Raw genomic sequence first — 144179 nt, 5'->3', positions numbered from 1 at the left:
ATGGAAGGAAAAAAATAATCCAAACAATATTTTAAACTTTTTTTCATCAATAATCAAAGCTAGTGTGTCGATTTAATTAAAAATCCAACCAATCATATCTGGCTCAAGTTCAAATTTTATTGGACAATAATGTGAAGTGGAACGACCATTTTCCGTTCTTATTCATAAATCGGTAGAAAATGGGACAGACGAGCTTATTTGTGGGAGCGATCTGGATCTGCGGTTTGTCTCATTTTATAAATCAAATGGCTGGTGAAATGGTAACGTGAAAGGACTTTATTATATTACCATTTTTGATAATTATGCAGCATTATGAAAGTGTCTTTTGCTCATCAAGCCTGCATTTATTTGATCAAAAATACAGAAAAACTGTAATATTGTGAAATATTACAATTTAAAAGAATGTTTTTCTATTTTAATATACTTTAAAATATCATTTATTTCTGTGATTCAAAGCTGTATTTTCAGCATCATTACTCCAGTCTTCAGTGTCATATGATCCTTTAGAAATAATTCTAATATGCTGATTTATTATCAATGTTGGAAACAGTTGTGCTGTTTAATGTTTTGCTTTTTATTTTAATTTTATTTGTTTACTTTGGAACCTGTGATGTTTTTGGGGGCTCATTGATAAATAAAAAGAAAGAACAGCATTTATTCAAAATAGAGATGTTTTCTAACAAAAGCGATCTTTACTATCACTGTTTCTATCAATTGAACAAATCCTTGATGAATAAAAACTAATTTCTTTTAAAAAATAAATAAATACTGACCGAAAGCTTTTGAACGGTAGTGTATATTGTTACAAAAGTTATATTTTAAATAAATGCTGTTCTTATTTAACTTTTTATTCATCAGAGAATCCTGAAAAAAGTATGACTGGTTTCCAACATTGCTAATAGGCCTAAATTAGCATTGCATAAAATGTATTTTAAAGTATATTCAAATTTTGATCAAATAAATGCAGGCTTGATGACCATAAGTGACTTATTGCAAAAATATAAAATATTAATGTATCCAAACTTTTGACCAATAATTTTTATTTTGTTTTTGTCACATTGTCCTTTTTTTTTTTACATTTGAGCCCCTGCCCCTGAGGAACTCTCTGCATGTCCCTGTTCAGGTGCCACGGAACACGCGCTATTTTACGGATTAAAAATAAGAGTAATAAAATATAAGGTACGGTAGTAAATAAAAGTGTAGAATAGCACTGTCTGTTTGCTTATGTGCATCAATCCGAGTGTAAACGGTGAGAGATGTTGAGACAGGTGAAAAACGTTTGGTTAACGGTGAATATTGACCTATCGTGCGTCCTGTTGCCGGCTCGGAATGCATTTTCAAATCCACAATGACTTAAACTATATTCATTGCGGGGTATTTAATGGAAATGCAATTGAAACATCATATATGTAAGTGTCAATGCATTTAAGAAAAATAAAAGTTAAATCACCATTTTGCTACCCTTTTGCTGCACCTTTGGCTCAGAATGCATTTTGAAACTCTCATTGCATTTTGCTACAATTATCACACTGTATCACAATGAAAATGCAATCCCAAGTGTCCTACCCCTAAGTTTAAATGCATTTAGTAAAAACAGCATTTAAATGATAATTTTGCTACAGTTTTTGCTTGGACATGTTAAACATATCTAATCAATTTGGGTAATACATTTTAATTTTAATTTTGCAACTTGTAAAGCTTTAAAATATGTTTTTAATTTGCATATTAAAACTAGTGTAGAAAATGGCAAATTTAATTTATATAATTGAACTTTCATTTTCATTTTGCACTAAATGTAGCAAATATGGTATGGGAAAATGTAAATTTAAATACAGAAATACATTTCCATTTTACATATTGCATTGCCATTTTGCATATTACATTGCAAATTGAATTTTGCTACACATATGCTTCCATATACATACCATCAGAGATGCTGGCTTTTGAACTGAATGCTGATAACACGCTGGAAGGTCTCCCTCCTCTTTAGCCCGGAGGACACGGCATCTGTGATTTTCAACAAGAATGTCAAATTTGGACTCATCTGACCATAGAACACTTTTCCACTTTGAAACAGTCCATTTTAAATGAGCCTTGGCCCACAGGACACGACGGCGCTTCTGGACCATGTTCACATATGGCTTCCTTTATGCATGATAGAGCTTTAGTTGGCATATGCAGATGGCACGGCGGATTGTGTTTACCGACAGTGGTTTCTGGAAGTATTCCTGGGCCCATTTAGTAATGTCAATGACAGAATCATGCCGATGAGTGATGCAGTGTCGTCTGAGGCCTTGTCCCTTACGCACAGAGATTTCTCCAGTTTCTCTGAATCTTTTGATGATGTTATGCACTGTACATGATGAGATTTGCAAAGCCTTTGCAATTTGACGTTGAGGAACGTTGTTTTTAAAGTATTCCACAACCTTTCTACGCACTCTTTCACAGATTGGAGAGCCTCAGCCCATCTTTACTTCTGAGAGACTCTGCCTCTCTAAGACAACCCTTTTATAGCTAATCATGTTACCTGATGTCAATTAACTTAATTAGTTTCTAGATGTTCTCCCAGGTGAATCTTTTAAAAATTTCTTGCTTTTTCAGCCCTTTGTTGTCCCCGTGCCAACTTTATTGAGACCTGTAGCAGGCATCAAATTTGAAATGAGCTCATTTAGTGGATAAAAGTGTGAAATTTCTCCGTTTAAACATTTTTTATGTTCTCTATGTTCTATTGTGAATAAAATATTGGCTCATGTGATTTGAAAGTCTATTAGTTTTCATTTTACTTAAATAAATAAAAAAACGTCCCAACATTTACGGAATTCGGGTTGTATGTTTATAAAAGTAAGTGGAAAGAATGCTTTTATTATGTGTATGTTTAAAGATACGGATGTACTTCCAAACTGTTGCCGGAAAAGTAGAAATATTTGGAAGGAGATAATAAGAACATTAGTAAAACAATATTTGAACTTGAGCAAAGAAACCCATCTGCTTTCTTCTTTAAACCTTTCTTTCTTGTTTCTGGTCATATATTCACTTTCAAAAAAAGAAATTTTCTAGCCATTCTTTGTACTGCCTCATATAAAGATACATATTTGCTCTCTTTCCAGGCACGGATGGCTTTAGCAAAACTATTAAATATGTCATTGTCTGGGATTCCACGCTTATAGTAATGTGGATAAAGTGACAGGTGTTTCCCTTTAGTTTAGTTTTGCTAAAAAAAGTATTCAATCAAAATTTTACAATATTGTTTATTTCAGTCTGTCTCAGAATGGCAAGAGAGTGTAGAAATTATCAACACAAATCATTCATTTGTCCTATTTAATCATGATTTTCTCTAAGCATTTGTACTTAAAATGAAGTTTTCTTGCTGTTATTTCTTGCTATTAAGGTGATAATATCAAATATGTCAGAAACAAATCTGTAGAAAACAGAAAAGTTACATTGCAAAACAATTTAAAAAAAATAAATAAATAAAGATTTTCAAATGTCAACAAAAATTATTGGAGTATGTATTGGAGTAAATATTTGAGCCTAAATATAGCTATTCATGTCCACTGCAATATTTTACTTTCATTTACTCACTTCATAAAGTAAAATTTTCTTGCAGTATAAAAATGAGTGTACTATTTGAATTCCATTTAAATTCACTATGAACAGTAACTGCTATGGTATTTGACAGAACCGTGTTTAACATGGTATTGTACTTGTAAGGACATTCTAGTGGATTGTGAAATGTGAAGGAGTGTGTCATGTTTGTTTATGATGTTAGCTATATTGCAATTGTCACGTACGCCTATTGTAAACATTTGGTTACACCCTGCTGCATAAAGCAACAACTGCTCTGGTCCACTCCTCCACTCAGTGCTTTTCTACACATAAACCCAGATGACATTTAGTGTTGCGCTGTGGAGTGACTCACTCTGTGTCTGTTATCTCTGTGGAAACCTCTGAGAGCACGAGACGGCCCATGATCCTCCTCCAGCATGCAGAAACGACCTTATTAAAGCAGCTGCGCTCGTGTCTGATCGATGACCATTGATAAAGAGGAAAATCAACAACAGTGTTTCATTTCATTCTCATTACTGCAAGCATCACCTACTGTTGCTCATACTTAGTGGTTTGAACAGAACTTTAGCTTCAAGTGTTAGACATTAGAGTGGATAATTGCCAAGCACTTGCTTCACAGTGAATGAATGATTCCTCATTGTTGCTGGGAAGCTGTTTGATATTACTACTGCAAAAAATAAAAATAAATAAATAAATAAAAGAAACGCTTTATTATTCAGTATTTGTGTCTTGTTCACCTATAAAAATATCTAAACATTCTTAATTCAATAGGGGGCGTTTACCCAGCACCTTCTCAACTAAAACGAAAAACTTCTTTAAGCATGTTGGCCATTAATTTACACAACAATGGAATTTTGGGGGCCTGAAAACACAAACTTTTGAAAAAGGGTTTCAAAGTGCAAAAAAAAAAAAAAAAAAATTGTGAAAGTAAAGGCCATGCAAACGTATGTGTTTAGTCTATAGGTCTGTGCACAGGGGTGTAATGTTTCTTTAAGAAGTGACATCGGCAACTACTGGCCTAGCATGAATATTCCAGCATTTTTAGCTGTTTTTAGTGTGAACGGGGTAGTGTGTAAATGTATCCTTGCTTAAAGGGTTAGTTCACCCCAAAATGAAAAATTCTCTCATTAATTACTCACCGTCATATCGTTCCAGACCCTTAAGATCTTCGTCCTTCTCGGAACTCAAGTTAAGATATTTTTGCTTTTAAGTTATTGGACGCAACTCGGGGGAGAAGAATGGTTGAGTAAATTATGTTATTTTTGTTTTCTTTGCGCAAAAAAAAAGTATTCTCGTAGCTTCGCAAAACTGAAGTTGAGCCACTGATGTCACGTGGACTGTTTTACCGATGTATTTACTACATTTCTGGACCTGGGAACATTTCAGTTGAGTTGCTGTCTTTGGAGGTTCAGATAGCTCTCCGATTTCATCAAAAATATCTTAATTTGTGTTCCGAAGATGAACAAAGGTCTTATGGGTCTGGAACGACATGAGGATGAGTAATTCATGACATAATTTTCATTTCGGGGTGAACTAACCCTTTAAGAAGCAAAATGACATAAGATATTTTATCAAAAGTATTTATCAAAGTATTTATGAAAATGAAGTAAGTTTTGCTGAAAACAAGACAAAATATCTGGCAGTGGGCTAAAAATAATCTTGTTTTCTCTTATTGTTGTTTTTCTTTTTCCTTTGATTAAGTTTATTTTTGCAGTATATTCTAAGTAAACTAACTTATGTATTCATTCATTCATTCATTCATTCATTCATTCTTTCCTGGTGGACCTTAAGAAAGATTGAAATACATTCAAACTGAAGGAGGATATTTCCTGTGATCACTTGTTTTCAATTTGAGAACAAGACACTGCAGTTACTTCATCAGTGTGTTATTGCAAATAGATAAGTCTCAAAATTGGCAGTCCTTTGTTGTTGTGTACACTGTTAAAAATTGCTGTTAATTTACGGCAGAATTTCAACAGTATAATCCTGTTATGTTCAAAAGCAGTACATTACTGTTTTTTTCGTTTTTGTGAAATGACGTAGACACAATATAACGGCATTCTACTGTATTTATAACTCGAAGGAAATAAAACATTACTATCCAGTATTTTTGTAAACTGCAGTGAGCACGCCGGGACTTTCATCCGTCTTGTTAACAGGCAAGTTCCCCTTTGCTTTGCGCGATTTCATAGACAAAATACATTACATTTGCTACTGTAACTAATCTGTATAGTGGATATCGGAAGTGACACTATCTTTTATTTGCTCTTTTCAGTGATAAACGCGCCAAATGCGACATCATCGAGTGCAACTGGATTTCTGACTCTGTGACTCGGATTATATTATTCCCAATTACAGGGTGAGTTTCATTCGTTATGAGATAATTCCTATGCAAAGTTAAGTTTTCAAACACTGTTGGATTGAAATCACATCGATGGCTCTGTAACATGCTGAAATGGCCGGTGTTGTTTGCTAATAGGCTATCAGTTTGCAGAATTTGCTAACGCGTTAAACCTCCACTGTTTGAAAGAAACAAACGAACAAACTCAAAATTTCGTGTGTTTGCAAATTTGGGTAAGCATGTTCTTGTATGACATGCTTATTCTAAGGGGATTTTACTGTTGTGCTTATATTGTTTTTATGTTGGTTATGTTTTTGCATCAATCCATGTTGGTTTTGTATTTAAAGTGATAGAATACTTATTAGCTGGATTTCTGAATCGAAATCATATGCTTGGAGCACTTAAAAATGTAAACACGAAAGCTAAGTATGAGAACCAATGTTTTCATGTGTAAAGCTAGCATGTTTGAAATTGAGTTTTATTTACCATGCACTTGTGTGGACTTTCAGTGGATGGGCTTTCTTTGTTGTCTGAATATAAATGAAAATACATTTTACAATACACAATTTACAGTATACACATTTTGACTTAAAGGTCTGTCCAGACCAGTCCATGTTGAAATGCTTTTCTTATGTTAGAAGTGCTGAACTCTGTGACTGTTTACAATGATTTTAGTTTTCTTTGCATTCAATTGTAATCTGGCAATGTCAAATTAATGTTATGTCAATGCTGAAATTAAATGTGAATTAAATTAAAACATTAAATGTGTTTTTCTTTTTAAAGGTTCAGGTGAAACACCAGGAAGAAGAATCCAGCACTGGATGATCAGCCTTGAGGAGCACATCATTTGTGAGGGCATCCAGCCGGCTTTTCTGTCTGGGCTTGCAGCTGATTTTTCTACTTACAACAATTTCAATCTTCAATACCAAGCTGAAGACGCATGCACGTTGGAATTTATTCAAAGGTTAGATACTTGGATGCATACATTCAATTCACTTCACATTTTATTTCTATATCACTTTTACAATACATATATTTTTAAAGCAGCTATACAGAAAATGTATGTTTCATTGAAACATTTGGCCCTAATAAACAGGGAATAGCATCAAATAGAAATTTCCTGTCAAATATTTGAGCCCCAGTGAGCAGTAGGTGAATGTCAAGGAAATAAAATGTCTATCGGTGGTGAGGTGTTGGTGGAAACCTTGAAAGGAAGCAGATTCATCTAGGACCCATCCTTCATCATTAAAATGATGATCATGTGCATATGTTACAGTTCTGTCAGACATGGCTAAAATAGTAGGGTATAAGATGTGTTATGTCAATGCTTGAACAAAGAGATATCTTTAATCTAGACTGAAACACATCATTCAGTCCAAAAGATCTGAGTGTTGGAGCTTCTTAAGAAAGCCTTCCTTTCCTGACAAAGTAAAGTGAAGTGTTCTTGATACAAGAATATAATTTTATATACTTTTAATATTTATATGTTATCCGTGAGTACCCTTTTTGGCAACACTTTAGAATAGGGAACACTTATTCACCATTAACTACGACTTTTCCCTCAATAAATTCCTAATTTGCTGCTTATTAACAGTTAGTAAGGTAGTTGTTAAGTTTAGGTATTGGGTAGGATTAGGGATGTAGAATAAGGTCATGCAGAATAAGGCATTACTATGTGCTTAATTAGTGCTAATAAATGGTTAATAGTCTAGTAATATGCTAGCTAATAAGCAACTAGTTAAGAGACCCTAAGATAAAGTGTTACCATCTTTTTTTCCCCTCCACACTAATTCTAAACACACATTTGTTTTTCAGGTGGTTCATCGAGATAAATCCGGAAAAGGGACCAGGGCTGGAGGAGTCATATCAAAGCTGATGGGGAAGGTCACCCAGAAAAAGAAAACCGTGAACCCTCGTGTCTGCAGTCTACTTAAAAAAATTTATGGATTTTGAGTTGGACTTTATACAAGTATTACACACCACAGACCACACACACTCACATCACACACACGTTTGTTTTGTGAAAAGTGGGGACATCCCATAAGTGTAATGGTTTTATACTGTAAAACTGTATGTGCTATTGCCCTACACCTAAACCTACCCTTTACAGCGAACTTTGTGCTATTTCAGATTTTCAATACACTCCATTTTGTGTGATTTATAAGCCTTTTGAAAAGTGGGGACATGGGGTAATGTCCTGAAAAGTCACCTGCTCCTTGTAATACCTGTCATTACACACATTTATGTCCTCATTTGTCACAAAAATGTGCGTGCGCACACACCCACACACACAGTCTCTTGATCTCTATTTTTCAGGTATTCATTAATTTCTATTCACTCAAAAACATTTACTCAGGTGTTCTCTAAGTTTTTCACTTAATCTTTGTGTCCAGAGTTATTTTTTTGGACAGCCTGCATGACCTATTAGAATTAATTGTTAAAGAGTTAAAGCAATTTATTTATCATTTATACAGCTGAAATGTACATTTATTGTCATAAATGTAATAAGCTTTGGGCTTTATTTTACAATTTGTTTTCATTTTGTACCAATGTTCTGTAAGTCAGAATCTGATTTGGGGAATATGTTGAATATGAGTTTATTTCTGTTATGACCACTTCTTCCCCTTAAATTTCAATTATTGTCTTTAATGTTTTTTCTAAGAAAGTTTTTTTTTTTTTTTTTTTTTTTAATAAAGCAAAACAAGTTTTGAATCAACACTTTAAAGCTGCTTTACTTGTGTTACATTTCAAGTCACTATTTCAAAGGGTACAAATATATATTAAAAAAGAAGAAAATGTTGTCCTTTTTACTAGCAGGCCATTATTCAATAGCGTACACAATGGCATAGTATATTTGTATTGTAGTTTACACATTGTTTGTTTAGTTGTGAAGAAGAGCAAAAAGTATTTATGAAAACAGTAGTCAACTGTAAATTTCACCAACAGTAAGACACAGTTAATTTTACAGTTCCTTGCTGGCAACCAAGCTGCCAGTTATTTACTGTTTTTTAATAAACAGTAACCAACTGTAATTTTACCCAACAGTAAGATACTGTTAATTTTACAGTTCCTTGCTGGCAACCAAGCTGCCAGTTATTTACTGTTTTTTAAAAGGGCAATTTTTAACAGTGTAGGACTTTTCTGATTCCCCTGAATCGTTTCTTTCTTTTTCTTTCTTTCATCATTCATATATTAATTCATTTCTTAATACTAAAGATGCAAGTCACAAACTGTTCAGATCAGACTGTAATCAGAGATCTTGCTGAAAACTTCAGAGTGGCAGCAACTCCACAAAAATGGCACAAGCTTTGACAACATATTTTACTCTTATCTTTGGTTCTTCTTCTGCTTTTTTGCAACAATAGTATCTACAATACTTCCTCCACATTTCTGTACTTCAACCGCGACAGGGTGGGCCAAGTTTCTGAAAAACCAATAGAGGTCATGTGAACATGTTTCAGGGTCTGACATCAGAAATGCAAAGATGTCTGAATGAGCCGTTTTAATAAATAGTCTTTCTGGGCAGAAGACCTGAAAGTTACAGTATGTTGTCATAGTAGAAAGAACTCTCATCTTAAAAGATTAAGAAAACTTCAATTTTATTGCCTCTTTGTATGATAGAGCAGTGTCTGAGCAGCAAAATATTTCTCTGGGAGCCCTAATGACAGATTCCATCAGCTCTGTGGATTTCCATTCGCTCCATGTCTCATCTGTCTGTGGGTTTACCCTACTTTCCTATTGCCCTGCATGTATGAGTGATAATCTCTGCAGCAGCTAGTGACTAAATGCAAACCTGCTAACTCGAATGACTGTAATCCAATAGACAAAGGGATCACCTTCCTAGACACCACCCAGTCTGTTTGAAATGCTGAACAACAGAGTTACACGCGCAACAATGAGAAAACACTCATAGCAGGCCTGAGACACACATTCTTTGTCTTCTCGTAGCACCACACCTCTCTGAAAAGGTCATCTTACCTTCATTTCTTTTTATATTCACAGCATTTATTTTCCACAGGAGGCACATTTATTTAAATAGGGTATGTGCCTAACATTTTCATGTTGTGTGCGAGATGTGTGTGATGAGAACAGAGAATGTTTGTTGGAAAACGAAACTGCTGAAACTGGAGTCCCCCAGGGTTCAATATTTGGACTTTTCATGTTCAGTCTTACTTGGCCAAATGATGAAAAACACCAAATAACTATGCAAATGGCACCCAAATCTAATTACTTAGTTGTGTCATCAAGCATTTACAGGCCCTGTTTCACCTTGTATGAAGTGCCATCCACTAGTAGCACTGATGAGATAAACAGCTGTATATGGCACTTTAGTTATTTTATTTAAACTTTATGTCTATTTATTAATTCTAGTATTTTGTTTGGCTATTTGTCACAATCGGTGTTTAAAGTTGGATCCATTTTTTTTTTTCTAATTAATTTTTATATTCTTAATTATATTTGAAGAATGGTTGGCTTTAAAAAACTGATTTTATTTTTCTTTCTCTACAATATATCATGCTTGTGTAGAGAGCTTTGAATTACCATTGTTTATAAAATGTGCCATATAAATAAACCTGCCTTGCCTGGACATTGTCATTTCCAAACAAAGAGTTTATCACTAAATACTATTGGTTGCAATCTGGTAAACCTAAAATGTACAGTAATACTCAAAATAAAAAGTTTCTTTCTTTCTTAAATCTTTTAAACCTCCTGGCACACATTGGATACTCTGCTAAAACTGATTAAGTTACATTATGCTGAATGTCGACATACAGTAAATACACATTGTGTTTATGTCATATGCCATTGTGTTGTTGTGTTTGAATGGTCCAGACTTTCATTATCAATTCTGTATACTGCTCAAAAGTTTTGGGTCAGTAATTTTTTTTTGTTTGTTTATTTTGAAAGAAATTAATCAGAGTAAAGACTTCAAATAACTTTCTGTTTCTAATAAACATTTCAATTTATTCTTTGTATTCATCAAATAAAAAAATCAAATGTATCATGTTTTCCACAAAAATATGAAGCAGCACAACTGTTTTTGGTAGCACTTTAGTTTAAAAACAAGTTTTCATAACTAGTTGCTTATTAGCGTGCATATTACTAGAATATTGGCTGTTTATTAGTACTTATAAAGCACATATTAATGTCTTATTCTGCATGAACATATTCTACTTTCTTAATCCAACCCCATACCTAAACAATATTATTCAATATTAATAGGCAGTAATTAGGAGTTTATTAAATGTTATGTTAACCTTAGAATAAAATGTAACGTCTCGGTTACGTATGTAACCCTCGTTCCCTGAAGGAGGGAACGGAAATGTAACGTCAAGTGACTGACGTTGTGACACGGCCACAAAACAGAGAAATAGTGTTCATTTCAGATATTTAAATTATTTCAAACATTGCTAATAATGTGGTGATAATTGTTTATATTTTTGTTATGGTTATTTATATTTGTATACGGTTTTGAGTTGGAATATGAGGGACGCTTATTCCAAAAGGCCACTATTTAAGGAAGTAGGAACTGGTGGCCATTTTGACTTTAAGGTAATGGCACATGGTTGGACTAGGACATGCTTTGAGAGGCTGGCAAATAAAGGTGCTGGGAAATGCCTTGCTCTCACTAGTGCCAGTGTCATGGATTTATCATATATCTGGCCATTGACCAGAGGATTACCTGAATAGGGGGGTTGAGGCCTATTTTGCAGTGAACAAGAACGTTTTTCTTTGTCTCGGATCGTTTGTGGGTTTTTCCCTTTTACCTGGAGCATTGCAGGTGGGATCCAGGAATCCTTGAGAAGATAATGTGGGTGAGACTGATCAAGTTTTTTCCCCTTTTACTACTTCTTCCTTTTTGCTGGGATTATTGCTTTTTTGGACTGGCTTTTTTTGGTGTGGACTATGATGGATGGTTTTTGGATATCTGTGCCTTTATAGGACTCATGGACTAGTATCAGAGTTTGCCTTTTGGACTCAGTTTAATTATTTACCTTCCAATGTGCTGTTCATTGTGCCGTAGGGTTGAACAATGTTTGTTTGAAGTTTATATGTTTATTAATACATGCATTGAATCCCTGAGAGTCTTATATTTGGTGCATGCTTTATTGAATTGATGGTTGGTAACCTCTTTGAAACAAGATTACCCAAAAAAGAATCCTTTGGTAACTATAAGACTTAAAGTAAGATAAGTTTAAATTGTTACAACGTAATGGGATCTCGCCCATGAGCCCAATCACCTTCGAGTGTTAACAGAACAAGCCAATGACAGTTGGCGTGCGTGTTTCGCCACGCGCACCCCGCCCCGCAGCGCGGGTATAAAATGTGCAAACACACATCAGTTTTTTGCTGAGGAGCCGAGACTGTGTGCCCCGGCCCTACAGCGGTGGTACAGCAACTGTGGCAACGGGACGTTACGTCTCTGTTCCCTCCTTCAGGGAATGAGGGTTACATTCATAACTGAGACGTTCCCTTTCAGTAAGTCACGTTCGACGTAACGTCAAGTGACTGACGTAATGGGATCCCTATGAAAACGCCACTATTGCTGACCCCCTTGAGTGCCCTGCGGAAGCCGACAAGTGCCCCCCACACCAGTTGGGACAGAGATAGGACAGGGCTTAGGCAGAGATGACAGCCACTGCTGTTCTGTACAGTGGTGTGGATAACACTGGGAAAGCGTAACCAAGTAGGGGAACGCTACCGAAGCCACATCCTGCATAAAGGAGGTACTATGTGGAGATACACATATGGACTGGCCAAGGGCAGTACTACATACGGAGTCTCTGAGGTAGACTCAACCAGCCTGGGGTGAGACCAATACACAGCAGAGACAGCAGAAGGTCTCTGACAGGGAAGGCACGGGCTCACCATGAGGGGAGCCGTACTGTGGAAGAATACACATGTGGGATCACCGGAAGGGGAATCACTACACACGGGCACCTAGCCCAGCACAAGGACTGACCTTGGGCAAACACACGAGTGCTGGACCTGGCGTCTGGCGTCTGGCGCTCCGCCACTCCTGACTGCCCAGGGAAGGGAGGAACTTCAACAGGATTCGCCAAGGGGAACTGAACTGAGAAGCAGTAAAAGCGCATGTATCCGGTCCGTAGAGGGGAATGGTGCAGCAAGCGTGATCGACACCGAGCGGGTCCGGTGTTACTGGCCACCTGAGGCGAGTACACGGGAGGACACAGGTTCTACACGGAGATTATAGAATCTCGCAAACCTGTTAGGTGTCGCCCAGCCGGCAGCTCTACACATGTCTGCTACTGAGGCTCCGTGCCAATGCCCAAGAAGAAGCAACGCCTCTCGAGTGTGCTCTTACTCCGAGGGGGCATGGCAAGTGTCGGGCCTGGTAAGCTAGGACTATAGCCTCCACTATCCAGTGGGCAAGTCTTTGTTTGGAGACAACCTTTCCCTTCTGCTGTCCTCCGAAGCAAACAAAGAGCTGGTCTGAGGTACTGAAGCTCTGCGTGCGGTACACGTAAATGCGCGGATGGGACAGAGCAGAGCAATGGCTGGGTCTGCCTCCTCCCGGGGCAGCGCTTGCAAGTTCACCACCTGATCCCTAAAGGGCGGGGTGGGATTTACCCTCCTCGCCCCTCTGAGAAACCTGATGACCAAGTTATGCTTCCCGACAGACTTACCGTCTAATGCATCGTAATGTGCAGCAATAGTGGCAACATACACTTTGAGGGTGGAGGGAGACAGCCTTCGCTCCAACCCATCTTGCAGAAAAGATAGCACGACCCTGATCAGGCATCTACGGGGGTCTTCCCTGCGGGAAGAGCACCAATTGACGAACAGGTTCCACTACAGCCTGTAAGCGTGTCTTGTAGATGGGGCTCTAGCTGAAGTGATGGTGTTTACTACCGCTGGAGGTAGCCCACCTAGAACCTCTGCGTCCCGGGGGGACCACACGTGGAGATTACACAAGTCTGGATGCGGGTGCCCCCTCTCTGAGAAAGGAGATCCCTCCTCAGAGGAATTTACCAAGGAGAGGCTGTCACGAGGAGCATCAGTTCTGAGAACCAAGTCCGATTGGGCCAGTATGGCGCCACCAAAAGGACTTGCTCCCGTCCTCCCTGACCTTGCACAGGGTCTGCGCGAGAAGGCTCACTGGGGGAAACGCATATTTGCGTAGGCCCCGAGATCAGCAGTGTGCCAGCTCATCTGTGCCGAGGGTCCCCTCGGACAGGGAGTAAAACAGCTGGCAGTGGGACGTGTCAGGGGAGGCAAACAGGTCTACCTGGGCGTCCCTGAAGTGTCTGCAGCTCGTTGGCTGCACGATTGAGCTCGCCTGGGGCATGAACGGCGTGAAGCGACCTCAGATGCTTCTGACTCTAAAGGAGGAGATGGCGGGCGAGTTGCGACATGCGACGGGAGCGTAGACCACCTTGGTGGTTGATGTACGCAACGGTCGCAGTGTTGTCCGTACGGACCAGTACATGCTTGCTGTGTAGCAGCGATTTGAAGCGGCTCAGAGCAAGCCATACTGCTAGCAACTTGAGGCAGTTGATATGCCACTTCAGTCAGGGCCCTGTCCAGAGCCCCGCAGCTGCATTCCCATTGCAAATGGCACCCTAGCCCATGACAGAGGCATCTGTTGATACAACAATATGCCTGGACACTTGCACTAGGGTGGTTGAGGGTGGTGAGGACGGAGGAGGCACTAGGCCTGTTTCGGGCAGAAAAAGGTGCCCTCCAAAACCTAGTCACCTCCTGATGTACTTCCAGGAAGAAAGGAACTGGAGGCGGTTGCCGGCGATCGGCCTGCGCCCCCAGGAACCAGTCGTCCAGCCTCGAGCGTTCGGGAGAAGCAGGAGGCCTCCAGTGCAGCCCGACGCTCTCAGCGGCCCAGGAAAGCATAGCAGTCAGTTCTGGATCTGACTCGGGCAACGCCACTGTGTTCCCGCAATGAGAACATGACTCATCCACGAGCGCTGCTTCAGTGTGCTGAAAGCCCAAGCACGAGACACAGCGATCGTGACCGTCAGATGAAGCCAGGAAACGACCACATCCAGAAACACACGAGCGGGAAGCCTTCTTTAAAAAGACGCCCGTCGCTCATGGAGCTCTTTTAGTTTGCTCTTTTAGAGGAAAAACACTCTTTTAGATAGTGCTGTAACACTCGCGGAGATTCAGTCTTCCTAGAAGGCTCGGCTCAGAAGCGAAAAAGCTGATTGGCTGTCATTGGCTTGTTCTGTTAACACTCGAAGGTGATTGGGCTCTCGGGCGAGATCCCATTACGTCAGTCACTTGACATTACATCGAACGTGACTTACTGAAAGGGAACCCTGTTTTCAACATTGTTAATTTAATCAGAAATATTTCTTGAGCAGCAAATCAGCATATTAGAATGATTTCTGAAGGATCATGTAACACTGAAGACTGGAGTAATGATGCTGAAAATTCAGCTTTGAATTACAGGAATAAATTATATTTTACAGTATATTCACATAGAAAAGAGTTATTTTAAATTGTAATAATATTTCACAATATTACTGTTTTTACTGTATTTTTTTTTTTAATCAACTAAATGTAGCAGAAGAGACTTCTTTTCAAACTTTAAAAATCTCACCGACCCTATAAACTTTTACATATGTGTGTATTTGTATATACTGTATATATATGTGTGTATTTTACTGTAAAGGTGTGCTTTAAGAAGTGAGTTTGTTTTGACGAGGCTGATGGTGAATTGGTGTGGCGTCAGCAGTCGGCAGCGGGCGGAGAGTTGTTGGATGTGGAGGTAATTCCTCGGCAGGAACACTGGGACGAGGGCTTTGCTCTGGGAAACAGTGTCACTTTCCTTCAGTGTTTCTCCAATTCCATAAATCTCTTCATCTGGAAAAAATGCCTCACGGAAACGAAAGGAAAAAGGTCCCATGGAATAGCCAGCGGCTCTCCAGTCCACGGTTGGAAAACGCATTACGGAGGGAACGTTTTTGACGACTCTGACAGTACTCACTATACTATACCTACCAGTCAAGAACAGAGAAATAACACACATCACTCCAAGACTGCCAGAGTTTCTGTTGGGCTTTGATTTAAAAAATAAACTCAACAAATGGCTCGTGATTTCATGTGTTCTCTCTTGTGGCTGCTCAGGATCATAAAGAAGATCAGAAGTCTGCAGCTCTGATCCAAACCTCAGCTCTGAGCTGCCTATAGGGCATCCAAACTGTGTCAGGCACTCTTTGATGTGAAGACTGATCAAAATGATGAAGATAACGCATTTTGGTCAAATTTAAAGGCAGAATTGCATGTGTCCTCCACACATGAGTCCATCCCTGAATGCCTTGCAAAAAAACTAACTGCAAAAAAACTGGAAAAAATTATTTTGGATAGAAGAGGGAGTCTTCAGATTCATTTGAATCTAAAAACATTAAAAATCGTTACTTGAAATAAAATAAATGTTAACTGAAATTCAGTCATTTAAAATAAAAATTACATGTATTTTATTTCTGGTAACTGGCAACATTTCATTTTATTTAGTTTAAATTGATGCACCAAAATTGCAATCAAAACTGAAATAAAAATCAATAAAATGATAAAAAAAATGGAAATAAAATAACTTAATACCTTAAATAACCTAAATTTAAACTTATTTTATTTAAACATACTGCCAACATGTTTCTTTTTATTTAGTTTAACTTATTAAATTATTAATATATTAAAATAATTAAAACTGTAATAAAAAAACATTAAAATGATATTGACTTTAGAAAAAAAAAAGTAAAAACTAATAAAAATGACAAAAACACGGAACAAAATGACTAAAACTTTAAATAACATTTAAAATCAAACAAGAATCAAAATATTAACATAAAAAATCAAATAAAAAATGTTCGATTTGAATGTATATTAGGTATGGTAAGATTCACCAATTCGCATCAGTGTATCGGTATAAAAGTTGATGCGATGCTTCAATTTAAAAGAAAGTGTGCATCGGATACAAGCTGGCATTAGTATCGCAAAGCATTGTTTCTAACATATTTGCATTGGTAAATAAAACTATTTATTTCTATATACAGTAATTATTAGTAGATGTGCTATACTTTTATTATTTAGAAAGATTTTAGATTGATTTCTCCTCTCTAAACTGTTTCTTAAGTGCATTCGCTCAACACCACTGCTGCTACATGAATAGGAAGTATCGTGACACTATGGAGACCGAGACGTGTCCTGAGAGTCACATATAGATTAACATGGCTTTCTGTCTAAACAAAAGAAATAAAAGCCAACTATCTGTACCATATTGAATTGCAGAGCATCATATTTTTTCCATTGCATCGTATTGCATTGAATTGTATTGTGCTGAATCAAATCACATTGCATCAATATGCCCTGCGAATCGTATTGCATTGTATCAGTAGCTGCTTCATATATATATATATATATATATATATTGTTTGTTTTGTTTTTTGTTTATTAGTTTTGAAGCAGTACGTAAGACAAAACATACTTAGACGATACCATAAATACAAAACATGTAGAACACAAAGTAAAATGTACATGTAGTTATGTGGAGTATGCGTGAAACAATTGTGTGGAGTATGTGTATATCTCTGTTATGCATTTCCAAATATATATGTGACCCTGGACCACAAAACATAAGTGTAAATTTTTCGAAATTGAGATTTATACATCATATGAAAGCTGAATAAATAAGATTTCCATTGATGTATGGTTTGTTAGGATTTGACAATATTTGGCTGAGATACAACTATTTGAAAATCTGGAATCTGAGGGTGCAAAAAAATTTGAATACTGAGAAAATTGCCTTTAAAGTTGTCGAAATGAAGTTCTTAGCAATGCATATTACTAATCAAAAATTAAGTTCTAATATATTTATGGAAGGAAATTTACAAAATATCTTCACTGAACATATCTTTACTTAATATCCTAATATACTTAATGATTTTTGGCATAAAACAAAAATCAATCATTTTGACCCATACAATGTATTGTTGGCTATTGCTACAAATATACCCCAGCGACTTAAGACTGGTTTTGTGGTCCAGGGTCACATATGTGGAACAGCCTATTTGTAGAAGGTCATAGCAGAATATTTGTAGAGGAGAAGAGAAAAGAAAAGAAAAAAATAAAGAAAAATAAATTGAAAGGGAAGAGAAGAGAAGGAAATAAATAATTAAATGGGTATATAAACTAAGAGAAAAAAAAGGATAAATAATGAAATAAGTATAAATTAAATAAGGAATTCATTTAAGAAGAAAGGAGAAAAAAATAAAATAAAATAAAATAAAAACACAGGTGGTGTGGGGGCACCGAGGTGGTGGGGGAGTAGGTCGGCATTCAGGGGCCTCAGAGTGGAACAGCAAGGAATGCTCTGCTTGAGCATAATATTTCAATGAGTGTGTGGTGCACCAGAGAGAGTAGGCCTATACCCACTGGATCGTCATCCTTTCACCCTCAGCAGGGAGGATTGATTTATGACCCGGTCTCCTTTAAAACCTTTCCGAAGCTCTGAGGGGGGAATCGGATTATTTAGGACTGAATCCGGTTCTGCGTGCACTCAATCCACTCGAGAATTTCACTAATTCAGATAGTGCCCCAGTGGTGTAGTTTGATCATGTAGCCGCACACACACAAGTATCAAAAAAAAAAAAAAAAAAAAAAGGGGAATAAATAAATAAGGGAAAATTAGATAAATAAATTAATAAAATAAAATAAAAAGGGGAAGAAAAATAAATAAATATATGAATAAAGTAAGTGAATGATTGAAAGGGGAGACCTAGAAAAATAACAAATGTATGGATTGCATATATACACAAACAAATTATTATAGTGGTAGAAATGACATATATACACATGCATAAATATATACACATACATACAAATGTTTGTATATCCACCCATTGGCCTATACATTTATTCCCATTGTTTACCTTCTCTAGCTATTTGTTTGTAAAGTTGTTGTTGGGAGAGTGCGTGGGTCCGGTGCCAGGTTTCTGATGTATATTGAAATAAGTCAGAAATTGATTTCAGATGTCCGTAAATGTAAATATGTTGTTCTTGTTTGCGTATGTTATTTTTTCTAATGAAATGTATTCTGTAAGAAGGTTAGTCCAGTGGGTGATATGTACACATTTTTTTGATTTCCAGTTTAATACGATTATTTTTTGGTGATAGTTAGAGATATGAGGAGTGGATTTTTATATTTAATCGGAAGATTATCAATTCCTGTGCTATTACCTAGTAAACAAAGTGATGGAGACAGAGGAATCCTACAGCCCATAATGATGGAAAGTTTATCGGTCACTGATATCCAAAATTTATAAACAGGTTGGCCGGTCCATGTGGCATGCAAATAGTCATTGGTGCTATCCAGTGTGCATTGTGAGCAAATATCTGTGTCGCTTAGACCCATTTTAATTTTTTTCCTTTGAGTGATGTAATCTTGTACTGTATTAGTTGTAGGTTTGTATTGTTTGTCATAGAAAAGGTATTACTACAGATTTCTTTCCAGAAGTCAGTGTTGGGGGAGAGAGCCAAGTCATTTTCCCATTTAGCCATTGGCAAAATTATTGTTGTATTGGTATTTGATATAAGTTTATGAAGTTGGGATATACATTTTTTAAAATTGGTCTCTTCCATCAACTGAGAGGGATGCAGTGGGTTATTTATTATATTAATCTTGGATTTGATTATGGATTTTATTTGTTGATACTGGAGATACTGTTCTCCCATAAGACCATACTTCTGGACCAGTGTGTTAAATGATATAAGTTGGTTATTTTGAAATAAATGATGGAGATGTGTTATTCCTTTTTGTTGCCATGATTGAAAAAATTTAGGTTTATTATACAGCTGAAAGTCATCTGTATTCACTTTTATTCACTTTCCACCAAGCTGTCACAGTTGTCATAATTGTGGTGTGCTTGAAGTAGCTAATTTTCTTGATTGAAGTTGGTAGGAAGGGAAGATCTGCGACTGAGGTATTTTTACATTGATTTTGTTCCAGTTCTATTCATGAGTTACTACAGTTGTTTTTGTGAATCCATTTAACTAAATATCGTAATTGAGTTGCTAAAAAGTAAAATTGAAAGTCTGGGGCTTCTAAATCACCCTGTAGTTTTGACATTTGTAATGTTGTCAATGATATTTTTGGTGTTTTGTTTTTCCAGTAAATGTGAGAAGTTAATGAATCAAGTTATTTAAATCATTTATCTGTAGGTGTTATTGGAAGCATTGGGAATGAATAATTAATTTGTGGAAAGGTTTTCATTTTGACTGTAGCAATGTGACCCATGAGTGATAGTGGAAGGTTTATCCAGCGTTGGATATCATCTTCAATCTTTTTTAAAAGTGGAATGTAATTGAGATTAAACAATTCTGACAGTTTGGGTGAAATGTTGATACCCAGATATGTGATGTTACCAGTGCGAAGTGGGAGAGAAGTAGGCCTGTTATGAGCTGTAGAATCCCAAGCATCTTCAGAAAGTGGTAGTATAGTTGATTTATTCCAGTTTATTTTGTAGTCTAAAATTTTAGTTTCTTGTAGTGAGTTATGAGGATCCTGTAAACATAATAGTAAGTAATCTGCATAAAGATTAATAATTTTATGTTGTGCGGTAGTATCTTGTATTCCTTGGGTTTTATTGTTTTGTTGTATTGCTATTGCAAGTGGTTCTATAAAAATGGCAAATAATGACGGTGAATGTGGGCATGCTTGTCTGGTCCCCCGGTGAAGCTTTGTGATGTTTGATGATGTGACCCCATTTGTGGTTACTATAGCCCTAGGTGAAGTGTATTATATTTGTATCCAATGGATGAACGACTCTCCAAAACCAAGTCTGCGTAGGGGGTTGAATAAAAATGTCCAGTTTACTTTATCAAATGCCTTTTCAGCATCTAATGAGACAATAACAGTTTTGGTTTGTTTGTGTTGGGCAAGGTTAATTTAATTAAATAATCTATGGGTATTGTCTGAAGCATTTCTGTTTTTAATAAATCCTGTTTTATCATGGTGGATTAACATCGGGATAACTGTTTCTATTCTAGTAGCTAGTGCTTTGGTGATAATTTTTAAATCTGTATTTATTAATGAGAGAGGGCGATAATTGGTGGGGTAAATTGGGTCTTTATTTGGTTTTAGTAGAAGTGTCATAATGGCTGTGTTCATGTGTCAGAATTGTAGATGTAGTTTTTATTTCAATTACTACATTGTAAAAAATAAAAAATAAAATAAAAAAGTTGAGCAAACTTAAAAATTTAAGGCAACCAGTTTCAGCAGATTTTTGAGTTTTCTCAACTAATTTTTTTTAGGAGATTTTTGAGTTTTCTCAACTTTTTGTTGTATAAACTTAAAACAACAAGTTGAGAAAACTCAAAAAATCTACTGAAGTTTGCTCAACTTTTTATTTTTTATTTTTGCAGTGCTGTAAAAAATCTAAAGTTGAGAGAACTTAAACGTTTAAGGCAACCAGCTTCAGCAGATTTTTGAGGTTTCTCAACTCGTTGTTTTAAGTTTATACAACTCAAACAATATTGTAGCATTTGGACTAATCAGACACACAATTTTTCATTAGATTTAACAAATCAATTAGTCATTAGATTAACAAATAATCACAGACCCCTCACCCAATACACATACTTCCATGGCAACCAATCTGATAGCATTAGTTTTATTGCTCAAAGGAATGCGGGCAGAGCAACACTTACTTCATTTCCCCTTAGGAAAGACACATAATGCCCATAAAATGGACTCTTCTCTAATTAATTCATAGAAAAATCGTTCTTTGAATGAACACACATATCCTTCAGCTCATTGTGTATATTATTACTGTTCTTGTATATGTTCTTGTGTATTGTATACTGTTTTACGCATGCTTATGATGGATCACTAGTTAATATCACCTCACTTATATCATGTTTGGTCTCTATCAATTTGTCTTTGGATGATCTAATTGAGAGTGTATATTATATGTTGATACCTATGCAACATATTAGTGTTCTAAGAATCTTTACTAGTTTGTATGTCAACTTCTGATCCAGTTACATATGCAAATGACAATGCTTGGTGACAAAGAGTCATAAACTTTCCCTCCAAAAGTTCAAGACACCATTGGCTCTTTGACACCCGAAAGGAGTGACCTCTATAGCAGTTAAAGCTCTCACATCAGTGAGGCCCCCCAGTCTGCGGTTCTTTCAGATACTGAGAAGATGAGGATGTGAGCTAGAAGTCTTCTGTACATTAAGTTTGAGCCAGGCTTCGGCCTTGACTTTCCATTCAACCAAGATCCTCGGATCTCAGCAGATCTCTTTCTTAGCTCTTTTTTTCACTTTCTACCTGGGAAGAAACTCCCAATCACCATCGAGTCAAGACATCTTTGGAATTCATCACTCTTCAACCCGGAAGAACGTGATCTCAAGTTCAAAACCTTGAAACCATCAAGACTTTCATCCGAGACTGCATCCAGACACTCGTCAACAACAAAGGCAACGCAAGTATCGCACATTTAACTTAACGAAACAGAGGTTTAGTATAAGTTATAGACCCCGTTATAAACGGCGCTGATGGTTTAACTCAGGTGGTTAACTGACTCTTTCCATAACTGCATTCTCTGGTTTCTCTATTGGCTTCATTCATCCACTTTAGCTCCCTTTTGTATATACGTGTGAGTGTATGTATGTTTGTTTGTTTGTTTAGATTAGTTATGTGTGTTAGCGTGTAGTTAATAAAAGTGGTGTGCACAAATTAAATGAGTTTCTGGTTCTGCCTTGCAAATTAATGTCTCTTTACGATTTTGACCCTCGCTTTCTTAGAGTTGATATGAACTTAAACTGAATGGTCGCTGGACGAACAGATAAGTTGATGGCAATTTAATTCTGCTACAGTTATTACCGTCAGCCGATTAATTGTAATTAATCATAATTAATTGTAATTATTTATATACATTTCCATTTTGAGCTGATTTGCTACAATATCCTATAAAAATAAGTTGAGAAAACTCAAAAATCTGCTTAAGCTGGTTGCCTTAGATTTTTAAGTTTGCTCAAGTTTTAGTTTTTTTCAGTGAAATAACGGAGACAGAATTTAAATTTTGTTTATAAAATTTAGCTGGGAGTCCATCAGGTCCGGGTGATTTGTTATTTGGCATTTTATGTAATGCTTTATACAGTTCATCAGGAGTAAGTGGAATGTCTAGAACATCTGCCTGTTCTTTTGATATTGATATGGTAGTTTAAATTGTTTTAAGAAATTATCTATTTCTGTTTCATCTGGGTTATGTTCGGAAGAATATAATTTTTGGTAGAAGGTATGAAATACTTTATTAATTTCTTGGGGGTTCTGAACTATTTCACCTGATTGATTGAGTATGGGTGGAATAATTGCTTTTTATTTTTTACGTTGCTTCATATTTAATGTATCGTATCGTTGGTTATGCATCGAGATGCGTATCACATTGGCCTCAGTTTTGGAGATGCACTTCCCTAATGTATATGCATTTCTATACTTTTTACAGCATTTTGCTGTTAGCTTAGCAACATGCTAATGTTAAATTAATAGAGAATCAGTAGGCGCATCCCAAATTACATTACTTATCCCATATTATATGGCGTTTTGTAGTATAGTGTTCAAAAAAGAAAAAGAGCAATGTAAATACCAGGATGATGCACGTAAATAACCAAAAAAATAAATGTCAGACACTTCATGCAGTCAACTGTTGCAGGTTTAATTATGTTGCAGAAGGAGAGGGGCTATCAGACTCTGATTGTGAATGACAAAATAACCTTATACAATTCATACACTACACAGTTGAGTGCATAGTGCATAATTACATAATGTACAGTGCTTCATTTGGGACTCAACCTGAGTCAAATGTTTGCTTCCGAGTCAGTGATGTATGAGTGACCATTAAGAGAGTTTCTGTATATATAACGTGACCATCTGTAATTTATGAGTTTACATGATGGTTAGGATGCTGTCTTAGAAGGTAGGTGCTTATGTAGGGGAGGAACAGAGCTAGTGTTTCCATTGGCACACATCAACACTAAGTTCAAAGTCCTCTGGCCTATACATAACACAAGAGCTGTGACGTCACATTTGACAAAATCATTGCTCACCACGCATCAATCAAGCAGAAATACACAGCGATAGCGGCTCTATTCTTAGCGGGCACTAAAGGTTGACCCGTCTAAAGGTCTGGTTGCCCCGGGTGACTGCTGATGTCATATTCATGTCCAGCAGACTGTGGCTTTACACAAATGTCATCTCACACACACACATATGTTTATTGCTCACTGAGTGCAGCTGCTGTCAAAGGCTGAGCTCCTGTAAAACCAGAGGAAGCCACACAGTTACTGTGGCCGTTATGACGCAGTTCACCCCAAATGACCTTTTCGATTGACCTGTTTGTGGTTTGTGTTCAAAATGTATAATTCAGCCATAAGAACACTCTGAGAAGTGCAGTTCTTCTTGCTGGCTTTCTTCATTACGGGTTGTAAGTTCCTATGTTTCATTCGGCCCATGATGTTTAAATGCTGAAAAGTATCCAGTAGTAACACATTATACATCATTTTAAGATCCTTGGCAAAAATCTGGTGGTGGAATTTAATATAAAATTAAGATTATCCCTAATTCTTTTTAGCTGATATCATGAAAAATTTTCCCTAGGTATTTTTTAGTATATTTATTTTATTTTTAAGTCCCTGTTTCATTCTGCTCCACCTCTAAAATTATATTTCCTTTTAGGTGATATCATGAAAATTTTTCACTCACTTTTTTAAATGTATTTTTGTTTATTCTATTTCATGTAGTTCTGTATACAGTAGTTACACCAAATAGTTACATCAGTTATTCTGTAAAATTCAAATTCAGAGTGCATATACATTATAAATGTCTTTTTTTCTTCTTCTTTTTTTAAATGTTAAATTACTTTATCATAATTCTCTTTATTATATCTCTTTTTTTCATTAGATGCTGAAAGTGGTGCAGAAATCACATGAAAAAAATATAAAACAACTACATGATAAAGTACCTTTTTAAAGGCCGTTTTGGCTGATTTGGTTGATCTGTGGAGCAAAACTGTCTCTTTTTGGTTCATGCAAATCCTACACATTTATCCAGCAGATAAAGCTTTCTTTGCTCTTTGACTGAACTCAAATATATGCTGCAAACTAGGTTCAAAAGCAGAGAGGTGTTCACATTTTCTGACATAATCAAACAGTTAGATTTGCATATTAAACAAAGGAGAGTAAAACAAAACCTGAATACATGAACATAATGAAAAAGCCTTGAGAGAATTTACAATATACTGTTAAATGCAACATAAAGGACATTCTGCATTCAGCACATTTCTTTTTGTATTTTTTATTGAGTAAAACATGTCAAATCGTCAATCAATTGAACACAAAAATTCGGCACAAAATAAGCAGTTAAAAAAAAAAATTACATTTAGCAGCTTGAACAAAGAATTCAAAGCAGAATGACAATTAAATTCACTGGTAAAATAAGAAAAACAAGCATAATGTGTGTTTGTCCCAAAAATGTGTTGCTGTTGTTTTTTACAAGACATCTGAAGACTAAGCATTTGGCATCATTCAAAAATGCCAAGAAAGTAACTCAAATTTCACAGAGCGAGTCAAACATCCCGCTGCCAGCAAAATCCACAGGATACCGTCAAAATGTTAAGACAAACTGGAGGGCGATTGAGAACCAAAGACATGTAAAATACTAAAAGAGGTGAGACGTCATGATCAGCACAGAATCAGTCTGTAAAAACACTGCAGATCACACTCATTAAAATCTAATTTTAATGCAAATTCTGCTGGATGTCAATCACTGCAACAGCTGTCTTAATTTCTTTAGAAATGCATCCATTGATGTTTTTAAAAGGGCCATATTATGAAGAATCACATTTTGCTTCATCTTTTGGATGTACTATATTAGGGTTTCCTTATCTGGCATTCACAAGAAGCTAATAATTAATTAAAAAATCTTTTCTAAATCAAAATAAATTATTTTAAAATAAACTAACATTAAAACTACCACCTCAGCTCCTGGTAAGTCATATAAGCAGGAGTGCAGGAATAAAGTAAACAGTCCTACAAAAAAAAAAAAAAAAAAATGAGGAATCCTGAATCACTTTTGAAAAGGGTCCCATGGCTGACACGGTGTATTAAAATATGATTCGCTGCTATAGCAGTCATCTATTTTTGTACAAATAAAAATAATTCAAACAAAGCACTTAAAAAAAGACAGCTTGTTTTGTTTGTATTTGTTTAGCTGCATGTCATGTGACAATTAACCAACATCAGAGAATAGTGAACAAACAACTGTGTTGTTAATATTGTTGTCATAATTAAAATATTAATTTAAAATCTCAGGAATGTACCTCAAGTAAATATTTTAGTTCAAAGGGGTTCGACAGACAAATACATTTGAGAATAAACATACTTTTAACATACTTTTTGATTTTAGAAATCAAAACTTGCTTCCCAGTCCAAAAAGAATATTTATTCAGACTAAACATCCACAAATTTCTCATAACAGACAGATGAATACATTATTCACACATCAGTGATGTCCACCGTGTGATTGGAAACTCACAAAGAGTATGCCATTACAAAAATCAAGACAGTTAAATGAACACTGGACCTGACAGCAAACCCAAACCTTGTGCATGAGCCAAACAAAGCACAAGGTTGGACATGTGGTATTTTTAGCATCTAAAGATCAGGAAGAGCTCGAAAAAGTTAAAATCAGAAGATAAAATATTATGAGTGGACCTCAATGAAAAAGTATGATATGACCCTTTTAAAATCTCATTCAGACCAATAATCAGAATTCCATGTTGTGCATTGCAAACGCAATCTTATTTCTGCTTATTCAATCTTTATAATACCAAATTGTCTACAATTGAGCACACTTCAGTTGCATGCTGTGAAATGAGGAATATTGGAAACTCGACTGCAAAGTTTGCATTCCAGTGAAGCAAACTGATCTGTGCTTCTCAGTCCTATTAAATCCTCGAGTCTGTTCAGCCAAATTGCCCATAGTAATGAAAGAAGCTGTATTGATTAAAAGACATTTGTTGAAGGAGATATACCCCTTCACCAGCTGCACCCATCTCTCCAGCCCTCCCTCCCTCCCTCGCTCTCGTCTGCGTCTCGCTTTCCCTCAAACTCTCGCTTTCCTCTTCCCTCTCCTCTCAAGTTTCTTTGTCAAGTCTAAACATATATGCCATGGCCCCGCCTGCTTCCTTCCACAGCTCTATTAATCAAGAGCAGGTTAACACTCTGTTAACAGGGGGTGAACGCGGGGTCAGGATAAGCCGGCGGAGCAGCTGTGACCGGAGAGCAGGAACACAGTGGGTTTTACTTCAGCAGGAGCTGTCGAATTCCCTGCTTGGATGTTACAGCAAACAGCGTCCCACTATCAGAGGTGCTTCTGCAAACACCTTTCATCTAGAAATTCCGGAAACAAACTTCGCTCTCGCCCACAAAACAAGCGTTTTCTTTGTTTTCGGGCTGCATGTGCTTTCAACTCTCACCACGGTTTGCTGTAAAGCAAATGTCGACTGAACTAAAAGATGGCTTTTCAAAGCTGTGGACACTGCCCAGAAACAATAAATTAAGAGTTCAATTAATAGACAGAGACTGAACCGCAAACAAATATGACACTTACGCTTGTTTTGTAAATCAGGACACATCATGTACATTCACAAGCTTTTAGTCTCTTTGTCGTGTTTCGCGATTTTGAGGTTGCTTTGCTCACCTCAGCATACTGCATTGACGTTAGGCACTTTGAATGCATTCACATGTACAAATATAGACAGCACTATCACATCATTTGATAGTCTGGGTAGTATAAAAATACAATCTTAAAATCTTTGGTTTGTACAAACTGTAATTGTTGGTTTTTGACTTCTTCTCCTCATTCAGAGAATCTTTGTAAAAGGTTCTTATCAATACATCGGTTTCCATTTGGACTAAAGGGTGCAACTGCAGCTTTCCAAAACCTCGCACTTCCCTTCTCATGCATCTAACGACTGGGACTCAACGTGTCAACCAGTCAGAAACGCACTTGAGAACTGTTAGCAAGTGTAAAACCTCAAGATCGGCCGAGAATTAGGCAAGGCAGAGCAGAAGTTGCCCTCCAAACTCATTTGAGATAACAGACAAACCCCATTCATTTCACTCAAGCATCGATGCACATTGGGGAAGTGGACGGTAACACTCAGGGTCAATTGCAAAACAAATTCAAAGACGCAATGATTCAGCTCATCTTTTTGGCGTTCAGTTGCACGGCAGCCATGTGGAGTAGGTTTGCTGATGGCAGGTAAAGACTGGCTGGACTTGGGCAATGTAATAATTGCTAAAGTTACCATCTGCAACATAAGGGGCAGGCTGGTAATAGCAAGTGACGTTGGCCACGTTGGGTATGACGTTCTGCTCGGCCAACACGCGCACCGCCAGCATGGCGATCAGTCCAAGGGTCTGCCGCCGCTCGTGTCCCATCAGACACACCGTGCTCTCGTTCACTACCCCGTGCAGCGTCGTCAGATAATCGTACTTGCGGTCCTCCAAGCCCACAAAGTGGTTCTGGAGGTAAGACTCCAGCTTGCGCTGCTGTTCGCTGATGTCCGAGAAGTCGATGAAGAAGCGGGAGCACATGTAGCGCTGGAGAGACTTCATCTCCGACTCGGAGGCGGCTCGGAAACCCCTGACCAGAAGATGGCAGTACTTCAGGAGGCCGCCTCCTCGGATCTCCTCGGGGTTCCTCGTGCAGATCACCTTGTTGCGCAAGTGGTCCAGCGCCGTGGCGAAGTCTCCATACACGCTCTCACCGATGATGGTGGGGTGAAACGTTTTGGCCATGGGGTTCTCTGAGCACTCGTAGAAAAGCAGCAGAGAGTCGAGCTTAATCTGGAAAGAATCGACACTAAACTCAAACTGCCGGCGCAAGGAGTCCACGAACTTGAGCTCCACGTTTTTGCCCCGGTTGTTGGAGAGAGAGATGAGACTCCAGCGGTCCGAATCATTGCACACTTTCACCATCTTCTGCACATATGCTTCCTGCAAAATAACACAAGGAATTGTTTCAGCGTTTCATGCATTAAGATACGTTCAAACGCACATCCGTTTGCCATATCAGTTCTCATTACCTGTCGCAGGAGATCTAAGAGGCTGAGAACGCTCGATCGGCTTTAACCTGCTTTAGCGCAATCCTCTTACTGACAGAAAACCAACATTTCACCAGCCTATCAGTAAACTACTCTAATTGCATTTCTACTGAATGTCACTGGAGACTACAGGGATCCATGCAGATGATCTTAAATAACGTACTGAATGGAAAATCACAATGCAATATGAAATCAAGCAGTGACAGCAGTGTCCTTCAGTGTGACACTGAAGTTTAAGAATCTTAAACACCACTTTCTTATGAATTATTGTTAAAGATTCAGTTTGAGGTTTTTCAAAGGTCTACTGATAAATAATAATAAATGGCGGCCCCTCAAAGCTAAACTAGAGTCACTGTTTACTGCACTGTTTGCAGGAATACAAACCATTAGTTGTGAAATGAGCATGAAATATTAAATTTTACAATTAGATGTAAAATTATCGCCCAAAAGATGCAAATTATTTTGACTATTTTGATGGCAAAACTACTTTGCAGAAATATAAAATAAATATAAATTTTTATAACACATGCTAGTGTTGCAGCGATTCTTTATTCATAACTGTACAAGAAGAACATAACCAGATTCTGTACACAAAAATAACAATAATAAAAAATAAAAAAAACATTTTGCATTGAGTTCTTATGAGATTTTGGATATTTGTAGGCTACTTTTAAAAACAATTTGCAGAACTGTGCAAATAAACTGTAAATGTGATTAAAGAAATGGCGACCAGGTAAAACACCTAAAATATAAACTTTCCCTTTTACAAATAAGTAAATTTGAACTTGTAAAGTCCACTGCCCTCATGTATCTGAGCACTCACCTTCAAGGTCAGCGGTGTGATTTTCTCTTTATTGACCCCATCAGGTAAGAAGTCCAGCAGACAGTCCAGCACTATGTTCTTGACGATCTGAAACTCCGTCTCTCCCTTCAGGTCCACGCAGAAGATGAGGTCCAGGTCCTTATAGCCGAGCCCGCTGTCCTCATGCAGGACGTGGCTGGCGGCGGATCCGTTCAGACGCACATCCCGCACATGGATGCGCTGCTCCCGCATGCGGCTCCGCACCGCCGTCACGATCCGCCGCGGCTTCATCTGCAGCGTGGGGAAGTTTCCTCGGCCGTGGATCGGGATGCTCTCGGTCAGGATGAGGTCCAGCCGCTGGACCTGCTCCCAGCTCAACACGCTGAAGTTCGTGCTGTCCTCTTCAGCCATGGTCGCGTCTGCTGGAGGAGTCGAGGAGCGATCTACTGCCTGGAGATGTTAGGAGGAGAGCTGAGGAGACGCATAATGCGCTTGACGCGAGACGCTGCGGAGGTCTGTCCTTCTTCTGGGTGCTGCTGTGGAGAGGGTCATCCGCGCACGCAGTGCTGGAGAGTGGAGAGTGGAGAATGACAACAGTCTGGCAGCGCTGGAGCTTTCTGTGCGCCTCAAGTCACGCCTATCGCCTCACCACACACACGCACGCACACACACACACACACACACACCAGCAACCCAATGAAAACACACGACTCATCTCTCCACAGCTGTGCGCTCAAACTCACATTTAGTCACTTAGCACACAGATACATGAAGATACCTTACACTCAGATAACTTACACTTTACGGCGTCCTTGTTACAGTGTAATAATACATACTGAGTAATATTAATTAACTACATGTAATTACTAGGCTTTCCTGTAGCTCAAATAGTAGAGCATGGCGCTAGCAACGTCAAGATCATGGGTTCGATTCCCAGGGAAAGCAAGAGCTGATAAAATGTAGAAACTGTAACTTGAATGCAATGTAAGTCGCTTTGGATAAAAGCGTCTGCTAAATGCATAAATGTAATTACTATATGGGTTAGGATTAGGGTTTGGCTTAGTATTACTTGCATGCATTTATGCTTTATTTATTGTTATTAAAATAGTAAGTACCCTACATGTAAGGTGTAACAAGGACGCACATTTATAATAAAGTTGCAATATAGCCTATCTAAAATATATTTAAATGTAATACTGAAAAACTCACCACAGTTAAATTTGTAATCGAGTACTTTACACGTGCTTATAGTTAGTAAGTTAGTCAACACATCAAAATAAGTACTTCTTCAAAGTAGACAAAATCATTAAAAAACATTAAAACAATGATTTAAAATGTACTTTAGAGTAGAACTTTTAATTTGACATTATTACAGTGTACTTTTTAAAAGTGCACTTAAGAAACATGAATTTGTCCCTCTTTAAGTGCTCTTAAATGGCTTTTTCGTTAATATTACACTATCTGCAAGCACAGTTTTTTTTAAACATACTTTTAAGATTAGAAATAAATTACAAATGCACATTCAACACAAGATTTTTTACAACATTTACATTTAGTCATTTTGCAGATGCTTTTATCCAAAGCGACTTACAATTGGGGAATACATAAAGCAATTCATCTTGAAGAGGCAATCCGACAAACGAAGTGCTTGTAACACCAAGTCTCAGGCGTTGTTTAAATAAGTACAAGCTAGCAAGGGAAGGAATAAATAAGGAGAAAGAGTTGGGGGTTTTTTACAAGGTGGTAGATGATAGACAGACAGACAGACAGACAGATAGATAGACAGACAGACAGACAGACAGACAGACAGACAGACAGACAGACAGACAGACAGACAGACAGACAGACAGACAGACAGACAGACAGACAGATAGACAGACAGACAGATAGATAGATAGATAGATAGATAGACAGATGATAGATAGATAGATAGATAGATAGATAGATAGATAGATAGATAGATAAACAGACAGACAGACAGACAGACAGATAAGATAGATAGATAGACGATAGACAGATAGATAGATAGATAGATAGATAGATAGATAGATAGACAGATAGATAGATAGATAGATAGACAGATAGATAGATAGATAGATAGATAGATAGATAGATAGATAGATAGATAGATAGATAGATAGATAGATAGATAGATAGATAGATGATAGACAGACAGACAGACAGACAGACAGACAGACAGATAAGATAGATAGATAGATAGATAGATAGATAGATAGACAGATAGATAGATAGATAGATAGATAGATAGATAGATAGATAGATAGATAGATAGATAGATAGATAGATAGATAGATAGATAGATAGATAGATAGATAGATAGATAGATAGATAGATAGATAGATAGATAGATAGATGTAAATGAAGGGTGAGTGTCAGGAAGTTTGGTGTCTTTTATTGCCCTCTAGGGACGTGATGGAAAAGCACCTTGAACAACAAATGACTCCATCTGGTTTGTTGCACATCTGTAGACACCTCTACTTCCATTAGTTAGCACAATTAGACTTTCGAGAGTCAGTTTCACTTTGATCTACACTCCTAAAAATAAAGCTCCCAAAAGGATGTTTTTTGCAGTGACGCCAAAAACCCTTTCAGCGAACAGTTCTTAAAAGATCATATAAAGACCCTTTTTCCACTATAAAGAACCTTTTGTGGAATGGAAGGGTTCCATGAATGTTAAAGGTTCTTCGTAGAAGCATCAATGCTAATAAAGAACCATTATTTTTTAAAAGCGTGTCACTGTAATGTTTACTGAGCATTCATTTTTAAAAATGCCACCAAGTGCCATGTCCAAACTTCATAACCTTAAATGACTGAGGGCCGTCTGTGTTAGACTGAAGCCAGGCAGAGGTGAGTCTTCTGCTCATGTCAGAGTGGGGCAGCTGTCACTCAGGATTCCTCAGCGGACACAAAGCCCTGCGTCACTGCACTCACCCAGCCCTTTAAATCTGTTTGATCCCATTTAGGTTAACACAGGCTAAACCCTATGAGCAAGACCACATAGACCTATAGCAGAAGAGATGAATGCAATAATGCATAACCTATAACTGACCACTGACCCATATTCATATTTGTATTCATTCACACCCTCAGACGCTAAAGCTGAAGTGTTTTAAGCTGTTTCTTACTTACAAACATCTGGTTTTCATGATAATCGCCAAACACAGTCTCCTACATTGTCAGATTACTGGAAATGGAAGAGTTTGATTCTGTGCTTCAGTTTATTCGCTTGGCATGATCTCCACTGAGGAAAAATCATCAGGAAAAGTGGAGAAACCGACCACAATGATACATCTGAAAGAAAGCATTAATTTCCAGTTGCAGTTCTTTTTCTTATATTACAGCGCCCCCATCACAAACAATTTGTCAGGAGTCCTCAGGACATCCATGTGTGCCAAGTTTTGACTTGGAGTTCAGAAACAACTGAACAGCTGAATTAAACATTGTGGGCCACACACTAAAATTTGATTGGCTTTTATAAAGCACTGCAGTGATGACATAATATTTATAGGCCAACCTGTAAGTTTATATCAGCCTGGTTCACTAGACAAAACACATTAGCATTTTTCCATTGGCTTTTGGATTATTGCAAAAAATAAGCTTTGTGACCAGCAAGAGTTTATGATTCTTACACGTTTTGTTCATCATGATGAACTTTAATGAAGCTTTAATGAAAAAGCTAAACAAAGGCTATAAACAAACTACAGCACGGTCACATGACTTCAACATCAGCACCATTAAGCTATTATTATTATTACTGCTACAATAAATGTAAAAAATATCCTGAGATTGTGTTCAACACAGACCTTATTTCAGGCATTTAAACTAAAAACCAATTTTAAAAAAAAAACATTGACTTTGGGACGTTGGAAGCAGAAGTGCTGAAATGCAACTCGTTTGCGGGTTTTGGCCTACAAATATCATCCTTTCAGCTTACTATTGGCAAAAAGAACTGAACAACTCTGTGTTCATTTGGAGGAATGGATGAGTCCTTAAATAAACAAAAACAAGAATGATATTTCAGAATGCTTTAGTAAGGAAAGAAAAGTCCTGGTAGTTCCAGTGATGTATCAATACCATGGTACTGAGTGAGTGTCATATTCATATATCAGTATTTAGTATTCCATGATCTTATGGGTTTCTCCTGGTTTTAGACTTAGTAAGACCTTTTTAAGACCAAGAAAAGAAATTACATTGAAAATGATATGCAAATATGCTCCTTTAAATGTAAATGTCTCGTGAAAATATAACTTTCAACAGATCTCAGTTCATTTTTAATATTTAAAATATGTTTTACTTTACCTTTTGATCACACTGCAAAAAAGTAGTGTTCTTCATCAGTATGTTTGTCTTGTTTTCCAGAGCAAATGTCTAAATGTCTGAAATCAAGATGCATTTACTTGACAAGGAAATTACATAAAATAAGAAGTCTTGTTTTATGAGCAGCTGATCAAAATGAAGTAAACTTCAAGTGAAGTAAAGCTATCGTTAAAACAAAACAAATATCGTCCAATGGGGTCAGAAAAATCAACTTAATTCAAAGTAGAAAAAAATAATTCCTCGTTGCCATTTTTTGTTCGCGTTTTAAGCATAAACTCACTTAATGTTGTTCAGTTTCTCAGAAATTAAGACTTCATATGTTAAATGTGCGTCTCAAGTAAATACATCTCCATGAACTTAACGCTTTCTGCTATGATTTAAGATCACTTTAGGCCTTAATTTGTTATATTTTCAAAAATCCCTCACATGGTCCCAATCACTATAGCCCGCTCAGAAATAGAGGCATAAGCACATCTGAAAGTGAGCTGCAGTTTTCAATAAGTGACTCAAAAGAGACCGGGCCAGAAGTCTGAAGTGTCCAGACGAGAGCTGCGGCTCTCCGGCAGTAAACAGCTCATTTACAGTGACAGGCCACGTCTCTGAGTCATGCCACTGAGAAACACCCGCATCCTAATAAACAAAAAGATGCTGAGATTACAGCTGACACATTCACAAATCAAACTAAGTGTGCAAATGTGTTTGCTGCTGAACTCTCGTGTATGGCATGTTCACTCTCTCTCTATGAAATAAACACCATGGGCTGTCAGCTATCAGCTGCTATTGACACGGCTGGCCATTGATTATGTTTGTTTGAAGAAATAACATGCTGCGCACATGAGGCAACAATGTGTGGAGGTGTTCATGCATGCACTTTTATGTCCCACGAGGGAACCTTTGTACGGACGTTTATTTTTAAAGGGTCAAATGTTCAAACGGTCTGTATATGCATCATTAAAATCTTCACCAGCCATCATCAGTTACAGAGAATACTGTTTACAATCAAGTTAAATTTAACTTCTCTTTTCTTCAGAAACCCACACTTTTGCATGAGCTCTGCAGAAACCGAATTAGAAAGAAATAAACATGTCTGTTGTATTTATATTTGGTCACTCTATGCGATTTGGTAACACTTTATAATAACTGCACGCTAAATGAGCCTTTAAATCTGCTTTGGAAATGCTTTAAAGAAAGGTTAATAAATAAAGCATTTATTAACACACTGAGCAACTATTATCATGTGCCTAAATAATACGATTTATAAATGTTCATTTAAATAGTTTATTAATCATTTATTTGTACTTTCTAAATGATCTTATGAACCACTGACAACTCCTAAATAACTGGTTTCTAAATAACGTAATAATTTAGAAATGATAAACTGATCATTAATAATGTAACGGAGCTGACGAGACATGAGACGTGCGGATCCATCTGCAAGCTTTTTATTAGGCAGAGACGTGGTCGTACAGGCAGGGTCAAACAATGGCAAACAGGTATGGCAGGGACAAGACAAAGAGCAATCCTAAGACAAGCGAAGGTCGACGATCGGCAAACAGTATCCAGAGGGGCTAGGCAGAGAGATAATCCAGGTCAAACGGGCGAGAGTCCAGTAGGGGTGCAAACAATATCCAATCGGCAAGGCAAGGGTTAATCCAGGGAACACAGGCTAGCCACAAACACGGGAGAACAGGCAAGACTAAGACATTAACAAGGGGTAACCGCAAACAATACTCGGCGACGAGGGAGAGAAAGTCCATGGCTTAAGTAGGGAGTGTGATCAGTGTGTGCGTGGGATCAGGTGTGCGTGTGATTGGTGACAGCTGTGATCAGTGTTGGATGATGGGAAATGAAGTCCATGTGATGTGGGGTGTGAAAATCCATGTGGTGAGCGGGTGACCTCTAGTGGTGAATGAACGGAAGTGCGGACCAGATTCGTGACAGCTGCTGTGACTCTGGGCGAGCAGCGGAGGCGTGAGCAGCTGTGGCGTGCTGCTGTGACTCTGGGCGAGCAGCGGAGGCGCGTGCTGCTGTGACTCTGGGCGAGCAGCGGAGGCGTGCTGCTGTGACTCTGGGCGAGCAGCGGAGACGGCGTGCTGCTGTGACTCTGGGCGAGCAGCGGAGGCGGCGTGCTGCTGTGACTCTGGGCGAGCAGCGGAGGCGTGCTGCTGTGACTCTGGGCGAGCAGCGGAGGCAGCGTGCTGCTGTGACTCTGGGCGAGCAGCGGAGGCGTGCTGCTGTGACTCTGGGCGAGCAGCGGAGAGCGTGCTGCTGTGACTCTGGGCGAGCAGCGGAGACGCGTGCTGCTGTGACTCTGGGCGAGCAGCGGAGACGCAGCGTGCTGCTGTGACTCTGGGCGAGCAGCGGAGGCGCGTGCTGCTGTGACTCTGGGCGAGCAGCGGAGGCGGCGTGCTGCTGTGACTCTGGGCGAGCAGCGAGACGCGTGCTGCTGTGACTCTGGGCGAGCAGCGGAGGCAGCGTGCTGCTGTGACTCTGGGCGAGCAGCGGAGACGTGCTGCTGTGACTCTGGGCGAGCAGCGGAGACGCTGCTGCTGCTGTGACTCTGGGCGAGCAGCGGAGGCAGCGTGCTGCTGTGACTCTGGGCGAGCAGCGGAGGCGTGCTGCTGTGACTCTGGGCGAGCAGCGGAGGCAGCGTGCTGCTGTGACTCTGGGCGAGCAGCGGAGGCGCGTGCTGCTGTGACTCTGGGCGAGCAGCGGAGACGCGTGCTGCTGTGACTCTGGGCGAGCAGCGGAGACGCGTGCTGTGACTCTGGGCGAGCAGCGGAGGCGGCGTGCTGCTGTGACTCTGGGCGAGCAGCGGAGGCGTGCTGCTGTGACTCTGGGCGAGCAGCGGAGGCAGCGTGCTGCTGTGACTCTGGGCGAGCAGCGGAGGCAGCGTGCTGCTGTGACTCTGGGCGAGCAGCGGAGGCGCGTGCTGCTGTGACTCTGGGCGAGCAGCGAGACGCGTGCTGCTGTGACTCTGGGCGAGCAGCGGAGACGCGTGCTGCTGTGACTCTGGGCGAGCAGCGGAGACGCGTGCTGTGACTCTGGGCGAGCAGCGGAGACGCTGCGTGCTGTGACTCTGGGCGAGCAGCGGAGACGCTGCTGTGACTCTGGGCGAGCAGCGGAGACGCTGCTGCTGTGACTCTGGGCGAGCAGCGGAGACGCTGCGTGCTGCTGTGACTCTGGGCGAGCAGCGGAGACGCTGCTGCTGTGACTCTGGGCGAGCAGCGGAGACGCGTGCTGCTGTGTGACTCTGGGCGAGCAGCGGAGACGTGCTGCTGTGACTCTGGGCGAGCAGCGGAGACGCGTGCTGCTGTGACTCTGGGCGAGCAGCGGAGACGCGCGTGCTGCTGTGACTCTGGGCGAGCAGCGTGGCGTGCTGCTGTGACTCTGGGCGAGCAGCGGAGGCGCGTGCTGCTGTGACTCTGGGCGAGCAGCGGAGCGTGCTGCTGTGACTCTGGGCGAGCAGCGGAGACGTGCTGCTGTGACTCTGGGCGAGCAGCGGAGACGCGTGCTGCTGTGACTCTGGGCGAGCAGCGGAGGCGTGCTGCTGTGACTCTGGGCGAGCAGCGGAGACGCGTGCTGCTGTGACTCTGGGCGAGCAGCGGAGACGCGTGCTGCTGTGACTCTGGGCGAGCAGCGGAGACGCGTGCTGCTGTGACTCTGGGCGAGCAGCGGAGACGCGTGCTGCTGTGACTCTGGGCGAGCAGCGGAGACGTGCTGCTGTGACTCTGGGCGAGCAGCGGAGGCAGCGTGCTGCTGTGACTCTGGGCGAGCAGCGGAGCGTGCTGCTGTGACTCTGGGCGAGCAGCGGAGACGCGTGCTGCTGTGACTCTGGGCGAGCAGCGGAGACGCGTGCTGCTGTGACTCTGGGCGAGCAGCGGAGACGCGTGCTGCTGTGACTCTGGGCGAGCAGCGGAGACGCGTGCTGCTGTGACTCTGGGCGAGCAGCGGAGACGCGTGCTGCTGTGACTCTGGGCGAGCAGCGGAGACGCGTGCTGCTGTGACTCTGGGCGAGCAGCGAGACGCGTGCTGCTGTGACTCTGGGCGAGCAGCGGAGACGTGCTGCTGTGACTCTGGGCGAGCAGCAGCGGAGACGCTGCGTGCTGCTGTGACTCTGGGCGAGCAGCGGAGAGCGTGCTGCTGTGACTCTGGGCGAGCAGCGGAGACGCGTGCTGCTGTGACTCTGGGCGAGCAGCGGAGGCGCGTGCTGCTGTGACTCTGGGCGAGCAGCGGACGCGTGCTGCTGTGACTCTGGGCGAGCAGCGGAGAGCGTGCTGCTGTGACTCTGGGCGAGCAGCGGAGACGCGTGCTGCTGTGACTCTGGGCGAGCAGCGGAGACGCTGCTGCTGTGACTCTGGGCGAGCAGCGGAGACGCTGCTGCTGTGACTCTGGGCGAGCAGCGGAGGCAGCGTGCTGCTGTGACTCTGGGCGAGCAGCGGAGACGCGTGCTGCTGTGACTCTGGCGAGCAGCGGAGCGCGTGCTGCTGTGACTCTGGGCGAGCAGCGGAGACGCTGCTGTTGTGACTCTGGGCGAGCAGCGGAGACGCTGCTGCTGTGACTCTGGGCGAGCAGCGGAGACGCGTGCTGCTGTGACTCTGGGCGAGCAGCGGAGACGCTGCTGCTGTGACTCTGGCGAGCAGCGGAGACGCAGCGTGCTGCTGTGACTCTGGGCGAGCAGCGGAGACGCGTGCTGCTGTGACTCTGGGCGAGCAGCGGAGACGCGTGCTGCTGTGACTCTGGGCGAGCAGCGGAGACGCTGCTTGCTGTGACTCTGGGCGAGCAGCGGAGACGCGTGCTGTGACTCTGGGCGAGCAGCGGAGACGCTGCTGCTGTGACTCTGGGCGAGCAGCGGAGACGCTGCTGCTGTGACTCTGGGCGAGCAGCGGAGACGCGTGCTGCTGTGACTCTGGGCGAGCAGCGGAGACGCTGCTGCTGTGACTCTGGGCGAGCAGCGGAGACGCTGCTGCTGTGACTCTGGGCGAGCAGCGGAGACGTGCTGCTGTGACTCTGGGCGAGCAGCGGAGACGCTGCTGCTGTGACTCTGGGCGAGCAGCGGAGAGCGTGCTGCTGTGACTCTGGGCGAGCAGCGGAGACGCGTGCTGCTGTGACTCTGGGCGAGCAGCGGAGACGTGCTGCTGTGACTCTGGGCGAGCAGCGGAGACGCGTGCTGCTGTGACTCTGGGCGAGCAGCGGAGACGCGTGCTGCTGTGACTCTGGGCGAGCAGCGAGACGCTGCTGCTGTGACTCTGGGCGAGCAGCGGAGACGCGTGCTGCTGTGACTCTGGGCGAGCAGCGGAGGCAGCGTGCTGCTGTGACTCTGGGCGAGCAGCGGAGACGCTGCGTGCTGCTGTGACTCTGGGCGAGCAGCGGAGACGCGTGCTGCTGTGACTCTGGGCGAGCAGCGGAGACGCGTGCTGCTGTGACTCTGGGCGAGCAGCGGAGACGCGTGCTGCTGTGACTCTGGGCGAGCAGCGGAGACGCGTGCTGCTGTGACTCTGGGCGAGCAGCGGAGACGTGCTGCTGTGACTCTGGGCGAGCAGCGGAGACGCTGCTGCTGCTGTGACTCTGGGCGAGCAGCGGAGACGTGCTGCTGTGACTCTGGGCGAGCAGCGGAGACGCGTGCTGCTGTGACTCTGGGCGAGCAGCGGAGACGCAGCGTGCTGCTGTGACTCTGGGCGAGCAGCGGAGACGCTGCTGTGACTCTGGGCGAGCAGCGGGCGTGCTGCTGTGACTCTGGGCGAGCAGCGTGGCGTGCTGCTGTGACTCTGGGCGAGCAGCTGAGGCGTGCTGCTGTGACTCTGGGCGAGCAGCTGAGGCGTGCTGCTGTGACTCTGGGCGAGCAGCTGAGGCGTGCTGCTGTGACTCTGGGCGAGCAGCTGAGGCGTGCTGCTGTGACTCTGGGCGAGCAGCTGAGGCGTGCTGCTGTGACTCTGGGCGAGCAGCTGAGGCGTGCTGCTGTGACTCTGGGCGAGCAGCTGAGGCGTGCTGCTGTGACTCTGGGCGAGCAGCTGAGGCGTGCTGCTGTGACTCTGGGCGAGCAGCTGAGGCGTGCTGCTGTGACTCTGGGCGAGCAGCTGAGGCGTGCTGCTGTGACTCTGGGCGAGCAGCTGAGGCGTGCTGCTGTGACTCTGGGCGATCAGCTGAGACAGGGCAAGATTCTAGGAGATCAGTTGAGACGCGAGTCGGTTGATGACGACCAACTGTGACTTGACTCTCTGACATCAACTGTGACTTGGTCGGGTTCATGAATGGCAGCAATGACATGACGGGGTGTTGTTGTGGCCGCCATTTTGTGAACGGGCTCTGGTGCGTCCGCCGTTACCGTCATAGACGCGGTGTCGCGTTCTTCTTCCGCGACACCCACAGTAAACAGAGAGTTAGAACACAGTAAAGCATAGTCCACAAAGTCTCTCAATCGGACATTAACTTCCGCTCCGGGTAACCGTGATTTAACTGGTTCATTGAGTCCAAAACGGAATAGATCTATAAACAAAGTTTTATCATATAGAGGAACTTTATATATTAACTCACAGAATTGCTGCACATAGTCCTCAATTGATCGATCTCCTTGCCGTAGACCTAGTAGCTGGTCGACAGGGTCCATACCTGGCCAATGTCCGCATGAAAAGCCGCTGGATCCTTGTAGGGCCGAGTATTCTGTAACGGAGCTGACGAGACATGAGACGGCGGATCCATCTGCAAGCTTTTTATTAGGCAGAGACGTGGTCGTACAGGCAGGGTCAAACAATGGCAAACAGGTATGGCAGGGACAAGACAAAGAGCAATCCTAAGACAAGCGAAGGTCGACGATCGGCAAACAGTATCCAGAGGGGCTAGGCAGAGAGATAATCCAGGTCAAACGGGCGAGAGTCCAGTAGGGTGCAAACAATATCCAATCGGCAAGGCAAGGGTTAATCCAGGAACACAGGCTAGCAACAAACACGGGAGAACAGGCAAGACTAAGACATTAACAAGGGGTAACCGCAAACAATACTCGGCGACGAGGGAGAGAAAGTCCATGGCTTAAGTAGGGAGTGTGATCAGTGTGTGCGTGGGATCAGGTGTGCGTGTGATTGGTGACAGCTGTGATCAGTGTTGGATGATGGGAAATGAAGTCCATGTGATGTGGGGTGTGAAAATCCATGTGGTGAGCGGGTGACCTCTAGTGGTGAATGAACGGAAGTGCAGACCAGATTCGTGACAAATAAAGTATGAAAATACAGTTATTAAACTTTATAGATATGCTCAAGAACAAAACATTTATAGCTGTATTTATAAACTGCTTACTAATGCCTATTAATGTTGGAACAATGCTTTAGAAAGGATGAATTAACTATTTACTAATGCTTAACTAATGATTCATAGTGTGCAGTTATTATAAAGTGTTACCTGCGATGGTACTATTCAGATTGCTATCTGATCGTAAAAAATATTGCTGATTACTCAGACCACCTCACACGGATGTTTGAGACTCGGCCGAGTTTGTACCTAAAGGGTCCATTTTGGTACCTTAAAGGTACATATTAGTGCTTAAAGTGTACATATTTTAACCTAATAGGTAAAAAAGTGTACCTTTTGAAAAGGTACCGCCCCAGTGACAGCTTTTGTACCTTTATTTCTGAGAGTGTATTTACACTATTTACAGTGATATTAGTTTATAGATCATGCCTCACAGGGTTTAAAGCTGCAACGGTTCAGTTATCAGACCTTTAAATGTCAAATTGCTAGACTGTTTATATTATATTAACCTTTTATATTATATTATATTATATTATATGATCTTTTTCTATTATTTTGTGTTTAAAACACCGGTATGTTATAACAGTTTCCTGATGCACTCAGCTCAGGGTTTTTCATTCAGAACTTCTGGACGTTATTTCTTTGTGTTTGATCACTGTAGAGTGTACAGATGTATGCATACAGTATAAAATGTGTGTCCAAACATTTGACAATGTTCTGATGTGTCAAATTGACTTAATGCGATTTTGTTAATGACTGTATTTCATGGAGACAGAGAAATACACGCGAGAGCTTGAATGTGTCATTTGTACTCTGGTTTTCTTGGACCAGTAGCCTCAGTAACTATAGTAACTGCTGCTCAGTTAGTTTTGGGAGAACACCAGAATTAGAGTCATTACAGAATTGAATTTCCAGTCCCTTATGAGTTCATTCATTCTAGTCATGTCAGGTCATTAAAGTGATGTAATTTCTCCTATTCCACCTTTATATTCAGAGTCAATTATACGTGAATCATTCATTGGGTGCCAAAAATAACAGCACAGAAATAAAAATGTTAAAGTTAGCCAGTTAACATACATGAGGTGTCAACTATATTCGTAAACTATAAAGAACTTTTTAGAGTGAAACTAAGCAACTATTGCCACAAAACATCACAGAAACGATCAAATCTATTGCTAAAGCATACTGATTGTGCTGGTGTTTTCCCTCCAAAATGATGTCACTTCATGGTGAATGATGTCATTAAGTGTTTTTGGTTACGGAGTTTTAACAGGAAACATCTGATCCTATTCTACACGAAAAGGAAAAGAAAAAGCTTTGAACTGATGAAGAAAACATGTTTTATTTGAACCATTTTGATTAGATAAAGCCAAAGAGAACAAACCATTGAAATATCCACCTTATTCTTCAACGCAGAAGTCAGCCAATGGGCAAGACTTTCGGTTCATTAGCCACTATAGGGAAATAATGAGAAGAATTACAACATGCAGTGAACGGTAAAACTGTTTTTCGTAATTAAGAGAACACATTCAAATAATATGGTAAGACATGTTAATTTGCAATATTAAGCAGCAAAACGAGTGATTTTGTACAGCTAAAAATTGCTGGAAGTGAATGAGACAGGAAGCAAGACCCATAAAATGTACAAATGGCCACGCCCATTTTTACAGGAAGAATAAGGTGGACATCTTAAATAAATGACCAGTTTCCAATTTATAAGTTAAAATATAGCAACCAGTGAGATATTATCTACTCAAAATTAAACGTAATGAAATTTGACCCCTTTTTTCACATAGTTATTATCGATGGAATATGATTTTCAATATTTGAAAATATCTTAATGAATAAAATCTAATAAAAATAAAGTGTCCATATAACAGCAGCAGTATGTCCTGGAGAAAACTTTCTGCCTGGAAGGCCTTTCAGGTCAGAACGGAGTGGAGCTCATCTAATCCTATTCTACGTTTTGTAAAGAGCAGTGTTTCCCAGCGCGGCATCATCAGTCCTCGCCCAGCAACACATGCCGGTTTCTCAGAAGTCTCTTTTTCACTACACTCTGTCCTGCCTTCATAATGAATCTGATCTGGCGTCGAGCGGCACGTGCACGGAGGAACCCCCATGAGGTCAAACGCGTGGGAGATCAGTGATGTCACTGAAAGGGTAAGGCACGTTCTGGGCACGCTCAGAATACTCTCCACTCGTAGCCTTAATTATTCAGTGCAGTTGACTAACAAGAGTCTGGTAATCCACGCTGCTGGCTACACGACAGCCAAATGAGATCAGAGCAGCCGGGCATCTGGGTTAACAACCACACAAGAAACATCAACTGCAAAGTCTCTTCGTCACTTTTCCCTTGGACAATGTGTCAGAGATGAAAAGTGACGTGCGACTGTTGACCTAAACTTAATAAGGTGAAATAAATGATGCTTATATAATGCATATAAAATCAATAGAATTGCAAATGTATAAACAATAGGGATACAGACCACGAATCAACAACTATTGTTTTATTGCAAACAAGATCATTCAATTATATTTTTATTATTATTTTTAAAAGTCCAATAACTGATGTGCAGAATCATATTTATTGTTTTATTTATGCTCATTGATAAATAATACAACAATAAAAATATTAAAAACATTAAAGGAATAGTGCACACAAACTGAAAATTTGCTGAAAATGTGCAGCCTCAAGCCATCAAAGTTTCTTTATGAGAACAAATTTGGAGATATGTAGCATCGCTGTCTCAGCAATGGATGCTCTGCAGTGAATGGGTGCCGTCAGAATGAGAGTCCAAACAGCTGATAAAAACATCACAATAATCCACACCACTCCAGTCCATCAGTTAACGTCTTGAGAAGACAAAAAGCTGTGTTTGTAACTTGTTTTAATTTTAAACGATTGCTTTTGGCAGAATTCAGAGTCCATAATCTATAATAACACTTCTTCCTGTGAAAACGTCCATCTCCTGTTGTCTCTCACATCAAAATCCAGCCACATATTTGTTTAGAAACGGTGCTTGATCTGTGCAGATTTCTCTCATGATTCAGACAAGATCTTCACTGGACGATGCGTTATCATTATGGATTGTGGACTCGGATTTTGACAAGGAAGCAACAGTTTGAAGTTAAAGCATGTTAATGATGAATGTGTTTCTTACAAACACACAGCTTTTGTCTTCTCAAGATGTTAACTGATGGACTGGATTATTGTGATGTTTTTATCAGCTGTTTGGACTCATTTTGACGGCACCCATTCACTGCAGAGCATCCATTGCTGAGCAAGCAACGGAATGCTATATTTCTCCAAATGTGAGGAAGAAACAAACTCATCTACATCTTGGATGGCCTTAGGGTGAGCACATTCCCCCCCCACCCCACCCAAACATCACATATTAAATTAGAAATTTATTTGGTTACTTTATCCATGAATACTGTTGTTTTCAGTTGCATATTGGCATAATCATGAGGGCTGGGCAGGGTTTGAGTCTGTACAAATGAATCCCGGGCACATTTTCAGGATAGCTGGATGGTTTCTCCATACAGAAAGCTGACTATAACTTTCCATGAGGAATTTAGGAATGCATTTCAGCATGATAAAATCTCAGAGCAAACAAATACGAACATTTGATAAATCAATTCAACACTAAGAACATTAGGAGATCTAAATATTTGTTTTCCATTTGCTTGTCCAAGACTGTAATGTTTTCATAAAAGTACACAGACCAAACTGCATTTTTGTTGATGATGACGTGGTTTTCAGATGTATTTCCTTTCATGGAGCATCATATCAAATGCTTCCTCCTTTAAAACAATTACACAGAGTAAGTGATTTACTTCATCCAGCGGGCTAATGAGCTGCATTACTCAGGGTGTTTCCTTACACAGAACAAGCGGTTTGGAAAATGAATGGATAGATGCTTTAGGAGTGAATAGTTGTGAAAAATATGAGACATGATAGATTTATGTAACATACAGCAAACAGCATGAAATGCAGCTTGTCTTAAACATGTCACGTTTGTATTCCCCACATAATGGCATATATATGACAATCTGTTGAACTGATTTAATGATGACAAAGAATTTAATTAAATTAGCAACTCAACAACAGGGTTGAAAAGTGTCTTCTATATCTGGTAACCTGGCAGGGCATCATCTCTTCTCTCTGACTAATTCAGTCAAGTAAGTGATTATCATTCACCTCACTGCGTGTCTAGCAGATGCTTGAACTGGACGGTCGCAGTAATTACTGCACATTAGAACCCTTAAACATCATGCACTTATTTCTGGAGGGGTCATTTGATGCACTGTTTTTCATACTCTGATGACTGTAACGTATGCAAAGAGAGAGGTTTGTTCGAAAGGAAAGGATGTCTGCTTAATCAAATCACACCAAACATCCAATTCATTAGGACAGGCTTGAGATGACTGCATGAGGGCAAATTTGACAAATGAAAGAGAGCTGACATCACTCAATTCACGTCACTAGAGACACGTTCTGCTCTGACCCCGACGACTGTAAAAAACACTGAGTCAACGGCTCCGCTAAAACACGCAGCGGTATGATGAGACTGTTATGCCTCAACTCACTTTTGTGTCCCCTGTCTGGACAAAATCCCACATCTTAATACATAACAGAACTATTTAAACATTCACATTAATTACAGTCAATTAGTAGGTAAGCTGATAAGACAGACAGAAGAATGAAGGGTGAACTCATGTAAGCTGGAACACTTTTTTTGCCATTGAGATGTCTGGGGAAAAAAATTTCCTAATTACCCAAAATGATGCTTTTAGTTGTAGTGCCCCCTATTGGCAGATTTGGCCGCAAATTGGTGTGCGTCCTCAAATCGAGCTGTTCTTCATGTGTTTCAAGTTTCATAAAGTTAGGGCATTGTATTGAGCAGATACTGAGTCAAACAGTCAAAATGGGTCATGCCGGATCGTTTAATTTGCTTATGTCTTCACATTCCTTTAAAAAAATCTAAATTCTCAACATTTTGTCAAAGATCTTGGGATGACGCATGACCAATTTTATGAGAATCGAACCAATGACTTAGGAGGAGAAAATTCAAAATGAAATAAAATGTCCCAGGGATGATAAAGGATCTTTAGGGAAAAAAAATCTTGTCTAAGAGAGATTCTCTCTCATGGGCAAAATCAAGCTTTTTAATAAAATATGGAACAAACAATTAAACTCGCTTGGGATTGGTGAAGATTTCAGTGTGTACCCTTGACATGACAACTGTGGAGTAAATGTACACACCCCTATTTATTTGACTATATCTATTTTTAGTATACATACAGTACATATACATGCATGTAGATGTATACTGGATATTTGTCAGTACCTTATTTTCCTCTATAGTGTTGTAATTAACAGTGCACATTTTTGTTTAATTTACCTTTCCTTTTTATTTATTAATTTATTTCTTGTTTTATTTTACATTTTATGTTCTTTTATTAACAGGTTGTATGCAGCAATTCTTAAGAGGACAGTTCACCTTCAGTCTCCATAGTATGGAAAAAAACACATCAATGTCAATGGGGACCAACTGAAGGTGAACTATCCCTTTAATTGCTATAATTGGACCTTGTTAAATAAATAAATATTCCAGGGATAAAAATGAATGTATGGACTTCTGTGGACTTGACTAAAGGGTCCAGAGGGCGCCTTTGGTCCATGAATTATGAACAACAAAAATGTACTTAGTATAGCACCACCTAGTGTCTGACAGATGTATGTAGCAGTGTGCCTGAGTAGTGGTAGGGATCTGGAACCATTCCACCAAACTTGAGATCTTTATGACTATTTAGGGCAGAAAAGGAATAATTGGTAAAAGAGCATAAATACAACAGGATGAAGAAAAAGTGAACGAATCAGACTAATACAGTTCATAGCAATTTTGAGGTTTGGGGTTTGGCAAACTTGACTATTTGAATATTATATGGTCTCAGCCTTGACAGAGTCATAGTGTTGAAGTTAAGCTGGAATGGCAAGTGATTAAAGGCGAATTTGTAATATTTATATGTTAGAATACTTTCTCTCCTGGCAGATTAATATGGGGGTCTGTCTGGGTAAGAGGGTAAACTTTAAGAGATGCCTGTAAAGACACACAAAACAACAACCGCTGATGCTTGTAATCATCTCTTTATTGCATGCCACTGCAAATATCTTCTCTTAACATTAAGCAAAGATGACTGAGGTATTCATTTTTTTTAATCTGTAGTACCAATCATATTCTGCTAGTGACAAACATAAACTATCATTATACTGAACACCAAATGATAATGTTATTGATGTTAACTGCATGAGGAAGCAAAATATAAAATGCATATTTGTAAATCTCAGCTCCTTCCATTGTGCACTTGATTTTCTTTTACACCAGTTCTTTCAAACAGCCCTTGTGAGCAACCTAATAAAGTCTTTATTGCTTTTCACGGCTGATTGGATTTTCTTCTTCTGCTTACAATGTGTTAGTTTGCTCTTCATAAAACACACACACACTAGCTGTGAGATGCAGATCACTGTAGCACTGAATCATATAATAATAATAATAAAAATAAAAATAAACATTTTGGCACACGTGGCAACTCTTCGGGCTGAGAACAACAGATTACACTTTATATTCCAGTCTCTTCTTGCAGGAAAACAGCAAAATTAATATAGAATGTAAAAGTAAGCAGTCAAAGAAAGCAAATGTGCTTGCTGCAGAATAAGGTGATGAAAACAGAACACGGCTTGCGATGCACCTTAATACTGCCTGGAACGTGAGTGGGTAGTCATGAGTGTCACAGCAACCTCACGTCAGCATCAGTGTTTGTTCCAGGTTGGGATGGCGATTGGACCTTGAGGGGATCTCTCCACCAATATCAGCTCCTCTGGGTTATTAGTGGCCTTGTAATGGAGTAACAGGTCCTGGATGGCTCGTTCTTCAATCTATGATAAAGATGACATGAACGGAATATATGGGTCAAATGACAAACATCAGGAAAAGGAAAATGTAAAAGAAAAAAAATTTAATCTTTTAATGTTTTAAATGGTAATGCATTTTCCCAAGTAGAAATGTTTGAAAGCAGAACACGTTTGATTCAAACAACATGGTTTTTGAATAATAAATGTCATACCATTTGACAACCTGACATGTCCAATGTTATAGCCAGGTTAAAGTTACCGTCTTGGCTGTGAACTGCTGACACTAGACTTTACTTCGGTGAATAAAAGTATGTCTATGTCACTATGACAAATGCACACAAGATTGAAGAATGTTACCTGTATGAGTGCTAGCGGTTTCTCGCGGCTGCGGATCAATGCGGCTTCCTGTTGTCTCTCCTCCTCCACAATGGAGGCAAATGTAGAGGTGGACGGAGGGCTGCCAACCGCCCTCAGCACCCAAGGGCTGATGGGGAAAAAACACAAACAGTACGGTACTTACTAATGCAACTTCTGAAGAGAAAAGGAAGCTGCTTCAAATCTCCATTTAAGCAGTAGGGATGTGAGTTTAAGCTGCTTTCTGTTCAACTTCTCCTTAAAGGAATTGTTCACCCAAAAATAACAATTGGCTGAACATGTCCTCAGGCCATCCAAAATGTAGATGAGTTTGTTTCTTCATCAGATTTGGAGAAATGTAGCATCACTTGCTCAGCAATGGGTGCCGTCAGAATGAGAGTCCAAACAGCTGATAAAAACATCACAATAATCCACACCACTCCAGTCCATCAGTTAACATCTGGAGAAGACAAAAGCTCCATGTTTGTAAGAAACAAATCCATCTTTGAGGCGTTTTAACTATAAACGGTTACATTCTGCATCCATAATATTGCTTTCTGCAATGAAAAAGTAATCTCGTCTGAATTAGGAGCAAAATCTGCACAGATCAAGCAAAAACAGTCCAAAACAGCTCTAAACAAATGTGGCAACAGGAGATGCACTTTTTCACTGAAGGAAGCGTTATTATGGATTTGTATTTTAGCCTGAAGAAAAGGTTTGCAGTTAAAAACAATGCAATGCTGGATTTGTTTCAGCTTTTGTCTTCTCCAGATGTTAACTCTCATTCTGACGGCACCCATTCACTGCAGAGCATCCATTGCTGAGACACTGATGCAATGCTACATGTATACAAATCTGATGAAAAACTCATCTACATGTTGGATGGCCTGAGGGTGAGCACATTTTCAGCAAATTTTCATTTTCGGGTGAACTATTCCTTTAATGATACTGCTAATGAACAGTTATTTTTAGGTTGAAAGAATGGACAGTGTACTTGTATATTTTACTACATTGTTCTGTTTACATTGTTGGAAGAATGCAGGTGGTCCAGAAATGATTCCATGAATGAGCACAAATTAAACACTTTAAATAATACACAACACACAACAACAACAAAAAACTAAAAACTAAAAAACAAAACTCTTTTCACCTGAGAACAATGATACACAGTGAGTTTCTAAAGCCTGTCCGACCGGCTACTGCCTTCACAGCGTGTGCTCATAAACACAGGTGACGTCGAGCCCCAGGGATGAGTGTGTTTGTGACATAAAGTTTGCCCTTATCAATAGAGATTACGATCACAGCCGGGCAGTGGAGCGCTGCTGATAAATATTCAGCCCTGTGCTTGAGCGCTGGAGTCACAAACACGAGCCCAGCGGGCAGCTGATGTGACAGAGAGACGCCTGGCCACAGTCACACATCTGCAGCCTCAGGTCACATCAGCGCGACACATGCTGGAGAGAGAAACGTCCTGAAGAACCTGCCGCTAGACATCCTGGAGAGCAGAGCATCACGGTCCACTCTTAAATAACAACACAACCGTCTGAATCATCTGAACTTCAGACAACACTGGTTTGCGTAATAAACACGGTGTACAAATCAGCCACGACTGCGACGCAACAAAAGCCAAAAAATGGTCACTTTGGTTTGCACGGCCATCATGCTGCAAGACTCCAGAACAACATGCGAGACGATCTACCGATGGATCTGAATAAAGGACAGAAACTAGTAATAAAGAAGTGCATCATCTTATTTGCATAAAAAAATAGATTTTTTTGTACGTATTCAATACTATCATTTAGTGAGGACACATTAAATTCATCAAAAGTGACAGTAAAAGACCTTTATAATGCCACAAAAGATTTCTATTTCATATAAATGCTGTTCTTTGGAACTTCTATTCATCAAAGAATCCTGAAAAATAAAGTTTCAATATTGTGCAGCACAACTGTTTTCAACATTGATAATAATCAGAAATGTTTCTTGAGCAGCAAATCAGCATATTAGAATGATTTCTGAAGATCATGTGACACTGAAGACTGGAGTAATGATGCTGAAAATACAGCTGCGCATCACAGAAATAAATTACAGTTTACTATATATTACTATTTTCTATTAATATTTCACAATATTACAGATCTTGCTCTATTTTTTTTTTAGCAAATAAATACAGCCTTGGTGAGCTGAAGGATCGTTTTTCAAAAACATAAAAAATTAAATTAAATTAAAAAACTTGCCAAACTCAAACTTTTGAATGGTAATGTACATTTAGAATTATATTTATATATTTATTATAATATTTTAAAAAAAATCTAAACAGCTTTGTAAACAATTTTTTATATTCTAAACAATTATACACAGACATTTTTAAGTTTTCAAAGCTATCCAGTTCCACACTTTTTAAAATAGATCACTGGGGAAAGTATGGAATGCCATATTTTTCAATAAAATACAACAAATAAAATTGATCTTCTTATCTGTCTAGTTGAAGAAATAACAGACCGTTAAAAACAGAGCAAGTTCGGGGTCATTTCACTTGCTGCAGTTCTAAGCACATTCCATTTCTTTGAGAAAAAGTAAAGAAAACAAAGGAACACGTATCATTCTTCCAAGCATCAGCCTAAACACAGCAGCGTGTCTGTCGGCAGATGTACTGTAACAGGCTATATGTTATACAGAAGCATTACAGCGCCACCTGATGGAGCATACAGATGAATGACAACCAGAACAGCACCTGCTCTCACACAAGAGCTCTGACACAAAACCTAGTGAGCGTCTACATCAGACGCTTTCAAAGGGATTTTGCCTGAATCCTTTACAGAGAAACCAACCCCGGAAATGCAATATAAAGTTCATCATTTTATTTTTGGGGTCTGCTAGAATGCTTTCACAATTTAAAGTTTAAAAAAAACACACAGTTTTTCTCATACTGTACACTGTTGTAGCATCTCTTATAGATTGTATTGTTACAATATTAAATAGGAAAATTGGTCAATAGTAAACACAATTTTTGTGTCTAATTATGTGACGAGTAGCCATGTAATAAGCGGGATCATGTACATCCAGCCAATCAGATTTAGATCAGATTTGAAAGTGTGGTCCCACTTTATATTACTTGGCCTTAACTACTATGTACTTACATTCAAATTAATCATTTGATACAATGCACTTACTGCTTACATACATGTTTTTACATTGTACTTATATTAAAAAAATAATAATAATACCAGCATGTAATTACATCTGTTATTAGTTTCTGTAATTACATTTATAACTACACTGTTGACCCATCCCTTACACCTTAACCCACCCTTAAACCCACCCATACCACCAAACCTGTCCCTAACCCGCCCGTATCCCACCTCAATAGCAGCAAAAGTGTTTTGCAATACGATAGGAACACAACAAGGACATTGCACTTATTTTTTGATGCAAGTACATAGTAGTTAAGGTCACTTAATATAAAGTGGGACCAAAGTGTTTCCGGATTATCGCGTGATGTGCATCAGGCGTTTAGTGAACGGATATTGTGCACTGAATGAGCTGATCCTCACCCTGCTGGTTTCTCCGGGTCGCTGCTCTCGGCACATTTAAAGGTCACTCTTTTGGCACATATCGGCGGCCCCGGGGCAGCCGCTGGACTCTTGGCTGTCACTGGGGACACTGGAGAGGGTTTCCCACGCCGCTCCTCCTCTACTAGAAGATCCCGGAAGGAACAGGACGAGGGCGGGGACTGAACTGCTGTCGACCTGACGACACAACGACAAGGTTTAGACGAAAACATCATTAGCCATTTACTGTGTCCAAATGAGCCAAAGTTAATGGCTCTGCCAAAATCACACTTTAACTAACTCCCCTTATATAAAGGGACTATAGTGTTTATTTATGCATCTATGTTTCCATCTTTTATTTGATTTGTTGATGGTCTTTTACTTTTTAATGGTTAAAAACTTAAAAATAGTAACAGTTAATGTGCTATTCAATGCATTAGGAGTCATTACTGCAGGTATAAATATACTATATTTACCTCTTGATAAATGTTCAAATGTTAAATTTTAAAACTTGTTTATTACTTGAAATAAAATAAATGTTAACTGAAACAAAATATTTAAAAATTTTTACTATTTCAGCTAGTTATCAAGAAAGTTAAACCTAATGTACTGCAATAACTAACTGAAATAAAAAACTATATAGACATGTTAAAAAAAAAAAAAGACAAAAACAAAATTACTAACTTTAACTAAGATGAAAATGAACTATTCAAACTATTAATTAAAACTAGTAGTATCTAAATATTAAATTAAGACTGATTAGTATATGAAGAAATAAACATTAACCAACATTTAAAAATGTATCAAATAAGTATTGTTCATTGTTAGTTTATGATACCAAATGCATTAGCTAAATGTTAATGAGCCATATTGTATTTTATTTAGTTAATTTAGCTTGTGAACTAATTTCTGTCTAACGTGATTATAGTTAACTAAAACTATCTATATTATCTATAAATCATTAAAATAAACTTTACCGGAATACAAAGAAAAACTTAAACTTGCTTTATTTCAGCTAGTTATTTCTCATTTTCATTTAATTTACCTTTATGTACTAAAATATGAAATTAAACTTGGGAAAAAAAATAAAAAATAAAAAATTACATACCAATAAATAAACAACTAAAATGAAAATATAACAAATTTATGAAATTAAAAATAAAAATATTAATAAAACTATTATACTATTTCAGTGACAGTAAAATAACACTGCTATGGGGATTGTAGAGAGCATGTCAATAAGAAAATGAAGCCAAATCTCCAAAACTGAGGTCAATTTAAAGATGCCGGCCGGATGATTTATGGTCAAAAATGTCCTGGGAAAAGAGCACATATGGTCACCCTACATTATACCCACTTCATTTGAGAGACAGAATGCAATAAGGCTCTCACCAGGTCTTCACAGGTTTAACGGGAGTAAGAGCCGGCGGGGATTTAGCAGACACGCTCTCTGTGCTGCCGTCTCTGGAGGCCAGAGCCATCATCTTCCTCTGCTTCTGAGACATCTTACTGGGGATGACCGAGACCTTAGTGCTGCTGCTGCTGCATCTGGGGTTAAGCAGAGAATGGAGTTAAAAACAGAGCACAGTAAACTAGGTGATCTACCATGACAGAAGACTTACGAGCTGGGACTCTTGGGTGTAGCACCCCTGTTCAGAGAGTTGGCCTCCATCTCCATGATGGCCCTGAGGTCCAGGACAGGCGCTGGTCTAGAGAGACTGAACACACATTCAGAATTACAGCGATATCAATCAAGAATACCCACTGTTTGCTGTTACAGAGCATTTCAATCACCTGGCCTTCACTGTAGGGATGGGCTCAGGGGTGGACGACTGAGTCGGCACGGGGCCATTCTTCAAAACAGGGGTGCCAGGAGGAGTCTTCAGTCCTATCAGCCCTCGTCTCTCATCCTGCAAACACCAAATATTCTTAAATGAAGAGCTCATGCAACAGTGAAAATTCTGTCATCTTTTACTTAATATACTTAATGGGGTATGAGATCTCTGGTGGGAGGGAAAAATATCAGAGAAAAATGACTTAAATTTCAGTACATTTAAATATTCAACAGCATGTTTCATCATTTGATTTTACTGTATGTAAAAGAGCAGCGTGAAAACTCAAGCAGGCTAACTACATGAATCCACAAAGCACAGCTTTTTGCACTACAACATTGAAGTATATAATTAAAATGTGTTTATTAATTTTAAAGAATTTTAAATATTCTTATTAAAAAATAAATAGCTTAATTGCGCAAGGATGCATTAAATTGACCAAAAGTGACAGTAAAGACATTTACATTGTTACAAAATATTCTATTGCAAAGGCTGTTCTTTTACAATTTCTACTGTACACACACACACACACACACAAAACACTATAAACATCAGTTTCCACAAAAATTTGAAGCAGCTTTTAAACAGAAATGTTTGTTGAGCAGCAAATCAGCATATTAGAATGATTTCTGAAGATCACGTGACACTGAAGACTGGAGTAATGATTCCAAAGAAGACATTTGAATGATAGTAAATATAAACAATAGTTTTATTAGTATATCTTCACATTTTACTAATGTTATTGTTAAACAATATATAATTAAATAGGAGTACAGTCTAATATATATTGCATTAAAATAACAAAAAACTTAAAGTTACACTGAAAAAATTTTCATTTTTGGAAATAATTTTGCATTTGGTCTTTAAATTCATATGTTTTATTATTTCTGTTTTATGTGTTTATGGTTTGATTTTTACGTACAGCACTTTGGTCAGTCTTGTGGCTGTTTTTAAATGTGCTTTATAAATAAATGAACTTGAATTTAAATATTACCATACTGTAGCTGTTGCTTTCCATAGCAAGTGAAACTGAAAATAGCATTTTAAATAATGTGTTGTTATTTCCCTCACAGAATGAAATGTGTGTCTGTGTGGTTTGTGAGTTGATGTTATGCAGGTGTTGTGGCTTCACCTGTGCATCAGGCCTGTCGTGGAAGACAGGGGACTGCAGGTCTCGAGGGCTGCCCGCTCCCATATAACTGCCCTCAGAGTCAGACGTGATGAGCTCCTGCAGAGACTCCACTGAACTGGCCTTCACTGAATGACCCAAACCTGAGGAACACAGCCAGGTCAGCCAAATCCAGCCCAAACTACAAATGGCTGAAGTAAAACTGCTCAAATAATAGAAATGACCTAATAATTCATTTCTGCTTCATGATCATCACATGATTTTCAGTGTGCTGTGGTACAGAGCTCATTTTGATCAGTGCTTCTAAACTTTTTTATTTTCCAACACAATATTCGAAAGCTCCTCGTGAAATCTATAATACTACTCTGGCATGTTCTGCTGCAATTATGATTTTTTTTTATTTATTTTATTTTTTTTTATTGTTTTTGTGTTTACAAAAGTTAAATAACTGTATATTATTTATTAAAACAGTAGTAAGAATAATTACATTTTTGCAGTAGTAGTTTTTAATTAAAAAAAGAAATAAACATTTAATTACAAATAATTATATGAAATACATAAACCAGTGTTAATTTAGTATAAGTGATATACTATTATAGTTATTCATATTTTGAACTATTTTTTATTTTACTTTTATTTAAAGTTTAAGCAATTTTGTTGTTTTTGTCATTTTTATTTCTGTTTTCTTATATATGTCTACTTAATTTTTTTACTTTTATTAATTATTAGGTTTTAGTTTAGTTATTCAAGTTTTAGTCAGCAAGTCCTTGAGAAATGAGAAAGTCCTTGGAAGCTAGCTGAAAAAACAAAAACAAAAAAATTATAACAATAAAAACATTTTATTTCAGTTAAAGTTTACTTTATTTCAAGAGCATGACTTTTTTTTTTTTTTTAATGCAGTTTGAGTTTTAGTTAACAACAATAAACCTTTAATAGCCATAATAACTACAATACCCAAACCTAATCAATTAAGTTTTTTTATTTATATATATATTTTTTATTTTTTTATATATATAATATTATATATATTTTATATATAATATAATTTTATATACATTATATATTATTTTAATACAAGTTAACTTTTATCATTTTAATTAATTCTGTGGCTGCCTTAGAAGTTTGGTGATGCCCACTGGTTAAGAACCACTAATTTAGATGATCAAATATTAGTTTCAATATTAGATATTTATCTGTTGCTAGGGTGTCTTATGAGTGGTTGCTAAGGTATTTTGGTATGGTTGCTCACTGGTCCATCTCAAAAGAGCTCACCGAGGGATCTGATAACCCTATATTCCCACGTATAAGCAATAGTGAGAGTGATGCTGTGCTCAAACACAGTTAATTGGTGTGTTTAGTATGCAGTGCGAGGGAGCTGACCTGCAGTGGGCGGGGTCTGGATGATATCGGACAGATTGTATCCGCCAGAGCTGTCCGAGCGCCGCCGGGGCTTCCTCTTAGCCCTCATCTTGGCCTTCTTCAGCAGGCTCTCGCTAGATTGAACACAGAGAAGACTCTGAATACAGCTGGACAGTCCTTCATATCCATATAACAGTGTTTCAGCAGGTGGATCTCACACCTGGAGTGATCGGCTTCAGAGCCGCTTTTACAGTCCACAGCCGAGTCCCACTCTCGGTCCTCATAGGCGCTGAGATCCGGAGCGTCGGCGTATGGCGTGATGAGACGTCTCTGCATGGCTGGGATCTGTCAGAGGAGTCTGATGTCAGGATCTCTGAGCAGAGCTTCAGTGAAGCAGACGAGAGCGATGATTTAGACTTACCATCCTCCTGTATGCAGCTGTTAGATCCAGGAGGACATCATCGCTCAGGATCTCCAGCGCTCTGACAGACATAGACACATGAGCAACATCTGTTAGTCTTGAGTAGGAAGAAATTAATACTTTTATTTATCAAGGATGCAATAAATTGCTGACAGTAAAGACACTTATAATTTATAAAGGTTTCTATTTCAAATAAATGCTGTTCTTTTGAGCTTTCTATTTAAATCAAAGAATCCTGAAAAATAAAATGATTCACAGTTTTCACAAAAATATGAACAGTACAACTGTATTCAACATTGATAATAATCAGAAATGTTTCTGAGCAGCAAATCAGCATATTAGAATGATTTCTGAAGATCATGTGACACTGAAGACTGCAGTAATGATGCTGAAAATACTGCTTTGATCACAGAAATAAATGACAGTTTAACAGATATTGACATAGAAAACAGTTCTTTTAAGTTGTAATAATATTTCACAATATTACTGTTTTTACTGTATTTTTGCAGAAGAGACTTCTTTCAAATACTTTCATAAGCATTCTATTTTCTGGGCATGTCATTTCTCTATGATTCATACAAGAGTATTTTCTATTCACAATGCTTTAACTTGTATTACTCCAAAGAAGTGAACCTCGTATACCTTATTTCTAAAATATAACAGAGCTGAACACAGAACCTGATTTTACCAAGTGCGACGTGCTCCTGGATCAACATCAAACAAAGAGATTTGAAGAACCAGTTTATAGTTTTTGTGAAGTTTAGGCTTACAATCAGTGTTTGGTGCTTGTACATCAGTGTCATTCATCTATCATCTCCTCTGATTTTAGGGATTACTCATGGTTAAGGTTAGGTTTAGGGGTAGAGATACGGTCAAGACTAAATTTTTGGATTAAAATGTTGTTCCAGGGTCAACAAAATATGTTGACCTAGGAACACTTCTAACTCAGCAAAATCAAGATGTACAAATTCAAGGTTAAGAGTGGACCGAGGAAACTCTTGCAAGCTATCAGGCTTAACAGGTGTGAGATGTAATAGATTTACGCAGCAGGGTTTAATATCTCGATCTCACCTGGACTCCAGCAGCGCCGTCATGTTGAGGGCGATGAACTGCAGGCAGGACAGTTTGAGCTGATCAGCGTTGTACACCGTGGCAAACTCCAGCAACTCTGCTGCGCTCTTCAGCGTCACTGCACACAATACACCAACAAAATCAACTCGTTCTGGTGTCTGTTTTGCCCTGTAACATTTTGGACTCTGCATAGTGTATTATATGCAATGCAATAATAACAGTCAATTCAAGTGAAAGAAAAATTTCAACTGTTTTAGTTACTTTTCCATACTATTCAGAATATCAAGTCGTTCTTGGAAGCTGTTCTTTTGTCATGAACTGAGAACAAAACATTTCATTTCAGTACTTTTTTCTTTGCATTTGGTTCTAAACAGAAAAAAATGAAAATGACAGCTGCTTTGCTTAGACCTATTTGGCTGCTGCACGCTAGCTAATGTTTTAGCTCTGTATGCTTATTTAGATGTGCAATTGTGAATTTACGTTGCATAATGTGTGTTTGGTTACAGTTGATATATTTAATTAGCTATTGTGTATGACAATTTTTTGTTTCTATCTGACATTTCTAACAGTCAAAAAATAAATAAATTGGGCAACAAGATGTTAGGATGATTTTTGGCAACATTTAAGTTGCTTTTTTTCCATTCAATGAAAGTAAATAAAACGAACAGAATATCACTAAAAACAATATGGCCTGTGTAATACACGACCGTTCAAAATTTATGGTCAGTAAGATTTTATTTATCTTAAGAAATAATTACTTAAGATTCTTTTATTCATCAAGGATACATTAAATTGATTGATCAAAAGTGAGCAAAATCATTTATAAGACTGGAGTAATGATGCTGAAAATTCAGCTTTGATCACAGCAATAAATTACATTTTAACAGATATTCACACGGAAAACAGTTCTTTTAAATTGTAATAATATTTCACAATATTACTGTTTTTACTGTATTTTTGATCAAATAAATGCAGCCTTGATGAGCAAAAGAGGCTTCTTTCAAAAACATTTAAAAAAATCTTACTGACTACTCTTTTGAACGATAGTGTATATTTTCTGAAGTCACATGACAGACTGTAGACTTACGGTTCTCAGTGATGACGACCTCACAGATCTCCTTCAGCCTGGTGATCAGCAGCTGGTCCGCCACCACCAGCACGTTACACACAAACTCCACATTCACAGACTCTGAGATATAAAGACAGACATGGATTACACCCGTGAAAGAAGGAAAGCCGGGTAAAAACAGCCGAGCACAAAGTCTGGGGTGGAACCTCTGACAGTGGGAGACTCATCTGTGTAGATGTACTCCAGAATGGCCTGCAGGACCTCGGAGGTGGTGGGCATATCCAGCGCAGTGCAGCTGGTGGCCTGAAGAGGGCAGAAGACAGTCACATGAACACAAGAGTTCCAGCTCAGAGAGACAGTGCTGCTACTTCACGTCATTTCATCGTACCTCAATCCAGGGGCTGCCCAGCATACTGTTGAAATACTCTGCAGAAATAAAAGATTTCAAAATTAAATCCCTCTTATTCAAATACTATAATCTACTTTGTTTATGTGAAACACACATGAAGAATGTCCGAGCTGCTAAATGAAGGTGAACAGGGACTGTCAAGGATTTTCAGCAAGTTAGTTTTACATTTTCTACTCATTTTCAACTAATCACTGTCTGAAAAACTGCAGTGGAGGCATTCTAAAAAAAATCTCTTAGTTTTTGCTTCAATAAGATCAAAGCGGTTTTTAAATGACCTTAAGCAACATTACTGATTATTATCGATGTTGAAAACTGAGCGGCTGAAACCGTGACATCTTATTTTTCAGGATTCTTTGAATAGAAAGTACTAAATAACAGCATTTATTTGAAATAGAAATCTTGTTTAACATTATAAATGTCTTTACTGTCACTTTTAAATCAAATGCACCCGTGCTGAATAAAAAAATAATAATAATCATACTGACCAGTGTTATTTTAGCATCAGTGATAATACTATTATAGTTTTTTAATATTATTAACATTCATTAACAATTTAAACAATTCTTTAATAATTTATTTTTAGATTTTCTGATTCCATTTGAAATTTTAGAGAAAGTTTTAGTAATTTTATGTATTTGTAATATTTTTATGTCTATAGTTTTTAAGCTTTAGTTTATTTAGTGTTATTTCAATAAACTAAATGAAAATAAGAAGTGCTGCATTGGCAAGAAGCTAAACTAAAAATAAAATGTAAGTTTTTTTTATTTTATTTTATTTCAGTCAACATTTGACTGAAATAAACGTTTAATTCATGAAAAAACTTACATTTATTTTTAGCTTCTTGCCAATGCAGCACTTCTTATTTTCATGAAATGCTTATGTCTTTAGCCAAAAAAAGGTGCAAAGACATATTTTCAATGCTTCAACATTCAATTGAATCAGTCTGAATACAGTCTACTGCAGAGGACACAAGTGTGAAATAAACATCTGATCTCACCCAGCCGAGCACACAAGATGCATTTGTGACAGGGAAACTCTTTGCCGTCCTCCGAGCGCAGCGTGACGTCACAGAGGTACGAGCTGAGGACACACAATGAGAAGATCTGTATTCACAGCCAATGAAAGAGTGTATGGCCTGCACTGTTGCTTCAACACACACCATTTTTTCTGGTTGAATCGCAGCTTGTTGCCAGTCTTCTTCTGCACCACACTGATCTTCCCATTTTCAAACTTCACCCCATCAAGCCTAGTCATTCATAAAATACTTATTATTTAGCAACCAGGTTACCTTGATGAATTACAGCAATAGTCAATAATGACCCCTCATTTACATACAAAAATACTGAAAGTACAGCAGCAAAAACACCTCAGGCCATCCAAGATGCAGAGGAGTTTGTTTCTTCATCAGATTTGGAGAAATGTGTCTGCATCAGTGTCTCAGCAATGGATGCTCTGCAGTGAATGGGTGCCGTCAGAATGAGAGTCCAAACAGCTGATAAAAACATCACAATAATCCACACCACTCCAGTCCATCAGTTAACATCTGGAGAAGACAAAAGCTGAAACAAATCCAGCATTAAGACTATTGTTTCTGGCTAAAATATGAGTATATAATACATAACACTTCCTCCAGTGAAAAAAGTCAGTCTCCTGTTGTCTCTCACATCAAAACCAACCCACATATTTGTTTAGAGCTGTTTCGGCTTGTAAACAGTGCTTGATCTGTGCAGATTTCTCTCCCGATTCGGACAAAACGACTCTTTCACTGGAGGAAGTGTTATTATGGACTCTTATTTTGTCTTCTCCAGATGTTAACTGATGGACTGGAGTGGTGTGGATTATTGTGATGTTTTTATCAGCTGTTTGGACTCTCATTCTGACGGCACCCATTCACTGCAGAGCATCCATTGCTGAGCAAGTGATCCTACATTTCTCCAAATCTGTTCCTATTAAGAAACAAACTCATCTACATCTTGGTTGGCCTGAGGATGAGGAAATGTTCAGCAAATTTTCATTTTTTGGTCAACTATTCCTTTAACATTACAAGTGAACTTTAGGAGAAACATACATTCAAAAAGCATCTCACCGTGCTGAGAGGCTCCCCAAGCCTAATTTTTTGGCAATGCCCTGCAGCATCTTCACAGGGTTTTGTCCAGATTCACCAACATTACCGCTCTTGCTTTTTTTCCCAGACTTAGTGTTTTTGGCCTTGGGCTTGTCTGCATCCTGAGTCTTAGCAGGAAGAGAGCGGTACACATCCAGAGCGGAGCGGTTCTCCAGCCCTAGAGCCTGCAGACTGTGGATCAGCTGCTGCTGTGGTTCAGGATCGGAGCACTGGTTAGAGCGAGGGATGATGGGCCGGGTCCCGTGAACCAGCATCTCACAGGAGTCTGTGTAGATGAAGTGAAGCGCTTGCTCCAGCATCTCAGGAGGAACCTTCTCCAGGACCAGCAGATCACAGCCCACCGCGTCTTCTCCTTTCTTCACCTCTCCATCTTCTACACCCTCTTGGCAGCCCTCTGGCAGGAGCACTTTGCGGAAGAAGTCCGACCGTACGGACAGGATGTATTTGTGCGCTGCGAAGGTGCGATCGCCAGCCTGCAGCGTCACGTCATGGATGCTGTCCGTCTCATCGGCTTCGGTCAGGAGGCGCTGGAAGTGCTGGGAGAACGTGGACGCAGAAGCAGTGGGAACTTCATACAAGCTGAAGAACAGAGAGAAGAAAAGTTAACACAAGTAGGCTGAAAGTATAATACAACACGATTAAGATTGGGAACCAGTTCAGAACTAAATACAGGAACATAATGATTTGCAATAAAAATTGATTCCATTAATGGTTCCTGAATGCAGTATTAAGATACTATTATAGCTTTTACGTTATATTTTTAATTTCATTATTTTATTTTTAGGTAAAGTTTTAGTAATTTTTTGTGTCGTTTATATTAGTTACTGTTTCAATGTTTTAATATATTTTTAATATTATATAGTTTTTATTAATTTTCAGTTATTTTAGTGCATCACATTAAACTAAATGAAATGAGAAAGGCTGCTTTGTTACTAAATGTTACTAACCATATAAGCATACACTGTTAAGATAACAAAACAAACCAAACTAGTTTATCATCTTTATGAGGGAGGAGAAAATGCCTCTCATATTTTTCTGTTGCGGTTGTCAAGATGTGAGGGACAGATTTATTCGACAACTGATAACATGGCTGACACTAATGCAGTATTTAGAGTCTTTTCCCATATGTTAGGATGGTTAATCACACTTCCACTTTGTTTATGTCTTTAAAAAAAAAAGTACATTTCCTGGTTTTGCTGGGCATACATAAAAGTGTTTGATTTTAAGACCATTTTTGTTTATCTTCGTGTAATAAACAACTTTGATCAGAATAAACTAGAACTATTCAGTGTCACCAAAAGCCAGAAATGTTAGATTCCAGCATTCCAAACAAATGAAAAGTCGTTTAGTTACACACATCCGTGCCCTTAGTCATCATCATTATCTGCACCTGGTTTTGGGATCAGCTTGCAGCACTCCAAAATTTCGGCCCTTAGAATCCATGGTGATGCTGACGGCTCTGTGGACGTAAGGAAGCTTCTCCAGCCGGATTCGCTCATAAACACCCCCTCCGTCTGGGTGACCGGACACCTCCATGCCATCTGACACAACAGAGCATTCATGTGTAATGGGTGCTTCCCATCTCGTTAGAAATCCTGTTTTATTTATAACATTTTTAGTGTTAAACTGATGGTCTTGGTACCTTTTTTGTCTACAGCTTTCTTGTACTGGCCCAGCCACTGTCCAGTGAAGCCCTCTCCATCCTGAGTAACAAACATCATGCTGTTCTTACTCAGGGCGATGTCTGACATGAAGACCTGTCGGCTGTATGCCCAGCGACACTGTCTCACTGATGTGCCCGTAGAGCGCCAGCAAAACACCTGAAACATCAGAGAAAGCAGGAATATGAATATAATGAACACAACACCAGCTAAATGGTTGCTAATGTGTTCTGAGTGGTTGCAAGGCGCCTTACAGACTCAAGTCAAACCACACAGACAAAAGGCTCTATGAAATCGGTTTTATTTATTTATTTTCAAATACATTGTACCTTTTTCTTGATTTTCTGTGTTTTTTTCTGGATTTCACTATAATGGTTAAATAAAATTTTAGCAATCAAATAGCACATCTAATAAATTAAAATAATTAAAAGTTTAATAAAAATGTTGTTTTTATGGCTCTATGAAATCAGTTATATTTTCTCCGATATTCTGATTTATTTTTCCATTGCTGATTTATATTCCTTTTAATGGTTTAATTACATTAATAATCACAAATAATGTCACAATTTTATTCATAATTTATACTGTACCCATTTAATAATTAATCATATTTTACAATAACAAGCCTCAATTAAATGTTTAATTAGGCTATAATTTAATACAAATTTAATATCAAAAATGGTGGTAATCAAATTAAGACATAAAACATTAACATTTCAATTACTCCTGAAATGCAATGCAAAACAAAACATAAAAGACTTTAATCATCCAAAATTCACCAAATTCCATGAGACCATACATTATACAGTAAATTCCATTTTTATGACTGGATTCCACAGTTTCATCTGCGTTTTCCACATCACAGAAAATCTTAAGTCAAACTTCTTAGAAAAGCAGTAATGCACCTCTTATCAAACAAACAAGCCATGTGATCAGAGGGACCAGGGTTTGTTTAAATCCCTTATGAGCAATAGAAAAAAATGGTGGTGTTTGCTAAAGCAGGCATTTAATAAACAGATGGAATAACAAGCTGTAAAGATATAAAAGCAAATAACTCTGGCATTTTACCAGACATTTAGGCATTCGTGCTTGGCAAATTAAATGCCAGCATCAATAGCTGCAAAAGAAGATTTCATCACAGAAAAAACATGTTTTATAACATATAGACAGGAAAACACACTGGTATCAACGTTGTGAAAATGCAAAATCATTAAGCATGACTAAATCCAACTTGGACCCCATTCCACTAACTGGGCTGGTCCAGCTGATAGGCTTTTATCAGGCATATACTGACCCACAAGACTGAACATCTTGGTTAAGCAGACATTATAACCAGCTCTACATTACAGTGTATTATGAGGGAGTAAATATGTCAGCAATAAAAATGAAACACTGTTTGGAAACTTAATGGTTTAGTGGCCAATAACTACTTAGCACTTGTCAGAGTAACAAACAACTTATTTCTGTCATCTGATGCTAGTACCAAAGTTCTGCTTTGGATACTATAGATCAAACATTCTTTTACACAGGCTATATCATGTTGGCAACTGTGGACAGTCACTAATCACTAGCTTGGTTTAGATCCTACCTGTCAGATCACTACCACTGAATTTGTGTAAATGAAAATCTGCCTGACCTAACTATTGCAAAATATGGTGTGCCACAAGGCTCGGCCTCAGGCCCTTTGTTGTTCTTTTACTTTAGGTGATAATATTATGAAACACAGCATTAGTTTTCACTGCTATGTAGACCACAAAGATCTCCATCCTTATTCAAGCTCAGATGAAAGTTTTCCATGATGAAGTCATTTCAATTTGCTAAATTGTGATTAACGTAAACACTTTAGATAAAACTATTTTAGAAACAAGCTTTTACAGCTACAGAGGAAATCTAGACATTTTGCTTTTAGTAGCTATATTAATATTAATTTGAGACTGATGGTGTGTTTACTTGAGCATTGATGTGAATATTCAGACAGCATCTTCATTCAACTGCTGAGTGATAGACATTCATGAGCATTTTAGGGAGAAACAGGTGTATGATTAGGACAGATCAGTTGACTATGGGAACAGACTGCTCTGGTCTTCAATCCAAGTTTTTCTTAAACTTTGTTACACAAGGTATTTTTGGGCAATATTTTTGCATGTGTACTTAAGAGATCAAGTTCTGTGTCGTATATCACTCACCCTTCCAGCTTCATCTAGAGCCAAAATCACCAGCTTTTCTCCTCCACCATCATGCAGAAGCTGAGGATCGATACGATGATCCAAACTACCACCGCTCACTAGAACTTTCTTCACGTTCAGCTGTCTGGAGGATAACACAAGGACAGTGTTAACAATAGCTAAGTTTCCATTTAAAGCTGTGAATTAAACTTGTGAAAAATTGGAATATTGCATTAAACATTTGCGAATAAAGCCGTTTCCATCTCATGTGTTCAAGAGAACAAAATCATCACTTCTTGGGAAACTGCCGCAAAGTATCAGTAATACAATAATAAAGAGTAGCTTCAGCTGGGGAAACTTGTGACTCTTGTTTCCTGCATAATAAATTAATTGCGCCTCAGAGCATGCAGACGAAATGCAATAACAAAAGCTGTCATGTTATCTTGCATTTGGACGTCTGATGTTTGGGAACTCAATCATGTGAGACACCTCTGGGAGGTAATTATACAAAATCATTTTGATGACAGACTGACAGACTCAGGCATTTCAGAAGGACTAAAACAATATTTTAGATGGTTGAGATGGATGAGAAAAGTCTTCTGGTTAGACTGAACAAAATCTGGATCGCTGAGACAACATAACGACAGACCCTATTCTCCTAACTCCACTCACTTGGCTGCCAGTTTCTTGCACTGATATTCTGCCAGCAGGTACACATCTCCCTTTTCGGTCACGCACACAGTGGCCCCATTGCTGGCTGCAGCCATAGCGATGGTCACCTCCTTGTGGTGCAAAGCGGACACCTGTCGAGGAACAGTCACGCACTTCTCTCCATTGGGCTCCAGCAGGTAACCTGAATGTATCACAATGGTTGGACCACAAGTTTTCATATGGGAAGAGGCAAATGAAGCAGATGCTCTGATGAAATTGCATGAAGAGGATTTGCGAAACACCTGAGAGACTTTAGATCAGTTAAACAATCTGTTTGTTTGTATGTGATAAACAGATCTGGGTGCTTAAGCAGCTTACCAAGCTGGCCACCATTTAATCCTATGGTATACACCGCATCTCGGGTCCAGAGAACAGTGTGGAACCTGCCAGCTGCAACACCAATCACAGACCTTCCTTTCAGGGACTTAGATGTGACCTGTAGTCAACAGGGAATAACATCAAAAAAGATGCAATTTATGGAATTACCTAGACCTAGACACCCAGGCACTTAATTTCCAGTGATATCGTCAACTTGAATGCACAGATACTATTTGAACTGAACTGAGCTGGACAATGACATCACTGAATCAATGATGAACTGCCTTTAACTGAAAATTGAGAGTTTACAGTTTTGCATTATTACACACTATTTTTCCTATTGAATACTGTAAAGCTGCTTTGACACAATCTGTATTGTTAAAAGCGCTATATAAATAAAGGTGACTTAACCCAGGATTTTTATTTTGATGCATCACTAGTTTTGTGATACCGTGTGTCATGGATAAATCCAGGCTGAACGACCTGTTTGGGAACTTGGCTGGAAGCAGGAGGAGGTGCCAGGCCCAGCTGATGGTGGGTGTTGAGCCCAAAGGTGTAGACGTACCCCTCCTCTGTCAGAACAACAGTGTGATCTCGGGCCGCTGCGATCTGAGAGCAGTGATGGGACAAAAGCCCCTCCACCATCCGGGGAACCTTTGATATGAACGTGGACACCAAGTCTTAGAAAGAGAGCAGATGTAGAAATATATGCATCAACCCACACCAAAGTGTCTTACCAGATATGTCTGTTCATCACCATGTCCGAGTCGCCCGCCCTGTCCATGTCCACATGTGTACACCTGACCCTTCTGGGACAGGAAGACCGAGTGGAACTTACACAACACCACCTTAAAAGACACAAAAACACAACAATGTTTCCATCATCATTCAAGACCATGTTAATGAAGATAGACCGTCATCTTACGGATATTTGCACACTAAAGCCATACTTATGTAGCACAAGCACACTCTTTCAGCAAAACATTTCAAAAATAGAACCATGTTTGGGTTGAAATGATAAAACAAATGCATTTTTTAAAAGTAAAACAAAGTTTAGAATAATAGAACGGTCACTGGATCCTTCAGAAATCATTCTAATATGTGACCCTGGACCACAAAACCAGTCTTAAGTGTCAATTTTTCAAAATTGAGGTTTATACATCATCTGAAAGCTGGATAAAGCTTTCCATTGATGTATGGTTTGTTAGGATCAGACAATATTTGGCTGAGATACAACTATTTGAACATCTGGAATCTGCAAAATAAAAATAAAAATATTGAGAAAATTGCCTTTAAATTTGTCCAAATGAAGTTCTTAGCAATGCATATTACTAATCAGAGATTAAGTTTTGATATATTCACGGTAAGAAATGTACAAAATATCTTCATGGAACATGATCTTTATTTAATATCCTAATGATTTTTTGCATAAAAGAAAAATCGATAATTTTGACCCATACAGTGTATTTTTGGCTATTGCTACAAATATACCCCAGCGACTTAAGACAGTGATGTTGATTTGCTCAAGAAACAAGATTATTATTATAAATGTGGAAAACAGTTGTGCTGCCAATTTTTTTGTGCATGACATGATACATTTTTCAGGATATATTCTTTGACGAACAGAAAATTAAAATAAACAGTTTATTTGAAACAGCAAAGTTTTGTAACATTATAAATGTCTTTACTGTCACTTTTGATTAATTGCATCACTGCTTAATAAAATGATCTAGGCCTATTTCTTGGAGGTAAATTCATACACACAAACACACTGACTGATTCGGCTGCTGTAGTTTTAGACACAACCTTTCAGATGAACTGGTAAAAAGTCACTGCAAAAACACCAAAGCTAGTTCTAAAAAATGAAAGAAAACACCCTGAAAGATCTTCTTCTAAGGACCAATTACACTTTTCTGGGCCATTTTTGCAAAGACATCTAACGCAATAACATTGAGATATCTTTATGTGTAGCAAATACTTTAAAAGGCCACTGTAAATATGATATCATTGGAGATTATCGGTTGATTAAGAACTGAGACCTGGACAGAATAACTGCAGGCCAGAACGAACCAGCTGCGTTCTGCTCATCATGAGGGCTTGACTTTTAGCCATGACAGCTTTGCCCTTTCTCTGCAAAGCATGCCAGCTCTGGATTGGCTTGGAGTCGACTACAGCAGAGCAGGGGTGCCAAGGTCAACATCATCACTAATTTAACACACTCCTCAAGGCTGAAACAGAAGCAAGAGATGTTCTGTAAAGCTTCCAAACTCTGCGATGACTGTCAGCCGCTCTCACTGGCTGCCATACGCATGCATTCACAGCGTTTATTTAATCTGCTGCTGTTATCCCTGAATGAATATTTTAATATTTAACCGAAAGCATCTGCAGAACAGCGTGGCGGGTCACAATGCGCTCTCTTTCCATGTAAGGGGGCATTGGAGAGCTGATGAAAGGGTCAGGAAACAAGATCCGGCATCACAATGAGCAGTGTAAAATTAAAGGACTGCCCTGCACTTTAGAAATTAATTAGCAGAATGTAAGTACACACACCGACCGAACAATAAAAAATGAAATGCATTGCTGCAGTGTCTTCTCAAGGGTAAGATGCATCTCTAGAAACTTTCCATCATCCTAAACGGCTGACATTTTTGGCTTAACGCACTCATTTTGATCACCCCGTAACCACTTAGGGCTTCTCCTTTCAAAAATGCCCAAATCCCAAGTGAAAGGCTGACAATGGGATCATGCAACACTACTGGATCACATTTCCCATCCACATACGAGCACATGCTGGTTATCCATCCAAAATGCAAATGAGTCCCCGCTATGACCACGGAAAAATGGAAACTTATACAGCGTTAAAGCATGATGTTGGCATCTTTCAGGGTCAGGTATGCCAAAGCAGCAAAGCTCACCTTAGTTGCGTGAGTTCCAACACAAAGAGCCTCTATTCATCAACAAGAACATAGTTTTCATCCTCGAGGGCATTTTCAAGAACAATTTACAGAGTAACAAAGAGGTCTAAGTTTCCTCGGATGGTTTGCCGGGACCCTGGGAGATTTTTGTTTTGAAGGAGGTTCCCTGCGAGGAGCCTGTTATCAAGGCAACACTCGCAGGTCCTCTGTTTTTACCGTCCTCTCTTGTTGTCACACGTAACCCTGGGGAGTTTTAGGCCCTGCTAGCTCGCACAAACCTCGGGGAATTGCAATGCAGATGAGGATTTTATAACACTATGTGCCTCATCAGCAGAAAATAATCCATATAGATGTATAATAGGGGTGTAAATCGGATGGTTCGTCACTATACGATACGATATCGATTCTCATACCCAGCGATACGATATTTGCAGATACCTCAAAAAATTCTACATTACGATTCGAATCGATTCAGGAGTATATCGATCGATATTATGATATTATATACCCATTTTAAACTCACAAACGCAACCAAAATATATAACATGGACATTTATCTGAAATTTTCACATCCTGTACCTCAACTGGGACATTCACAAAAAAATAGGCCTACACTTTTTTTTTTTTTAATAAAGAAAATAAACAATTGGAAAAACTATTCTGGCTGCTGTGGGCTCAGATAACCAAATTACAAGCAATAGCAGAAAATAAATAAAATAGAACAAAGACACAAGTTCAATAAACAGTGCTTTTCAGGTTTTTCAGCTCAGTCTAAAATAAATTTTCAGGTATGCTACAGAAATGTAATAATCAAATATAAAATAACTGCATAGTCTTCATTGTATAAATTAAATATAGATTAATCACTTTTGATGTTACAAAGGTTACAAATACAGTGAGCACTTGTATTTTTCTTTGACAGCATTAGATTATAGTTTGCTTTCACTTTAAGAACGAAAGCATGGACTTAATATACTGATACACGTGCGTTTTCTTTCTCAACTGTTTACGTTAAGACATATGCCTAACCGACTGTATTTACTTGGATATTTGCCAAAACACGCATTTGATGTAATTTTGACTGTACAGTGGGTACGGAAAGTATTCAGACCCCCTTAAATTTTTCACTCTTTGTTATATTGCAGCCATTTGCTAAAATCATTTAAGTTCATTTTTTTTCCTCATTAATGTACACACAGCACCCCATATTGACAGAAAAACACAGAATTGTTGACATTTTGCAGATTTATTAAAAAGAAAACTGAAATATCACATGGTCCTAAGTATTCAGACCCTTTAGAGAGATAGTAGTATGCTTTGTGTCCAAATTTTTGATTTATTGCCCCTCATAAAGATAAGACCCCCACCCTCCCACCCACCCAAACTGGACACCTGTTTGTCCGCCCCCACCATCTAAATGAGCATCTGTTTTACTGTCCAGTGATCCTAAGGTATTTATGAATGTTTTGGGAACCGTGTTTTTGTGTGGGCCATTGAAGACTATTATGTGTTTAAACTTTAAATTGTGAAACTGTGTTAAACGGGATAAAGGGAAGTTTTATTAGAGTTTTCACGCACACATATCAACAAAAACATCAAACATATACGTAAAATGAGCAACGACTTGCTAGCGTTGTTCTAACGAACTCTAACTAGTTTAAAAACGTTTTAAGTTAAATAAAAGAAGTGTACGTGTTTGTTTATTTAAAACAAACAAAACACCTTAGTTAAAACAATAGCATAACATTACAAGCTAAATAATGTCGACTCATCTTCTAAAACAAAAAGCATACTTTACAACGTTCTATCATTACAGATTAAAAGGTAGCTTTTCTCACAAGTTACAGCAAATAGCTCTGACTTATCTTACCCGTCTTCTAAAACAGAAAAAGCATCAGACACGTTCGTTATGTAAGCTACTCGTCAAAATCTTGTTACAAGTTAGGAAATAAAAGAAAGAGAAAAATAACTGCGATGTAAAATAAAGAAAGAAAGAAAAAGAAAAGAGCAGACTCCGTCAGATAACCGCACACTAAGCGTCAAAACTCAGAATGCGTTTACGCCGGTGAATCAGACCACGCCTTCCGCCACCCCTAACAGCGTGAGGAGAGACCGACGCAAAGACTTAAAAGAATTAAAGTAATGTTTTAACATTAGAACGAACGTTATTTTTAATAAATCTTTAGTATTTCTTAATTAATGAAACAATTCGGCACTCATCCTAAAGCTTTTCATTTTAAAATTAGGTTAGTCTAGTTTTGACCTTTTAAACAAACAGTAGGCCTACCTAACCCGCAGGGAAATGGTGCTTATTTTATTTACTTTAGTTTAGTTATTTACTCTTCTATTTTTGTCAAGTTTAAGACTTCTGACGTGTTATATAACCCAGACTTTTTCACTTTTAAAAATTTGTTTTTATTTTTTCTTATAAAAATCGCCTCTAAGCCGCAGGAAAAGGTTGTCTGTCTTGTTTTATTTTATTTTAGTAGTGTAATGCCTTTATTTACTCTTGATTTTTGTCAATCTTTAAACTTTCTAGCCTGCTATAACGGTTCAAACGCATACGCGCATGTGAGCGGAAACCGAATGAAAGCAAATATTTCGGACGTCTTTGGATTTTTCAGCCATAATTAGACGCCTAAACTTTTTACATTATCGCACGAAATGTAAAGGGACAACGAAATGAGAACTGTGTGTCTGGACGAATGATTAACGACGCGTCCGTATCAGATCGAGAGAGTTGCTGTAAAACATCTAAAGGTGTTTCTGGAGACGCAACTCATTTGCAATCTAACGAGTTTTGGGGATCTGGCATCGTAAACTTTGGTGTAGCTGTTCATTTATCAAAGGATGTGTCCCTTTTGAAGTTTTTATATGACACATAGCTGGTTAAGTTAAAAGTTTAGGTATAGTTTAGGAAAAACACACTCAAACATACACAAACAATCCCCTACATTTAAACATGTAAACTTTTATGATGTCTCATACAAACCTTTTAGAAATAAAAACTTTTAGCATCACACAGGGTATCTCTACAAGATGATGAAAAGCAGCATGATTAAACAACAATATAACTATTGTTTTAACAAATAAGTTAAGATTTGTAGTTTTTATATCTCTCAAACCTAACATGAACCTCTAAAGCGAGGATTAGAAGCAGTCAAACGATCCTGTGGTGAATACAGAGAATTTCTTCATGAATTAGACTGAAAATTAATTGTCATAGGTTGTTTACAACAAAAGTAATTCCTAAACAAGGTGCTACAAATCCCTCACAGAATCTTTCTTTCTCACTTTAAAATTGTATTATTTACTGTGGTGTTTAAATGCAGCATATTTATTTTCAAAGTATGATGTTTTATTTTATTAAAATAAAAACGATTGGTCTATATAGGTTTATTTTACTAAGAATTGATCAAATAATTGACAGAAGTAGTAATTCAAATAACGATAAGTCCAACTTATCAACCCCGCCTGACCTGTCTGACGGTTTGTGACAAATATCTTACTGATACAGTTGTGTTAAGATATTAAGTATGTGTAAAACGTGCAAAGTTCAATATTACTGTTAAAAATAGTATAATAAAACACAAACACTGCAAAACAAACACACACACACACACACACACACACACTAAAACAAACCTATACAGTTAAACATTTAGACTTGTATGATGTTTCATACGAGGCGTTTACAAATAAAAACTTCACACTGGGTATCTCTACAAGATGATGAAAAGCAGTATGATTAAACAATGATATATATCTTTTGTTTTAACAAATAAGTTTTAGATCTTTCAAACCTAAATCATGATGAGGATCAGAAGTTGTCAAATTAACTTCTGATGAATGCAAGTCAGCTACAGAGATTTTCTTTATGAATTAGAGCTAAATAGACTAAAATTAGTTGTCATAAGGTAGTTTGCAACAAAAGTAATTCCTAAACAAGGTGGTGCAAATGTCTCACAGAATCTTTTTTCACAGTATAATGTTTTATTTTATTAAAATAAAAACAACTGGTCTATATAGGTTTATTTTACTAAGATGTGATCAAATAATTGACAGAGGAAATAATTCAAATAAACGATAAGTCCAATTTATCAACCCCCGCCTGATGTGTCTGACGGTTTGTGACAAATATCTTACTGATACAATTGTGTTAAGATGTTAAGTATGTGTAAAACATGTACAAAGTTCAATATTACTGCTAAAAATAGTTTAATAAACCACAAACACTCACATGAAAAACACACACACACACACACACACACACACACTAAAACAACCCCTGCAGTTAAACATTTCAACTTTTACGATGTCGTATAAATACACTTTTAGCATCACACAGGGTATCTCTACAAGATGATGGAAAACAGTATGATTAAACAATGATGTAACTTTTGTTTTAACAAATAATTTAAGGTTTTGTAGATTTTAGATCTTTTCACACCTAAAACCGTGATGAGGATCAGAAGCAGTCAAATGATCCTGTGATGAATACAGAGAATTTCTTCATGAATTAGACTAAAATTAGCTGTTGTAAGGTTGTTCGCAACAAAAGTAATTCCTAAACAAGGTGCAACAAATCCCTCACAGAATCTTTCTTTCTCACTTTAAAAACGGCATTATTAACCATGCTGTTTAAATGCAACATTTATTTTTTCACACTATAATGTTTTATTTAATTAAAATAAAACAATTGGCTCTTTATAGTTTTATTTCACTAAGATTTGATCAAATAATAGATATAAGCAACAATCAAATATTTGATAACTCCATCTTATCACCAAAACTGATGTGTCTTACGGTTTGTGATGACATCAGAATCAGAATCAGAACGAGCTTTATCGGTCAGGTATGTTTGCACATACGAGGAATTGTTATAGTTACAGAAGCTCCACAGTGCAACAGAAAGACAACAACAGGACAGGACACAGATAATAAAAGAATAATATACAAATAGACAATGTACAAAATAGCAAAAACACAATATATAATATAGACAAATATGTATGTACAGTTATGATATGTGCAAAATTGAAATGAAACAATAAGCGTGTGTTAAGATGCACGTTACGTATGTGTAAAATGTGTCAAGTTCAATATTACTATTAAAAATAGTTTAAAAGGGTCATTTTTAGCTTTCATATAGGATTCACAACCACACTCAGTTGCTTTTTGTGTAACAGAGACCCGCTCGGGGCAGATGAAAATAGAATGTATGAAAGACTTTTCTTATTATAATAAGATATTATAATGACAGACTAACAACTTTAGATTGATTAAAACAACTGAGGTTACGCATTTCTCTTGAATATGTATACAGTAACCAGTGAGTACATGAAACATTATTGTATAAATACACATCCTTGTAAATTCAGCATGATTCTATCATATTAATCAATAAAAAAGAACAACCGGTTTGTTGGAAATAATAAAAAATTAAAATAGTGTTGTGTTTCTAAGTTAGAATGTTTATAGTGTGTAGTAAAATCTTAACTTTAAGCTAAAGCATTTTCTTTCAAACTCTCTCACGCAAGCACATGGCTTTCCCACAAACTCCCAACAACATACATAAGTTTTGTTTTATCATCTAGAAACCCTATAATGGAGTTATGTTTTGCATTATTACAACTATAGATGCCGAAGAGGACATTAACCTGTTTAACCTGTTTAAAATGTGAACAATATCACTTAAGACTAGTTTGACAAACAAGGGTACGATCATAAAACAAGCCTGGATCCAATTTGAAACATTCTAACAACAAGTACAACCATTGCAGCAAATGTATTCAATCAATCAATCAAACTTTATTACAGACTCAAGGTCCAGATTTAAAAAAGACAGTAGACAGCATATACAACCCATAGCATCTATCACAGACATAAAGAGTTACAAAATACAGCAATACCGGTGTCTCCACAACTTTGACTGATACCGTGTAGTACTAACCCCTATATTTGATAAACCCACAATAATCTCATTTTTAGAAGCATTAAGCCGACCGATAAAACTATACATAAGATTTCGTAACAGTGTTTTAAAAGTGATTACTCGCACTCACAAACATTTCACTTGCACTATGACATCTAGGCCTCCGTAGTAAGATTCTCCTTGCATCATTATAAGCTACTTGCGGCTTTGTAAACTAGATGGTCTGTAGTTACGCCGCAAATGAGTATAAAGTGTTGTACAGTACGCTTTGAAAAGTGACACCTTTACCTCATCTGAACAGAAACTAAACTTACGTAAAGTATGTTCGCCTGCATATACATCATACCTTTCAATATCCTCAGCATCTGTCACGCGTTCAGTGATAAAATGTCCAAGGTATTTTACTTTCGCACACACAGTGAGACTCTTGTTAGACAACTTAAAAACTGGAAAATTTATATTATAACACCGCAGCAAGATAAAACTCTGGACGAACAACTTATCAGACGTTCTACGTATTATTACAAGTCCCTGCTTACCTAGTTTATGATGAAACTAGAAAATATAGACGTGAGCTAACGGGTGTTCAAAATACCGGTCACGTTCAATTAGACGAAGACATGCCGAGGTAGCGAACACAACGAACTCGGGGGAGGGTCGCGAAGCAAACAGTCTAACACAACACACGTTCTCCAGAATGGTGCTGATGATGGGTTCATAATTTCACGATGAAGACCAACGGGGTATTCACCTGCAGCAGGACTGACTGACTTTTTCTTAAGATTTGATTTCAAGAACACACAACCGAATCCTAAAGCTATTTCACGAAATAACACAACAACGGGTGCACCATTTCAACATATACACGTCAAGTCTGTTTTACCATAAGTATATCGTATTCTTTTATATATATATATTTGTTTAGGCTAAATACGTTTTAACAATTATTTTTGTTTTTACAAAGATGTTAAATTGAACACGTGTAACTAATACCTCATTCAAATGTCACGGTCTTTCAGGCCAACGAACTACAATACCCAGCATACACCTCAGACTACAAACATGGCCGTCGGGGATACATATACCAAAATGGTCATACGCGACAGATCTCTAAATCGTCGGACTTCTAATTATTCGCACGCTCAGATAACCTATATAAAAAGACACACGTCCACACTTTTTTGTGAAGAATATTAAGTTCTGTGTTGCGATGTTACAAACCCCTTTTTGTGAGCTCTGTTAGTGTCGCGAAGCCGATTCATTTCCGTGAATCGATTCTTTCCCACAGTTCGGTTCAACGAACCGATTCATCGGATCCTTACGCCATCTCGCAGTTATGTCAGTATACACTTCTTTCCTAACAACTCGGGGTCGTTTTATATCAGTGAAACATACAAATAAAGTTAACAGCGTGAAGGCGTCTTTTGTTCATTTAATCTGTTTGTGGTCATGATTTCATTCACCGATCCTTCATGTCGGATACGAGTCAGACCGACCAATATTGAGTAGCCTACACGTAAACGCTGATATGTTCTACATGTCTGAAGTATAAGTGTGTAGAAAGAATAAACCGGTCTTATAAACTCATCGATTTGGCTTAACAACTTTAAAACATAATCTGCATGAACGATAAACCATACACTCTTAAAATCGATAGCACACAAAATATGTGTAAAAGGACCGATAACATAATAAAGTAATGTTTTGGTTCGTGTCTTACACAACTGCGCGTTACTTAACGGGTTTATTAAGTTTTAATATAAAAGATAATAGTCTGTTAACAATTTAGATGCTTTTATTATGAAATCGCACAAAGAACCGCTGAAGTACGTACTGTTATGGAATTAACTGAAACAATACTACGTGCTCATTTAACCGCTTATTTACGGTATGCTGAATATAAAACTCTTAAACAGGAACATTAAAACATTTCAAACTTGTTAAACACCGCTTCAATACATTCAATACATAAAACATTTATCAAATACTACAAAACAATAGTTAGGTAAACGACTTACAGTTGATGTCATTTTAAGCGAAAGGCGGAATGATTCACGTCTTTTTTATTCTGTCCACACCAATGCTTTGACACCTGCGTTTTAGAGGTCTGTCTTTTAGGTCTGACCCAGAAAACGGATGTCGTAATATTTTGTTCTTCTTTTTATGAAAACATGCGGCAAGAAGTTTTTTACCTCATCTGCATTATACCGACACATTTTAACATGTCGTAAATTCCAATAGTTAGCAAATGCAACTGTTTATTACCGAGATAAGACACATCAGAGTTGCGTTCTATTTAACATTTTCATCTACCTACATGTTTATCGGCGCTACTGTTCTAGGCCTCCTCACACCTTTGTGAGATATAAACCATAAAGTTTTTTCACGGCGTTACGCTTTGAACCCAGAACCGTTTCCAAGAAGTTTCCATGATTTTGTTCACTCTTTCTGTTTGAATTTGTGTACCGCGGTTTCACCATCCTTATCTTATTTTCCCAACCTAATTGTAATTGTTAGGCCTTACGCTTTGTCTCGTTAGCTCCTCTTTGTTCGCATAAGTCAATATTTCTACAATTTGGTTGATTTAATAAAATATTGCGTCTTCATTCGAGACATTTACGTTATATTATTATATCATCCCAGTTTATATCAGATATACAAGATCGTTTCTTATTAAATATTATTAAATTGATAACAACAAACAAAAAACTTGCTATCTGTACCGCGTAAATCGTTACATTTAAATAATTTTAAATAAAGACGTTTTTATGAAGTCAGAGAACAGAATAACGAGTTAGTTGAGTCAACCTTTTATTTCAACAATAACTGTCGAGTATACAATCATACATTGAGTGAAGAAAATGATCAAATTTACAAACAAGCGGTAGTAACGACATTAAACCGGTGGTCTAGCCAGAAAAAGAAATCTCTGCAGACAAACATGTTTTGCTCAAATATAAAATCAACCAGTGATGCAACAATTTCGCACGTCATAGAATCACAATTTTTTACAGCCAACAACACGCATAGATCTGTCACGGACGTACACAGACAGAGAACCTCGTTAATGTCCATCTCATCATCACATTCAGACATCACATCCAAAATTTTTCTGGTAATTAGACAGACCGGCCCCTGCCGGTGAGAAACATGCTAGTCAAATCAGGCCATGGATATTTCAGCCTTCTTACAATTTTCATTTCGTTCTTGAGGGTTGTTTCGCGTTTGGTATCTTCTGTACAATCGTGATTTGGATCGCACTCCGCCACGATGATCTTACGCATCAGGTCGATCATTTGTCCTCTGTAATGTAGTTTAAGCGTGGGGTCTCTGACGTCTTTTACTAAACACGTTTTCCCGTGCATCGCAGTCGCAGTCCAGTTGCTCATCCGCAGCATAGCCAGAACTCGGTCACGATCCATTAGCTTTTGCACGGCGTCAGCCGACTTTTCAGAATTCAATTCTGTCCAAGAGATACATTTTGTCCCCTAACCAATATAGAGCTTTGTCGCGTTTCCTAGAATCTTGATTGACTGTTTTAATCCATGACGGCACTGTGGAATTTCGCTTTCAGTTTCAATTTCCGGTTCATGGTTCAGATCCGCGGCGTTATTAGTAGAAAAATTGCAGAGCGAGTCGGGCTCAGGCGATTTGGTTTCTTGAAGCTGATTCTGTCGATCCATGTAGATAACGTTTGACAAGATCTTACAGTATCTCTGTCTGCACTTTCAAACCTGGTAGCGAAGCCGTAACTGAGTTTATCGGGTCGGTCGTCGTTGGTTTTAGCGTTCGGACCCACCCTCAACTTTGCGTGGTGCACAGGGGCGGGGTTGTCATCAGGAAAGCCATAAGCGCCGGTCACGCCTAAGATACTTTTTGTTTGTTGTTATCAATTTAATAATATTTAATAAGAAACGATCTTGTATATCTGATATAAACTGGGATGATATAATAATATAACGTAAATGTCTCGAATGAAGACGCAATATTTTATTAAATCAACCAAATTGTAGAAATATTGACTTATGCGAACAAAGAGGAGCTAACGAGACAAAGCGTAAGGCCTAACAATTACAATTAGGTTGGGAAAATAAGATAAGGATGGTGAAACCGCGGTACACAAATTCAAACAGAAAGAGTGAACAAAATCATGGAAACTTCTTGGAAACGGTTCTGGGTTCAAAGCGTAACGCCGTGAAAAACTTTATGCGGTTTATATCTCACAAAGGTGTGAGGAGGCCTAGAACAGTAGCGCCGATAAACATGTAGGTAGATGAAAATGTTAAATAGAACGCAACTCTGATGTGTCTTATCTCGGTAATAAACAGTTGCATTTGCTAACTATTGGAATTTACGACATGTTAAAATGTGTCGGTATAATGCAGATGAGGTAAAAACTTCTTGCCGCATGTTTTCATAAAAGAAGAACAAAATATTACGACATCCGTTTTCTGGGTCAGACCTAAAAGACAGACCTCTAAAACGCAGGTGTCAAAGCATTGGTGTGGACAGAATAAAAAAGACGTGAATCATTCCGCCTTTCGCTTAAAATGACATCAACTGTAAGTCGTTTACCTAACTATTGTTTTGTAGTATTTGATAAATGTTTTATGTATTGAATGTATTGAAGCGGGTGTTTAACAAGTTTGAAATGTTTTAATGTTCCTGTTTAAGAGTTTTATATTCAGCATACCGTAAATAAGCGGTTAAATGAGCACGTAGTATTGTTTCAGTTAATTCCATAACAGTACGTACTTCAGCGGTTCTTTGTGCGATTTCATAATAAAAGCATCTAAATTGTTAACAGACTATTATCTTTTATATTAAAACTTAATAAACCCGTTAAGTAACGCGCAGTTGTGTAAGACACGAACCAAAACATTACTTTATTATGTTATCGGTCCTTTTACACATATTTTGTGTGCTATCGATTTTAAGAGTGTATGGTTTATCGTTCATGCAGATTATGTTTTAAAGTTGTTAAGCCAAATCGATGAGTTTATAAGACCGGTTTATTCTTTCTACACACTTATACTTCAGACATGTAGAACATATCAGCGTTTACGTGTAGGCTACTCAATATTGGTCGGTCTGACTCAGATCCGACATGAAGGATCGGTGAATGAAATCATGACCACAAACAGATTAAATGAACAAAAGACGCCTTCACGCTGTTAACTTTATTTGTATGTTTCACTGATATAAAACGACCCCGAGTTGTTAGGAAAGAAGTGTATACTGACATAACTGCGAGATGGCGTAAGGATCCGATGAATCGGTTCGTTGAACCGAACTGTGGGAAAGAATCGATTCACGGAAATGAATCGGCTTGACACTAACAGAGCTCACAAAAGGGGTTTGTAACATCGCAACACAGAACTTAATATTCTTCACAAAAAGTGTGGACGTGTGTCTTTTATATAGGTTATCTGAGCGTGCGAATAATTAGAAGTCCGACGATTTAGAGATCTGTCGCGTATGACCATTTTGGTATATGTATCCCCGACGGCCATGTTTGTAGTCTGAGGTGTATGCTGGGTATTGTAGTTCGTTGGCCTGAAAGACCGTGACATTTGAATGAGGTATTAGTTACACGTGTTCAATTTAACATCTTTGTAAAAACAAAAATAATTGTTAAAACGTATTTAGCCTAAACAAATATATATATATAAAAGAATACGATATACTTATGGTAAAACAGACTTGACGTGTATATGTTGAAATGGTGCACCCGTTGTTGTGTTATTTCGTGAAATAGCTTTAGGATTCGTTGTGTGTTCTTGAAATCAAATCTTAAGAAAAAGTCAGTCAGTCCTGCTGCAGGTGAATACCCGTTGGTCTTCATCGTGAAATTATGAACCCATCATCAGCACCATTCTGGAGAACGTGTGTTGTGTTAGACTGTTTGCTTCGCGACCCTCCCGAGTTCGTTGTGTTCGCTACCTCGGCATGTCTTCGTCTAATTGAACGTGACCGGTATTTTGAACACCCGTTAGCTCACGTCTATATTTTCTAGTTTCATCATAAACTAGGTAAGCAGGGACTTGTAATAATACGTAGAACGTCTGATAAGTTGTTCGTCCAGAGTTTTATCTTGCTGCGGTGTTATAATATAAATTTTCCAGTTTTTAAGTTGTCTAACAAGAGTCTCACTGTGTGTGCGAAAGTAAAATACCTTGGACATTTTATCACTGAACGCGTGACAGATGCTGAGGATATTGAAAGGTATGATGTATATGCAGGCGAACATACTTTACGTAAGTTTAGTTTCTGTTCAGATGAGGTAAAGGTGTCACTTTTCAAAGCGTACTGTACAACACTTTATACTCATTTGCGGCGTAACTACAGACCATCTAGTTTACAAAGCCGCAAGTAGCTTATAATGATGCAAGGAGAATCTTACTACGGAGGCCTAGATGTCATAGTGCAAGTGAAATGTTTGTGAGTGCGAGAGTAATCACTTTTAAAACACTGTTACGAAATCTTATGTATAGTTTTATCGGTCGGCTTAATGCTTCTAAAAATGAGATTATTGTGGGTTTATCAAATATAGGGGTTAGTACTACACGGTATCAGTCAAAGTTGTGGAGACACCGGTATTGCTGTATTTTGTAACTCTTTATGTCTGTGATAGATGCTATGGGTTGTATATGCTGTCTACTGTCTTTTTTAAATCTGGACCTTGAGTCTGTAATAAAGTTTGATTGATTGATTGAATACATTTGCTGCAATGGTTGTACTTGTTGTTAGAATGTTTCAAATTGGATCCAGGCTTGTTTTATGATCGTACCCTTGTTTGTCAAACTAGTCTTAAGTGATATTGTTCACATTTTAAACAGGTTAAACAGGTTAATGTCCTCTTCGGCATCTATAGTTGTAATAATGCAAAACATAACTCCATTATAGGGTTTCTAGATGATAAAACAAAACTTATGTATGTTGTTGGGAGTTTGTGGGAAAGCCATGTGCTTGCGTGAGAGAGTTTGAAAGAAAATGCTTTAGCTTAAAGTTAAGATTTTACTACACACTATAAACATTCTAACTTAGAAACACAACACTATTTTAATTTTTTTATTATTTCCAACAAACCGGTTGTTCTTTTTTATTGATTAATATGATAGAATCATGCTGAATTTACAAGGATGTGTATTTATACAATAATGTTTCATGTACTCACTGGTTACTGTATACATATTCAAGAGAAATGCGTAACCTCAGTTGTTTTAATCAATCTAAAGTTGTTAGTCTGTCATTATAATATCTTATTATAATAAGAAAAGTCTTTCATACATTCTATTTTCATCTGCCCCGAGCGGGTCTCTGTTACACAAAAAGCAACTGAGTGTGGTTGTGAATCCTATATGAAAGCTAAAATGACCCTTTTAAACTATTTTTAATAGTAATATTGAACTTGACACATTTTACACATACGTAACGTGCATCTTAACACACGCTTATTGTTTCATTTCAATTTTGCACATATCATAACTGTACATACATATTTGTCTATATTATATATTGTGTTTTTGCTATTTTGTACATTGTCTATTTGTATATTATTCTTTTATTATCTGTGTCCTGTCCTGTTGTTGTCTTTCTGTTGCACTGTGGAGCTTCTGTAACTATAACAATTCCTCGTATGTGCAAACATACCTGACCGATAAAGCTCGTTCTGATTCTGATTCTGATGTCATCACAAACCGTAAGACACATCAGTTTTGGTGATAAGATGGAGTTATCAAATATTTGATTGTTGCTTATATCTATTATTTGATCAAATCTTAGTGAAATAAAACTATAAAGAGCCAATTGTTTTTATTTTAATTAAATAAAACATTATAGTGTGAAAAATAAATGTTGCATTTAAACAGCATGGTTAATAATGCCGTTTTAAAGTGAGAAAGAAAGATTCTGTGAGGGATTTGTTGCACCTTGTTTAGGAATTACTTTTGTTGCGAACAACCTTACAACAGCTAATTTTAGTCTAATTCATGAAGAAATTCTCTGTATTCATCACAGGATCATTTGACTGCTTCTGATCCTCATCACGGTTTTAGGTGTGAAAAGATCTAAAATCTACAAAACCTTAAATTATTTGTTAAAACAAAAGTTACATCATTGTTTAATCATACTGTTTTCCATCATCTTGTAGAGATACCCTGTGTGATGCTAAAAGTGTATTTATACGACATCGTAAAAGTTGAAATGTTTAACTGCAGGGGTTGTTTTAGTGTGTGTGTGTGTGTGTGTGTGTGTGTGTGTGTTTTTCATGTGAGTGTTTGTGGTTTATTAAACTATTTTTAGCAGTAATATTGAACTTTGTACATGTTTTACACATACTTAACATCTTAACACAATTGTATCAGTAAGATATTTGTCACAAACCGTCAGACACATCAGGCGGGGTTGATAAATTGGACTTATCGCTTATTTGAATTATTTCCTCTGTCAATTATTTGATCACATCTTAGTAAAATAAACCTATATAGACCAGTTGTTTTTATTTTAATAAAATAAAACATTATACTGTGAAAAAGATTCTGTGAGACATTTGCACCACCTTGTTTAGGAATTACTTTTGTTGCAAACTACCTTATGACAACTAATTTTAGTCTATTTAGCTCTAATTCATAAAGAAAATCTCTGTAGCTGACTTGCATTCATCAGAAGTTAATTTGACAACTTCTGATCCTCATCATGATTTAGGTTTGAAAGATCTAAAACTTATTTGTTAAAACAAAAGATATATATCATTGTTTAATCATACTGCTTTTCATCATCTTGTAGAGATACCCAGTGTGAAGTTTTTATTTGTAAACGTCTCGTATGAAACATCATACAAGTCTAAATGTTTAACTGTATAGGTTTGTTTTAGTGTGTGTGTGTGTGTGTGTGTGTGTGTTTGTTTTGCAGTGTTTGTGTTTTATTATACTATTTTTAACAGTAATATTGAACTTTGCACGTTTTACACATACTTAATATCTTAACACAACTGTATCAGTAAGATATTTGTCACAAACCGTCAGACAGGTCAGGCGGGGTTGATAAGTTGGACTTATCGCTTATTTGAATTACTACTTCTGTCAATTATTTGATCAATTCTTAGTAAAATAAACCTATATAGACCAATCGTTTTTATTTTAATAAAATAAAACATCATACTTTGAAAATAAATATGCTGCATTTAAACACCACAGTAAATAATACAATTTTAAAGTGAGAAAGAAAGATTCTGTGAGGGATTTGTAGCACCTTGTTTAGGAATTACTTTTGTTGTAAACAACCTATGACAATTAATTTTCAGTCTAATTCATGAAGAAATTCTCTGTATTCACCACAGGATCGTTTGACTGCTTCTAATCCTCGCTTTAGAGGTTCATGTTAGGTTTGAGAGATATAAAAACTACAAATCTTAACTTATTTGTTAAAACAATAGTTATATTGTTGTTTAATCATGCTGCTTTTCATCATCTTGTAGAGATACCCTGTGTGATGCTAAAAGTTTTTATTTCTAAAAGGTTTGTATGAGACATCATAAAAGTTTACATGTTTAAATGTAGGGGATTGTTTGTGTATGTTTGAGTGTGTTTTTCCTAAACTATACCTAAACTTTTAACTTAACCAGCTATGTGTCATATAAAAACTTCAAAAGGGGACACATCCTTTGATAAATGAACAGCTACACCAAAGTTTACGATGCCAGATCCCCAAAACTCGTTAGATTGCAAATGAGTTGCGTCTCCAGAAACACCTTTAGATGTTTTACAGCAACTCTCTCGATCTGATACGGACGCGTCGTTAATCATTCGTCCAGACACACAGTTCTCATTTCGTTGTCCCCTTTACATTTCGTGCGATAATGTAAAAAGTTTAGGCGTCTAATTATGGCTGAAAAATCCAAAGACGTCCGAAATATTTGCTTTCATTCCGGTTTCCGCTCACATGCGCGCGTATGCGTTTGAACCGTTATAGCAGGCTAGAAAGTTTAAAGATTGACAAAAATCAAGAGTAAATAAAGGCATTACACTACTAAAATAAAATAAAACAAGACAGACAACCTTTTCCTGCGGCTTAGAGGCGATTTTTATAAGAAAAAATTAAAAAACAAATTTTTAAAAGTGAAAAAAGTCTGGGTTATATAACACGTCAGAAGTCTTAAACTTGACAAAAATAGAAGAGTAAATAACTAAACTAAAGTAAATAAAATAAGCACCATTTCCCTGCGGGTTAGGTAGGCCTACTGTTTGTTTAAAAGGTCAAAACTAGACTAACCTAATTTTAAAATGAAAAGCTTTAGGATGAGTGCCGAATTGTTTCATTAATTAAGAAATACTAAAGATTTATTAAAAATAACGTTCGTTCTAATGTTAAAACATTACTTTAATTCTTTTAAGTCTTTGCGTCGGTCTCTCCTCACGCTGTTAGGGGTGGCGGAAGGCGTGGTCTGGATTCACCGGCGTAAACGCATTCTGAGTTTTGACGCTAGTGTGCGGTTATCTGACGGAGTCTGCTCTTTTCTTTTTCTTTCTTTCTTTATTTTACATCGCAGTTATTTTTCTCTTTCTTTATTTCCTAACTTGTAACAAGATTTTGACGAGTAGCTTACATAACGAACGTGTCTGATGCTTTTTCTGTTTTAGAAGACGGGTAAGATAAGTCAGAGCTATTTGCTGTAACTTGTGAGAAAAGCTACCTTTTAATCTGTAATGATAGAACGTTGTAAAGTATGCTTTTTGTTTTAGAAGATGAGTCGACATTATTTAGCTTGTAATGTTATGCTATTGTTTTAACTAAGGTGTTTTGTTTGTTTTAAATAAACAAACACGTACACTTCTTTTATTTAACTTAAAACGTTTTAAACTAGTTAGAGTTCGTTAGAACAACGCTAGCAAGTCGTTGCTCATTTTACGATATGTTTGATGTTTTTGTTGATATGTGTGCGTGAAAAACTCTAATAAAACTTCCCTTTATCCCGCTTAACACAGTTTCACAATTTAAAGTTTAAACACATAATAGTCTTCAATGGCCCACACAAAAACACGGTTCCCAAAACATTCATAAATACCTTAGGATCACTGGACAGTAAAAACAGATGCTCATTTAGATGGGTGGGGGCGGACAAACAGGTGTCCAGTTTGGGTGGGTGGGAGGGGTGGGGGGTCTTATCTTTATGAGGGGGCAATAAATCAAAAATTTGGACACAAAGCATACTACTATCTCTCTCCCTTTGCTGTGACACTCATATATTTAACTCAGGTGCTGTCCATTTCTTCTGATCATCCTTGAAATATTTCTACACCTTCATTTGAGTCCAGCTGTGTTTGATTATACTGATTGGACTTGATTAGGAAAGCCACACACCTGTCTATATAAGACCTTACAGCTCACAGTGCATGTCAGAGCAAATGAGAATCATGAGGTCAAAGGAACTGCCTGAAGAGCTCAGAGACAGAATTGTGGCAAGGCACAGATCTGGCCAAGGTTACAAAAAAAAATTACATTTCTGCTGCACTTAAGGTTCCTAAGAGCACAGTGGCCTCCATAATCCTTAAATGGAAGACGTTTGGGACGACCAGAACCCTTCCTAGAGCTGGCCGTCCGGCCAAACTGAGCTATCGGGGGAGAAGAGCCTTGGTGAGAGAGGTAAAGAAGAACCCAAAGATCACTGTGGCTGAGCTCCAGAGATGCAGTCGGGAGATGGGAGAAAGTTGTAGAAAGTCACCCATCACTGCAGCCCTCCACCAGTCGGGGCTTTATGGCAGAGTGGCCCGACGGAAGACTCTCCTCAGCGCAAGACACATGAAAGCCCGCATGGAGGACTCCAAGATGGTGAGAAATAAGATTCTCTGGTCTGATGAGACCAAGATAGAACTTTTTGGCCTTAATTCTAAGCGGTATGTGTGGAGAGAACCAGGCACTGCTCATCACCTGTCCAATACAGTCCCAACAGTGAAGCATGGTGGTGGCAGCATCATGCTGTGGGGGTGTTTTTCAGCTGCAGGGACAGGACGACTAGTTGCAATCAAGGGAAAGATGAATGCGGCCAAGTACAGGGATATCCTTGGATGAAAACCTTCTCCAGAGTGCTCAGGACCTCAGACTGGGCCGAAGGTTTACCTTCCAACAAGACAATGACCCTAAGCACACAGCTAAAATAACGAAGGAGTGGCTTCACAACAACTCCGTCACTGTTCTTGAATGGCCCAGCCAGAGCCCTGACTTAAACCCAATCGAGCATCTCTGGAGAGACCTAAAAATGGCTGTCCACCAACGTTTACCATCCAACCTGACAGAACTGGAGAGGATCTGCAAGGAGGAATGGCAGAGGATCCCCAAATCCAGGTGTGAAAAACTTGTTGCATCTTTCCCAAAAAGACTCATGGCTGTATTAGATCAAAAGGGTGCTTCTACTAAATACTGAGCAAAGGGTCTGAATACTTAGGACCATGTGATATTTCAGTTTTTCTTTTTTAATAAATCTGCAAAAATGTCAACAATTCTGTGTTTTTCTGTCAATATATATAATGAGGAAAAAAAATGAACTTAAATGATTTTAGCAAATGGCTGCAATATAACAAAGAGTGAAAAATTTAAGGGGGTCTGAATACTTTCCGTACCCACTGTATGTATTTATTCATCCATGCACAAAAAAGCGGAAGAGAGCTCAATTTAGTATTCACGCAGTGTAGACGCGGCTGTCTGTGTGCGCGCTTCAGATGTGTGCTCAGAAAACCTCTCTCACAGCGGTCGACTGTTCCACAAACAATCCCGAGCGTCTTTTATGCTCACCTTGTGTCTTTGGGCAGTCCTTATCGAGTCCTGATACGTGAGTTTGAACGAGAACGCACGCGTTGGAGGTAATGAATAGACGGACATTATGTGAAAATGTGGACAGATAATAAAGGTGCCTAATTATACTACAGATATCAATATTTTACGCGTGGCATCGATGCATCGTATCGTCAGACATCGTATCAATCCATATCGATGAATCGTTACACCCCTAATGTATAGTGATGCAGAGAAGTTTGAGAGTGACAGCGTCAAAAATATTAAATAAGCTTTTGAAGATGAAAACCTGCAGTAAAGCTCTCTATTCTTGGTTGCTGCCCCTCAGTTGTGGAATGGCTTAAGTGTTTATTATATCTGGGTGGTTATTTTATTCTTAATATCTTTTTTCTAATATGATATTCTTTTTCTCTTACTGTATTGTAGTTTCTTTGCATTTTTTGAAAATGCACAGAACTTTGGTATACTTTAAGTGCTTTATAAACAGGGGTGCACCATAAGTGGTACACAGGTGCACATGTGCGACCAAAATAAAAAAAATGTGCTGCTATGCAAATGCGTTATTATTACACTTTATAATTATTTCTTTAGGTTGTTATTACATGGATAGACTTGATATCAAACTCTGTACAGCATGTCTTTCGTTTATGTTCACATTAATTTTGTATGAAGACATCTACATAGGCAAAAGTCAATTACACGAATTTTAAAACATAAATATTACGTATTACAAATTGGTATCTTGTAATTACTATATGGCGTGAACGCACCTTAAGTTCAGAGTGCTCATTTGCATAGCGACATGGTTAACAGCTGTTATTACAATTTTAGATTGACAAACTGTAATACGATTTCATTCGAACTGAAAGCGTAAATCTAGGCTATCTGCTGCCATTATCAAAGCATAATTCAAAACTATGACATTTCATTCACTGACGCTCTTCAATCGGTAGCGCATATACTCGCTTGACGGCAACCCGCCAAAATAAAAGCTTGCTGATTTTAAGTTTGAAAATGATGAAAATTCATATTAAAAAAAAACTATACTCACTAAAAAAAAATATATATTTTATTGAATACTCCCTTTTTATTTTAAAATAAAATAGGCTGAAAACATATGTGCACCCCTGTTTATAAATAGTAAAATAATAATAACAATGTTGATTGAAAAAAAGGATTAAGGAACAACAATTGATTAAAATAAACTTTAAAAAGAATCAGAAAATACTACATGGGAAAAAAAACTGACTTTTTCAAAACTTTAGTGACCTTGAATGACATTTACCTGCTTCACATAGATCCGAGACCTTGTAAACAGGTCCACGATCTCAGGATGGTGTCTGCTCTCCTGGTTTCCATGTCCCAGACTAAAATTTGTGTTGCTTCCCCAAGTGTACACTTCAGTAGGGTCTGCGATGAGATCAGATCAACAAAGTGAGTTATGTGCTTGTGTTTGTTAAGATGTGAGGTAACAAATACTGTTTAGTCAAGTCAAAGTTTATTTATAAAGCACTTTTATAAAAACAGCAAGACTGTCGGTTTTAAAAACAAGTTGTTTATCAAAGTGCTGTACACGCACACAAGAATAAAAAAAAACTCTCACATTGCCAGACTATAAAAATAAGTGTTCAGGCTAGATCCAAGTCTCTACTCTTCAAGCGAGAATTCCATCAATCATTTCACCCAAGTTAAACTCAATATGAAGAGTTTATTTGCAATAACAGATAACTTCGGGGGGGGGGGGGTTTAGCTATTTTTAACCTAGTCAAAATAACCCATCTGCAGTTTGATTGAGATTAACTGGAATGCACAATGAAACATGATTTCTGAGAATTGCTAAAAAAGGAGTTATCCATTTTTTGCAAATGAGCTCTTCATATGGTGTGTAACAGCACTGCGTGAGTGTATATAAGCACCGTTTGTTGTTTGCTTTTTGAATCTGATAGTGTGCTTGGATCCAGAAATAGTAATGTCAGACAGACTAAACATGTGTATTGATAAGGAGCAATGTTTGGTTTCAATGATTTTAAAAAAACAAACATACTCTCATTTAATCGCCATCATGTCATTAAAAACCCTCATTTGACTCGGACTGTTATATGTATTCATTCATATCATTCACATGTACACATATTCAATCTTGGAGCATGAAGGTGAATGACTTCGTTTGGACTGATTAATGAAGCCAACAAACACTACTGGTTCTGACGTGTCTAATAACTAGATGTTATGTGTCAATATGCAAAAGTGCTACCGCAGAAGGGAAAATGAAAAAAGTCACTTTTGAAAAAAGACATGCAGGTATAGAATGATATGAGTATGGATAAATGAGGACAGAATTTGAATTACCATAAATACTTCTTTAGCACTGGCACAGTCATAAATATTAATAAGGAAATGAATCCACGTTGATTACCAGTGTTTCGGAACACAACGTGAGCCGGGCGGTCCTTCATGGTGAGGTCTAGGGCAGAAAGACCCTCCTTGTCCTGGATGGACAGCGCTCCACCACGCTGAACATGAACATATAAACATATAAACATATAAAACAGACTGTCATAAAAACCAATAAACCATTGGAACGGGGTGGAAAAGATTTGTTCTGGTGACTCACATTCCACGACTCATGCATCACCCAGGCCAATCGATCAGGCATTATTTGCTTATTCTGAGATTACCGGTCCATGAATATAATAGCCTCTTGGCCAAATTAACAGAAGTGGACTATCACTACTATGACCAAAATTCCAAAATCAACCAGTTTTGGATCGGGAAAAAAGCACATTGTTTGCTTTCAGTTCATTTCATCAAGGCTGCATTTATTTGATGTTTTAAGTTTGTGTTCTTTGATTAATAGAAGGCTCAAAAGAACAGCATTTCATTGAAATATAAATCTTTTTTATATAAAATACATATTTTTATATAAAAATATAAACTTTACAAATGTCTTTACTGTCACTTTTGATCAATTTAATGCATCCTTTCTGAATAAAATTATACATTTCTTAATTCTTCCTTACCTCAGACATTTAAATGGTACTGTAATACAGATTGCCCGAAAATATGAAGCAGTAAAAACTGTTTTCAACATTGATAATAATCAGAAATTTTTCTTGAGCTGCAAATCAGCATATTAGACTGATTTCTGAAGATCATGTGACACTGAAGACTGAAGTAATGATGCTGAAAATACAGCGCTGCGCCACAGGAATAAATAACATTTTATAATATATTTACATAGAAAACACTTATTTTAAAATATAATAATATTTCACAATATTACTTTATTTTATTAATTTATTTGTAATACAGACTGCTTTCAAAAACATTAAATAATCTTAATTACTCCAAACTTTGAGCAGTAGTGTTTATCGGCACTATACTGGTCATCGGTCACCCTTCTCTCTAAATACTGTATTGGCAGCAGTCAGTGAAACACTGTGAATATTAATGAGGCAGTGCTCACCTTGATGAGCCCCATGAGGCAGTGAATTTGCCCGTAGAAGGCGCTGCGATGCAGTGCTGTCCACCCAGACTCCTTGTCCTTCGCCAGCATGTCGGCGTGTTTGCTGTCCAGGAGCCACTGAAGCAGCTCACGCTTACCCAGAGAGGCCGCGAGGTGCAGAGCCGTGCGTCCAAACTCATCCCGCAGGGTAGCTGCATTGTGACAGTGGACAGACAGAAAGCCCCGCAGCCGGGCCTCCGAGCCGCTGGTCAAAGCAGCGATCACTTCCTCTGCGTGCCTCACAGAGCGGCACTTTGCTGTGCAGTCTGGGCTTCCCAGACTCATTTTAGCTTCCCACCCGCTAAGTTACAACCCCCAAAAAAACCCAAAACACCCACTTCCACCCACAAGCTTGTGCTTTAACTTCTCAGACTAACATAGAAATTAATTTCTCAAATAACTGCATTAAATAAATAAAAAACACAATGAAAAAACGGGGAATAGGTTTAGCCTTTCTGTGAATTCAGGGCGCTAGAATTGTGCATGTGTTGAGATTCCACGGCACCCTAGCGGCCCCGAGAGTGAAGATCTAGCTCATCTCAATCCACCATGTCAGCAACACACTCCACAAAACCTTTGGAACAATCATTGGCATCAAAGAAAATACTCATTTCTCTGTACAAAAACATACAAATATATTCCAGTTTCCTCAAAAAATAAGTTAACTTGTAATCTATCTATATATCGTATTTTACAAAAGGCAAATCCTGTACTGTCCATTCAAGAGTCCATCAACTTTGAGGGGAAAGACTCCTTCCCCCCAAAACGCTCCACCATTTAAGCCTCCATAATTGCAAAAGGTGCCTGAAAAGAAAGAATGGCTTTCAGATTAATATCAACTTCATTATACGACAATACCACCAAAATGGCAACTAAACTGCAAACTTCACCAGATCATACAAAGTTGTGCCTTTATTCATGACTAGACTAGGCTGAAATTTTCCTAAACTTCACAAAAATTAACTAGGCTAACCACATACAGCACTCAAATTAGTTCTGTTTTATGTTTTTTCTTTAGTTATGGATGCTGTTTGTTTGGTTTTGTTGGGGGGGGGGGGTAAATAAGTACATACATGAATAATCTTGCTTTTTAAACTCAATAGTTTATCTAGTAAGAATATTCAATAGTGGACTTTGTTGAGATTATCAGTTTTAATATGTAATAAATATCAAAAAAATGTTGTCATATTTTAAGATTGACAAAACTTTAATGCAAAACATTAAATATATAACAATCACATTAGAAAAGTAGTAATAAATTCAGTAATTAGTAAAATAAATTAAACAAACAAAAGTTTATGGAATAATCTTTTTTTTTTTTTTTTTAGTCTTTTAATGCAGAGTTTCCAAGTCAGTGTTTAACGTAACCTTCAAATCTGCTAGTTATTAACAAAAATGATAAAAAAGTTCACATACTTGAAGAAACATTATGAAGTGCTGCACTTGTAGTTTGACACCTTCACCATCAGCTAAATATGGCTTCAGTCTTACTGCATCAGTTTTTGGATATTACTCATCATTTTGTGATCATAAATGTGTTTAAATCTCAAATAACTGAGCAAACGAGTCAGTTCAAACCATTTGTTACCATCTGGAGACCACACACACCTCTCTCTCTCATTAAAACAGAACCTGACGTCAGTCAGGGACATTATATCAAACTCTGTGATCAAGCTGTAATATTTAGTGGAAATAATGAATCCATTAAAACACGAACCGATCGCGGATATGACATAATAATGTGTGAGATCTGTCATGAAGTCTGTTCTGAGTGACTGACACATCATCATCATCATCATCATCATCATCATATTTATGAACCATATTGGGCTGAACTATGTACTGAAACACTGCCAGATTATCGCTCGCTCACCTGCCGCTAGATGAAAGAAAAGACCATGTTTGTGTTGTCCTCTATGCGGCAGATCCACAGAAACATCTTTAAAGGAAACCTTGATGTTTTGCAGCAAATATGTTGCAGTGGAGTTAGTCGGTTGAGCAAGAGCTAAAACTGTAGACACAAGAGTAAAACGAATTCTGATTGGCCCATCAGACATGTATCCTTACATTTCATTGGACAGTTCAACCTGCAGACTTGTATCGTTGTTTGTCATTGGACGGCTCGGGGTGTAAAAAGGACTTCACAGTTTGCGCTTGTGACACAAACGTGTCTTATTTTATTGTAAACATTCCAGTGATTTATGATTATGCGCATATCTTGTTGACGGACTACACTGTATGCTGGTTGCTAGTGTCATGGCGAGTTGGCAAGGGAGACCCCTCTCTTGCGTCAGCTCAGTGGGGGCGGGGCTTACGGGGCATACCTAACTCATGAGTCACATGACTCATATTATTATATTATATTATATTATATTATATTATATTATATTATATTATATTATATTATATTATAGATAGATAGATAGATAGATAGATAGATAGATAGATAGATAGATAGAATGAATTTACACATATGCAAGGAATTTGTTTTAGTGACAGAAGCTCCACAGTGCAACAGAATGACAGTGACGACAAAACACAGATAATAAAAAGAATAATACACAAATAAACAAACAGACAATGTTAAAAATAGCGAAAACACAATCTCCAAAATGAACATTTTTTTTATGCACAGGTATGTTATGTGCAAATTTGAAATGTAAATAAGTGTGTGTTAAATAAATAAATGTATGACAGTGTTGTGTGTTCCACGTGTTATTGCCACGATAGATAGACAGATAGATAGATAGATAGATAGATAGATAGATAGATAGATAGATAGATAGATAGATAGATAGATAGATAGATAGATAGATAGATAGATAGATAGATAGATAGATAGATAGATAGCTTGTGTTAATGCCAATGAATCCGAGTGAAATAATCGAAAAATAATTTGTATGCCCGTTTGTAAATAAATAAAGCTATTTCGATTATTTTAATTTACGCTTGCAAAAATAATTATAAAAAAATTACTCAGAAACATCATGATTTGTATAGACTACCTTTTTTTAAATGCATAATAAACGCTTGACACCCGTGTTTATGGCATCTATGGGTTGTGTCATGTTTATAATGTTTTATATCAAGAATGTGTAACTATTGGTTTATTTACCTGCACATTCCCGTAAAAGAATGTACCATTTGGAAAACTTCCACAAATGTGCTGTATCTCGCTGGATCGTGTGTGGTCCCTGACGCCCCCTGTTTTCTCGTGTTGGTACAGTCCGGTGAATAGCGCTCAATGTGGATCCCGCGAGCGGCGGGGGGGAGTCATTACAGCGAGCGCAGCGGGACAGGGATGCCGAGCCCCGAGCCTTACAGAAGAAAACACACGATTACAGGTTCCTGGATCTGCGGTGTCTTTTTAAAATATCAGAAACTTTAATAACAGCTCGGACCTTTTGGACAGGATTCGGTCGAATGATTGGGAGAAACTAACGATACTTTTGAAGAAACTCGTTTTTGTATTCTGGACTTGAAAAAGAAGTGACGATACAAACGCACAAAGTGGCGGAATCAGAATAAACGCATCTCGGATCGTTTGCTTACTGCTGAGGAGTTAAAAGTCCAAGGAGGAATCCTCAGTGAAAGAACAAAAAAAGATGTGAGATTTTGCATTAAACGGTTGTTTGAGAAGCGCGAGCACGTTGCTTTCATCTCTGTGGAGAGAAATACTTTCCCGCCGTTTGATTTACATCGCTTCAGAATGTCTGATGTTGGATTGTTGCATTTGTTTCAACTTCAGAGAAAACAAAGGAACATGTGTAACCTGACTCTCTGTGTTTTACTCTTCCTGACGTGTTCCTGCTCGTCCTTATCTTCATGTCCAGCCCATTGCTCCTGCGAAACCACGGTAGTGAACTGTGTTAGCCAAAACTTGAGATCCATCCCACAGCCACTTCCAGAAAACATCACCGTACTTAACATCAGTGGAAACGAAATAAGGAATCTGAACAATGAATCTTTCCCCAAACCGCTGGAACATTTAACAAACCTGTATGTGTCTGGAAGCCAAGTGGAGCAATTAGACTCCACTGTGTTTAAAAACTTGCCACGTTTGCATTTACTTGACCTCAGCAACAATGGGATTTCACAGTTCAGCGTTGAGGCTTTACCTCAAGACAACAAAATTGAGGTTCTAAACCTCAGCAAATCCTTATACAATCACTCCTACATAGGTGTGTTTGCAGATGTTTTCAAACACAGCCTGCCGAAGGTTTCCCATCTTGATTTGTCCAATAATGACCTGGTGCTCCTTCCAGAAGGCATATTCACGGGCTTGTCGGACCTCACTGTTTTGGATTTGAGGAACAACTCCCTTGTTACAATAAGGAATGATACTTTTTGGAATCGGGCACTTAAAGAGTTGGACTTACGAGACAATGCGTTGAAAGTCCTGCCCAACGTGACCCTAGAGAAGCTCAGTTCGATGCCTGATTTGCGAGTCAGACTCTCGGGAAACCCCTGGCGCTGTGATTGCAATATTGAGGACATGCTGATTTGGCTGGAGAGGTATCAGTTCGTGGTAGACAGATTAAACCTAACCTGTTCTGGCCCGGCAGAACTAAAAAATGTCCCACTTTTAACCCTGGAACAATCACAGCTCTCGTGCTGGAGCCACGCCGGAGATGGAATGGACCGTGCGCTGGAGCCCTCCTATGTGTTCTTGGGGATGGTTCTTGCCCTCATTGGGGTCATCTTCCTTCTGGTCCTTTACCTTAACAGGAAAGGGATCAAGAGGTGGATGTACAATATCCGTGACGCGTGCAGAGATCATATGGAGGGATACCATTACAGATACGAGATCAACTCAGACCCGCGGCTAGCCAACCTCAGCCTCAACTCCGATGTGTGACGAGACACATTTGGAGAACTGGCTTGCACAAATGGCACGCAATCATCAGACTCTAGCTTTGCATGAATACATATATAACTGTAGAGGTTTGCTGTGACATGCATTCTTTTCAGTCGGATAGGATGTAACTGGATTTTGCAAGCATCAACCCTGTTATGCTCGCTGCAGGCTCATTCATATATGCTGGTGTGTTGCTATAATGTTGTCCAGTGACGCATGAATCAAGAACATCATACGATTAGAATTCATATTTCCCCTTTTATAAAAGCACAATGGATGGGACTGTGGAGGGAGTCTGTTTTCTTCTGATGAAATCTGAAATTACAGAGTAATCCTTTTGCAATATGTCAGAACAAACTGTAATGTTATTTTTTATAGCTTAGTTCATTTCTTCTGCAAAAAAGAAAAAAAAACGATTCAAACTGCCATGCATGTATTTATGTATTTTTTCATTGATGTAAAATTATGGCAATATCCACTTTTTTATGATGAGTTATTGGTTTTTATATTTACATTTGTTGGCTGGACATAGATCAACTCTTTTCTGGGGGATGCCCTGTTGAATTAAAGGTCTTGCACTGATCTTTTCTCTCCAGTCCAGTGATTTTAGGTTCAGACTTTATGACAAGAGACAGCCTTTTTATATGTATATAATACTTTATTAGTATTTTTTTTTAAATGATTTACCACTGAGATTATTTTTGTATTAAAAATCAGAACTTGAATTGCTTCCTTTTGACATAATCATTAGACCACTACAGTAACAGCACAGCATGCATTATGCATATTTGATTATTTAAATAATATTAAACTAAATGGCATTATTTATTAGACTGAACATACGTCTATCTCACACACACCCAGTATCACATTCTGGAAGACTGTATGAAGATATTTTTCAAGGCTGTTTATCATCCTTCAGGCCGTGAGGATAGACCACGGTAAAACAGGACCTTACACCTACTCAAGGTGCTGAAGCTGCAAAGATTTGCATAACATTTAAAAACATCTGTTCGTGATGGGCCTGCAGATCCCGGCATAATATTAAAACGACAGTCGTGAGAGACATTCACGCAACATCAATCATGACTGATCATTTCCAGAAACAGATTTAATAGCCTGCATTTAGTAGCTTGTTATTTGTGATGTTTATGCTCGAGAAGCACTGAAATCCAATGGGTTTCTTAATGAACATTTCCTGGTCTCGTCGGGCATGTTATTCCAAAGAAAAGCAATTTGTCTTCATTTTTATCAAAGCATAATCATTTTGCCATCTCTTTCAGTTGACGTCACAAATGCCTCCGCTCTAAATCACCTCAGTCTTTTACAAAGCAGTTGTGATTCGATCAATTTTTTTTTTTTTTTTGTAGCATTGTTGCAAGCATGTTAGATTACAGAATTAAAAACAGCATTTCACACTGACTTGAGCCATAAGCTGTCCTCTCATATGTTGGAATCACTGTTTTTCTTTTCATAGCACTCAGGCAATGGTTGGCTATTAAACAATGAAGAAATATGATTAATTATTGACACATGAATATCTGGAATGCAAAAGGCAACAGAAATGATGTAAACAGAACTACATAATGTTACAAAATGTGTAAGCTGTGAGATGTAATGATAAGACTGGTTGCAGAACCTGAGCTGAGTGCTGTATGGGATACTTGTGGCCCATCCAAACAACAGCGCAAATATACATTTCATCTCCATTCAACCTTGTGTGACTACATGCCATTTGCTCTCTTTTAGCTTTGAATGTTATTGTGATGTACTGTAGCTTAACACAAGAATGATTGTTTTGTCTCGAACCGTATTCCAGGTTTGAATCTCATGACATGATCTTTGACGAGGTCAGTGGCGTTAACCATACATTATTCATTTAGCATTCAAGGAATGTAATGTATCAGTATGTGTGTTACATGGGAATTGCACCCTTGATGGCATTGCTATTACTAGCTAGGCAAGCAAACACCTTCCAGAACAAGATAAGTAAAATCTGTTTCACATCTGAAAGTAACTCCACCTGAAAGTTGTTTTTTTACTACCAGACCAAAACAATCAGCGTCATGCAATGTGTTGACCAAGCATTCACATTTGTGTTCTTACATAATATATTTCTGGCCTGGTGTGCGCATTATAACCTCACATGTTTGTTTCTGGTTTATTCAGAATTGGCTGATTGGTGTTTTAAGCTTCTACTACCAAGTTCTCCCAGTTTGAAGTCTTGCGTGAGTACCAGCGCTGTCAGCTCTGTTCGATGGTTTGTTGACATCGTTTGGCCGCAGAGCTGAGCAGGAGCTCGATGGTTGTATCTTTGTGTTGGGTTGAATCTGGCAGCCGATGACACTCCAAGGAATCGCCACACCTTCCCTAGAGGACAGGGCTCGGTCGCCCCTCTCCTGGGAAGGAACAGGTGCTTGCTATCTCACGTTTCCACGGCGACAATCTCGACCTCATGCGCTCGCTGTGCGGCGGGTGACTCTCGGCAGACTTTTATTAACTACGTAGCTCAGACATGCTTGGCAGGGCAGGTGTAATGTGATGGAACAATACGGGCGGGAGAACCTTTAAAAGAGGGCTGGTGCTTTCACTTTGCCATTGCAACCTCTTAATAACCCTTGTGCATATTAAACCTAGACTCCAAATAGATGAAAGCAGGACTGGATATTTCAGCCAACTGAGACTTTTTTACAAACTCACCAACTTTTGACTCTGCTATTCATTTCTCGTTGTAGAAATCTCAGTTTTCTTGAATCTGCTTGTCTTCACATCACTCCCAGCTGCTTTTGTCCCCGACTGTGTTGCCACCTGTTTTACGATTGATCTTTTAATTGTCCATTTATTTTGAATACATAGCCTGCAGCATGAGGCTGACATTCACTTTTATTTATTTTTTATTTTTTGCAGGGCTTGCCTAGGCTTGCATAGCAACTAAATGGTCCACTTTGCAGCTGATTCACCCGACAGGAAGAGGAAGTCTTCTCACTGACACAGAATGTAAGGTGACCAACCGTAGTCTATTTTGTGGAAATTATATTGCAATCATAGGTGGGCATGAAAATATTTTAATTAAAGGCATGGCATTCCTCACAAATTGTTGAACAGATCAAATATCTGTAGATTTTGTAATCAATTTTTGTTCAATTATGATTTCACAAACATAACTTAGGCCCTCACAGGTTGCTATACCGAAGATATGAAGTCGCCTTGTCCACAATGGCCAAACGCATAGAGTAAGGAAGAACTATTCAATTAGTCAGCAAAACCTCAATTAATTCATTAAAAGTAAAGAGTATAATTTCTCGCCTCTGGAATCATTGAATAGAATGAAATAGAAATAGAAATTGATAGAAAATTAACTATAAATAACAACCTTCAGTTCTCCCAAGCACTCCCCCTGTTGGACAAACTGATAGTTTTGTTGTTACTTGCTTTTACCAATTAATATAATGATTGAATTAAACAGACTACAATTTTAATTTAAACTTAATACAGTTATTCATATACCTGGGACACAGCTGAAATGTACCCAAAACTATGTATATGCAACTATAAAAATACTGATTTAGTGTGTTATTTATGATCATAGGTCATTATTTTAGGGACAACTTTTCCTCAGTAGGGTAATGCATGTGGAACTATACTCCAGTGTTAAAAGTATCGCAAAGAAGACTTAGATTACTGTAATACATTACTGGCTAGATGTCCTGCTGTCTTCATAAACAATTTGTTGGTTCAAAAAGCAGCTTTTAAAGTCCTTAACAGATCATTTGATCATATTATCCACATTTTATCATTGCTATCATCTACCTGTTGTGTTGTGATGAAGGATAATGATAAATGTTATGACAAAATACTGCTGCTTAGTACGTGTAGTTTCTCTCTGTTTGATCTTCTATCATGCCATAATCTGGTTACAAAATCTTGTCTGGAATAATCTGGAAATATTTGGGACTTACTCTTGCTTTCCAGACTCGAGACTCGTTTTTCTTCCGAGTCTTGTAATTACATTCCATTAGTCACATCTGAGGAATCAAATATCATTCTGACTTGTCTTTCCTTCATACACCTTTGAATGTCCATACCAATATTCATAATACTCTGTCAGCACCACAGCCTGTTTGCAAATTAAGCATTGTCATCATCTAAACATCATCTTCGTGTTTTTTGAGGGTTTCTTTTCTTCTTTTCTAGATGTGCGGACAAAGAAGAAAAAGGGATGAGCTACTTTGAGAATATATTGTGGAGAGATTTACTAATTAAACTGATTTGACATCTCAAACACATATAGTGGCAATATATACTATCACACTCATAGAGCATACATACCCCATATGTCTCATTATGGCATTAAGGGAAAGGCTCCTTCTGCTTAATATGGAGTTATGATGCATTATACAGTGGCAGTTCATCCCTCCCTGCTGAGTGTTATTAAATGACCGTAGCGATAAATGAAGACGAATACGAGTCGACAGCCTTGCCAGTCCAATGCGGCAGTTCTCTGAGAACAAAATGAGACGTGTGCCTGCAGAAAGGAAAGAATGGCCTTCATTTATTCTGATAAAACACTGTTCTCAGCGCTTGAAATAATACCCTTTGGTTATACCAAGAAAGGTCAACCGTAACAGTGAACAGAGGGGAATTGTGAGTTTGGTTAATGATGATTGGAAGGCGTTTTCATTTTTCAAAGTGATTGGTACATCATTACCATTTGCAGCCTTTGTTACCTGCGCTATGAAAACAAAATCAGGAGACATACCACAACTTAATGCGTGAGTTAAAAAAAATCCAAATTTATTTATTTAATTAAACCTCTTAAATTGCAAACATTATTTTCCCATATACAAATGCAATATACAGTATGCATAACATTTCCATATATTAAATATTTTGCCATATGAAGTAAAAGCATGTACTGTATGAAACCTATTTTTTATATATTAACATGCATATCTAGACCATTCAAATACTTATGAGTAATATGTATGTGTATGCACATGTCTATCCATCCTAAAACCCATTAAAACATGTCGATATTATATAAATGATAAACATGTATTTCAAAATTATTACAAAACATATATAAACTTACTGATTTATGTATATATGTTATTTTAATGAAGTTGTATATATAAATATATATATATATATATATATATATATATATATACAGTATATATAGTTGACATACATGGTTGCTATATATACGTATTACTAAAAAATCATTGTATAGCATATCGTCTATTATTAGCATGTACAATTTAGTATGGGGATTTTATTTATGTTATAAACTTATATCTTCATCTACCCAGAGAATATACTTATGTAAAAATTATATATCGTCTTATAGGTAACATATATGCAATTCCACTCCTGAAATAGGGCAATGTACAGTATATTACATTTCCATATGGGCTGATGAGTTCTGTTGACATAATGATGTTGATCATAATTACACAACTTAATATTGTGTGCAATTTAAACTGTTTTTAACTTAAAGTTTATTTATTATTCGTAGTCCATTTTAAATAAATAAGTAACTTACTGAAATTGTCTTGATAACTGAAAACTGGGCAGTGGATTTTTAGTTCCCAGCATGCTTGACATAGTACTGGATAAGGATAATAAATGTTGATATTAAGTGTTATTTTATTTTATGTTGTTGTTTTTTACTCATAAATTGAAAAACCCCATTATAAAACGCCTAGGAAAATCTCACGGCACCCATAGCAAATCAGCCTTCCGGGTTTTGACGTCACGGCTGCAGCACTCTATATATGAGGTATTTTTAAGTAAACTGGTTTGATTAGTGAATATTTTGGTGTTGAACAAACTAGTCCTCTTGACCCATTTAACATATAAGCAGAGCTGTACGGCTGGCACAAATCGCACAAGAGCCCTCAACCCACTGTCAAGTACTGCGCTGATAGCAACATGCTGTGGCCACATTTCTGGGGTCCTGTGCGTCATGTCATGGTATTTAAGATTTCTATTTTTAATTGAAATCGTCTGCAAGATACCTACACATTAACCTTTAAAGTGTGGTAATACAGTGCATGACGTTTCAGAGAGAAACAGTTAAACAGTTCCTGTGGAGGTGCATTCGTATACAAACGCTGCCTGATGCCTTTAATTTACACAATCGAGCTACAGTCTTTAGTCTTTAAGTATACATGATATAATGCATTATCAGTTTTGAAGGATTGTGCATCACCTGTCTTTTATCATAAATGCACAGCACCAAGGCCAGTTGTAGTCTGATTACCGTGTATATGAACCTACAATCACATTATTCCTGTTGGTTTGACATTGACTGATATCATTTCAGTCTAAAATGTTTACCGCTTAAATTTGGGTCTTCTTCACACAAAGCTATTGTATGACTCAGAAGACATTAAATATAGTGCAGAAGTCTAATTTAAACTCTGATTTGGAGTTTGACAGAATAAATCAGCATGCTCTTTCTTTCTCTGTCCTGAAAATAACATAATATGCTATTAGAACAACATGAGAGAGAGTAAAGGTTTATTTTGGGAAAACTGTTATTTTAATAAGTATGCTAGGCTAGAAAATCAAATAGGATGTGAGTGTACAGCACATCTTTACACCCAGGGGGTGTGTTTTCAGGTTTGACTTGGATCAGAGTTTGAGTCACTTGTGAATCTTCCCTATTTGGACAGAGATAGCTTTCCATGAGGAGGTAAACGACCCAATGTTGTTGTTGTTGTTTTTTTTGATAAGTCTGTGTCCTCTGACAAATCTAATCCTGTTCAGATAAGAATAACTGTGACTGGTATTTCTTCTACAGTAACTCAAGCTAAATTTCCCTTTGCTCTGTCTGGTGCACCTTCATTATGGATTTTGACCTTTTTGCCATCTTTATGGGTAAAATAACAGTTGGTGGTTCAAGTATTGCTGGAATCACTTCTGACATAAAAAGAAAATTAAATCAATAAGCAGAGTCTGATCCTGGAAACTGTGCAGAGCGCCCACTTCATCATCATTCAAGATCTTCACCTAAATCATTTTTTTTTTTCTTGTTAACACTTTACAATAAGGTTCAGTTAACATTAGTTAGCTTATCATGAACTAACAATTAATAATATTTTATGCCATTTATTAGCTAATGTACATTTACAATGTGTTTCAAGTTGAATAAATTCATATTATGAACAAACATGAATTAATAATGAAACTATTTATACATTAATGGTACAGTAAGTGATTTCTGAAAAACGCTGTTGATATTTGAAATCACCAAACACGCCCCTACCCAAAAGGTCACTCCCCTTTCTTGATAGCTCCACCCCCAAACATGCTATACAACACAGGCACCTCCCCATTCATGAGTGGACACGCCCCTTACTGCTAATTGGCTACAAATGTGTTTTGGTGCTCTATCTGAAACCCCTTTCTACAGCGTTTCTCGGAAATCACTTGATTAATGCACAGATTAATAAAACTAGTAAACAATGTTGTTCATTGTTATTCCATTATACTTACATGATAATACATGATAATGTAATTCATAACTAATAATAAAGAATTAGAAAGTTTGAACGTTTACCTCTACCCTCTAAGTCCCACTGAAGTGCTTTGAGTTATTCAGTGTATGTAATTGAGTGACTCATCTTATTTTTTATTTTATTTTTTTCTATTCTATTTGCATCGTTGAATCATTGTTTTCCTGTTTATCCCTGTAAAGCTGATTTGACATAATCTGTACTGTATAAAGTGCTATAGAAATAAAGGTGACTTGACTTTTTTAATAATGGCCAATAGCATTTTGTTTACACGTCAGCCCTGCAAAGCCATATTTGACCATTTTTGACAGCTACAGTTGCATTCAGTTGTATTATATCAGTCTAAAGATTCCACCTTTAGATTTAATATGAAAGTGTTGCTATAAAAAATTGACAAAAAAGCAGGGAGACTGAAGTGCAGAATGATTTAATCAAAATCATATGCATATTTTTGTGGAGAGAGACTTTCAAATGCATATATCTTCTAAATGCAAATGTTTGCTTTGATTTGAATCACATTATCTTATATATAATCTTAAGGCTAACATATTGATTCAAACAACCAAAAAAAGGTAAATTTTTATTTCATGTAGACTAAAGTAGTGACAGATCCATGACTGATTATTGAAAGAAAAAAAAAATGTAGGACGGGGCTTGGTTTTATGCATCAGTTATTGATTGGATGTTGAGATGTGGGCGTGGCTATCAAACGACAAGGCAGATGAGTGTGAAATCGAAGGGGCGGAGTTTAAGAGGACAAAATTATTGGAGAAGTCCTGCATGCATCACCAGTGAGAAGTCTGACCTTTTTTTCTGGAAGATCCAGGTACGACATTTTAATTAAATATTACAAGGTCAAAACAATGACAAAAAATTGAAACATATGCATGGATGAATTGTTCACAATAAGAACTATAACATTTAGAAAATGTATAAAATGCTCTGTTGCATATGTAGGTTATCCATGACTTTCTGTAACACTTGCATCCAAACAACTGGCATTTTAGTAAAACTGCAGAGTTCCTAATCTCGTCCCAATCAGGACATGCGATGACAGGTTTCATTTGTTAATAATAAGGAAATGATGGTAAGTCAGGAGTTGAGTTGTGCTGAGTCAGACTGTGGCAGCTGTGTTCTGTTGTGTTGGAGGAAGACAGCTGTGCTGTGAAATGTAACAACCGATAGCGACTGTGAGCTTGAAGAAAGAGAACATTGCCATCAATCTGTCCACTTACTGGCTGATGGAGGGTCTGTGATAGAAAGCGGATTCAGTTGGAGTTTTAGGGGATGTGTTTCCAAACTAAGACTCTGATCCAAGATCTCGTGAGCTGCAGACTCATATGCAGTCACCTTCAGAGTCAGCATCTGAAATGAAACCTCACAAGCGACTGATTTGATCACTACAGCGGCGTCATGCTAACAGCGCCCCTCACGTGAAGTGTACTCGACTCGATTGATTTCATGAGCATGTTGCTAAGCTAATGATGCAATACTCTAATAAGCATAAAAATACACAGCACACACAAATATTGGGAAAAATAGTATCCATTCACACACCTGTGGAAACTAATAAAAAATTATAATAATAAAGTTTTGATGATAATAATAAAGTTGAGACTTTTCATCTCAGAAATCTCTCAATTCTTTGAGAATTTCTCAAAATTTCAAAATATAAACTCAGAATTTAGATTTTTTTTTTCTCACAGTTTAAAGTTTAAATCTCACAATTCGGATGTTTTTGTTTCCGCTGTGAAATAAAAAATAAAAAGTGTAATTCTTACTTTTTATCTCACAATTCTGAGTTCATATAATGCAATTATGAGTTTATATCTTGCAATTCTGACTTTTTTTTCAGATAAAAATGTGCAATTACCTTATTCATTCATTCATTCATTCATTCATTCATTCTGCGGCAGAAACAGGTTTCCATACACACACCCCTTTAAAACAAATTAAATACAGGAATTTGTTCTGCTAGAGATTTAACTTCTTTCTTCATTAGTAAGAAATTCAGTGAAACAGCTGAAAAAAGTGTTGAAAAAAAATGTTGAAAAACTTAAAGGGGTCATATAATGGTACATGCACTTTTACAAGTTGATTGTACTGAAATGTGTGTTAGCAGTGCCTGTACACAACCATCATAAAATGATAAAAATCCATCCAGTGTTTTTTAATCTCCTTATTTGTTTTACCCTGTCTCAAATCAAATCACACGGTCGGACGCCTCCCACGATGGTTGATTGACAGCAGTGTTTCAACACAGACCCGCCCTTGCTCGTGAGCGAGCTGTCAATCATAGTCCGCGTCATTGTTGATATACGCTGGAGCTGTCTATGAGCAGAATGGCGTCTAGCGATTGTGGTGTTCTGTTCTCGGGTGCAATAATGAACACAGCAGTCATTTTGATGTTCCTAAGTCCGAACCGCTGAAGACACAGTGGCTGAGTTTTGCTTTTGAAGGAATATTCCCCACGAGCAACGTCAATGTTTTCATGTTTGCGAATCATTTTTCACCAGACTGCTTTATAAATGAAGGTCAGTATAAAGCTGGTTTTGCTAAGAAGCTGCTCCTGAAAAAGAATCGGTACCAACTATTCGTGTTCCTGCTGAACCTCCAGAAGAAGTGAGTGTAACGTTTAATTAACCTTTATATTAATCTTTATATTAATCTTTGCAAATCGCTAGCACGCTTCACGATGTATGTGGCTAATGTTTACATTCAGGGTACATGCATGTTTTCTATTTATGACGTTCTCAATATAATTAATAATCCCACGTTTATAATGAACAAAACGTTATGGTTATTGTGTTATTACAAACTGTGTACGCAGGTATTAAAGTTAACATGATAACACTACACTAAGCTTACTTTTGTAGATGGTTTATAACGGTGTCTGTTAAGAAGTAATGTAAAAAATTTAAATAAATAAAAAACGGTTATAACTGCATGAAAATTAATGGTTTCCGCCCTGAGAGTTGTACCTAACACTGCATAGATAACGTTACGCATCACTGACAAGCCTACATTTACCGAATTTATTTTTCATGACCATTAGCTGTAACATCAATCTGTCAATGAACTAACGTATCAGTAAACACATAGCGTTCGTATCTCACTACTCTACCTGACAGTACACACAAAAATAGATAAAAGTGACATTACGTTAACCAACCATTCAGAAACGTCCCTGCTCGAGCCTTAATTGTCGAACTTCTTCGGGCCGTCATCCTTTTCCGGTCCGACTCGGTTCGAATTGATAAGGTTGCACAGTATCCTCAGAGACTCCGCTGCCATTCTTCAAAATATACCCTCAACTGTTGTCAAGGCAACACTCCACGTGTGTTAGGTCAAAACGCCCACAGAACAGAGGGGCGGGGCGAGCAAAGCTCATTAGCATTTAAAAGCACACGCACTAAAACGGTGTGCTGAAAACAGAGCTGTTTTTGAGCAGGTAAAATTAGTGTTATCTTACAATACTAATGAGAATTTTTAATTAAAGTATATTACAAACTTTCAATTTAGACCCTAAAGAAACATATTAGCTTGTACAAAAATTGCATTATATGACCCCTTTAACCAGAAACTTTTCGGTTTTAGAGTGGTTTGAAATATTTTACACTAAAGACTTCTTTCTTCATCTTTTATTTATTTTTATTTTTTTTGTTCAAGCTGTCAAGCTTTGGGCAAAATAAATGTTGGCAGGGGACAGGTCAGGGGAAAAAGAAAGTCTATTTCATGCCTCATTATGCTAAAGCATATGGCTGATAAACACTGAATATTGCTTTTTCCATAAAAGTGAAAAAGCTATACAAATAATCACATTTAGGAGCAGCTCTGTGTGGCAGCCCACATTCAGCATTATCCAACTCAAAGACACACACACACACATTCACAGTGTTGACAGGCTCAGAGAGACAGATAAGTCCACCCTGCAAATACTTTCCTTTCATGTCCAAACAAGAGCAGCTCATTTTATGATCTGGAAGTCGCGGGAAGCCAAAAGAATCAGTAAGGATCACTAAACCCGGTCACTCACAGTAAAGAAAAAATAGGTCAAATATACATATTCACCAGAAAACAAATGATAATATTAATTATGTAATTAGTTTTTCTATACAGGTTCCAAAATTAATTTTAGCCCCTGAATGCTGAGTGAATCTGGACATGAAAGTACTGTATGTATTTGTTTCTGCAGTAAACAAGGTCATGTAGTAAACCTTGCTCATGAGCACTCAGCTCTCATTTTGAGCTCATTACCAGAGATGTAAATGTCATGTAATGGCTCAGGACCTACAGGTAAATGACGTCCTGACATGCTAACAATGCTTGATTGTCTACAGCAACAACAAGAGCAAAATTCCAGCTTTTATTATGTAATAGTTTACCTCTTAGATCCACTGCAGACTCTTTGCCTTCCAATAGAATTCACCTTTCTGAGATTAAAAAAAGGGTTATCTGAATGTATATGTGAAGAGAACTGACCCCATTCAGAAAAGTTCAGATTGCATTTTCTTTTCAAATTATATGATGCCTAATATAGTAGTGTTTATAAGTGCAGTGCATTGTGTAACTGCTGTATTTCTACTTTTCCAAAAGACTGAATTAGTATTTTCATTCAGCCCTTCTGCTGTTTGTGTTCAGACCAATTATATAACACAGATAATCATTTATTAGTTTTTACTTACCCAATCTCGTGGCAAAATGAAACTAATTTACGAGGTGGAGATTTTGTATGAATTTGTATGATGTGAATTGTACGAAAACAAGCGATTTTTAGAAAAAAGGAAGTAGGACCATCCCTAACCTCACCTCTAAACATAACCATCACTGAGATGTAGCAGATTGTACAGAAACTTACAGATAAGATCAAACAAATTAGCGACCAATCCGTAAAACAGTTACAAATTGCAACGAGATGGAGTTGTTTTTACAGTTCATTTTAAATGAGCCTTGGCCCACAGGACACGACGGCGCTTCTGGACCATGTTCACATATGGCTTCCTTTTTGCATTTGCAACTTTTTTGAGACCTGTGGCAGGCATCAAATTTTAAATGAGCTCATTTAGTGGATAAAAGTGTACAATTTATCAGTCTAAACATTTATGTTATCTATGTTCTATTGTGAATAAAATATTGGCTCATGTGATTTGAAAGTCTTTTATTTTTCATTTTATTCAAATTTAAAAAACGTCCCAACATTTACGGAATTCAGGTTGTACACTGCATGACGCCGGTGAATTGCAGAGGTGGTGCAAACATATCACTATGATCAGATGCTTTCTTAATGGCTGCTTTCTCACCGCTGTCATTTTTGTTGTGTATTTATTTTGTTTTTGAGAGGAAAGCTCGCAGCACATATTTACACATTCATCTAAACGTGTGCTCTCAGCAGCACGGACAGCGTCTAAATGTTCGTTAGCAGTATATTGCTTTAATTTTAAGCAAAGAACAAAAAAGAACCTCATTGTGAGTATATCGGTGCCTTGAATCACATTCAGTATCTTGTAAGTTACGTGCATGAGTGCACAAGCAACAAGTTGCTGGCTGCAATTCACTTAACAGCCAGTGGTGTGGCGTCACTAATAAAAAGGGCTTCTGAATTCTACATATAGGCTAGTGTCTTTAAAGTCAAGTGCACACTACAAGACTCCAGCCTTTGATGTTTTCGGTTGCTGACTTGTCTGGCCCTGTCTCAAATGGCACCCTAAACCCTCCTCTGAGTCCGCACTTTCGTGACGTAATGCCGCTTTGACTGTCGGGTAGAAGTCTGCTGTGGTGCTCGCCCCAGTGCGGGCTCAGCAGAAGTGCGTATCGAGGGCACATAACGGCCGCAAAGGGGGCACTCGCGAGCACCCTTCCTAACGCTAAAATGACGAATGGGACACCCTACAGTCTCGTGAACTTAACTGACACGCGCACGTGGCAGCCATTGTACGTCCGCAAGAACGAAAGTGCACATGAAGTGTTCCATTTGGGACAGGGCCTCTGTTGTAGTGTGCACACTTATCATATAGACAACTAATAGCAGATGTCATGACAGATTTCACCTGTTTGACAAATGCATGTTGCACAAGAGCACCAATGAACAGCAGCCAGTGAGTGCAAGAGGAACGGCTTCAGGAAGTGGGAATAATAACATCAACAACAAGAAGAAAACATCTAGCTGCACGTCTCCCCAAGCACTGTCTCATCCAGGTTTTCACCTCTTTTTTCTTAATGTTTCCTTTTCAGTGCCAAAAAAAAAAAACCAACAACAACAGGCCTTTCTTCCCTGTAGTCTGTTAGCATGTTGTCAAGAATCGGCTCTCGTGTTGCTGTTTGTGTAAGAATGTATTCAGGATCAGGCAGAGAGAATGATTATAATTGACTATAATTGAATGCTCATAGTTTGTGATTAGTAGTGTAGCGGTTGCACTGACACGACGGATTACAAGAGACTGTGAGTCTTTATATGTGTGCATGTGTTTTGGAATAGCACTAGCAGTATCCGCTCGATCCACGTCCTCCTCACTCTGACACATGGGCCACATTACTGAACATGTGTAAATCTGGGCGATCTATAGGTTAAAGTTTTAGATTTCTGATGTCAGAAAACCAAGCATCCCAGAATGAGCCATAAAGTTAATACATTTTTTGGACTGTTTTGAGTTCTGAAAATTGTCATTTTAAAGTATGTACACTTATTTCAGTGTTATTTTAGTATAATTGAACTATAATTTTTAATATTTTGAATTAGTTTTATACATTTAGATTTTTATTTCTCTTTTAAACTTAGTTTTAATTTGCCATTTTAATATTTTAATGTCTACAGTTTTTTTTTTTTATTTAAAAGTTTTATACTTAGTTATTTTAGCACTTTAGTGTTATTTTAGCATCACTAGTTTATTTTTTAGTAATATTTAAAACTAGTTTTTATTTTATGTATTCTGTTTTAATTTTCAAGTTTTAGCAGCTAATTTTGCTGTGTTTTTGTAATTTTTACTAGTTTGTTTATGTCTATGTAGTTTTATTTTATTTTTAAAATAAAAGTGGGAAATGTTGCTTTTGAAACTAGCTGTAACTGTTTGTGGCTGTAGAGAAGTGCACAACGCAGGAGTAATCCAATACAAAGTCTTTAATTCCAAGGGTGTTTAATTCTAAGGGTGTTCCCCAAGGATCAACACTTGGTCCTTTGCTTTTTTTGTTTATTTATTGACCTTCCCAAAACTTGTTTACATTCTTCTATCCAGCTTTATGCAGATGATACTGTTATTTATTTTTCCCATTCTGATATTTCATATATTCAGTCCTCTCTGCAGTCAGACTTTAACTCCTTAAAGGATTGGCTATACAAAAACAAACTCGTCCTTAACAAAAAGAAGTCTTGTAGTATGATGTTCTTTAAAAGATGCCATCGTCCTCGCTCTTTTGATTTAGATATTAGTTTTGAAGATGGGTCACTCCTCTCTAAAGTTGTCCTATTTAAATATCTTGGTCTTTGGCTTGATCCCGAATTGTCTTTTAAGCATTACATTGATTGTATTATTAAAAAATCATATGGTTGTCTAAGTTCTCTTTATCGTTCAATTAATTGCTTTTCATTTCAAGTAAGGAAAAGATTAATCTCCCAATTAATTTTTCCTATTATTGACTACGCAGATATTATTTATCAAAATACTTTTGATACTAATTTAAAACCTTTCTTTATGTAGGTTTGTTTTAAGATGTCCTTATAGAACTCATCATTGTATGTTGTATGAAGCTCTCGATTGGCTTCAACCTAAATCCAGAAGGCAATATCACTGGTTTCAGTTTCTCTTCAAATGTATTTATTTTAATTGTCCTTATTTAAAACCGTTTTTGATTCCATTTTCATCTACTTATTCTCTTCACCATATGCAGTATCCGTATTTTCTTGTTCCTAGAATTTTTACTGAAGTCGGTCGAAGGTCTTTTCGGTATAATGCTCCCTCTGACTGGAACAATCTCCCTTCTTTCCTTAGATCAATTACATCTTTCCCTCTCTTCAGGATTAATTCTCATTTGAAAATAACCTGCTTATGTTTTTAATTTTGGGTTGAGAATTGCCTTTAGGTTATATCAACTTCTGTCTATTATTTTTGATATATATATATATTTTTTTTTCAGGGTGTTTGTATATTTGGTTTTTCATGCTTGTATTAAAATTTATGTTTTCTTGTATGTATATGCTTTTGTTTATAGTTGTAGACTGTGGGTGGGTGAATGGGGGAGTGAGCTGTTATTTGTCTAAGTGTTTTTTTTTTTTTTTTGTGTACATTACTTGTTTTATTTTGTATTGTTTAATGTATGCGCTATTGGGTCCCCCTTGAAAATGAGATGAAGCATCTCAAGGGGCTTTCCCTTAATAAATTCAAATTTAAACACAATGGAATGGAGAATAACCAGGAGAACGAACTACCACAAACACATCAACTCTAACACAATACAGGACAAAAGAACTCAGGAAAACACAGGGCTTAAATAAGAGACAAACAAGATAATTAACAAGGTACAGCTGAACAGAATGACAATCAGGCAACAGAGGAAAAACTAGGTCACAGGGGAGGGAGGGCGCCCTGGAGGCTGGTGCAGGGCAGGCACAGGGCAAGGAAGGCCTCCAGGGCAGATCTGGGAGTTCAGGAGGCAATGAAGGTGCTGGGCATTCAGGAGGCCATGACCGATGAGTTGTCGTGGCCTTGTCCAAGGTCCCAGGCTCAGCCACTATGGCCACGGATATATGGGCACTGGAGGGCCCTCTGGAGGAGCGGAGCTGGCTGGGACCAGCAGAGCCTCAGGAGACAAAGGAGGTCTGGACGGGACCAACGGAGACGAAAAAGATGAAGGAGGGCTGGACTCCCGGTTGAGCTCTGCGCCGTGAGTGGGCTCCCTGTTGAGCACTGGAGAGCGGATGGGGGCTGAAAACTCTGGAGGAAGCACCATATCCATGAGTTCCAGTGTATGCACTGGAGCCGACTCTTTCCCTGGGCTGAAGACTGGGTGGATTCTGGAACGGGAGTGGCCTCTGGAGCGAATGAGATGATCCCGATGTTCAGGGATGTGGAGGTCTTGGTAGCAGGCTTGGGGTGAGTTGGAATGCTCAACTGTTTATGAGATGGGACAGGATGAGGGACTTCAGCAATAGTCAGAACCATTAAGCCAGAGAATTAAATTAATGGACTCGACAGGACAAACTACAATCAAGAGACAGGAACCGAATGACTCCCTCACCAAGTCCCATCTGAAAACAAACACGGAGCATACGATCACTCCAACTCACTAGATGGGAGAATTCCACATATTCCTGCACATACTGCTCCAGAGGACGACCGTCTTGACGGATGGATGAAAGCTAGTCTTCAGCCCAATTCATCTTTTGTGGGTCCTGTATTCTGTAATGGTTTGTGGCTGTAGAGAAGTGCACGACGCAGGAGTAATCCAATACAAAGTCTTTAATTCCGACTTAAACTCAGTGGAATGGAGAATAACCAGGAAAACAAACTGCCTCAACTCAAAATAACACAATACAGAACAAAGGAACTCAGGAAAACACAGGCCTTAAATAATAACAGACAAATGAGATAATTAACAAGGCACAGCTGAACAGCATGACATAATCAGGCAAGAAAGGAAAAACTAGGTCACAGGGGAAACACACAGAATGTGACACTATAGCTACAGCTATAGCTGAAATAAAAAGTTTTTTTTTTAAAATATTTTATTTTATTTCAAGTAACTTTTTTTATGGTTTTAGTTTAAAGTTTTAGTTTTAGTTAACTGTAATCACCCTGCTTCAAGTTAAACCTAAGAAAAAGAGCCCTTAAAATTGAGCAGTTATTACATTGCAAGAGATGTTACTTGCAAACAGATCAGTTATTACTGTATTTGCTAGGCAAGTGTTAATTTTTGCCCTGCCTATAATTAATAACTACTATGTGTGAAGAACCAATGTTTTGCACAAGAACAAATGAGTGTTGGTTGAACTCACAAAAAAAAAAAAGCATCTCTGGAACGTCACGACACACATTATTGAGCATCTGGTAATGAGATGTGCATCAGTGGTGCATGAGAGAGAGAATAATGATCACACACAGCCTGCACAGAGACACACACTCTTACATTACCACCGCATATTAGACTTATTTTTCAAGATAGGTATGAGCTCTCCATGATGTGAACAGTGTGTCCTGCTCTCCCGCGTCTCTCTGCCCTCAAGACACACACAGGTTTACTCAGCCTGACCCTGTCGACAGGGACATAAAGCTCTGTTCTTTGGGACACACAGTATGTGGGAGATTTATAACTAACTGCTTTTAATTACTTCAATGTACCGTTTACCTTCTGTTCTCAGGAGGAATGAACAAACAAGTTCCACTGTGCCACTTTACAGAGAAGAATTCACACACCTGAATACCTGCTTAGACTTCAGTATACAATACATGAACTGATTTGTTCAATGTTCATGTTTAGTTAAATCACACAGCAGGCTGGAGAACGCCATCTTATTAAAAGAAATAAATAAAAAAAAAAATAATAATAATTTAAAGACTTTTTGTGTGAAACAAACATACATTTTGAAGATTCAAAATTCATTCAGCTTTTTTCATACAACAACACTTAAAAGTGATCACGACTGTTTCAAAAGGCAAAGAAGTAAAGAAAATTGACCACTGCATCATGATGTGCTGCGATAGCAACAACATACACTTTCAATGTGGAGGGTGACAGCCTATGCTCTAACCTCTCTTACAGGAATGAAAGCACGACTCTATTCGGGCACCTGAGCTTCCCCGAATCGACTCCAGATCAGCTGGACCACTTGGGGATGGAGAACGTGAACTAGGGAACGTCGTGAGAGCGCATAGGCTGCACGATTGAGCTCCCCGGGAATGTAGACAGCGTACAGCGACTTGAGCCACTTCTGACTCCAGAGGAGGAGATGGCAGGCGAGTTGTGACATGTGACATGATCGTAAACCTCCTATTATAATTTAAATTATAATAAACAAACAATATTATAAAAATACACCGAGAAACAATAAATGCATTAAACTATACATTACAATTATAGCAAATGAATAAATCATATAAATGAAAAACTTCAAATAATGAATAAAACACAAATATAACAAATACATTAAATTATAAATTAAAATGCTCCATCAGGACAAGACCACGGGACTCAGATAAGCCCTTTACACAATCTGACTTGGCTGCGGTTGGAATTGAACTGCGGGTTTCGTCTGGCCAGAGGAGAACTGGCCCCCGACTGAGCCTGGTTTCTCCCAAGGTTTTTTTCTCCATTCTGTCACTGAGGGAGTTTTGGTTCCTTGCCGCTGTCGCCTCTGGCTTGCTCAGTTGGGGACACTTCATTTCTAGCGATTATCGTCAATTTGATTGCAGAGATAATATTTAAATTAAACTGAGCTAGACAATGACATCTCTGAACTCAATAATGAAATGTCTTTAACTGAAAATTTAGTAAATTGAGTGTTTAATCTTATCATTATACATTACTGACACTCTATCCTCCAATTTGATACTGTTAAGTGCTTTGACACAATCTGTATTGTTAAAAGCGCTATATAAATAAAGATGACTTGACTTGACTTGACTCCCGGCCAGTTGATGTACGAAGCAGGCGCAGTGTTGTCTGTGCGGACCAACATGTGCTTGCCAAGCAGCAGCGGCCGTAACTGCCACAAGGCTAGAAGCACTGCCAAAAACTCCAGGCAGTTGATGTGCCAAAGCAGTGGAGGCCCTGTCCAGGACCCTAAGGCTGCCTGCCTGTTGCATGTAGCACCCCAGCCCGCACTGGAGGAATCCATCATGACAACGACATGCCGGGACACTTGTTCTACGGGCACCCCAGCCTGGTCCGCCCAGGTCCAACAAGGTCCGCCCAGGGGCTGAACGTGCGGCGACACATTGACGTGATGGTCACGTGAAGTATGCCACAGCACTATGCCCATCTCATGACTCGGCCGTGTAACCAGTGCTGAAGTGGTCTCATATGGAGTAATCCGAGTGGCGTGTCCGCGGCTGCAGATGCCATATGCCCCAGGAGCCTCTAAAAGTGTTTCAGTGATACCACCGTCTTGCCTCTGAAGGAACTCAGGCAATTCAGCACTGACTGGGCGCATTCTGAATGCAAACTGTAGAAACGGCTTGTGTCAAGGAAGAATCGAGACATCAAAGTACGCATCCCTGAGGTCAACCACTGCAAACCAAACCTGGGGCTGGATGCATCTAATGATGCGCTTCTGCATCACCATTTTGAACGGAAGCTTGTGAAGGGCCCAATTCAAGACTCACGGATCCAGGATTGGCTGAAGACCACCGCCTTTCTTGGACACGATGAAGTAAGGGCTGTAAAACCCCTGCTTCATCTTGGCTGGAGGGACAGGCTCGATTGCATCCTTCACCAATAGGACAGCAATCTCCTTGCGCAGGACACCGAAGTCTCGAGGACGCCGCTGAACCTAGGGGGGTCACCTCGTGAACTAAATCATGTAGCTGAGTCGAACTGTCTGAATGAGCCAGCGGTACGGGTTGGGCGGCACAAGCGACGCCCCCAAACTCTGTGCGAGTGGCACTAAAGGAACAATCAACACATCGGCAGGGGTGCAGCGGTGGGGAGTCATGCTGGATGGCCCAGAAGGCATCGCGTTGCAGAACTCCCTGTGTCCCCGGAGGGACAAGCCAGAGATGCGTGGAGAGGCGGTGCTTCCACCGAACCACAATCTCTTAGCCACTGGTGATAGATAATAATAATTCTTTACATTTATATAGCGCTTTTTGGGTACTCAAAGCGCTGTACATGAAAGGGGGGAATCTCCTCAACCACCACCAGTGTGCAGCATCCACCTGGATGATGCGACGGCAGCCATATTGTGCCAGAACACCCACCACACACCAGCTTATTGGTGGAGAGGAGAAGGAGTGAAGAAGCCAATCAATATATGGGGATGATTAGGAGGCCATGATGGTCAGAGGCCAATGGGCAAATTTGGTGTTTGAACACAGTTGTTTGGCTGCAGTGTGTGAAACAACCAGCCTGTAATGGTAGAAATCCACCCACTCATTTTTTTTAATAATCCCAATCAATCATAAACAGTCTCTCAGAACAAGCGATTCCAGATTTCTCCCTAGGTACACGTCACCATAGGGAAAAAGTTCCACCCATATGTGATGCTCTCTGCCCTATTAGCATAGACACAGGCCTGAGTGAGAAGCAGCAGTCCGCCATTACTGGAGAGATATACAATGTCAGTGCCAAAGAGGCATTACAAGTGTTGTGTTTTGGAGATGCACCAATGAACATAGGAGCTCCATAGACTCCCTCCATCTGAGCCGCTAAGGACACTGTGGTTAAGTTTCATTTTCAAAGGATATGTACAAAAAAAATCAATAAAGTCATGCCAATCATTTTACACCGGACTGCCTCACAAACAAGGCTCATTTCAACGCTGGATTTTTGCAAAGTCTGTTTTCAAATTGCCTTTCTGAAAGAGCTTCTTGGCACTCTGTAAGGCTAATGTTACTAAAGCTACCATCGTCTCTAAGGGTGCTTCTCAATCAGCTCCCTAGCTCCCGAGCTCGTGAATCAGTAGATCGTGTACACGAATTCGGGCACTGGTAAGTTCCCTGACTCACTGCACGTTGGGACAGTGATCACTCGAATTCCAGTGATATGATTACGTACAGCGTCAACGGACAACGTCATCACTGGAATTAATAAACAACAGGCAGGACCAATCAAATTTTTATATTATATTTTATTCTCTTTAAACACATCGTTCTGTTACATGTTCTTACAACATTTCAGCCGAATATTAATTATAAATTATAATTAGGTGTGTTCATTACCTGTCTAGCGATGTGTGTTTATGTTGAAATATACTTTTCAAATCTTCTATCGCGTGTCATTATATTTATTGAGTTGACTCGTGTGGTTTATGTTTCATGCTTCAGAAATGTGACTTATTTCCGGTAATGGAGCATAGTGAGCACCGATGCTCCCTAGTTTTTGCGGTGCATTGTGGGATTTTTCAGGGAGCTAACTAACGTTCCAGTGCACAGGAAGGATTTTGTGATTGAGACAGCCCTTAAAATGGCCGACTCCCTGATCAGTGCCCTGACTACTGAACAAGGGAGCTGACTGAGACGCAGTCTAACTGTTTTCTCTGATGCTGCCTTCGCATGCTACCAGAACGATCGTAAATAGAAATGTGGTAGTTAAAAATTGCATATGAAAGCAATGCGAGCCGCTTGAGAGTTTCTGACAGTTTCCGTGCGTGAGATTGTTGTGTGTTGCCAGTGTGTCAGCGGGAGCATTAGCTTTTGAAGCTCCACCCCCTCCTGAAAAGGGGACCAGGCGCACCAGCTCATTTGCATTTACAGGGACAAAAACGGCATGTTTTGGCTCATACCCTAAAAGTGGCAACTTAAGCTGTAAAAAATGATCTGTGGGGTATTTTGAGCTAAAACTTCACATACACACTCTGGGGACATCAGAGACTTATTTTACATCTTGTAAAAAGGGGCATAATAGGTCCCCTTTAAGTTTCCCAGAAAATGCCCAAATTTGAGAAAATGATGACAGGATGGTCATTTTAGTTGAACAAGTCCATTAAAATGCTTTATCAGTAAATTCCCATGTCACGCTGATCTAGGGACCGATAAAATGAGGGGCTCCAAAATGGTTTGCAATATAATCTTGTTAGGATGCTTTTAAGCGGGACTCACACTGACTGTAATGGAGTGTGTAGTGCACGCCTGAGCTGTGGCATTACGAATAATGACTTCTCTCAGAATAAATCATGAGCTGGACTCATTTATTACTTGTTCAAGATCATGCTGTATTGAGAAAATGGATACCACTCTGTCAAATCCTCATTCATTTGTCATTGGATTTGAAGGAGAGACTCCATGCAATCAGCATCACTTCACTCAAGCTCTTTGCTTTTAACCCTGTAAAGCCGACTGTGTCATATTTGATACACATAGGCCTCAAAATGATTGGCATGATCAATACTTTGTCGTTAAACCTGTTGCACACAATCTACTGCATGCCTTCTGTCGTCTGATTGATAGTTTAGACTGTTTTATCAAATTAAAGGTCTTTTAGTATAATTGTACGAAGATCCACCTTCAGCTCGTGTCTGTTTGCTGTCAAATCTTTACTGATTTTTATAAAGTAAACGTATAACTTTGATATAGTTAGTAATATTTCCAGATGAACACTAACTGGACTACTGAAGCAGCTTGGCTTTACTTGATTATCTAGGCATCATTTTTTTTTTTTAGAAAAATCATGTTCAAATGTAAGTATCAAGACAAATATAGATAAAGAGTGTTGACTGATATTTATATAATTTCGTGTAAGCATCTGCTGTACTGTTTATAAAATCTCATTGATTTACATTACAAGCATCAGAATTTCTTCACATAAATATCAGAATCTGCAGCAAATTGTATATTTGAATAAAATGATGGTGTTTTCCTCCATATTCTCACTATATCATATGAGTCATAAAAGCAAATATGATGTATTAAGAATATGACACTCAACAAAAAACACATTATTGAAATAAATTGTGAGCGAATCTCCATTTTAAATCAGTGGATGTTTTCTATTCAGACAGCAAAGCTGCTCACTAGGGTTTGAAAAACAGCTTCTGTCTGTTAAACATAAATACTCTTCAGATGATCAAACCTGTATTTAATTCCCCGTCTTGTTTGCACAGCTTGACATGTTGATGTTTTAAAGTGTTCTGGGTCTGTAGGTCTCCCAATCGTCTGACAGGCATGTATTTGAGCAGGTGAGCCTATCCCTGGACTACAGCTGCATGCATTTTGAGCGTGTTTTGATATATTATCAGCCATCATCTGGTTACAATCACACTGCCCTGCTGTAAATTGCTTCTCTTCAACATGTGTCTTGTAATTTACCTCCATCCTGTGTGGCCCAAAATAGAGTCTTTACTGAAGTGGTTCATTCTGTACTCTCTGATGTTAGAAACTCGTATTCATTAACATGAATTTTACATGTCAGCAACAGCTAGTCTTTGTGCTGAAACTATAGATACTATTATTAAAGGGGTGACTCACTGCTGGCAAGATGGACTTTGGGACAATGGGAATAATTGTTGAGCATGAGTAGAGAAAACAGAGAAAAAGGATTTTTGCCAAAAACTTCAACACCCAAAATGCATTTATGATTTTGGCACCGCCCCTCTGTCAATCCGGATGAGGGAAAACAAAACAAGTTTGATCTGTAGTTTTTCAAAGTACTAGAACTGTCAAATATCCAACTGGATGACACAAAGTGGTGTGTTTTGCATCATCTGGTGGGCTTTAGTTTACAAATAAGTGGGTAGATCTGGGTGCACCCAGAGAAAATGAGTGCCTACATGATAACGTAACCTGATTATAGATGATCTGTTATCGGACATATGTGATAATCATGGACCCAAGTGAGAACATTCATTATTAACATTCATGTTGTGTTTCAGTCCTTTTGACCCGGAAAGAATGATCTTTTCCTGAAAATGCTAGTTATAACTTTCCCCCTAAAAACAGATACATTTTTGTACTTTTATGGGTTTTTTCCACCTTGTGCTCATGGTCAAAAATGACTGATCTGCAAAAAAAAAATGTTTTTTTGGAACTGATTGATGGTTTTTATGTGCATTTTGAAGTATCACATAAGAAACGAGTGATGAAAAAAAAATAGTTCACCCAAAAATTTTAATTCTGCCATTAATTACTCACCCTCATGTCATTCCAATATATATAGTTCTCTTTGACTCGTTGGATGGAAACGGTGCTTATTCGCAAATGTTTTATGCGATATTCCAATTTTTGGATGGAACTTTGGATGGAAACCTAGCTATTGGCAGTGTTGGGGCTAACACATTACAAGTAATGTGAGTTATATAATCAGATTACTTTCTCAGAGTAAAGTAACACATTACTTTTAAATTTACAAGAAAATATCTGAGTTACTTTTTCAAATAAGTTACGCAAGTTACTTTGTTTCCCCATGTATTCACTGACACCTCACCTGTCCCGTGTTGAGAGAAATCGTGACTAAGTTCAGAGGAAGAGGCACTTCCTTCAGCCCGAGGCTTATTAATTTCACTTTTGGTGAGAAAGGGCGTTTACAGTTGCCAAAAATATAACTGGCCCAGGTGACCAAAAGTAACACAAAAGTCACGTAATGCATTACTTTCCATAAAAAGTAACTAGTAATGTGACACAATATTGTACAAGGAAAAGTAACTTTCCCCAACACTGCTCAGTGATCTGGACTTATGCACCTGTTTTTAAGTGAAAAAAAGCATTATTTGTCAATGGTTTTGGAAATATTCACTCAAAACCTGAGCTTGGTGCTAATATAGCATGATGAGAGATTTATTTGAGATTTACAAGCTCATTTTTGACTGGGAACACCAAATTAGGTAAAAGATTTTCAGCACAGCACAAGGATTAGCATCTATCGCTATCCCAGAGTATTAAGAATATTAAGTCCTGCATCGATTCAGTCGTCCGTGTATTGTGTAGCAGATGAATTTGAATCATCAGCACTGGACACCGCAAGGATAAACTGCACTTTATCTCTGTGTTTGGAAGCACATTTTGTGAATCAGATGCTGTTGTTTGTAATCCTTAACGCACCATTTTCAAAAACAGGCTGACATTTAAATGTCTATATAATACACATCTCATTAAATGGTAAAGCACCTTACTTGTGTCGTGCTGACAAATTAAAATTTTCTCAAATTTGGACAGCCACCCACACACACAAACTCCCTTGTTCTGCATGAATCACATAAGCTAAATGACACATTTTGAATTAAAATGACAAAACTGCTCCAAAAGGCAATGACTTTTGGGCCCTATTATTTTTGAATTGATAATAATTGTGGAACTTATCAAATTTAAATGTTTCTTTTTAATTCTAAATACATTTGGCTGAAAAAGGGGCACATCTATACACAGTTTGTTGTGCATTTAATGATTTTAATGCACAAAGAACAAAGAACCACTCAATGCAAGTAAAAATCTAAATTATGGACTAGCATACAAAACTTCACTAACTTTTCATGTTGTCCTCAGGGGGGAAATGAATTAAGTTAAAAGCATCTGATATGACTCCATTAATGTTCATGCAGAGCCAGTGTAATTTGTGCTTACAGAGAGCGGCCCATCTGAAGCTTGCTCTAATTAAACAGTGCATGCTGTTCTGTAACATGAAATGTAATATTGCTAAAGTGGCGTGAAACCTGAGTGTGCAGTATAGATAGCAGATGTGTGGCGCTCAACCGTAACACTTCCCTTCATCACGCCGCTGATAGAGTCAATTACTACTTCTCTGGTTACGCGGCCTTTCTGAGTGGGGGGTAATTTTGATAAGAGCTTATTGATACATGTAATGAGTGACCTGACAAATTCATGGTCTCCTTTTTTGGCCAAAAAGAGCAAGAAAGTAAGAAGCACCATGAAAGTAGTCCATATGACTCTTGCACCATTTCTGACATCATATGGTGGCTTTGAGACAGACCCATTTTTAAGTCATTATTCACTGATAGTCACCCTCTATTTTGAAAGGTCTAAAATAGATTTTGCAATTGCATTCAGATTAAAAATGGTATGTAGACACCAGATTTGACTTCATTGACATCTAAGCTGCGAAAAACATGATGCACATGAAGAGCTGCAGCGAAGAGAAAAAGATTTCAGTGAAGAATTTTCATTTTCAATAAATAATTGCTTTACACCCAGATTACAGACTTGTTTTTGGTTCCTTTAATGTTTCTCATACATGCATTCTTCCACTAATGTGTATGAAGCACTGAATCTACAGTGCAAAACATACAATTCTGTAGTCTGTAGTAAAATGATTCAATAACAAATGAGTCTTATGATCTGTTTCTTTATTAGTTTTTTTTGTTTTTGTTTCGTGCTGCTATTTAATTGATAAAGGCCAATTATTGAATAGCATTTATGCCACCAAACAAACAAAATTATGTTTGTGTAAAATCGCCTTTTACACGTCTTCATATTTCAAATGTATTTATTTATTTTTTAATAATAACATCATTTGGCAATTAATTTTATTTTATTTTTTTCAAATATTTATTCCTTTAAAGCACTAAAAGAATCATGGAACAGTTAAGGAACTAGAATCATTAAGATTCAAGTGTCTTCAGATAGGAAGCTGTGATGGGTTTAATTGCGGCCTGTTTTCTCTGTCCATTTATTTCCATTTATATCCCCCCCACCTTCAGCAGTTCTCTGTGTCGAGTGGATACGGGCCATTTTACATACAAAGAGGAAAGAAACAAAACCTTTCTTTGGCAAATGTGGCAGGTGAACGGTCTAATTAGGGAATGCAGCAGAAATGGAGAGAAAGAAAAGAGAGCTACAGAAGCAGCAATAAACTACAGAAGAATGGAGAGTAGAGGAAGACACATCTGCTGTGTGTGTTATATGCTTCAGTGTGCATACAAATATTTATATAAACAACCCAATGATGTCAGGTGCCAGGGTTATTATAATAAAATAAACCAAAACCTATAAACTAAATTAAACTTAAAAAAAAAAAAAGTTATTTAATTATCTCTATACTATAAACATTAACTGAAATAAAATACAAACAAATATAAAAAATAAAAATGAACTGATTTTATTTCAATTAAATGCCAAGGCAACATTTCTCATTTACATTTAAATTCATGTACTAAAATAACTAAATCTAAAACAAACTGACAAAAACAAATAACAAAATTACTAAAACTTTAACTGTATTGAAAACAGAAAAATTTAAAAATAAAAACAAATTCTAAATATTAATAGAAACTGTCGGCTATCTCAATACTGAAATAAGACTGTGAAAACCGCATTTAAATTAAAATGTGTTTAAAACTGAATAACTAGTTATTAATGAAGTGATGTAAGTGTACATCTAACACTAATAATTGTTAATAATAATTTATTAAGAAATATTTCATGTGTTTCATCTATAGAAGATTGTTTCTGCCATGAGATAAAAATAATGTAATTATAATATATATTAAAAAAATAGTAACTGATTTGGCGTGCAGCGATACTCTCCAAAATGGCGCTACGGTGGCGTTACGGTGCCGAATTGTTGAATAAAGTCGTTATTTTTGTTTTATTTCCGTACAAAAAGTATTCACGTCGCTTCATAACGCTATGGTTGAACCATTGATGGCAGATGGAGTATTCTGAGGATGTGTTTCATACTTTTCTGGGCCTTGACAGTGTTATTTACTTCTCAGATCTCAGATCTTTATTATTGTCATTGCATATGCTTATACAACAAAATTATGTTGGAGCAATCTGATTAGCAGCATTAAAATAAAAATGAAAATGTTACATTTAACATTACACACATTAACATTATAATACATTCAACCCATAATATAAATAAATACTCTAAAAATATAAAAGAATATAAAAACACTAAAACACAAGCTATTGCACTGAGATCATTCATTTGTGCCCATAGTCCATTAGCCGAATTTAAGACACTCAAGGGTTTTAAGGGTCATTATTGCACAAAGTCCATTATTGCAATTAGCCCAGGTGTTACAACTTTGTCTGCATATGTGTGTGTATGTTGTGTATGTTGTATGCGTGTGTGCATGTGTATATACATGTCTATGTACATGTTTATAGGGGAACTGAGTGTTAGTGGTGTTGGTGGAGGTTACTGTGATTTCTGCAGCCAGTCCACAGCTCTGGGGAAGAAACTGTTCTGTAGCCTGTTATTGTGTGTTCTTGGAGTTCTCAGTCTACCTGAGGGGAGGGTGGTGAAAGAGGAGTGTCTGGGGTGTGAGGGGTCCTACTGGATGTTTGTGGCCCGTATGAGGAGACGGTTTGAGTGGACGTCACACAAGTTTGGAAGTGGGGAGCCGACAATCCTTTCAGCTGTCTTCACAACCAGCAGTGCAACTGGAATACCACACAGTACAGCAGTATGTTAGAACACTTTCTATTGTGCAGCGGTAGAAGCTGATCAGCAGCTTGTTGCGTCTCAGGGTCCTCAGGAAGAACAGTCTCTGCTGGGCTCTCTTAATGATGCAGGTGATGTTCAATCTCCAGGTCAGGTCCTCAGTAATATGCACTCCCAGAAACTTAAAACTTGAGACTCTCTCTACCTCCTCTCCATTAATACACAGACCATTGTGGGATGTTTTTTTGCTTCTCCTGAAATCTATTATGATTTCTTTTGTTTGTTTTTTTTGTATTAAGAATGAGGTCATTGTCCTTGCAGCAAGTAGTTAGTATCTGGACCTCCTCTCTGTATGCAGTTTCATTATTGCCGGTTATGAGTCCCACTATGGTTGTATCGTCTGCAAATTTAATGAGGGTATTTGAATTGTGGGAGGAGGTGCAGTCGTATGTAAACAGAGAGTAGAGTGCTGGACTACGAGCACAGCCTTGGGGGACCCCAGTGCTGACGATGATGTTTTGAGAGCAGTGGTGGTCAAACCTGACATGCTGGGGTCTATTACTGAGAAAGCTTTCAATCCAGTGGCAGAGAAGGACTCCCAGACCCAGTGTTTGCAGTTTGTTGACCGGTTTTATTGGATTGATGGTGTTGAACGCAGAACTGTAATCCACAAACAGCATCCTGACGTAGCTGTTGGGATTTTCCAAGTGTGTAAGAGCTGCGTCTCTCAAAGCATTTCATAATCACCGGGGTGAGAGCAATTGGCCGGTAATCATTCATGCTAGTAATAGCAGAGGTTTTATGTATAGGGGTTATAGTAGCAGTTTTCAGACAGGTGGGGACAGTGGCTTGCTGTGGTTTTGTTCTGCTGATGAGAGGCTTATAGGCTGGGGTCAAGAACAAAGACCGGTGATCCGACTGTCCAAGATGAGGTGAACGGTAAGTTTTATAAGCCCCAGGAACATTTGTGTAGACCTGGTCCAGTGTTTTATTTTTTCTTGTTTTAATGTCCACATTTTTATAAAATTTGGGCAGAACAGCCTTTAGACATGAGTGATTAAAATGGCAGTCAATGGGACAGTCACAAACCTCCTGGGTTTTCATCCAAAATATCTAAAATTGTGTTCCGAAGACGAACGAAGCTTTTACGGGTTTGGAACAATATGGTTCCCATACATATTGATTAATGACAAAATTTTCATTTTGGGGTGGAGTATCCCTTTAAGGTGTCCTTGTTAGACATGTTACATGTACTTACAATTATAATTACAATAAATTATGCATAATTACATGCAAGTAACCCTAAGCCAAACCCTAATCCTAAATACATGTAGATAATTAATATTACTCAGTACTTAAATGTATAATTACACTGTAACAAGGACACCTTAAAGGTCCATGACATGCTGCTTTTTGGATGCTTTTATATAGGCCTAAGTGGTCCCTAATACTGTATCTGAAGTCTCTTTCCTGAAATTCAGCCTTGGTGCACAATTTCAGCCACTACGAGCCAGTCCCACAACGAGCTTTCCTTAGGACGTGCCATTTCTGTGTCTGTAGCTTTAAATGCTAATGAGGAGGAGAGAGGCGGGGCAAGGTGGAGGGTGGGGGTGTGGCCTTAACCAGCTTGTGCTACCATGCGCTAATGTTGACAGTGGATGTATCGCAATGGCTCGTAGACACACAGTCCGTCAAGCTTTTCAGTTTGACCCAGAATCTGATCCGGACGGAGAAGCACCGGATGAAGCAGTTGAAACTCAGCGGCTACAGCAGGACGATAAGGTACTTTAGTTGGTTTGTTTATGTATGCTGTTACAGTTATTATCATGTAGCTAATGCTAGCCATAGGCTCCGATGAAGGAACTGAAAAAAATACTTTGGTGTTCATTTGTACATCCAAACACTGAGCAACTGCCATGCTTTGCTTGTTTGAAAGCCATGATGTCTCTCGAGGAAAAAAATATATTGCGCTCGCCTTGCACAGTAGTAGCTCATTTTCTCAGGGGCGGGCAAAGCAGAGAAAGGGACCTCCCCGTATGACGACATAAAGGGAAGAGTCCAGATTGGGCATCTGAGCTTTCATTTTCTCAAAGGCGAAGCAGGATACCCAGGGCTCGGTTTACACCTGTCGCCATTTCTAGCCACTGGGGGACCATAGGCAGGCTTGGGGAACTCATATTAATGTTAAAAAACCTCATAAAGTGACATTTTCATGCCATGGGACCTTTAAAATAAAGTGTAACCAAATGTTTAATTAAATTGTTAAATTTGATTTTTTTACTTGCAACCATGCATTTATTTAAGTTGGGGTAACAGATCCCCTGAATCATTTTACAGATTTTAAATCTGGGGTGTTTTTCACTCAAAAAAAAAAAAAAAAAGTCTGAAATTTGAAAAACTTTTTAGGAACTATAAAAATAAAAACACAGTTGAGAAGAGCAGAATCTCTCAGTAAAGGCTCGGAAAATCATGCCCGTGACAATAATGAAGCCCAAGAGAAGCAAAGACAACACATTCAGTGTCTAGTCTCGAGATTCATTAATAACTTCATATTTGTTGGCAATGCACTTACATGCAGAAATACAGAAAGAGAGGGAGAAAACTAGCCCACGGCCACAGCTGAATCTTATTTGATTTCATGCAGAGCTCTCATGAAATAATCAAATGAGTGAGATATTGCTGCTGAGTCCTCAGGCTCTGTGTTCAAAACACAAAACAACAGATAATTCAGTGCTGAACTATGGGGACGAACTCATTTTTCTGAAGATATTAAATCACACACAGTCGCTCACAGAAAGCATTCAGGCCCTTAACTATTTACCTCATTTAATGAATTACAGTTCCACATGTGAATCTCTCTGAGATGTTTACATTTCAAAGCTAAAACTCAGAATTTTCTGATAGTAAAAAACCCTGATTTCATTTAATGTTTTGTATCATCACTTCTGCAGGAATTATGGTTTGCGTCTCTTAAGCATCTGTTGGCTTTGCAAGCTGTTCAGGTGTGATTTTGCTCAAGGTTGTGTGATTGGATGATTGAGATGCTGTGTGTTTTTAGATGATGGTGTCTGATGATGGAGTTTTTGCTCTCATGTCTTGGTCTTGGAGCGGGCAGAAAGCCACGAGGCCGGTGGCAGGAGAGTTTTCCTGGTTAAATTGGGCTATTTATCTTGGCTGTGTGGAGGCAAACGGATGGGCTCCTGCCTTACTGTCCATTTATCATTACCAGCTCCTCTGTGGAGGTCAGAACAGCATGCTGTATAATTCTACTGACCCCTTGAGTATTGAAGAGAGCATGATCTTTTTGGAAATAGATACACTATTATAATACCGCAGGTGTCCTGTATTATGGAAAAGCGTCAATGCATGGAAGTCTGGGTGAATTACAGATGGGATTTACATGCCTACTAGAAAGAGTACATGAAATGGTCATTTTCAGACAATTGGGATGTCAATTCAACACATCAAATTATTTAAAAAACAATAAAACTGATAAAAAAGAACATGGACACATTGTTCAAAAGTTTGAGGTCTATGTATAGGATTTTGTAATGTTTTTAAAAGAAGTCTGTTTATCAAGGCTGTGTTTATGTAATCAAAAATACAGTAAAAACAGTACAATTGTGAAACATTATTACAATTCATAAGAAATGTTTTCTATGTGAATATCTGTTAAACTGTAATTTATTTCTGTGATCAAAGTTGAATTTTCAGCACCATTACTCCAGTCTTCAGTATCTTCAGAAATCATTCTAATATGCTGATTTGCTGCTCAAGAAACATTTCTGATTATTATCAATGATGAAAACAATAAATCTTTCAGGATTCACAGCTGAATAGAATGCTCAGCATTTATTTGAAACAGAAATCTTTTGTAACATTATAAACGTCTTTACTGTCACTTTTGATCAATTTAATGCTTCCATGCTGAATTAAAGTATAAATTAAAAGCAAATATTTGTGATGAATTTAATATATTACTGTAATCAATTTTAAAATAAGCGTTTAATCAACTGACAGTCCTAAATTTGACCATTATTGATCATTTGTTCCTGGGCAGTGTGCATCATTTTAAAACCTTAAGTAACTCTTTTAGATCTTAGCTAGCATAAAGCATGTCTTCTGCTCACGTCTCTGCCCTTCAGACTGGTAAAAGCCTAAAGTGCAACAGAATTCGCTGCAGCTAAACTCAGATTCGATGTTCAGAGCTCAGTTTGAAGGACTCTTGTATTATAACCCATAATAAAAAGCACTCTTTCTGCAGGTAGGTTTTATACACCAGTGCTAAACTTTGGAAATCATTATTTGATCTTTCTTCCCTGACAGCTCTTTCATTTTCTTTGTTAGCCGTTTTCTCTGAATGCACCGTAGATCCCCGAAAGGCCTTTTACAGACAGATCATCAAAGAGCTGAAGCGCCCGAGCCAAAAAGTTCTGCAAACTCATTCATATTTATTTGCTGAAGTAAGAAAGTGGAAAGTTCTCACTACGGTGTTTCTGCGACCCGACCAGGCCGGGTTTAACTTCACCCCGCTTACTCTGCAAGTTTGTTTCATTATGATGTCTGTTAAAGAAAAACCCCTCAAACCGCTGCATAACTAAGCTGGATTCACCGCAGACTCTGCCCGCAGGCTTGGCCTTTCTGTAGGTTCAGCGGTGCAGCGGTGTGGAGCTCCTAATGAGACACGGGGGACTGGCGCTTAGAACCAGAACCTTCTCCATCATTAGAGACAAGAGCTGCAGACTCTCGTACAGGATCTGAGCAATGAACAGGACCGGGTGACAATGGAGCTGCTGGAAAGTGCAGTGTAAGAAGTCTAAATCTGAGCCATCTGCACTGGGGAGCGTTGTGATTCTGTAACACTCGACTCCAGAAGCAGGAACACAAGCTCTGAGCTGCCTACCTAGACAGCATGTTAAAGCATCCTAGACCCCTGACACCAAACTAAAACAACCAACAACATACAATACAAATCAAATGTCAGTAAGATTTTAATGTGTTTGCTCACCAAGACTGTATTTATTTGATCAAAAATACAGTAAAAACAGTAAAATTTGTTAAATATTAGTACAATTCTAAAGAACTGTTTTCTATGTGAATATATTGTAAAATGTAATTTATTTCTGTGATGCGCAGCTGTATTTTCAGCATCATTACTGCAGTCTTCAGTGTCACATGATCTTCAGAAATCATTCTAAGATGCTGATTTGCTGCTCAAGAAACATTTCTGATTATTATCAATGTTGAAAACAGTTGTGCTGCCCGATATTTTTGTGAAAACTGTGATACATTTTATTTTTCAGGATTCTTTGATGAATAAAAAGTTCAAAGAAAAGCATTTGAAATAGAAATCTTTTGTAACATTATAAATGTTGTTACTGTCAATTTAATGCATGCTTGGTTAAATAAAAGTATTAAAAGTATAATTATTTCTTTCATATACATTGCATGATTCATTTTGGTATTGTTTTCATGCAGTCAACATAGGATTACACATAATAGCACCGTTAAAGCTGTTCCTCGCTGACTACCTTGGATGTTTGTCTGATTTTCTCATCAACTTTGCATGCTAGCATATGACAAAAAATTTTACTTTTAAGAAGACAAATCAATAAGAGGCACAGTTTGTTTTCATGGTCAGACAAAAACAACAATCTGTTCGCAATTTAAAGAGGAGCAAGAAAATGAAGGAAAAAAAAAAGCTTTTTTTTCTTTGCAGGATTGTGATGAAGATACTAATGTGAATGTGCACATAGATGATTACAGATGAAGGGAAATTACTGGAATAAACATAAAATACACACAACACAAATACTGGCTAAAGTAGTCATTTGAGTTAAAATATGAGTCAAAATGTGAGTCTCAAATCTGTTCATCGGGCTTTTGAGGAATGTTTATTTGTTCTGCTCTCAGTCATCATTGTATTGAATTTTCTTATATGTTTTGATTATTTAAATATCATGAAAGACATTATTATTGGAGATATAGAGTGATGACTGATATTTATATAATTGTATGTAAGTATCTGCTATGTTGCTATAAAGATCTCATTGATTAACATTACAGACATCAAATTTCATCTTTTTGTCCATATAAATAGTATTTGCATCAAATTGCATATTTTTGCTCAGTTTAAGTCTCTGAATATAAATGAAGTGTTTTTTTTACCTCCTTGAGTATGAGCTCCAAATTCTCACTATATCATACTATATGAATCATAAAAGCCTGATGTATCAAATATTATACTGAACAAATATATATATATATATATATATATATATATATATATATACACATATACAGTACATATATATATATATATTTGTTCAGTATAATATTTGATACATCAGGCTGATATATATATAATTGATCTAAAGGTTCAATAAATGGTCCCATTATATATATAAAAAAGGTTTTATACTACTACCTCCAGCCAATAAGAGAGAAAAACATATGCACTGTTATTTCTGAAACTAGTTGTTCTGTGCAGAGATGTTCACACAAGCTGTCAGGTTTTTGTTTTAAATATGGTTATACACACTTTGTCAGAAGTGTAACACATCTGGTGGATGCATGTGAAAACCAGTGAAAACAGGAGCAAATAAACCTGCTGTGGAAGCAGCAGTGATATTCAAAAGCATTTGTGAAGATTATATCACAATATACATTTACAGCAGAGTGCTGCAGGGATGATGTGTTTTTGTAATCCAAAACCCAGAAATGAGTTGCATTTTAACACTTCTGGTTCTCAGCCTCGTTGTGTTTATAATCGCGCTCTTGAAGCTATTCTAACTCAAACTTTCAGGAAAATTTTAAATAAACTTTACTTTTAGCTTTTTACCTCTGCCGATTGCATTCAGGCTACAAAATTCATTTGTGAAGATTATCATGATGAAGAAAACATATAACAATCATAAATGTACTTGGTTACTAATGTAACCTCGGTTCCCTGAGATACAGGAACGAGTACTGCGTCTGCTGAGACGCTATGGGAAAAAGTCATTTTTTTCTCCTGAACTGAAGCCTTTTTCAATAACACAGTGTAACTGTACAGCCATTGGTTCGTGCAGTACACTTTTAAAAATGAACCAATGGCTTGGCATCGGGGCTGTACAAACCTATGGCCATGAAGCCTGCCAGAATGACCCAGAATGGGCCCAGAATGGGCAGGGCCATCTGGCTATAAGTGGGCACTTTGCCATAGGATTCAGGTTACTTCGACTGAAGCGACGACTGAGTCGTGCAGCTGCATAGCACGGCTAGCAACGCAGTACTCGCTCCGTATCTCAGGGAACCGAGGTTACGTTAGTAACCGAGTAATTGAGAATGCAGATTCCCATCTGCCTCAGAGGGGAAAGAGCCGCATCCATGCACTTCATGAAAGTGCGCAGAGCCAGAGACAGTCCAAAGGGAAGGACTGTGTATTGGTAAGCCACTCTCTCGAAGGCAAATCTCAAGAATCGCCTGTGGTGGGGTGCTATCTGGATGTGAAAGTAGGCATCTTTCAACTCCAGAGAAAAGAACCAGTCCCCTGGGCAGATTTTGTGAGGATCTGTTTCAGTGTAGACATCCTGAACGACCATTTCATGAGGGCGCAATTCAGGCGTCTGAGATCTAGGATGGGCCGTAGGCTGCCATCCATCTTGGGGACGAGGAAGTAACAAATAGCCTGACTCGCTTTGAGCTGGAATAATCGTCTCTATGGCTCCTTTTGCAAGCAGATTTCTCAGTGGGGACCACTCTGCTGAAAAGCGGGAGTCTTGGCGGCTTAAGAGAGGCAGCTTTGGGGGGTGGTCCGGCTGCAGCGAGACTGGGCCCCCTCCTCTTTCTGTCCCGCAGATCAGGACGACGTCTGAGGCGCAGGGTCCAGCGCTATCTTGGGCCAGGGTCCCTGGAGCTTCGGAAATGGGGAACGTTTTCCTGAAGCATCCCTGGCCATGGGATGCCCTATAGCCTGAGCCGTGGTCTTGGTGGTGCGCAAAGCCAGGTCCCTCGCGCTTCTTAGCTCCCTGGGGGTCGCAGGGTCCGGGCCAGACTCGTCCGTGCAGGCAAGGAGTTTGGTCTAAAAGACCTAGAGGACCACCATTGAATGGAGCGCAGAGGCCGCTTGCCCAGCCGAGGAGTAGGCGCGTCCAATGAGGGCTGAAGTCGTCCTACACAGCTTGGACAGGTGGGCGGCCTTTGCCTTCCAGCTGATAGCTGTGGGCGTGCAGACTGACTCGTCCAGCAGAGGCAGCTTCTCGTATCCCTTATCTTCAGCGCCGTCAACCGAAGTGAGGGTAGATGAAGCGGAAGTACGGGCGTGCAGAGTATGTGGCGTGCCACGATCTGGTGAGCTTGTCATAGACCTCAGGGAAAAACAGAGAGGATTGCTGACGAGGAGCTTGACGGAGCCCCGGCAGAAACCACTCATCCAGACATCTGCGGGAGGGCTCCTCCAGTGGAGACCACTCCAATCCCAGCTCCTTGATGGCTTTCAAGAGGACACGGAGTAATTCGGCATCCATCCCGGGTTTAACGTCGCTGGGCTCGGACGACGGCAGGGGGCCGGTAGCTGAGCCCGACAGCTCCTCCGCGTCCGAGGCTGCTAATGACATGCTGTCATCCAGCAGCTCGTCATCACTCCCACCGAATGAGACCAGGTCGCTCACACTGGCAGAGGGACGCTGGTCAGGCTGGGTGAAGAGGACAGGGGAAGCCTCTCTATGTGGAGAGAGTGAGGCACACGGGGCTTGAGCTGATGTGAGCTCGCTCGCATCCGAGTGCTTTTCCTCTTTTCCTCACAGGCTCCTGGGTTCGAGCAGCACCGCTACTGAGCCATTGGTTCGTTTTTAAAAGAGTACTGCATGAACCAATGGCTGTGTAGTTACACTGCGTTATTAAAAAAGGCTTCAGTTCAGGAGAAAAAAAAAGGACTTTTTCCCATAGCAGACATGGTACGACTGAAGTATCGATAGGGAACTTTTGTTGGTCCAAAAGGCAATGGAGAAGCCCTACTGGGATTTCGTCAAGGGAACCAGGATGATGCAAACTAATATAAGAGTTTTAGATTTAATATTTTTGATCACCACAAAATCCTCATTTTTTATTTATTTTTTTGTCTAGTTTTGATGACTTACTGCATTCAGATATGTAGAAAATAGTCATAATAAATACCTAAAGATTCTGGTAGTGTAAAAAAAAAAATCTAATAATAAAAAAACAATTACTGCAAACTGGTTCCCAGCGCATTTTGCAGGCGTTTGTTGGAAGCAGTAAGTTTGGCTCCAGGCTGTTATTTGTCAAAAACACAAGTGCTGTCAGAGAAACAGTGCAATGAGGATCTGGACTAACTGTGTTACTCTGTGGAACTGAACACCCGTCCGGCTCCCAGCGGCCCCACAGACAGCAGCGGCGCTTTGATGGAGTGCAGTCTGCTGGCAAATGCAGTTTCCCCTAAATTAGGCGCCGAGTGAAGCGCTGCAGTGCATTTGTACAACCACGCAGGAAAAGGCCAGGGTGGCAGTGGTCAACCAAAAATACAATAAACAGGCCCATTAATACATTTTTATGCCATCCTGCACTGCTTTCCACAATTATAATGAGATGTTCATGCATTCTTCTGACATGTTTGAATGACGTGCAACACCTGGAATAGAGTGCACTTGCAGAAAGACCTACTTTTGTAATAGTTTCATGCTGCTTTTGTCTTTTTTTGCTGAAGACACTAGAAGACTCACCAGTCAGACTGTCATACAGTGAAGTCCAGTGGTATCTGCTTTACTCACTCCATCAGACGCTTGCCATTGTATTTGGTGATGCGAAGCTTGCATGCAGCTGCTCAGCCATGGAAACCCACGAAGCTCTCGCCACAGTTTTTGTGCAGATATTAACAGTGGAAATTTGGAGCTCTTCATCTATGGAACAGCAGAGCATTGGTGTATATTATGTAAACACAAACTTTTATTTTGGATGTGATTAATCGTTTGAATCGCCCTAAAAGTAATAGACTTACTGCTATAACAGTCCCACACTTGAATTCACTGAGCTCTTCAGAAGCACCCATTTTTTTCCACAAATATTTGCAAATGCAGACTGTTTATTTGAACTGTAAATGAAAAAACCTGATAATTGGTAAGCAGTAAGTTCCCTTACTATATATGGTAAAATACTGTAAAATGTATCATTTTTGGAAGTAAGCCATCTTACAATTTACAGTTATAAGCTGTAAACTGACATTTCCAGAGTTCCCTGGGTGACATTTGATGGCATTTCATTTATATAATTGCATTTCTTTTTGTTATTACTTTCTCTTTACCGCCTGTGTTATTAATGGTGTTGGTCAGCATATGTTAAAGATACAAATCATTTAGTTTAGTAGCAGTTAAATTCAGTAAATAATGAGAGAATTTTCATTATAAGTTCAGTCATAATAAAGTAATGGAATCATCTGAAAGACAGAGTGGCATTTCAAACTCAACACTAGAGTGACGTGATGCAATTTTGATTTTTGAGGATAAAAGTTGCTCAGTTTCCTCATGGGAGTGTGTTCAACAGAGCAAATCAGATTGCATCCATCTCTCTTAAACATGAAGGATCTACTTGAAGAAAGAATATCTATCAACACAGAATTGAGAACTATGAAAGCATTCAAGAAGAATGAAGCCAAACTCTTCCATTAAGTTCCTGATATATAATATCATCTTTAGTGGGTCTTTCCATAATTTTATTCACTCGGTTTATATTATGCTAGCAGTCCTAATAAAATGTCAAAGAAGAGCTTGTGCCATTTTTCCTACAATTAGTGAAGTAGTGCTATTCACAGAGGCCTGTCACAGTTCCCCAGCACATGTGCTTAATTAGTTTATTCATCCCTTCAGTGCCACAGCAGCCCTATGCAAAATATCACCTCGCTGTAGTTATAAATACACACACTCACCTCCCTTACACAGCAGGATTTATCAAACACAAAATCAACCCTACACCTACTGTACTCGTACACTAACCCTCAGATGATCAGAGGGAAATCAGGCTGTATAAACATCTAACAAATGAATCAGGAAAATCATAAACTTGTATTTTTCAAAATATTTCTGACTGTAACTCCTCTAGAGCTTACACTCTAAATACACTTACTCGTATGCTCACATGTGATCAGATCAACCTCGTCCTCATCTTATGTTTGTTTTTTGGCCTGCATGTGGCAAACATTTTTCTTTTTCTTCTTATTAACTCATGCCTATATTGTTTATTTGTAGCTCTCAACATGAAGGTTTGGGAATTTTAGAGTTTGAACTAAAATTCTTCACACTGCGTTAAAATTGGACATAATTCGTTAAAGGTTTCAGGGGGAAAATCCTTTCAAATGAATAACACCAGAAGATCTTATGCTGGTTTTAAAATAAAGCGATGTAAATCACATTTGTGTACGTTTCAAACAAAGCGTAGGAGCCTGATGAAATGCAGACGTTGGTAAAGGTAAAGTGTGTTCCCACATGTCATCATGATATGTGATGAAGCACAGTGAGCACAGTGATATATAATGAATATATTTACTCAGTCACGTCTGGGAACACAGTGTTTCCCGACACTCACTGCTGCGAACTCATAAACTCTGGAGAATGCGCACTTTTCCTAAGACAGAAAGTGAACCAAACTATCAGTAACATGTTTTAAGAGTGCATGGAATGATATTTAATGTGCTTGATGGGTATTTACACTTTTACAGATCACTAGACAACACCTGTCATCAAAACCCCAATTAGAAAGATATATGAGACACTTCATTCTAATATCATGCAGACCTTGGTATACTGTAAAAAAAAACAATAAAAAAAACAAACACAACTCTAAGGGTTTTATATATAAAAAAACGTTTAATGTTTTGCATTTAATAGGTTTTCATATCTGATTTCATGTGTGGCTGCACTGTGATGATAAACTGCTCCAGTGGTTTCTGAGCTCAATGCATCACATCCGCATGTAGGCCACCTGTAGACAGAGGATGAACAGACGGTTTAGATTTATTACTCTCTCAAATCTGCAGTAAATAGTACAATATGTACATTGTGAAAAAAACCCATAGAGGATCTGTAGGACCTACTATATGCCAAAATATGAAGTATATAATATTAATATACAACTTAATGCATGAAATGCTGCAATGCAATGTGCTTAACTAGTGTTTAGAATGAACTGCAATTAATATAACTAATTATTTCCCTTAATTCATCAAATGTTTTTTTTTACAAAATTGGTTTAAAAATAATTGCACTACATTGTTTCACACACAGGTTGACAATAACAAAGTATTTTTAATGCTTTCGAGAAGTCTGATTTTTATGGAAGCCCGTTTCCGCCACTGAAAAAATAAAAAAATTATAGCGACTTTTTATCTCACAATTATACAAACTATACAAACCCACAATTGCGAGACATAAAGTCGCAATTCTGAGAAATAAAATATATAAACTCACAATTCTGCCTTTTTTTCTCAGAATTATGAGTTTATATCTCTTCAGGATTCTTTGATGAACAGAAAGTTCAAAAGAACAGCATTTATTTGAAATAGAAATCTTTTGTAACATTATAAATGTCTTAACTGTCACTTTTGATCAATTTAATGCATCCTAGCTAAATCATAGCATACATTTCTTTCAAAAAATAAAATGAATAAATAAAAAATACATTTAAATCTTACTGACCCCAAACCTCACCTCTCAGATGTGTTTAATTTAAAAAACAGCAGCATTATTATGTCCAACTGCTGAAAAATGACTAATTCTGGAATCTTTTCATTTACAATAACAACCTGAAAATTAAAAAGTTAGCCACAAATGGCCACTGAACTTTGAAAGCATAATGTAAAAAATGCAGCAAACAGACAGGAGCGACATTTAACCTAATCAGCTTCATGCAGGCCTTGAGTCCTGTGACGGATGATGATAAACTCTGGCTCAAGGATTCGTCCCTGCTGTGGGTTCCTCACGGCCTTCAGTGAGCTTATTTCCACTAACTCATGCACAACATCAAATAGACTGACAAGCCAGCAGTATTTCAATTACATACATCAGAGTTACGGCTGCATGGTCCTACATCACTGTAACTAATATCCACTAGCGTTCAAAAGTGCATGATCAGTATTTTTTTTTGGCAGGAAATTAATACTTTTATTCAGCAAGGATGCACTACACTGCTCAAGAGTGACAGTAAAGACATTCATAATGTGATTTCCAATAAATGCTGCTCTTTTGAACATTCTATTCATCAAAGAATCCTAAAAAATAAAATGCATGACAGTTTCCACAAAAATATTTTTGCAGCAAAATGGTTTCCAGCAATCAGAAACCTAATAGATAATCAGAAAGCAGCAAATCAGCATATTAGAATGATTTCTGAAGGATCATGTGACACTGAAGACTGGAGTAATGATGCTGAAAATGTCATTTCTATTTCACAATAATACTGTTTTTATAGTTTTTTTAAATCAAATAAATGCAGCGTTGGGGAGCAGAAAAGACTTCCTTCAAAAACATTAAAAATTCATACCAAGTCTAAACATTTGGACAGTAGTGTATATACTGTATAACAACATTATAGCTAGAAATTAAATGAGAAATTTGATGCAAACCAAATATTGTAACATATGAATGTCAATTCTGGCATCACTGCTGAAACGGGTCTCTATGCTCGGATTCGTTAGCATTAGCTGGCTCAACTTCCCACGAAACACTGGAAAACATCTATTCATGTAAACCTGATCAACGATAACCTTTTATATCTATATAGGTCAGTTGTTTGCTTGTGTCTGCTTGCTCTCAGCACAACAAAGCATTGAATGAACTGCACCCAGCATTCCCAGAGGCACGTGTGCTTGACGATGCCTGTCTGCCATTTTATCATCAGAGCACTACAAAAATTGGCAGGATGAGTGATAGTTTTCCACTTGATGGAGAAAGTACAATGCCTGCAACAGCTACAGCAGAGCAAACACATGTTGCTAGTGTGAGAAACAAGGTCAAAATAAACCATGGCAACAAAAGAAGGACCAAAAAAAGAAGTTTGTTTTAATGTAGCTTTTATGTTAATCTCCCTATATTGTCCACTTATTAGGTTCTGTTTCAGTTAGAATGTTCCCTACATAAGGTCAGGTCTGCATTCCCGCGGCTCTCCCGCTGGAACTGCGGGACCTGACCAGATTTCTTGCGACGCGGCTTAAGATCCCGAATAAAACGCGGTAGCAGTCGGTAACTCTGGTGTAATCTGAAGGGGAGCGGGCGGTCTAACAATATCCCGTTCCCGACCTCCTTTCAGAACAGCATATCTGCTCTTTATTCTTATTGACCACCGGTACAGCCTGCACTCAGGACTGTTATGCACGCGCTGCATGCATGAACCAGTGCTTCGTTTTATTTGCGGGGTCCGTGCGCAGCATGTGCATAACGATGCTCAGAGCAGGCTAGCCTACCGGTGGTGAAAATACAGCCCTCAGACAGAACAGGAAGGTTGTTGATCAGACAGAGCAGTATCCAAAGTGTGGATGCGCTGTCCTTGAAGAACGTTCAACTCTGTTTTGTTTATATTTTGCTTAGCCTATAATTTTAAATGACAGATGTTGTATTTATTTATTTATTTTTCTCTGTGACACTTTTCTTACTGTGTTAACAGCAAGATGTTAAATGAATTTAGTATTTTGACAAGACTAATAAAAATAAGGAATACAATTTTTGTACATTTTATTTTTGTGACACTTTTTTTTCCCTACTGTGTTTGGCAGCAAAATGTTAATCAAATTTTGTGTCTTAAGACTTGTAACCCAAAGATTGCGAGTTTGAGTCTCCGGTCCGGCAGGGGTGGGAGGAGTGAATAACCAGCGCTCTCTCCACCTTCAATACCATGACTGAGGTGAGACCCTTGAGCAAGACACCAAACCCCCAACTGCTCCCCGGGCGCCGCATCGCCACACACACTGCTCCGGGTGTGTGTGTGTTCACTACTGTGTGTGTGCACGTGGATGGGTTAAATGCAGAGCACAAATTCAGGCCACACGTCACTTCACTTAAAATAACACATACAATTTTGTGCAGACTACACTTTTTTTTATTAAATTTGTTAGCCTATCTCTTTCTTTTAGTAGCGGAAATTTAAATGTGAGATTCTGGAAACTAGATCTAAATTTAGCGGGAACTAGGGATGCACGATATTGGATTTTTGCCGATATCCAATATTGCGATATTTTTCAAATAATTTTGGCCGATATACTAATATATTTCACTTTTTGTTTGGACACAACACCAAGTCTCTCTGTGCAGAAATTATAAGCAAAATATTTTTTAATTTTGGTTAGTTTTTAACAAGAACTTATTTGTTAGAATTAAATAAACCACAATGAAGGTTTTTTTGACAGCACATTGAAGCTTTGAAAATAACTATAAATAAACTATATATATATATATATATATATCAATCGCTGCATTTTTTCCTCTCTCAGAAAGATGCAGTGTTAACCTTAACATTTTATTTATAAGATTTAACATTTGTAGATGGTCTAAAGCAAAAGAGTTGTAAAAATTCTGAAAATCGTTTAGAGCTTATGATTTGTTTAAAAAATAAAACATATTACACATTAATGAATAAATCAGTACATATAAAATTATTTAATTTACAAGTGTCATGTTTGTGATTTTTTTTTCATGCAAGCTACAGCTTCTGACCTTTAAATCAAAACATACTCATTATTTTATGACATCAATTACTGCTTTATTTAATCAGAAACACAGTCTAAATATTACTTGTGTAGGCTATTTTATTTTTAATTTAATTAGAAGTAGGCCAACAGCGCCCCTACAGATTAAAACTCCTTACTGAGCGTGAGTTAGGACCCGGGGGAGGCTGCCGCTGCACGTGCTATTACCATTTACTCTATCACACACCGAACACGTCACTCTGCACTACTTTCACAGATTAAATGCAGCGATCCAAAAGAGTGAATCTAATCATCATTCAGAGTGATCATTCAAGAATGAGCCACACTGTAGATGTGATCTAATCACTAGCACACCCTGAGCACATGTGAGTTATCAGCAAGACATATCGGCATAATTTTTCATATTGGGCCTATGCCGATATTTACATTTAAAGCCATTATCGCCCGATTCCGATATCAGTCCGATAATATTGTGCATCCCTAGCTGAACAGTCGGGTCGGGAAGAAAATGATTCAAAGCGGACAGTGGTGAACAAAGAGCGAATATATTGTTGGAGCAGGTGAGTGCGAAATATAACCTCGCGGGAGCGGGTGGGAGTAGGACTAAAAAAACAATCTGGTAATCTGGTAACAATCGCTCGGACCTCTAACTCACAACTCAAGTGTTACAGATGACAGACCCAACAAAAATTCCCTTTTCCCAAAGAATTTCAGCTCACCTCTTTTCTCTTTATCAGCTTATTTTTCTCTCAGTAAGAATGTAAATGGAAATCTAGATTCTTTTGAAGAGGATAAAGCTGCACATCAGCACTGGGTCAAGCCCTGAAACTCTTCACAGGGAGGTGGGGGAAAAGACTGCCAGGAGACAGCCGTTTTGCTTCCTTAATTGGGAGCAAATATGCTGGAGAAACAACAGAAACTGAGGCAAGTGTTTCAACCAGGCTATCTGCCTGATACCAATGCACATCTGCTTCAAAGAGATGTTTTATTTTGTTTTTATGTATTAGGCTATAGAAAAGCATTCTTCTTTCGCACACAAAGGCATTTTAAGCAATGCGGACAAGATCTACTGATGTCAGCTTAGCTGAAGGTGGGCAATTAAAAATGCTGTCAAATGGGGTGATGGGTAACAAAACTTTCAGATAAAAGACATACTGTATGAACAGTAATATACAGAAGGTGGTAAGAAGACCCTTGTTATCATCCATCTTTATTCTGCTGGATCTGTCTACATCCTTTGACACTGCAAATCAGCAGGTGATCCTGTCGATCCTCATGGCAGTGACCGTTATGGGAACAGCATTTGCTGGTTGAAGTCTTGCCTCATAGTGAGATAATTCAGGGTATTTTGGTAGGAAGAGGTGTTTAAATCACATCAACTAGCCTCTGAGGTACCTCAGGGCTCAGTATTTGGGCCCCTTTTCTTTCTCAACGTACACTACATTGATGAAACATTCAGGAGCATGAAATTGTTGAATACGCCAAGGACACACAGCTATACATCTCTGCTGAAGCAACCAGTGACTTTATGGATCACAGAGGTCTTTGTAAGAGGTCTTTTCAAGTAAGTCAAACAATTTAACAACTAAGCCAGAATTCCTCCTTTACTCTTACATCATTTAAGGACAACATGACTAAACTCAATATATCCACATTTTCCACCGTGAAAGTAAGCTATTTTCTGTGAATGACTATTCACCATTTTCTGTGCAAGACTTTAGATTCATTAGCAGCAATAGGTAAATAACTAGACAAATGAATAATGCAGTAAACAGTAAAACAACTTGTGCTTTATTCATTTATGATTACTAATAAAATAAATACATAAATAAATAAAGTATTTGTGACTCTTTATCTCACAATTCTGACTTTTTCTCTCATAATTTCAAGAAAAAAGTCTGAATTGTGAGATACTCAGAGAAATGTTGCTATTACTGTTGTGGAAACAAAAAAAGTCCCACTTTATATTATATGTCCAACTTAGCCTCAGGCTCTGGATTACAGGTAATAATGTTATAAATAATGTTCAGCTTCACTTCATAAAACCTTCATTACACTTCATCAAATATAATGTAAATAAAGAGCAAGAAACAAAGAAGTATAATGACCAAGTAGTCACATGTTTTGGCATGTGTGTGGTCAGAGCGGTATGTGACCTGATATGAGTTCATGCAGCGCAGGAATGTAGGCAGTCTGGAGGTGCTGGACATCAGAAGCTTCTGGAGCTCCTCACATGAGCTCTGAGGGAGCGGCAGAGGATGAACACTAATGTCCTTGTCCCAGACATCCACAACACTAGAAAGATAGGAGGAAAAAAAGAAGATGAGTGAGAGAGGCAAATGAAGGCACACATTTTTCATACTGCTCCTGCCAGAATCATTTCTCAAATCTGAGCTAAATGAAGCTGGAGTCCATTTACATGTATATTGATTTTTAGTAAATAAACAAAGAGTGGGCTTCACTTATATTATCATCAGAACAGTAAAAATAGTAGTTCAGCTTAAAAAAAAAAAAACTGTGGACCCTAAGAATTGATTATTATTTAAAATTTACATATATATATATATATATATATTTTATGCCATGGTCTGTCTGAATACTGGATTCTGATTGGCTGGCAGGTGTTGATTAATTTTGTTGAACTGCACAGGTAGTTCCAGGTCAGTTTAATCACGTTCTATATTAATGCGCTTCCTATAAACATTGGTAACCATAGTAACATACAGTTACAGTTGAATAGTAATACAGACGAAAATAACCATCATTTTTATCGTTCCGGTCAAATATTGCAGCGCAAATATTATTAACATCTTTAATATGTGAATGCTGGCAAATGGCCATGGCATAAACGGGATAATCAACGGCTGGCTGTGCATTAAACGATCTGAATGCACGACGTGGAGGTGAAGAACCACCCGACGCACAGCTAGCCGTTGATTATCCCTTACATAATATAATATAAGTAGCCCAATTAATGAACTGTGTCAATTTTAAATAATAATACATTTTTAGGGATCACAGATTTTTTAAGCTGAACTACTTATAACAACATGGATAGAGACTTATGTATTTATATTATTATTTTTAAATATATTTTATTTTTATATAATAATGTACACATCTATAAGTGCTATCTTTTTACACTTCTGTCATAAAAAAACATTAATTAATACACAATTAAATAAATATGATTGAGGTTATTGTATAAAATAAATAAGAATGTTGCAGCCTAATATTGAGCTGATTATAACTAAACTTTTGTTATTTTCTGTAGAGCTGCTTTATAGCTGAAATTGATTAACTTTTTAACACTTATTGCTATTACTATTATTGAACTAAATTTTCAAGAACATTGAACTGACTTGAGCTGAATAACAACACTTGTCTGCTGTAGAACTGCTATACAGATGAGCTTGTTTCATAATTGACTAATTTTTCTACTTTAATATTATT

At 38.2% G+C, this 144179-nt stretch overlaps 5 protein-coding genes and 1 long non-coding RNA gene across 10 annotated transcripts in view; 2 read left to right on the top strand and 4 right to left on the bottom strand.

Annotated features, from left to right (window-relative positions):
• Window positions 1-5351: 5351 nt before the first annotated feature.
• LOC131521300 (uncharacterized) lies at window positions 5352-7894 on the top strand. Its single transcript, XR_009266255.1, has 3 exons — window positions 5352-5926; window positions 6692-6872; window positions 7724-7894. It is a non-coding gene; the product is annotated as an uncharacterized LOC131521300 (long non-coding RNA).
• A 19145-nt stretch (window positions 7895-27039) lies between these two features.
• tent5aa (terminal nucleotidyltransferase 5Aa) lies at window positions 27040-31246 on the bottom strand. The gene is made up of 2 exons (XM_058745884.1): window positions 29885-31246; window positions 27040-28954 (listed from the first exon to the last, which is right to left on the bottom strand). Exons 1-2 carry the CDS (start codon window positions 30272-30274, stop codon window positions 28175-28177), a joined length of 1170 nt encoding a protein of 389 aa, XP_058601867.1. The 5' UTR covers window positions 30275-31246; the 3' UTR covers window positions 27040-28174.
• Window positions 31247-47575: 16329 nt separating this feature from the next.
• ibtk (inhibitor of Bruton agammaglobulinemia tyrosine kinase) lies at window positions 47576-93689 on the bottom strand. 2 transcript variants are annotated; one of them, XM_058745873.1, is made up of 28 exons: window positions 93552-93689; window positions 91640-92482; window positions 90590-90686; window positions 89459-89583; window positions 67272-67382; window positions 67018-67188; window positions 66535-66652; window positions 66178-66358; window positions 65527-65650; window positions 63322-63499; window positions 63070-63220; window positions 61641-62258; window positions 60714-60800; window positions 60552-60634; window positions 59534-59571; window positions 59352-59448; window positions 59164-59265; window positions 58077-58194; window positions 57006-57066; window positions 56805-56929; window positions 56606-56718; window positions 55229-55368; window positions 54059-54174; window positions 53887-53982; window positions 53657-53812; window positions 52268-52462; window positions 48717-48843; window positions 47576-48383 (listed from the first exon to the last, which is right to left on the bottom strand). In XM_058745873.1, the coding sequence occupies exons 2-28, from the start codon at window positions 91961-91963 to the stop codon at window positions 48258-48260; spliced, it is 3978 nt and encodes a 1325-aa protein (XP_058601856.1). In that variant the 5' UTR covers window positions 91964-92482; window positions 93552-93689; the 3' UTR covers window positions 47576-48257. The 2 variants fall into 2 exon arrangements, with proteins under 2 accessions (XP_058601856.1, XP_058601857.1); XM_058745874.1 differs by lacking the exons at window positions 91640-92482; window positions 93552-93689 and having other exon boundaries at window positions 90523-90652.
• A 1240-nt stretch (window positions 93690-94929) lies between these two features.
• On the top strand, window positions 94930-97119 carry tpbgb (trophoblast glycoprotein b). Its single transcript, XM_058745885.1, has one exon. The coding sequence runs from the start codon at window positions 95388-95390 to the stop codon at window positions 96534-96536; it is 1149 nt and encodes a 382-aa protein (XP_058601868.1). The 5' UTR covers window positions 94930-95387; the 3' UTR covers window positions 96537-97119.
• Window positions 97120-111998: 14879 nt separating this feature from the next.
• LOC131521298 (mediator of DNA damage checkpoint protein 1-like) lies at window positions 111999-113573 on the bottom strand. 2 transcript variants are annotated; one of them, XR_009266253.1, is made up of 2 exons: window positions 113337-113573; window positions 111999-113160 (listed from the first exon to the last, which is right to left on the bottom strand). XR_009266253.1 is itself a non-coding variant. In XM_058745890.1 (2 exons), the coding sequence occupies exons 1-2, from the start codon at window positions 113316-113318 to the stop codon at window positions 112781-112783; spliced, it is 411 nt and encodes a 136-aa protein (XP_058601873.1). In that variant the 5' UTR covers window positions 113319-113573; the 3' UTR covers window positions 112135-112780. The 2 variants fall into 2 exon arrangements, 1 of the variants encoding a protein (XP_058601873.1); XM_058745890.1 differs by having other exon boundaries at window positions 112135-113160; window positions 113288-113573.
• A 23283-nt stretch (window positions 113574-136856) lies between these two features.
• ube3d (ubiquitin protein ligase E3D) overlaps window positions 136857-144179 on the bottom strand; it is a 23877-nt gene continuing 16554 nt past the window's right edge. For all 3 annotated transcript variants that reach the window (XM_058745882.1, XM_058745883.1, XM_058745881.1), the window contains exons 9-10: window positions 142883-143021; window positions 136857-137011 (exon numbers count right to left, since the gene is read on the bottom strand). In XM_058745882.1, the coding sequence (XP_058601865.1) occupies window positions 136991-137011; window positions 142883-143021 (160 nt within the window). In that variant the 3' untranslated portion in view covers window positions 136857-136990. The remainder of the gene's footprint in view (window positions 137012-142882; window positions 143022-144179) is intronic.

This window comes from Onychostoma macrolepis, chromosome 16 (assembly GCF_012432095.1).
Source record: "Onychostoma macrolepis isolate SWU-2019 chromosome 16, ASM1243209v1, whole genome shotgun sequence".
NCBI lineage: Eukaryota > Metazoa > Chordata > Actinopteri > Cypriniformes > Cyprinidae > Onychostoma > Onychostoma macrolepis.
The sequence above is the reverse complement of the archived record's forward strand: the minus strand, read 5'-3'. Positions and strand labels throughout refer to the sequence as shown.

Bases quoted from the DNA above. Each gene is read 5' to 3' on its own strand.
- LOC131521298 (XM_058745890.1), bottom strand. From the start codon at position 113,318: ATGCTCCGTGTTTGTTTTCAGATGGGACTTG. The intron at 113,161-113,287 runs GTGAGGGAGTCA...TCTCATAAACAG, and splicing joins TTGTTTTCAGATGGGACTTG to TTGAGCATTCCAACTCACCC.
- tent5aa (XM_058745884.1), bottom strand. From the start codon at position 30,274: ATGGCTGAAGAGGACAGCACGAACTTCAGCGTGTTGAGCTGGGAGCAG. The intron at 28,955-29,884 runs GTGAGTGCTCAG...GTTATTTTGCAG, and splicing joins TCACACCGCTGACCTTGAAG to GAAGCATATGTGCAGAAGAT.
- ibtk (XM_058745873.1), bottom strand. From the start codon at position 91,963: ATGAGTCTGGGAAGCCCAGACTGCACAGCAAAGTGCCGCTCTGTGAGG. The intron at 60,635-60,713 runs GTGTGTGTTGAA...GTGTGTCCTCAG, and splicing joins CGATTCAACCAGAAAAAATG to CTCGTACCTCTGTGACGTCA. The intron at 53,983-54,058 runs GTGATTGAAATG...ATGTGTGTTCAG, and splicing joins ATCCCTACAGTGAAGGCCAG to TCTCTCTAGACCAGCGCCTG.
- tpbgb (XM_058745885.1), top strand. From the start codon at position 95,388: ATGTCTGATGTTGGATTGTTGCATTTGTTTCAACTTCAGAGAAAACAA.